General features: G+C 35.6%; 28 protein-coding genes, 1 long non-coding RNA gene, 4 other non-coding genes and 1 pseudogene across 38 annotated transcripts; 17 read left to right on the top strand and 17 right to left on the bottom strand.

Annotated features, from left to right (window-relative positions):
* The first annotated feature begins 504 nt into the window (after positions 1 to 504).
* On the top strand, positions 505 to 1,179 carry LOC106352438. Its single transcript, XM_013792071.3, has one exon. It carries the CDS (start codon positions 559 to 561, stop codon positions 1,054 to 1,056), a length of 498 nt encoding a protein of 165 aa, XP_013647525.1. The 5' UTR covers positions 505 to 558; the 3' UTR covers positions 1,057 to 1,179.
* A 157-nt stretch (positions 1,180 to 1,336) lies between these two features.
* Positions 1,337 to 10,651, bottom strand: LOC111202985 (glutamate decarboxylase 1-like). Its single transcript, XM_048746431.1, has 10 exons — positions 10,569 to 10,651; positions 10,234 to 10,438; positions 9,820 to 10,023; positions 9,530 to 9,744; positions 9,258 to 9,440; positions 3,462 to 3,532; positions 3,275 to 3,327; positions 3,008 to 3,183; positions 2,838 to 2,886; positions 1,337 to 1,924 (listed from the first exon to the last, which is right to left on the bottom strand). Exons 1-10 carry the CDS (start codon positions 10,649 to 10,651, stop codon positions 1,655 to 1,657), a joined length of 1,509 nt encoding a protein of 502 aa, XP_048602388.1. The 3' UTR covers positions 1,337 to 1,654.
* Positions 10,652 to 16,507: 5,856 nt separating this feature from the next.
* On the top strand, positions 16,508 to 21,487 carry LOC125575255 (homeobox-leucine zipper protein HDG10-like). Its single transcript, XM_048746430.1, has 10 exons — positions 16,508 to 17,175; positions 17,261 to 17,378; positions 17,645 to 17,836; positions 18,339 to 18,800; positions 18,964 to 19,062; positions 19,155 to 19,358; positions 19,793 to 19,973; positions 20,186 to 20,454; positions 20,584 to 20,673; positions 20,938 to 21,487. The coding sequence occupies exons 1-10, from the start codon at positions 17,018 to 17,020 to the stop codon at positions 21,319 to 21,321; spliced, it is 2,157 nt and encodes a 718-aa protein (XP_048602387.1). The 5' UTR covers positions 16,508 to 17,017; the 3' UTR covers positions 21,322 to 21,487.
* Positions 21,488 to 23,246: 1,759 nt separating this feature from the next.
* LOC106354417 (protein REVEILLE 1) lies at positions 23,247 to 25,721 on the top strand. The gene is made up of 6 exons (XM_013794343.3): positions 23,247 to 23,583; positions 24,076 to 24,147; positions 24,230 to 24,341; positions 24,435 to 24,496; positions 24,610 to 24,918; positions 24,998 to 25,721. Exons 1-6 carry the CDS (start codon positions 23,551 to 23,553, stop codon positions 25,520 to 25,522), a joined length of 1,113 nt encoding a protein of 370 aa, XP_013649797.2. The 5' UTR covers positions 23,247 to 23,550; the 3' UTR covers positions 25,523 to 25,721.
* A 1,770-nt stretch (positions 25,722 to 27,491) lies between these two features.
* Positions 27,492 to 29,917, top strand: LOC106354419 (autophagy protein 5). The gene is made up of 8 exons (XM_013794344.3): positions 27,492 to 27,671; positions 27,859 to 27,983; positions 28,081 to 28,147; positions 28,244 to 28,333; positions 28,737 to 28,824; positions 29,010 to 29,153; positions 29,228 to 29,359; positions 29,489 to 29,917. Exons 1-8 carry the CDS (start codon positions 27,513 to 27,515, stop codon positions 29,752 to 29,754), a joined length of 1,071 nt encoding a protein of 356 aa, XP_013649798.2. The 5' UTR covers positions 27,492 to 27,512; the 3' UTR covers positions 29,755 to 29,917.
* On the bottom strand, positions 29,797 to 30,404 carry BNAA02G03490D. The gene has a single exon (XM_013794345.3). It carries the CDS (start codon positions 30,402 to 30,404, stop codon positions 29,970 to 29,972), a length of 435 nt encoding a protein of 144 aa, XP_013649799.2. The 3' UTR covers positions 29,797 to 29,969.
* A 1,621-nt stretch (positions 30,405 to 32,025) lies between these two features.
* Positions 32,026 to 32,128, top strand: LOC125582810. The gene has a single exon (XR_007320262.1). It is a non-coding gene; the product is annotated as a small nucleolar RNA Z103 (small nucleolar RNA).
* Positions 32,129 to 32,209: 81 nt separating this feature from the next.
* Positions 32,210 to 32,312, top strand: LOC125582808. Its single transcript, XR_007320260.1, has one exon. It is a non-coding gene; the product is annotated as a small nucleolar RNA Z103 (small nucleolar RNA).
* An 89-nt stretch (positions 32,313 to 32,401) lies between these two features.
* LOC125582807 lies at positions 32,402 to 32,501 on the top strand. The gene has a single exon (XR_007320259.1). It is a non-coding gene; the product is annotated as a small nucleolar RNA Z103 (small nucleolar RNA).
* A 1,030-nt stretch (positions 32,502 to 33,531) lies between these two features.
* On the bottom strand, positions 33,532 to 35,497 carry LOC106354422 (protein SET DOMAIN GROUP 40). Its single transcript, XM_013794348.3, has 6 exons — positions 35,312 to 35,497; positions 35,067 to 35,217; positions 34,863 to 34,994; positions 34,649 to 34,789; positions 34,307 to 34,555; positions 33,532 to 34,235 (listed from the first exon to the last, which is right to left on the bottom strand). Exons 1-6 carry the CDS (start codon positions 35,452 to 35,454, stop codon positions 33,612 to 33,614), a joined length of 1,440 nt encoding a protein of 479 aa, XP_013649802.2. The 5' UTR covers positions 35,455 to 35,497; the 3' UTR covers positions 33,532 to 33,611.
* Positions 35,498 to 35,811: 314 nt separating this feature from the next.
* On the bottom strand, positions 35,812 to 38,020 carry LOC111213687 (cyclin-A1-1-like). Its single transcript, XM_022715497.2, has 8 exons — positions 37,637 to 38,020; positions 37,391 to 37,559; positions 37,099 to 37,313; positions 36,891 to 37,024; positions 36,721 to 36,796; positions 36,534 to 36,610; positions 36,271 to 36,454; positions 35,812 to 36,179 (listed from the first exon to the last, which is right to left on the bottom strand). The coding sequence occupies exons 1-8, from the start codon at positions 37,853 to 37,855 to the stop codon at positions 35,973 to 35,975; spliced, it is 1,281 nt and encodes a 426-aa protein (XP_022571218.2). The 5' UTR covers positions 37,856 to 38,020; the 3' UTR covers positions 35,812 to 35,972.
* An 8,792-nt stretch (positions 38,021 to 46,812) lies between these two features.
* LOC106354425 (phytoene synthase, chloroplastic-like) lies at positions 46,813 to 49,864 on the top strand. The gene is made up of 7 exons (XM_048746428.1): positions 46,813 to 47,028; positions 47,250 to 47,780; positions 47,879 to 47,929; positions 48,610 to 48,782; positions 48,860 to 49,095; positions 49,186 to 49,378; positions 49,483 to 49,864. Exons 2-7 carry the CDS (start codon positions 47,345 to 47,347, stop codon positions 49,642 to 49,644), a joined length of 1,251 nt encoding a protein of 416 aa, XP_048602385.1. The 5' UTR covers positions 46,813 to 47,028; positions 47,250 to 47,344; the 3' UTR covers positions 49,645 to 49,864.
* Positions 49,865 to 50,193: 329 nt separating this feature from the next.
* LOC125581294 (glutathione S-transferase F12) lies at positions 50,194 to 51,211 on the bottom strand. The gene is made up of 3 exons (XM_048746429.1): positions 50,957 to 51,211; positions 50,822 to 50,870; positions 50,194 to 50,747 (listed from the first exon to the last, which is right to left on the bottom strand). Exons 1-3 carry the CDS (start codon positions 51,101 to 51,103, stop codon positions 50,296 to 50,298), a joined length of 648 nt encoding a protein of 215 aa, XP_048602386.1. The 5' UTR covers positions 51,104 to 51,211; the 3' UTR covers positions 50,194 to 50,295.
* Positions 51,212 to 53,134: 1,923 nt separating this feature from the next.
* On the bottom strand, positions 53,135 to 54,826 carry BNAC02G07070D. Of its 2 annotated transcripts, none has more exons than XM_013796968.3 (3): positions 54,574 to 54,826; positions 53,632 to 53,843; positions 53,135 to 53,540 (listed from the first exon to the last, which is right to left on the bottom strand). In XM_013796968.3, exons 1-3 carry the CDS (start codon positions 54,667 to 54,669, stop codon positions 53,210 to 53,212), a joined length of 639 nt encoding a protein of 212 aa, XP_013652422.2. In that variant the 5' UTR covers positions 54,670 to 54,826; the 3' UTR covers positions 53,135 to 53,209. The 2 variants fall into 2 exon arrangements, with proteins under 2 accessions (XP_013652422.2, XP_022555070.2); XM_022699349.2 differs by having other exon boundaries at positions 53,164 to 53,540; positions 54,580 to 54,780.
* A 1,125-nt stretch (positions 54,827 to 55,951) lies between these two features.
* LOC106357287 (probable polygalacturonase At3g15720) lies at positions 55,952 to 58,087 on the top strand. Its single transcript, XM_013796969.3, has 6 exons — positions 55,952 to 56,296; positions 56,400 to 56,540; positions 56,714 to 56,872; positions 56,963 to 57,252; positions 57,375 to 57,483; positions 57,575 to 58,087. The coding sequence occupies exons 1-6, from the start codon at positions 56,123 to 56,125 to the stop codon at positions 57,986 to 57,988; spliced, it is 1,287 nt and encodes a 428-aa protein (XP_013652423.2). The 5' UTR covers positions 55,952 to 56,122; the 3' UTR covers positions 57,989 to 58,087.
* A 562-nt stretch (positions 58,088 to 58,649) lies between these two features.
* On the bottom strand, positions 58,650 to 59,398 carry LOC125581293. The gene has a single exon (XM_048746427.1). The coding sequence runs from the start codon at positions 59,260 to 59,262 to the stop codon at positions 58,870 to 58,872; it is 393 nt and encodes a 130-aa protein (XP_048602384.1). The 5' UTR covers positions 59,263 to 59,398; the 3' UTR covers positions 58,650 to 58,869.
* Positions 59,399 to 59,982: 584 nt separating this feature from the next.
* On the bottom strand, positions 59,983 to 66,562 carry LOC106354429. Of its 2 annotated transcripts, none has more exons than XM_048746426.1 (6): positions 66,302 to 66,562; positions 66,013 to 66,225; positions 65,752 to 65,918; positions 65,406 to 65,490; positions 65,247 to 65,315; positions 59,983 to 60,036 (listed from the first exon to the last, which is right to left on the bottom strand). In XM_048746426.1, the coding sequence occupies exons 1-6, from the start codon at positions 66,410 to 66,412 to the stop codon at positions 59,998 to 60,000; spliced, it is 684 nt and encodes a 227-aa protein (XP_048602383.1). In that variant the 5' UTR covers positions 66,413 to 66,562; the 3' UTR covers positions 59,983 to 59,997. The 2 variants fall into 2 exon arrangements, with proteins under 2 accessions (XP_048602383.1, XP_013649808.2); XM_013794354.3 differs by lacking the exon at positions 59,983 to 60,036 and adding an exon at positions 64,877 to 65,158 and having other exon boundaries at positions 66,302 to 66,561.
* Positions 61,730 to 64,163, top strand: LOC125581292 (nitrilase 2-like). The gene is made up of 5 exons (XM_048746425.1): positions 61,730 to 62,297; positions 62,380 to 62,559; positions 63,007 to 63,300; positions 63,387 to 63,668; positions 63,750 to 64,163. Exons 1-5 carry the CDS (start codon positions 62,183 to 62,185, stop codon positions 63,911 to 63,913), a joined length of 1,035 nt encoding a protein of 344 aa, XP_048602382.1. The 5' UTR covers positions 61,730 to 62,182; the 3' UTR covers positions 63,914 to 64,163.
* A 112-nt stretch (positions 66,563 to 66,674) lies between the features above and the next one.
* On the top strand, positions 66,675 to 66,746 carry TRNAE-UUC. Its single transcript has one exon. It is a non-coding gene; the product is annotated as a tRNA-Glu (tRNA).
* A 253-nt stretch (positions 66,747 to 66,999) lies between these two features.
* LOC106354430 lies at positions 67,000 to 70,014 on the top strand. Of its 2 annotated transcripts, none has more exons than XM_013794356.3 (6): positions 67,000 to 67,296; positions 67,627 to 68,071; positions 68,158 to 68,313; positions 68,395 to 68,580; positions 68,656 to 68,937; positions 69,014 to 70,014. In XM_013794356.3, exons 1-6 carry the CDS (start codon positions 67,183 to 67,185, stop codon positions 69,790 to 69,792), a joined length of 1,962 nt encoding a protein of 653 aa, XP_013649810.2. In that variant the 5' UTR covers positions 67,000 to 67,182; the 3' UTR covers positions 69,793 to 70,014. The 2 variants fall into 2 exon arrangements, with proteins under 2 accessions (XP_013649810.2, XP_013649811.2); XM_013794357.3 differs by having other exon boundaries at positions 67,007 to 67,296; positions 68,398 to 68,580.
* A 5,212-nt stretch (positions 70,015 to 75,226) lies between these two features.
* Positions 75,227 to 78,418, top strand: LOC106354434 (serine/threonine-protein phosphatase 4 regulatory subunit 2-like). The gene is made up of 8 exons (XM_013794363.3): positions 75,227 to 75,438; positions 76,017 to 76,097; positions 76,279 to 76,327; positions 76,430 to 76,526; positions 76,905 to 76,957; positions 77,622 to 77,684; positions 77,788 to 78,058; positions 78,150 to 78,418. The coding sequence occupies exons 1-8, from the start codon at positions 75,311 to 75,313 to the stop codon at positions 78,209 to 78,211; spliced, it is 804 nt and encodes a 267-aa protein (XP_013649817.2). The 5' UTR covers positions 75,227 to 75,310; the 3' UTR covers positions 78,212 to 78,418.
* A 2,305-nt stretch (positions 78,419 to 80,723) lies between these two features.
* LOC106354433 (flavonol 3-O-glucosyltransferase-like) lies at positions 80,724 to 82,519 on the top strand. Of its 3 annotated transcripts, none has more exons than XM_013794362.3 (2): positions 80,724 to 81,393; positions 81,576 to 82,519. In XM_013794362.3, the coding sequence occupies exons 1-2, from the start codon at positions 80,904 to 80,906 to the stop codon at positions 82,457 to 82,459; spliced, it is 1,374 nt and encodes a 457-aa protein (XP_013649816.2). In that variant the 5' UTR covers positions 80,724 to 80,903; the 3' UTR covers positions 82,460 to 82,519. The 3 variants fall into 3 exon arrangements, with proteins under 3 accessions (XP_013649816.2, XP_048602381.1, XP_048602380.1); XM_048746424.1 differs by having other exon boundaries at positions 80,732 to 81,393; positions 81,573 to 82,519; XM_048746423.1 differs by having other exon boundaries at positions 80,733 to 81,393; positions 81,570 to 82,519.
* On the bottom strand, positions 82,456 to 90,433 carry LOC125581291 (protein EXPORTIN 1A). Its single transcript, XM_048746422.1, has 32 exons — positions 90,127 to 90,433; positions 89,776 to 89,892; positions 89,214 to 89,306; positions 89,055 to 89,126; positions 88,794 to 88,901; positions 88,640 to 88,722; positions 88,379 to 88,517; positions 88,194 to 88,262; positions 88,034 to 88,111; positions 87,817 to 87,879; positions 87,679 to 87,723; positions 87,462 to 87,569; positions 87,234 to 87,332; positions 86,890 to 87,093; positions 86,724 to 86,783; positions 86,400 to 86,510; positions 86,093 to 86,190; positions 85,848 to 85,956; positions 85,543 to 85,608; positions 85,356 to 85,454; positions 85,197 to 85,277; positions 85,033 to 85,122; positions 84,796 to 84,881; positions 84,620 to 84,700; positions 84,343 to 84,525; positions 84,115 to 84,181; positions 83,886 to 83,996; positions 83,658 to 83,765; positions 83,436 to 83,573; positions 83,204 to 83,341; positions 82,988 to 83,092; positions 82,456 to 82,904 (listed from the first exon to the last, which is right to left on the bottom strand). Exons 1-32 carry the CDS (start codon positions 90,223 to 90,225, stop codon positions 82,782 to 82,784), a joined length of 3,231 nt encoding a protein of 1,076 aa, XP_048602379.1. The 5' UTR covers positions 90,226 to 90,433; the 3' UTR covers positions 82,456 to 82,781.
* A 1,267-nt stretch (positions 90,434 to 91,700) lies between these two features.
* Positions 91,701 to 96,072, top strand: LOC106354435 (D-xylose-proton symporter-like 2). The gene is made up of 15 exons (XM_048746421.1): positions 91,701 to 91,813; positions 91,896 to 91,945; positions 92,224 to 92,321; positions 92,730 to 92,808; positions 93,070 to 93,129; positions 93,220 to 93,286; positions 93,384 to 93,508; positions 93,588 to 93,689; positions 93,795 to 94,163; positions 94,239 to 94,286; positions 94,396 to 94,458; positions 94,752 to 94,832; positions 95,011 to 95,109; positions 95,254 to 95,391; positions 95,711 to 96,072. The coding sequence occupies exons 1-15, from the start codon at positions 91,807 to 91,809 to the stop codon at positions 95,840 to 95,842; spliced, it is 1,518 nt and encodes a 505-aa protein (XP_048602378.1). The 5' UTR covers positions 91,701 to 91,806; the 3' UTR covers positions 95,843 to 96,072.
* Positions 96,073 to 96,475: 403 nt separating this feature from the next.
* On the top strand, positions 96,476 to 98,230 carry LOC106377616 (NADP-dependent alkenal double bond reductase P2). The gene is made up of 4 exons (XM_013817883.3): positions 96,476 to 97,025; positions 97,115 to 97,295; positions 97,379 to 97,545; positions 97,618 to 98,230. Exons 1-4 carry the CDS (start codon positions 96,789 to 96,791, stop codon positions 98,083 to 98,085), a joined length of 1,053 nt encoding a protein of 350 aa, XP_013673337.3. The 5' UTR covers positions 96,476 to 96,788; the 3' UTR covers positions 98,086 to 98,230.
* Positions 98,231 to 98,307: 77 nt separating this feature from the next.
* On the bottom strand, positions 98,308 to 101,460 carry LOC106380426 (ATPase family AAA domain-containing protein 3-B-like). Its single transcript, XM_022695807.2, has 8 exons — positions 101,034 to 101,460; positions 100,761 to 100,856; positions 100,399 to 100,509; positions 100,005 to 100,314; positions 99,815 to 99,905; positions 99,390 to 99,720; positions 99,114 to 99,262; positions 98,308 to 99,023 (listed from the first exon to the last, which is right to left on the bottom strand). Exons 1-8 carry the CDS (start codon positions 101,337 to 101,339, stop codon positions 98,507 to 98,509), a joined length of 1,911 nt encoding a protein of 636 aa, XP_022551528.2. The 5' UTR covers positions 101,340 to 101,460; the 3' UTR covers positions 98,308 to 98,506.
* Positions 101,461 to 102,062: 602 nt separating this feature from the next.
* LOC106380279 (putative fasciclin-like arabinogalactan protein 20) lies at positions 102,063 to 103,199 on the bottom strand. Its single transcript, XM_013820065.3, has one exon. The coding sequence runs from the start codon at positions 103,016 to 103,018 to the stop codon at positions 102,203 to 102,205; it is 816 nt and encodes a 271-aa protein (XP_013675519.2). The 5' UTR covers positions 103,019 to 103,199; the 3' UTR covers positions 102,063 to 102,202.
* A 597-nt stretch (positions 103,200 to 103,796) lies between these two features.
* LOC125575663 (cellulose synthase-like protein D2) lies at positions 103,797 to 108,794 on the bottom strand. Its single transcript, XM_048746420.1, has 3 exons — positions 107,888 to 108,794; positions 106,363 to 107,170; positions 103,797 to 105,825 (listed from the first exon to the last, which is right to left on the bottom strand). Exons 1-3 carry the CDS (start codon positions 108,754 to 108,756, stop codon positions 104,080 to 104,082), a joined length of 3,423 nt encoding a protein of 1,140 aa, XP_048602377.1. The 5' UTR covers positions 108,757 to 108,794; the 3' UTR covers positions 103,797 to 104,079.
* A 1,484-nt stretch (positions 108,795 to 110,278) lies between these two features.
* LOC125581290 (probable arabinosyltransferase ARAD1) lies at positions 110,279 to 113,087 on the bottom strand. Its single transcript, XM_048746419.1, has 9 exons — positions 112,452 to 113,087; positions 111,989 to 112,162; positions 111,744 to 111,901; positions 111,515 to 111,662; positions 111,325 to 111,440; positions 111,109 to 111,247; positions 110,902 to 111,012; positions 110,725 to 110,793; positions 110,279 to 110,604 (listed from the first exon to the last, which is right to left on the bottom strand). Exons 1-9 carry the CDS (start codon positions 113,085 to 113,087, stop codon positions 110,461 to 110,463), a joined length of 1,695 nt encoding a protein of 564 aa, XP_048602376.1. The 3' UTR covers positions 110,279 to 110,460.
* An 809-nt stretch (positions 113,088 to 113,896) lies between these two features.
* Positions 113,897 to 116,763, bottom strand: LOC125581289 (annotated as a pseudogene).
* Positions 116,764 to 117,411: 648 nt separating this feature from the next.
* LOC106380422 (binding partner of ACD11 1) lies at positions 117,412 to 119,523 on the bottom strand. Its single transcript, XM_013820177.3, has 5 exons — positions 119,393 to 119,523; positions 118,847 to 118,950; positions 118,597 to 118,663; positions 118,284 to 118,358; positions 117,412 to 118,053 (listed from the first exon to the last, which is right to left on the bottom strand). The coding sequence occupies exons 1-5, from the start codon at positions 119,396 to 119,398 to the stop codon at positions 117,544 to 117,546; spliced, it is 762 nt and encodes a 253-aa protein (XP_013675631.2). The 5' UTR covers positions 119,399 to 119,523; the 3' UTR covers positions 117,412 to 117,543.
* A 1,411-nt stretch (positions 119,524 to 120,934) lies between these two features.
* Positions 120,935 to 122,803, bottom strand: LOC106380420 (heat stress transcription factor A-1b-like). Its single transcript, XM_013820173.3, has 2 exons — positions 122,370 to 122,803; positions 120,935 to 122,219 (listed from the first exon to the last, which is right to left on the bottom strand). The coding sequence occupies exons 1-2, from the start codon at positions 122,622 to 122,624 to the stop codon at positions 121,146 to 121,148; spliced, it is 1,329 nt and encodes a 442-aa protein (XP_013675627.2). The 5' UTR covers positions 122,625 to 122,803; the 3' UTR covers positions 120,935 to 121,145.
* Positions 122,804 to 123,014: 211 nt separating this feature from the next.
* LOC106380418 lies at positions 123,015 to 125,923 on the top strand. Its single transcript, XM_048746418.1, has 12 exons — positions 123,015 to 123,273; positions 123,564 to 123,662; positions 123,755 to 123,812; positions 123,984 to 124,064; positions 124,177 to 124,245; positions 124,364 to 124,602; positions 124,714 to 124,785; positions 124,932 to 125,054; positions 125,141 to 125,222; positions 125,360 to 125,406; positions 125,535 to 125,616; positions 125,730 to 125,923. Exons 1-12 carry the CDS (start codon positions 123,059 to 123,061, stop codon positions 125,811 to 125,813), a joined length of 1,251 nt encoding a protein of 416 aa, XP_048602375.1. The 5' UTR covers positions 123,015 to 123,058; the 3' UTR covers positions 125,814 to 125,923.
* On the bottom strand, positions 125,873 to 126,409 carry LOC111202816. Its single transcript, XR_002655702.2, has 2 exons — positions 126,207 to 126,409; positions 125,873 to 126,108 (listed from the first exon to the last, which is right to left on the bottom strand). It is a non-coding gene; the product is annotated as an uncharacterized LOC111202816 (long non-coding RNA).
* Between the last annotated feature and the right edge of the window lie 6,136 nt (positions 126,410 to 132,545).

The following is a 132,545-nucleotide window of genomic DNA, read 5'->3' as shown; positions in this document are numbered from 1 at the left end:
AGATTAAGAAGTTTTAAACTTTTAAAATATGTACCAAGACCAAAAGCAATAATAATAAATAAACGAGATACATGTACTAGACAATAATGATTCTCATCCAACATTTCCCTTGAATCTGTCAAATTGTGTTGCCACTCGTGATTTTCTCCACTGAGTTTTGTGTGCCACGAAGATCTTCCCAAAATTTCATGATTTTTGGTCGCTAAGTGAATACTAATAATTAAAAAATCATTCGTATATAACTACCTTTTTGACAACTTTGTCACTAAATGGAAGTTTTGTCAATAAAAGTATCCTTTAGTGTAATTTTCTCAATCTTAAATGTAGTACACTAATTGTTGCGAAAAATGATCAGAGAATCATAACAAACATCACGTCGTCAAAGAGAAATAGCCGAGTCAATCAGAGAATATGCCAATAAGATACATCATTCGAACTTATCACAGCACACAAAGTTGTAATCTAAAAACCCTAATTATAACACCTATATAACGCATACATCATTTTCACATTTCACATATCCAAACCTCATAAAAGCTCCCAAGAATCCAAAGAAAAATGAAGAATCTCGCGATGCTTGTTGCTATTATACTCTTCTCATGCTATGTCACATCTCAAGTCACAGCAAGTGATATGGAGTCAATGCCATCACTGCGTAGCGAAAAGCTCGAATGGTGGCATTACCATTCCTACCCTTACTTTCACCCTAAGCCGCCACAGTGGACGTTCCCATGTGCTGGCGGAAAGGCCTTTCCGCCACTCCCCGCCGGATACAACCACCCTTTCCACCCTGTTCCATTCCATCCACCACCGGTAGTCGCCAAGTGCTTGTCTGATTGCAAGGATGTAAAAACATGTATGGCGGATATCCAGAAAGCTTTCTTCACCCACAAACCTGTTATTGGATCGGATTGTTGTGCTTCGATACAGAAGATGGATGTAGACTGTGACAAGACTGTTTTTGGAGCTTACCATAACCCTTTCTTTGACTACTTTGTTAAGCTACATTGCGCCACCAAAGCTGGATCTACTCCATCTGCTCCCTCGCCAGCTTAGGGGCTTTAGTTAGATATCAGAATTATGAATAATGAGTTCTTAGTTGGTTTTATATTTTTCCTTTTTAATTATGCTTCTCCATGTTGGTCTTCAAGAAAATAAAGGTTTTTTTTTTTGCTAACATTTCGTGCATTCAAGAAAATAAAGTTAGCCCTTCTTAATAATGATATCAGTGTTTTCTTTTTTTTTTGGAGTGTTTTCTCTTAAGAAATGAAGCATACTTTACATTTAGAGAAAATTTTATTTCATTTGTCTAACTTTTATTCTTTGGTTAATTTTCAGTTTGGTTTATCAGAATTAAACACTTTTATAAAAAGTTATCACCCATTTTCTTATGTTACGTTATCCTACCAGCTAACGGAATATTTTTTCAAAAAAAAAAAGAACAATGAGATTACTAATTTTCTTAATTCTATAAGCAATAGGTAACAAATAACACAAACTTTTTTCATAATGCTGCAATAATATCAAAAGACATTACAAGTTAATCAAATAAAAAACACTTAGTTCAACAACAAGAAAGGAAAAAACTTCAAATCTCCGAATCAATGCAGTTGCATTATTAATAAAGCAGTTCAGACATTTCACTAGTACTAAATTAACAGATACCATTTGTCTTCTTCCTGTCGGAAACCAACTTCTTCCAGTCATTGATGATCTCTCTCGGCATCTCCATATCGCTTTTCTTCACAGTCACTCTCAATTTATCACCATTAGCTTCACTCTTCTCCTCTCCTAGCGAAATTTTGTGGACTACTCGCGAAGGAAGCTCATCGAGCTCACGCATCACTTTGTCAATATCAATCACAAGTCTCTCTGCGAGTGTTCTTGAGAAATCTTCTCTGATGACCACTCGAAGAACAGTTATGTGAGTTATTGGGCCAAATCCTTCGAAGCCCAACAAGATATCCTGCATAAAAAAAAGAAACTTTACGTTAGTTGAAGTCGTGAAAGTCTTTACAAAGACAACATGGATTAGGAAAGTTAAGATGGTGATCATGTTATAAATAGAGGAGGGGGTCGTGGCTTTAGAATCATCCTAAAAAAAAAGAAATCATCCGAGAGACAGAGCAAGAGCATAAGAGAGAGATAACAAGAGATTAAGCAATTACGAGTGTTAGGGTTTTTGTGTTAATCATTGGTTGTAATCTCTATAGTTGTTCTTGAGAAACAGTTTTCTTTGAGTGTATAAAGGGAAGAGCTTTTGATATTGATTTCAATCTAAGTTTAAAGCACTAGGAAAAGGTTTAAATCCTAACAAGTGGTATCAGAGCAATCCAGGTTTGATTGCAAGTGCTAGAAGGAGATGGAAGCTTGAAAGCGTCTACGGTATTATCGAAGAAAAGGAGACGATGAGAAGATTGGGCCCAAAGGTGGAGATTGTGAGTTATTGGGCCAAATCCTTCGAAGCCCAACAAGATATCCTGCATAAAAAAAAGAAACTTTACGTTAGTTGAAGTCGGTGAAAGTCTTTACAAAGACAACATGGATTAGGAAAGTTAAGATGGTGATCATGTTATAAATAGAGGAGGGGGTCGTGGCTTTAGAATCATCCTAAAAAAAAAGAAATCATCCGAGAGACAGAGCAAGAGCATAAGAGAGAGATAACAAGAGATTAAGCAATTACGAGTGTTAGGGTTTTTGTGTTAATCATTGGTTGTAATCTCTATAGTTGTTCTTGAGAAACAGTTTTCTTTGAGTGTATAAAGGGAAGAGCTTTTGATATTGATTTCAATCTAAGTTTAAAGCACTAGGAAAAGGTTTAAATCCTAACAAGTTATGTGCTGTGCGTTTGGAGGCATTGTATATGCTGGCACTATCCATCCGTACCTACATGTTACATATTTATAGAGAAGTTCATTATAGATACATCATATTCACACACAACTCATATCACAATGAAAGCTTCTAAACAAGAAGGGCATTTGAGATCTTAGTTAAGACAATTGACCTGCGAAGCATGTGGGAGATTTCGAACTCAGTGTGAGAGCTGCTATCTTTCAAGGAAAAAGCGACAAGTGGCACTCCCTCGTCTTTTGATATGATGTTGAACTTTTCTGTCTTCTCAAGTCCTTCCCTTAGCACGATCATATTCTCTCTGCAATTCTCCATTACATTTCTATAACCCTGTTTGATACAATTTTATTTATTAAAACATGTCTAATTACTTAGCATTAGCATGATTAATAGTAGTTATAGTAATCGTGGACCGACTCACCTCGTGGCCCAATCTGATAAGTTGGTAGTATTGAGCTATGACTTGACTTGAACCTACGTTTATAGAGAGATGAATATCAATGAAGAGTGATTTGTGAAAACTGAAAACAAATACAGCTAAATAAAATAAAAATAGCAAGAAAAAAAGTAAACAATAACTAGTTGAAATCAATATCAAAGTAAATTACCTTTAGAGAAATTGAGAGTAAAAGTGGGTTGGTCTACACCAAGATAATTGACGTGGAAGATGAGTTCCTCGTAAAACTGCCCAAGAATGAAACACTCCCAAGCTTTTTTATTTTTCTCCACTACAGCATTAGGGATAGTGACACAAGCTTCACCAGATTCCAAAGTGTAAGGAGTTTCCTTCGGCTGCAGCTTTATTTTTGTCGGTTTTACAAAACCTTTCCAAATATCAGCTGAAGACTTCCTTTGTTGCAACTGTTCCTGCGAACCACCTAACTAGTCGGAGGATGAAGGTGGGCTACCACCGGTTACAGCAGAGATGGCCAAAATTGGAACTCTGTTGTTATCAACAGAAACCGTAGGTACAGAACTCGGATTTGACACTGTAGCTAGGATCACAGCTTTGGGGCTTTCCATTTTGTTGGCGCAAGTCTCTGGACTCAGAAGATTGGCGGCAACAGCTTGATGAGATACCATTGAAGGATTCTCACGTTCGACAGTAACATCTTTAGGTAGTGACGCGACGGCGGCTGTAGAAGAATCAGGCACCGAAATTAACAGATCTACTTCAGTGGCTCCACCGGGCGCGGTAGAAGACAGAGGAGCAGGTATTTCAGGCAGAGCAGCAACGAAACTGGTCTGATTTGCAACGGCAGAGGCTGGCTCAGTCGAAGCTTTCGTCGACGAGTTCGACGCAATAGAACGAGAGGGTGTCGATCCAGTGGGGACACGATGAGAGGCTTTGTTTTTGGGGGGCTTTTTCTTTGCCATGGAGGCGGGTGGGGACCGCCGCCGTGAACAGCGACGGTGAAGGAAGAACGAAAGGGATCTCAGGTTGGAGAGAAAAGTCTTCAGCGCGTGCAGCGCGTGTATACGTTCATTGTATATATTTTGTTACGAGGAGGCTCCGCCCCGCGGAGCGGTTCATGCGATAGTTAATGGTATATGGAGCAAGCAGAGAAGAGACATTTCAGTTTCAAAAATGGAAGGAAATGCTTTTCTTCTCAGAGTTCCCTGTCCAAATGCGAGGCGTCGAATCCTGAGTCAGCCACTTTGGCAAATTGACGGACAGACAATGTTTGTAGCCAAATGGGCACCAGGCTTGCAACAGGTTAAACCTGAGCTGGAAATGGTTCCTGTATGGTTGGAATTCACGGGAGTTCCTCTTCAGTTCTTCAACGAAGATGCCCTTCAAGAGATTGCAGGCATAGTGGGCCATCCAGTCTGTCTGCACCCTTCGACTGCAAACTTGACAAACATTGAGGTCGCCAAGGTCTACACTGTGATTGATCCGAGGAAGCCTATACCAAAGTTTGTGAATGCAAGGTTTGAGAGTGGTGATACCCGACGCATTGGAGTATCAAGCCCATGGCTTCCTTCTTTATGTTCTTACTGCAAGAAAGTGGGTCATAGTATATCACGCTGCAAGGCTGCTCCTAAAACCTGCGCATTGTGTAATTCAGTAAAGCACCCAACTTCGGCTTGTCCAAGAGGGCAGGGTGTTCCTGTTAAGGACAAAGGCAAGGCTCCAATAAAGAGTCTGCTGCCTATTACTCCCAAAAGGAAGAAGTTGAAGACAGTGTACAGAGAAGTGTTGAAATCCGTCTCACCGGTCTCTTCCAATCACCCTCCTTCTCTTCCTGCTGCTGCGCCCTTGGAACACCATGCAGGACAATCAGAATTTCCCTTAGGAGCTCTGAAGCCTCCTCGTGCGGATATTGCTTCTACTTCGAAAACTCCAACAAATGAGCTCTCAAAAATCACTGTCCATGACTTGAGTACGGGATCCCTCTGTGTTGATCTCTCAGGTACTTTTGAGACCTCATTGACGTCACAATCGTCTGGATCAGGAGATTCTACCTCGGATATGGATTCATTGACAGAAGAAGAGGAAAACCCTGAGGATAAATTCATTGAAGTTTTTGCGAAAAGATACAAGCAGAGACAGAAGGCGAAGGCTAGGGCTAGAGGCCCTTTAATCCTCTAATTTTTACCTCTTTAATGGATATTTTTGGTTGGAATATTAGAGGTTTCAACGATTCTGTAAAGCGGCGTGGGTTTAGGAAATGGATGAAGAAAAACAAACCTATTTTCGGAGGTCTTATTGAGACGCATGTACAGCCGGTTAAAGCAGCGAATATAGTAAATCGTTCCTTGCCGGGTTGGTCTTTTGATAGTAATTATGACTTCTCAGATCTTGGGAAGATTTGGGTTATTTGGCACCCATCAGTTAAAGTCTCGGTTATCTCAAAGTCTCTTCAGATGATTACATGTCGAGTTAAGCTCCCACTGGTCGCCACTGAGATAATTGTTTCTATTGTGTATGCATCGAATTGTACTGTAGAGAGGCGTCTTCTCTGGAATGAAATTGAAACTACAGCATGTGGTCTATTCACTTCAGCCTCTCCATGGTTAATTCTCGGTGATTTCAATGAAATTACCTCCTCCTTGGAACATTCTAATGGAGACGGTTTCTCCACTACAAGAGGGATGCGAGACTTTAACGAATGTATTCAACGCAGCAGTCTCTCTGATCTTCCTTTCCGCGGTAATTCGATGACTTGGTCCAACAGGCATGTCTCCAAAAAGCTCGATAGAATTATGGTAAATGATTACTGGCTGTTGGCTTTTCCGGATTCTCTTGGAATATTTGGAGAGCCTGGGATCTCGGATCACAGTCCATGTTGCGTTTTCACTGATCAATTACGACCGAAACAAAAGCGTCCCTTCAAGTTCTTTGCGCATCTGAACAACCATCCAGACTTCGCAGAGATTATAAAGGGTTGTTGGTCTGGTCTTAACTTTGAAGGTTCTCGGCAGCTTGTTATTTCCAAGAAATTAAAAGAGCTGAAGAATATAATAAGGACATTCAGTAATGAGAATTTCTCTAATCTGGAGTTAAGGGTGGCTGAAGCGTTTGATAACCTTATCTCTTGTCAGCAGGTCTCCCTCAATTCTCCTTCACCTGCTGCTGCTGCAGCTGAAGAGGAAGCTCATCGGAAGTGGTCAACGCTTGCAAAAGCCGAGAACTCTTTTTTATGTCAAAGATCAAGGATTCAATGGACATCTGAGGGTGATGCCAACACAGCATTCTATCATCGAGCTATCAAATCACGCAGGGACCAAAACCAGATAGATCTCCTTATTGATGAGGATGGTTCAGTGATCCACTCTTTGGATGCCATTAAAGATCATGTGGTTTCCTACTTCAAGAATTTGCTAGGAGGGGTAGTAACCCCCACTACTTCATCGCCTCAGGAAATTGCATCCCTGGTCAGTATTAAATGCTCCCCAGCTGCGATAGAAACTCTAGCAGCCCCTTTCTCCAGACTTGACATTCAAGAAGCTTTTTTCTCATTACCTAAGAGTAAGGCGCCTGGCCCTGATGGTTACCCGGGAGAATTCTTCAAAGCTCACTGGTCTACACTTGGTAATGATATGATTGATGGAGTTATGGAATTCCTCACCACGGGACGTCTCCTTCAGCAGTGGAACGCAACAATAATTTCTCTCGTACCAAAGAAGACAAATGCATCCAAAATCACGGAGTTCAGACCGATCTCTTGCTGCAATTCAGTCTACAAAGTCATATCTAAGCTACTAGCTAATAGGCTTAAGACGGTTCTGCCTCAGCTCATTTCAAATGCACAGTCTGCTTTCATCCCCGGGCGGTTGCTGGTGGAAAACGTGTTGCTGGCGACTGAACTAGTGAAAGGTTATAACTGGAAATCAATATCCAAACGGTGTATGCTCAAGGTGGATCTCAAAAAAGCCTTTGACACAGTCAACTGGGGGTTTATCATGAATACTTTGGAGGCTATGGAATTTCCACCGGCTTTCAGAAATCTGATCCATCAGTGTATATCAACTACTCGGTTCTCAGTGGCTATAAATGGGGAGCTGTGTGGGTATTTCAAAGGTACTAAAGGTCTTCGTCAAGGTGATCCTCTCTCACCCTACCTTTTTGTACTTTGCATAGAAGTGTTCTCTCAGCTCCTACGAGCTAAGTACACAGACGGCTCCATAGGCTACCACCCAAAAGCGTCCGACCCTGTAGTGTCTCACTTGGCGTTCGCAGACGACATTATGGTATTTTTCGATGGGTCTAGGTCCTCTCTTCAGAATATTTCAGAGGTGTTTGATGCTTTTTCAAGATGGTCGGGTCTGACGATGAACAAAGAGAAAACAGAGCTTTATGCAGGGGGTTTGAACCAGTCTGAAACCTCTGACTTGACAAGTCTGGGTTTCACTCTTGGTTCCCTTCCTATCCGGTATCTCGGGTTGCCGCTGATGCATAGGAAGCTGCGTATATCAGACTATAGACCTCTACTGGACAAGGTAGCGGGTTGTTTCACCAACTGGTCGGCTAGAGCCCTTTCATATGCAGGGAGGAAGCAGCTTATCTCCTCTGTTATATATGGATCTATCAATTTTTGGGCTTCAGCTTTTATTCTCCCAAAGGGGTGCTTAGTACAGCTTCAAAGTCTTTGTTCCCGGTTTCTTTGGAGTGGTAGTATTACAGGCCCGGTCAATTACAAAGTCTCATGGACAACTATTTGCCTACCGAAAAATGAAGGTGGTTTGGGCTTGAGAGACTTTGGAAGGTGGAATAAGACTCTATGCCTCCGTCTAATCTGGCTGTTATATGCGGATAACAATTCCCTTTGGGCTCAATGGATTAAAAGCTATAGAATTAAGGAAGGGAATGTATGGAGCTGTGATGTGGAGAAAGCTTCTTCTTGGACTTGGCGCTCTGTCTTGAACTTGAGATGTTTTGCTTCTCGCTATCTCAGAGCCAACTTGGGCACGGGTCTTTCTATCAGTTTTTGGTGGGACCATTGGACACCACTAGGCCAACTTATCAATCTCTTTGGGGTTACTGGTCCGAGGGAGCTTAATGTACCTCTCTTTGCCTCTGTGTCTGAAGCATGCAACAGCTCGGGATGGGCCCTTCCGGGTGCTCGTTCACCCGCCGCAGAACAGCTACAAGTCTACCTCACCACCATCCCTCTTCCCTCCGTTGAAAGTCCGAGTGACAATTACTTTTGGCTGGTGAATGATGTGCCATTTGAAAAATTTACAGCCAAATCCACTTGGGAAGACATGAGACAGCGTGCTTCTATTAAATCTTGGACAAGCCATGTCTGGTTCAAGGATTCTGTGCCTAGACATTCTTTCTTGATGTGGCTTGTTCACCTTGATAGACTTCCTACAAGAGCTAGGCTTGCTAGTTGGGGTCTTAATACTCCTACTTCTTGCTGTCTTTGTGATGATTTTATTGAATGCAGGGATCATCTTTTTCTAACCTGCTCTTGGAGCCAGGAACTGTGGCGTCTTACTCTCTCCAGACTAGGTGTCACGGTAGCAGGATTCTATACTTGGACAGCCTTCTCAGTTTGGCTGGATATCAAAGATGCAACTACCACAAGGTATCTCAAACGCCTTGTGGCCCTTGCAACAATCTACTGCATCTGGTTTGAAAGAAATAAAAGGCTTCATGACAACATTTCCACTTCTCCTCGAACGATCTTCAAGCAATTGGATCGCTTTATCAGGGATGCCATTCTGTCAAAGAGAAATCGAAGGCAATATGGTACTCTGATGCAGGAGTGGCTTCGCTATGACTGAGCTCTAACCAGTTCTCTTAATAACTAGCATAACATTATAGGCTTTACCTTGTTTTACTTTTTTGCCAAGGTAAATCCTATTTGGATCTAAATCTTTTGTAATAAGTTACAAACCCGTTCCTATTAAATGGTAATTCACATTTTGGCAAAAAAAAAAAGATGAGTTCCTCAGGCAAATCCTCTTTGGTTCTCCACACCACCCAACCAATGCCTTCGTACACAAGTCCATACTTGTGACCACTCACATTTATACTCTTCACCAACGGCAACCTAAAGTCCCATTCCAGTTCCGGATACAAAAACGGTGCTATGAATCCTCCACTTGCTGCATCCACATGGATCGGTGTGTCCCAACTATAAAAAAAACATGCATATATGGACGCATAGGTCAGTTGTTTTGATTAGTGTGTAAACAATTTATTTACATGAAGCTATTTAATTACCCGGTTTCTTTGTTCTTTAGGACCAAGAGATCGTTCAAGAGTTTGACATCTTCGAATTCTCCATTAAGAGTGGAACCAAGAATGGCCGCAACACATATAGTGTTCTCATCAACCATCTCAACAGCTTTCTCTGGATCCATCACATAATATCCTTCGCTTAGTTTGACTTCTTTAAGCTCAACCTCAAAGTACCTGGCGAATTTCTCCCAACACACCTAACATTTTGATTCGTTGTTGATCAAAAACAAAAATTTGATTATGATTATTAATCTTGAACAATCGTTAATTACTTCATCAACATTGGCTCCGGTGACAATATTTGGTTTATCGAAGGGTTTGCCTTTTTCTTTACGCTTGTTCTGCCATTTTCGCTTAAAGGCCAAACCGGCCAACATTATGGCCTCAGATGATCCAACGGTCCCTACTCCGACGGCTGTCTCCGTCTCTCCTAACGGAGCATTGAATAGATTTGCAATCATGTTCACACATCGGTTCTGTTTTATTTATCAAACATTAAACAATAAAGATTAATTAGTGAAACCCCACTTGACAAATGACATTGACATCGAGATTGATGATTAACTATAATGATCTTAGTGAACTAGGATGTGGCAGAATCAGGGCGGATGGATATATTATATGAAACATTGGCTTTGGCGCCAAGATTTTTGAAGATTTTTTATATATATTATATGATCAAATACCTGGAGTTCGGTGGTGATAGGGTACGCGTGCTTCTCGACGTAATTTTTGTTAATGGATGCCATGATGAGTTTATCGCACTCAGGCTCCATCCAAGTTGTCAAGAAGGAGGCTAAGTTCAGCCTTGAATTGCCGTCAAGCATTAGCTCGTCGTGCATCATCTGATACGCAGCTTCGTTCGGAATTGAGTTTCCCGGCATCTTGAACCTGATATTAATGTTTTTAACACCATTATGATCGAAATTACATACTTATAACATATTACATGATTAAGATTTTAATATCATTTTAGTCAAAAAAAAAAAAGATAGTTATATTATTGTTAGTTATATGTTACCTGGGAAGTGAAGTTCGGACGTATGGTGATGCGAATGTGGAGTGAGAGACGTCCGTATTTGATGCGGCGTGAGAGAGCACCATCACGTAGATGAGACAGAGAGTATATCACGAGATGATGAGGAGAGGGAAGTTGATGAATGGGATAGGAGGAAATGGAGAAACACCTCATGCGTTTTATATATAATGATATTGAATGGTAACCATTGTTTACTCGGAAAAACCAATGCTGAAAAAAATGTAATCTATTATGTTATCTTACTTTTTTTTGTTAGATATGTTTTTTGCCTAAATTTTAATTTAATATATATTCAAAAAATAAATAATAAGATGAAATATATACACTATAAATAATAAAAGTATATATAAAATGAGATGATAAACCATTAAACCCCAATCTTATTTGAATGCCCTCTGGCATCATAAATTTGGGTGCTTTCAAACTTTATTTTTCAGCATAATTTTTTCTTATTAATTTTATCGATATCAAATACATTTTTTTCTTTTACTCCATAAAAATATTTTTTGCAATTAAATAGGATTCTCATGATAGTCATGTGGAAGGTAAGATTTTCACCAGTCAAATTGACAATATTACTACACATGTGCGGGACGATTTTGTGTCAGATAACGCATTTGTCATCAAAAAGAACAATTTTTGTTTTGTCTAGTTCTATTAAATAACGCACATATTCATTTTATCTCCAATTTTGATGTGGTTTATAAGAATTTTTCCTTTATGGTATTTGTTACGATTATTTAATACACATTAAAATATAGTGGTGTGATATCAAAAATGTGAATATGAACATACTAGCATGAAAAATAGTGTGTTCAAATGGATGTGATTTATAATGAAAAACCGTTTTTCAAAATATATAATAGATTTTTTAATAATTAAGTGTATTTGATATGTGTACGTAACCAGAAATCGATACCAAACAATATAAATTTTGAACACCTTTCATACATATATATATATATATATATATATATATATATATATATATATATATATTTGAACACCTTTCATACATAAATATATCTTTGAGAATACTATTTGTATATTTATAAAATATATATAATATATATACCAAATTTTCTGAACATTTTTTTTTCAAAATATATTATTTCATATTTTTAATATGATCCAAATCACGTAAATATCAAATACCTTTTATATTTTTAATCATACTAATTAAACCGAATCAAACCAAACAAAAATTATATTGATCCGAATTGCATCAATCTGTATAAATTTCATATTTTTAATAACTATATATATAGTACATGAAGCGTAGATGTATCGTACCGCATTTTTATTCTGTACGCTTGCTTTACCGCGATCATCATTCAGATCTTTTGACTTGGTGAATTGTGACCTCTAAAACTTTTAGAGAGAAAGATGTTCCAAGTATAGTTTTTGGAAAATATGTAGATGAACGATTTTTTTTAAAAAATGTGGCAGAACATATATTCCATATTCACCTACCAATAGCCACTATAGTACATACTGACATATTACATGAAGGCAGAAAAAAAACGTTAGTCAAAACAAAACAAAAAAAATTAAATATATTAAACATGTGACAACTCTACCGATAACAACAACGACCAACAACGTTTTGGAAACTAAAGATATTCCCAAAATGATCATAATCTATATACTGTACTATACAATTAAAATATCAGAGTTCAAGCATAAGATCACCTATAGTAGGGCTGGTTCTAGCTGTCCACAAAAAATCATGTGCCAACACATGGAACAGCCAACTCATCACGACTGTTACCGTCTCCGTAAATAGTTGCAAAACGTTTGTACCAGTTACAAAATACGTACGGAGTATAAAATGTTTATTACTTTTTTGTCAACAAAATGTTTCTGATTAGTAACTGGAATAATGCCAAAATTAACTATAGTGTTAGTGGAAGTAAGATTTATATAGATTTTATTGATTCTAAAATTTGAGAAATTTGTTAAATTTGGAAAAAGTTGTAGAAAATTTTGTATATTGTGAAATTCTATGAAAATAAATTTATATAATGTTTCTAAAAATCTAAAGCATATAAGATTTTTAGAAACATTATATAAATTTATTTTCATATAATGATCGTTAAAATAATGAAAGCAATGGACCTGCACTACATTAGCTAAGTGGGGTTATTGGTTGGTGTATTTTGATAGATTTTAAAAATCCAAACTAAATCTAGTGTTATTGGTTCTATGATTTTAAAATATGTATTGAAATCATGTGTTATCCTACTATATAAAAGGGACTAAATTCAAAGCTTTTGAGACTATCCACCTCAGCCAAAATATTCTCATCCAAAAAGAATTAGAAATAAATGTCATTTATAAGATAATTAACTAACATACAACTTTTGATATTTCTAGAAATTTCAAATTTGTAACTACTAATTTATTAATAGAATCATATATCTATATTGAATTATGTTCTATTTTTAATCGTTAAACTTTAAGGGTAAATAAATTATTAATTTATAATATATATAGTTTATAACTTTATATTGTAGTTATAAATAAAGAGAAAATAATCGGGGAAGGTGAAGAAGCTCATGTAAAATTATGTAATTAAAATGATAAAATGGTGAGTATCATGACGTGAATCTAAGAAAATTTGTTGTACAAATTATGGTGCTTTCTTCGTCCACTATAATGATTTAAAATAAAATACATATTCACATAAATAAATCAATATTTGTTGTTTTTTTGGTAAGATGCTAAGATTATCAATTTTTGAAAGGTTACACTATTGTTTTTAAACAACTTATTACAGCAAGGAAACAAAAACAACCAACAACAACTCAAGGTAAAAAAAAGCCTTAAGGAAGTCTTATACAAGAAAGATAAAAAGAAGTAGAGAAGAAGAGAAAGAAGAACTTGCCGGGTAAGAGAGGAGACAGTCACGCATCATACGGTCGAGAGAGGCAAGGATGACTGATGAAGGTGAGGAAACAGCTGTGAACACACGAGCATTACGCTCTTTCCACAGCAGGTAGATGGCTGACTGAAAGTAGAGCTTGATGACTGGAGTAGCATGCGTATCTGCATTGACGCGAGGTTGATTGATCCAGGCTGCAACAGAGTGTAGATCAGCCGGAGAAGAAATCCAAACTTCAGCAGCAAATCTAAATTTGTGCCAATATTTGTTGTTGATAGTGTTTATATTCTTTTCTAACATTAGTATCTATATTTTTTAGTAAACTGATCCAAAGAGATTAATTTGTGGAGCTAACCAAATGAGGATTATAGTATTTACTTTGAAAAAAGTAATAGGTTGAATGATAGATGACGTGCGTGCTTTTTCATATGAAAATCTGCACATATATTAAAATCATAAGATTTGAATCATAGAGAAAATATAGTGTATATGACTGAAGTTGGTCCATTCTGAAACTAAAGATGGCTAAAATTCTTCTTTGTCAAAATGCATAGATGTGAATCTTATATGAATAGAGTTTTTCATTGCTTATAACAGTGTAATAAACTCCGTGTGTAAAGGAGAAAAAATGTTATATAAGTGAAAACAAAAATTATGATTTTTTTTCTTGTGCCTATAGGCTCTTCGCAATTTGAAGAAGAAAGAACATATTGTGTGAAAATCTTTGGCTCGGTCAAATTTTATCCAGTTGTTTATAAAACGGTTGTTATCTGATTCATGTAATTTTTCAGTGTTGATTTAAAAGCCCAAAAAACCCATCTATACTGACTTTTTAATATTTTTTCTGTGATTTGAATTTAAAAAGGGATAAAACTTTCGATAAGTTATGTAAACTCAGAACAAGTATTTAGCTTCAGAAAACATTTACATGTTTCAAACTTATAATATATACATATATAATGTTTAAAATTATGCATATAAAACCTGTGTAAAATGTGCATGAATATGTTTCTCTTCTTTAATGTGTTAATCGTACTATATATAACATTATTTTAAAATATCAAAAAGTTTATATCACATACAAAAAACCATCAATAAAAAATATAATTCTTCATCTACAACAAGAAAAATGAAAAATTATAAACATATAAATTTAAATTAAGAAAAAATAACATTGGAAAAATAAGAAGTTAATGTAAAATAAAAAAACCGACAAATAATATTATAAATAAAATAAATTTATAAGACACAATCCGCGCGAAGCGCGGAAAAAATCTCTAGTTCATTTAATAATTCATAAATTTTAATCCAAATCAAGTGTTATTCGTTTAATGATTCATAAATTCTAATTCAAATCAAGTGTTATTCAATCATACGGATTTACTAATATAATTGATTTCATAATGGATTTGAATGGATTTGCATGGATTTCTTTGTGAAAAATACAAAGACCCAAATCCGAAGAAAAACTTCCGGATTTGTAAATACTAGTCCGAGAAAATTTGAAAATTTGTATATTTTACTTAGATTTATAAATACTATATGGATTTCTAAATCAATAAAAATATATAAACCAATAACACCTCCTAAGAAATCAGTTCATGTAATTGTCAATGGTGCTTATTATTATACCACTCTTAACAAAGCTTTAACAAAAAAAGTTGAAAACGTTACTTTGGAAACTAAGTAAACATGTCTATTGCGATGTCTAATATGCATCACACACATGGGTATCCTGAGCATAACGAAATAAAATATTAGACTAGTGTCCTCAAAAATTTTCAAAAAATTCACATTAAAAAAACCTTAAATTTATTTAAAAAATTGTGACGCCTCCGGTCACACATATGTATTATAATAAATTTAAATAATGCTATAAAAAGAGAGAAACTCTATCACAAACCGATTCATCTTTGAGACTATGAAAAATTTGATGAAATATAAAGAACATATATATATTCCACCTAGGCACCTAACCATAGTTAATATTACATACTAACACATTACATGAAAAAAGAAAGTAAAAAACCGTTAGGCAAAAACAAATAATAAATCAAACATATAACTCTATCCATAAGATCACTGACCAACACCCAAACATTATAAATGCATATCTATATTATTAAATTAGATATTATTAAAACTGAAGTATCTTTTGGTACTGTTTGGAAACTTAGATAATAGATTAAACGAAAGTTGGTTGGAAACAAGGATAGCAGATTAAATATTTTTTTTATTTACATATTTAGTCATTGTATTTTTTCTTATTTACAGATTCTGTCGTTTGGAAACTTGGATAGCAGATTAAATGAGAATTGTTTGGAAACACAGATAGCAGATTAAATATTTCTTTTTATTTACACAATTAGCTATTACATTTATTTCTTATTTACAAATCTGCCACTTCACTTAAAATAAAAAAAAATAATTAATTAATTACAATGAGTTGTTTTTTTCTTTTTGCTGAAAATAAAAACACAAATTGTAATACATAATATATATTAATCTGCTACAATACAATTTTCAAGAAAACCAAATATCATAAGATTAATAATAATTCATAAAAACCTACTGTACAAAATTAAATCATTTTTAAATAAAAAAATAAAAATTCAGTAGGTTAATATATGAATATTACAATTACATCAAATTACATCAAGTTATAAAATTATAAATATAATACTACGTACAAATAGAAAATTATCATCAAACATGTATATTATAATATAATATATTCTACTCTAAATATATTTTACAAAACATAAAAATATAAATGGATATTTTATAAAATCAATGGTTTATAAATTTATATTGAACGCAAGTTTAATCCAACACCCGCGCGGGGGCGCGGATCAAGATCTAGTGTATATTTAAAGTGAAAGTAATGAAAATGAGTTTTGATGTGTAAGCTATATGAATCACTACATTATATTGTTTAAAGCATGGAAATTTCCCAACATAAATCACTTTAAAATTTTGACAAAAAAGCATATAAACTCTAAATATAGTAAAATGCCATAATATAAATTTTCTAAATTATAGAATATTTATATTTACTTTAATCATAAAAAGCCTAACTCATATTTATTATAAGAATTTGACTTCCAGATTTAAGTATACTTTGTTTTTTTTGTCCACAGTTTATGTTAAAAACCCAGTATCTCGCTTTAACATTTGTCACCTCACCTTGATTTAATAGCTAGACAATATATTCTATATTTTTTGTACCTAATCCTTATCCATATGTGGGCTAAATGAAAATGCCTATAAATCCAAAATATAACAGATTATGATAATTGTTTTTGCTGAAAATAATATAAAAACATTTCATTAATACCCTTTACAGTAACGTCCCCTCAAAAGAGAAAATCTGTAACGAGATTTCTTTCATAAATGGTTTTGTTTGTTTTGTTTTAGGCTTTACATACTTATTCCATTTATTATTAATAAAATCTTAAGGCCATAGAATAAACTTATATATCTTTGAAAATATTAAATCAAATATGGCTATTATAGTTTTCTTTATATAAATAGCCTTAACTGGTTAATGTATTGTGTAGATTGTTTTCATTTGGGTGAGAAAAAAATGGATTCTAATCATGATAGCAGTTCAAGCAATGGACTGGAAACTTCGATGAGCACAACCAATCGGGATAATAAGATTTACCATCGCCACTCTGTTCATCAAATTCAAAGGCTTGAAGCGTAAGATCTTAATGTAGTTTTATGTTAGTTTTTATTTTTGATTAAGAGTTTCTTAATTAATAATTAATTTGTAAATTGATTTAAGGTATTTTAAGGAATGCCCTCATCCAGATGATACGCAGCGACATAAATTGGGCGAAGAACTGAAACTTAAACCGAAACAAATCAAATTTTGGTTCCAAAACAAAAGAACACAAGCCAAAGTAATATTTTGTCATCATTTCTAGTATTTCTTCTCTATATATTATAATTTAGTACATGATATGAAGTGATTTAGTTAATCTAAGAGATTTAATTGGTGTACAAGTCATCATTTTGTTCGTCACAATCAATTCTGAATTTCGATGGATGCATGTTAGATATTTTTCGCACCACAGTGGAGCTAATACGTAGTTGTATTTTCCAAAAAAAAAAAAAGAGATTGGCCTTCAAATTCTTTCAGTTACCAATTTTTTTTTTTGAATTATAGGCTCAAAGCGAAAAAGTATTCAACGCATCACTTAGAGCAGAGAACATAAGAATAAGACGTGAAAACGAAGTGATACAAGAGGCACTAAAAACTGTGACTTGCCCTCCATGCGGTGGTCCTCGTCCTGGGAAAGAAGAACGCAAACTATATCTCCAAAAAATGCGTGCACATAACGCATATCTCAAAAGACAGGTTCATTTTCACATATATTTTTTTATTTTAAATTTATAATTTGATTTTGATCAGATGAATTCCTAAAATAAGAAAAAAAATACTGGTAAATGTTCAATATAAAAAAAAATGTTCAATATAATATCCTTATGGATAGCAATATAAATATGTAAATTATACATTTCTATACAAGCTCTTTCAACTAAAAATGCTCTTCTTAAATAAGTGTTTGTTTTTAGTCAAAGCAACAAATATTTATTTTTGGCTTTTCATTTTTATAGTTTGACTTGTTAAACATGCAATATAGATTAGATTCTGGTTCACCGTTCATTTAATATATTAAATATAATAAAATATTTAAAATTGCTCAAAAAATTGCTCAACTATGTATAAACTTTAATGTAAAATGGATACAGAAAAGTTATATAAAAAAATTAAATGCAATTGTACTATATTCATGAAAACTGTATCTACATTACCATTAAAACCACTAATTTTTTGTTGATCAAAATATGAATATCAGCTTGAACAAATCTCAGACTTCGTAAACAATAACGGAGGCCACTCAATACCTAGCGTCAATTCTCTAGCATCAACTTCCAGTAACCCTCATTTCTCCTACGGGACCTCTTCGAACCCTCCCCTCGAGCCACCAAGCTTGGAAAGAGAACAATATACTCATGAACACATCAACAACGCCCAACCGACTCAGCATTTCCAGCCGCGATCTCAAATGGAGAAAATGATGATGTCTCAAACGATGGTAAATGCCGTGACAGAAATTATAAGACTGATTCATATCGAAGAACCGATGTGGATCAAGTCGTCTATTGATGATAGACTCGTCATTGATCAAGAGAACTATGAGAAGTCTTTTACAAATATTAGTCATTTGAAGAGCCCAAGTGCTCGTATTGAGTCTTCTAAAGAAGTGGTGGTGGTTCCTATGGATGCAAGAAACTTGGTGGACATGTTCTTCGATACGGTATGTATCTTATAAATTATATCTAAACTATGATATCTTATGGAAGCTATAGTAGTCTTATTTGTACTATGATATATAAATAGTAGTTGTCATGCTAATATGAAAACTCTAGGAAGTTCTTTTCATAAATTCATTTTCCAGTCTAAAATATAAAACATTTCAGGAGAAATGGGCGAGAATTTTCTCAACAATTGTGAACGAAGCTAAAACGATTCATGTGCTAGAGTCCATGGACACACAAAGACAAAACTTCTCGCAACTGGTATGAATTTTATAACATTCTAATTTTATGTTTTTAACTCTTAATAAATATAAGTATCTGATGAAACAAAAATGGGCTGATATATAAAATAGATCTATGAGCAACTGCATATATTGTCGCCGTTGGTGCCACCGAGAGAGTTTATGATCCTAAGATGTTGCCAACAAATTGAAGACGATCTCTGGGTGATTGCTGACGTCTCGTGTCATCATGTAAACATTGACTTTGAGAGTCTGACTTGCTCCAAACGTCCGTCCGGTTGTCTCATCCAAGCCTTGCCCAATGGTCTCTCTAAGGTCACACACTCTCTTCTTTTGTTTGTCTTTTTAATATATATATGCAAGTATCTTTTTATCAATTTATCATGAATATTGATCAATTTATTCATGAATATGATCAACACATTTAATATATATGCAAGTGTCATTAATTAGTATCTTGTTATCAATTTATCCATGAATATTGATCAACACACTGAACTAATACATATATAACCAATACCAAAAAAAAACCGATCCAAGTAGAAAACCATTTGATTTTGGGAAATGGTTACTCGTATCTTAAATGCATGACATATTATAGCTCATATGCTCTACCGTTTTACCTCATATTGCTACTGAGGGTAGAAAGAAAACATGTCATACTTTTGATAAGTAATCAAAACATGTACAACATTCTAAACCTTTTTGCAGTACCCTAAAACTATAACTATGACAAACAAAATGAGCAGGTTACGTGGATGGAGCACGTGGAAGTAAATGAAAAAGTGCGGACACATCGGATTTACAGAGACCTCTTATGCGGCGGGTTTGGCTACGGAGCTCGCCGTTGGACCGTTACTCTTGAAAGAATGTGTGAGAGGCTCCATCTATCCTCCATCTCCGTCTTCCCCACCACCGACTTCGCCGGAGGTACTTTTATATATAACTACATATTAAAAACAAACAAATACTTACTTAAGATGTTTTATACAGAAAAATAATTATTAGTCTGGTTTGAGAGAAACACTCTAATATGCAACAACGATGTGTGACAAGTGCTAGTTTGTGAACTTTTAGTATGTTAAACTCTTATATATATGAATTAATACTTTAAGATACTTTTCTCTTCTTTTTTATTATAGTTGTGGAAACTATAGAGGGAAGAAGGAGCGTCATGAATTTAGGAGAAAGAATGTTGAAGAACTTTGCGTGGATACTAAAAATGTCTGGAAACTACGATTTTTCTCAACTGTCTGAAACCAACAGCAGTGGAGTTAGGGTTTCGGTGCGGGTAAACTCAGAGGCTGGTCAACCGACGGGTCTCATTGTCTGCGCCGCTTCATCTATATGTCTCCCTCTCTCTCCTCTCGAAGTCTACAATTTCCTTACAAATCTCGAGATTCGCCACCAGGTATATATAAATATAGTTAAGTTGATTAGACATGTCCAAATTTTAATTTTCGTTTTTACGTGTCGTTATTTTCACATCGTTTTAGTTTGGGTAATTAACTAGAAAACAATTTTTTTGATGTAAAAAAAGTGGGACGTTCTCTGCCATGGGTATCCGGCTGCTGAGGTCGCTGGCTTTGCAACTGGAACAGATGATAAGAATCGTGTGAACATCCTCCAGGTATTTTACTCAAACACAATGTTTTTGCCAGGCCGGGTCCGGTCGGGAGCATAAGTAAATGAACCGATTGTTTAAGACACAAAGATTTTATACAAGATTTTTTAGTTGTTGGTAAAATTTATGAAATATTTATATAAAAGATAAGAGCACATTTTTACTTAAATATAGGACGTCAGACTAGCACTAGTCTTTGCATTAGCTTTGATTCATTTGACCTAAAAGTTAACTAATGTTGGTTTATTTGTATATGTATATATTTTTTAGACTGCGAGTACAGCAGAGGATGCTGATATGATGATAATACAAGACAGCTTCAGAGATGCACTAGGAGGTATGGTGGTGTATGCTCCAGTGGACCTGAACACTGCATCAGCTGCCGTTTCTGGCCAAGTCAATCCTTCAGGCATTCCAATCCTCCCTTCCGGTTTCATCATCTCCCGCGACGGCCATCATTTCACCTCTCCTGAGCTCGAAGATGGCAGCGACCATAGTAAGTCGCTCCTGACGGTGGCTTTCCAGATACTTGTCTCTGGTCCGACTCTTTCTGGAGATCTCCAAATTGAAGAATCTACCACCACAGTCAATACTTTGATTACCTCCACCCTTCAAAGGATCAAAGTCATGCTTACTTGCAACGAGGGTAAGTGAGAGTTTAATCCACCCGTTTCACAATTCACAAAACTATTCCGTTTTTATTACTATTATCAAAAAATAATGTTGTGAGTGAGAAGACTATTCTCAAAAGAATCATACTCGGACCTTTAATGTTTTTGGTTGGTTAAAAAACTTATTATCTATAAATGAGTCCCTTAGACATATAAACAATATTTATGGTGTTGCCTCTGTTGGCATATTGGTTTGTGGTATATTAATGTTGTGAGACTACAAGCTGTTATTGTTTATCATTTTCTCTGCCATACATATTGCATAACAACATGGAATGTTACAACATTACAACCAAAAACAATTCTAGCTGTTACAAATTTGCTAATAATATCAATTTCAATTATTTTATCTAAGTTAAAGATCATTTCAAGAAAATAAAAAGAGATGTTACAAATGTATGGTGGTGAATAAAAAGAAAAATATCACTAAGGTGTATGTAACGTGTCGCTTCACGCTGTCCAGTAAACCAGTGCCTAACTTCCAGCAGCACTAAGCCTAACGTTCTTCAAAGGACTATCATTCTACTCATTTTTAATGTTTTGAATTTTTCTGACTGATGATTGATTAGATAAATTATAAATATGGTTTCCAGTAGAGGTTGGAGTTTATTGCAATCGACGATATTTTAACAAATACTTCTAGCAGACAACATCCACAAACACCAACCACTTCCTCCTCTTTCAAACCCTTACCAAAGTATGTGGCTGAAGAATTTTGGTATAATATCAATAAATCGGTGAAAGTTAGTAAATAATTAAGAAACTAAAAAGAATTGAGTGGTCTCCTTCATTTCTTTCCAAGTGTCTAATTTCTGTAGAACAGTCGGCTTAAATCTACAATAAGAATCTGTGACATGTACAAAAGTGCACTCAAAACATACTTTAGATTGAACTTCCACCGAAAATGATTTTCTTACCATTAATAATTAGCTCTCATCATATATGCTTAGCAATGATTTAATAATTATCTTACACATTTTAAAAGATTGATTAGGACCTGGACAATGGATAAACATATTAAGAAGAAAAAGTTAAAAATAATTATAATATATTATAAATATATATACGGTGTTCATCTATAAGGCTTTCGTAATGGAACGACCCACACCAGGTATTTTTAGAGGTAGGAGATATTTAACTTCATATTTTTTGTTTATTTTCGGTAAATTTGTACAAACAAAAACGACAAATCCAACAACAACAAAATCATATGGTTTTGGATTTCCACTAAAGCCTCGTTTCAAAAGTTGGCATTAAAGTATTAAACTGAATCATGATGTTGTAAATTATTTAAAGGTCCGTCCAGTCTTCTATTGATTAATAATTAATCATCTGTTCTAATTTCTCTTCCATAAAATATAAACACTTACCAAAATATGTTCATGATATATGTTCAAAATATGTTCCACAATTATTTCAGATATACAATGCATGCTGTTGATATAAAAACATAAATAATACTTAAATAATTATATGGATAAGCACTCCTAAATCTTAATATAACTTTTTTGTTAGGTAACTGACTAGTAACATTAGTTACAATAAAAAAAAGCTATTGTATAAGCATGATAACAGCGAGTAAGCACAAAAAAAAAAAAAAATCGCGAGTAGAGCTTCTTTTTTTCTCTTTATGAATCTACTAGTGGCTCACATTTCTCCGTCCAGCAATATGATAATATATTTCCTTTTTTGGTAGAGACAACTCAGACAAGGACAACTATAAAATCTAGAAGATAATTTAATTTGAGAAAACGACCACGCCCACGGGCGACACGTGTCTTTGAAGGTGAGCCACAAGATTTCATCAGTGTCTAGAGCGTTCGATGGAAAAACCAATAAAATAAGGAAAACCGAAAAAGCGCACATACCAGAAGCTGACGTGGCACCCCACATCTATCTTACTATTTTTTCTCGGCCCCCATCTCTCCTCCACAGACCCCCCAAACATTTTTCTTTCTTCGTTTGCTCTTTCCTTCTTCCGTAGAAACAAAAAGAGTTACATTTACGACGTCGTTTTCTCGTTCCCTCAAAATAGCTCCGGTTTGCTGGAAATCGTCTAACCGGAACAGAGAGATAAATCGAATCAGTATTTGAGTTCTGTAGAAACGAACTTAACGGAGAAAATTTTAAGCTGAGTTTCTAAAGTTAAATTCGCACCTTCGAATTGTTCCTTTTTTTTTCTCCGGCGAGATCTTAATCAGGGAAGGAAGCTATGGCGTCGTCTCCGTTGACTGCGAATGTTCAGGTTTAAAACTCTATTTAATTTTTTATCCCAGTTTTCAGATTAGCTAATGAATCTATGAGCTTCAAAGTATAGTTTTTTTTATAAACTCAGATTAGAGTTTGGCATGTTAGTATAGTGTAATTCATTTGCAGACTCTTGAGTTCCAATGTGAATACAGTTGAAAACAGTTGGAGTTTGTATCCCACATCGAGAATTAAGTAATATATAAAAGGTTAATGGTCAATCCACTAATCACCGATTAGATTTAAGTTGGAAGCCCGTAACAAACCGAATCTAACAGGGTGGTGGAGTGGCCTAAGTCATTTATATATTACTCCGGAGCAACTAAAAAAAGAAAGTAACTGAACCAATGCCACTCTTGTTAAATTTGTGTGAACAAATAAGATGATGTTTCCATAAAAGCAAAGTAACTGAACCAATGCCACTCTTGTTAAATTTGTGTGAGCAAATAAGATGATGTTTCCATAAAATCCCCCTCCCTTTTGTTTACAGGGTGATGACAATAGAGTTGAAGAAACTGCAGAGATACAACTCAATGACCAAGTTTCTTACTATGCACCCAAGGTTTTGCTTCTTTTAACTTCTAATGTGTGAATATTGTTCTGTAAAAGTGTACATCTTTGGCTTAGTTCATCTTTCTTTTTAGGTACGGAAACCATACACGATAACAAAGGAAAGAGAGAGATGGACAGATGAAGAGCACAGCAAGTTTGTTGAAGCTTTGAAGCTATACGGGAGAGCATGGAGAAAAATAGAAGGTAATAATTGAATTATCCAGTAATAATATATCACTTGCTACTTAGTTATGTTGTGGGTCTTTACATACCTGAACCACCAAGTTTCAATAACAGAGCATGTGGGCACAAAGACTGCTGTTCAGATTCGAAGCCATGCTCAGAAGTTTTTCTCTAAGGTCCATAAACTTATTTTGCAAAGAACCGCTTAAACAAGGGATGATTATACATAGATTGTTTTGAGACTTTGATGTTCTGACTTGGCTTTGTTTTGTTGTGTTTTTCTACATAGGTTGCTCGAGAATCATCTGGAGGTAATGGGAACTCGTTGGAGCCGATTGTGATACCGCCTCCTCGTCCCAAGAGGAGACCAATGCATCCTTACCCACGTAAGTTGGGGAACGAGGGAGATCAAACAAGTAGATCGGTTTCTCCCTCAGAAAGAGACCACCGATCTCCAACCTCTGTGTTGTCAACTGTTGGATCAGAAGCCTTTGGTTCCTCTGATTCACATTCACCCAATCGAAGCTTGTCCCCTGTCTCCTCTGCATCACCTCCTGCTGCTCTTGCAACTACTGCACCTGAAGAGCTTGAGACTCTGGTAGGTGACCAAAACAAAAACCCATCAAGGAACCGTTAGGCTTAGTTTCTAATGTTCTTTGTTTGATGACTTTGTACAGAAGCTGGAGTTGTTTCCAGCAGAGAGACTCTTAAACAAGGAACTGAAGAAGCAAAGCCTTAAACTCTTCGGCAAGACAGTTTTGGTCTCTGATCCAGACATGTCCTCTTCTCCAACAACTTCAACAACTTACTGCAAGTCACCGATTCAGCCATTACCAAGGAAACTCTCCAGATTAGAAACATTCCCCATGGTAATAAACCCTCAAGAAGAACGCTTGAGTTGTTGGATACAAGTCCCTCCTAAGCAAGAAGAATGCTTAGACTCGGAAAAGGGCGTCCAAAATGAAGGATCATCGACTGGGTCAAACACTGGTTCGGTGGATGATACAGGACACACGGAGAAGAGCTCAGAACAGGAAACAATGGTATGCCAAAGGGAGTTTAAACCTAGCGAGAGGTCTGCCTTTTCTGAGCTCAGAAGAAGAAACTCTGAGTCGAATTCAAGAGGATTTGGTCCGTACAAGAAGAGAAAGATGGTTACACAAGCAGAAGAACAACAGCAAGAGATTCACATCTACTTATAACTAGGACATTTTTCTCAGGTACCAAAGTCTTTAAGTTCAATATCCATTCAACTTCTTAATGTTCACCAAAGTTTTACTTTTGCATAGTTTTCTTCGAGCTGTTTGTTCTTTAGGCTAAAGTTTATGCAAAATTTGTAACTGCAATACACTTGTACAATTTGTTTTTAATTTAACCAGTGACTGAGCTCTTTGTTATCGATTGTGCTCAACAAATATAAAGTTCGTTTGCAAGAAATTGCAATTGGATTGGTGAAGAGTTTCCTTCAGATGACATTGGTGAGGAGGTTAGTACCAACATCTGAAAGCAATACTTGAACAATAGGGTTTATTCATGCCCGAAAACGGTTTATTCATGCCCGAACTAGGGATTGCTGAGAAAATACATACCTCAACTTTTACTGCAAGTCAAAACATACCTACACTAATCAAAAATTTAAAATTCATGCCTGAATTATGGATCGATAAAAAAATACATACCCCAACTCTTATTGCATGCCAAAACATACCTTAACTAATCAAAAATTTGAAATTTATGCCTAGTCTTTAGAAGTCAACGCTAATTTCAATCTATACTATTATTTGCGAAGTAAATTTTTGCAATGGAGCTCTCACGTTAAAAATTAGAGTAGGTAAAATCTATGTTACCCCTAATAATTTTATATATATATATATATTCTATTATATAATAAAATGAATTTTATTTGCGAAGTAATTTTTCGCAACAGAGCTCTCACGTTGAAAATTAGATTGGCTAAATTCTATGTTACCCTTAATGAATTTTAAAATAAAATGAATTTTATGTTAAAAATCTTATATATTTTTTTAAAATAATTATGATGATTCTTATATATTATGTTGTTATCTTAAAATAATATTTTACTATTATAAAAGTAAAAAAATTAAAAGAAGTGATTTTTTACAATATTATATTTAAAAAAAAAGATAATTCTTATATATACAAATATATCTTAAAATCACTTCTTAGAAAATATCCTTATACAAATATATTGCTCCATTAATATTTACTTAGATATTATTTTTATCTTAAATTTTAACTTTCAAAATAGTAAAATATTATTTCAAGATAAGAACACAATATATAAGAATTATCCTATATTTTTTAAGAAAATATAATATTGCAAAAATCATGTCTCTTAATTGTTTTTACTTTTACAATAGTAAACTATTATTTTAAGATAACAACACAATATATAAGAATCATCATCATTTTTTAAAAATATATAAGATTTTTAATATAAATATTTTTTTATTATATAATAGAATATATATAAGAATTCATTAAGGATAACATAAACTTTAGCCACTCTGTTTTTTAATGTGAGAGCTCCGTTGCTATAAAATTATTTCGAAAATAATAGTATAGATTGAAATTAGCGTTGATTTCTAAAGACTAAGCATAAATTTCAAATTTTTGATTAGTTAAGGTATGTTTTGGCATGCAATAAGAGTTGGGGTATGTATTTTTTTATCAATCCATAGTTCAGGCATGAATTTTAAATGTTTGATTAGTGTAGGTATGTTTCGACTTGCAGTAAAAGTTGAGGTATGTATTCTCTCAGTAACCCCTAGTTCGGGCATGAATAAGCCGTTTTCCCCAATAAGAGCGGTGTTTAACCGGATAATCTAACCGCTTTGAAAACCAAAGACAAAGGTTCAAAATCGAAATCGAGTACCTAGAACTAAACCAGAAAGCTCAAAAAAAGTTGATTGAAGCTGGTTTTATCGGCCCATGTCGGTTTGGTTTTGTTTAGATCCAGGAGAATGAGATGCTGATGCTCACTTGCCAAACCAGAGTAAACCGATATAAACACAAACCATATAAAAATCCATCTCGTAATTGGTTCGTACACGTTAGCCAGCAAGAGACTACGCTCTACTCTAAGTCTCTAACGTACGCCTAATACACTATACTATACGCGAGAGCGGATGACGTCACAAGAGAACTAAAACAGCGTCGTTTTGAGAGCGGATGATTTTTGTTTTTCAAGTCGGAGAGCTGGTGCGACGGAAGGGAAGCGTAGGAGAGAAGAGAATGGCGGTGAAGTACGTATGGGAAGGAGCGATTCCTCTGCAGATTCATCTCCACAAATCCGAAGTCGCTTCTCACCCTCCTCCTCCTCCTGCTCTCGTAACTCATTCTCTCTTTTAATATCTTCAATTTTGGAATTCTCTAGTTGGATCACGATCGAATTCGAGTTTCTAGGGTTTTAGCATCGGGTCTGGCTTTGAATCATCCGATTTTGGTTATCAATTTGCTTGAGTGCATGAAAACGAGTTAAGCTCTCTGTTTGTTGTTTTAACTCTTGCATTATCAGGTGTTGGCGCCAAGAATAGGATACTTGCCTCTGTTAGTTCATCTTATAAAGCCTTACTTCAAGGATTCACTGCCTCCTGGAGAAGATTCCATCTGGTTTGACTACAAAGGATTGCCTCTGAAATGGTACGCCATTGTTCATCTCTTAGTGTATAATGTGGAATCACTGTTTTATTGATTGTGATATGTTTAAGTGGAGAGGTGAATCTTGTTTGGTTTGCAGGTATATACCAACGGGTGTTCTTTTTGATCTTCTATGTGCAGAACCAGAGAGACCTTGGAATCTCACTGTAACCTTTCTTTCTTTCTCTCAACTTCATCAGCTTCTTCTGTTTTAGAGATGGGCTTAGTGGATGTATTAGGATGCACAACTTTTTTGCTTGCAGATACACTTTAGAGGATATCCTAGCAACGTACTGATACCATGTGAAGGAGAAGATTCTGTCAAGTGGAACTTTGTTAATTCTTTGAAAGAGGTTTGTGAATATTTCTCTACTTTTCTTCTTGTCACTCTTAAGCTATGAAACGTCTATGCTTCCCTATGGAAACACTGCATGCTTTTCCATTAGATTTCACTTTGTAGAACAGTTAAAGATTTTGATACCTTGCACAAGTGCTCTGCCTTTTTTAACTAGTGTGTGGCTTCTTCCACATTTTGATGTATTACCAACTTGGGGCAATACCGTTTACACCTATGTTAAGTTCCCAGGATTATAATTTATAAAACTGCGTAGGCTGTTGTAGGTGTATAACTAGTAATGACGAAGGATTATATCGTCAGCCATTTTGTTATTTTTGCTGAAATTGATGGGTCATTCCCTAGTGGAGTAGCCGTAGGCTTCTCCTGTTCGCTATTTTAACAATGCTTTACTACTGCAGGCGGCATATATTATCAACGGAAATTGCAAGAATGTTATGAATATGTCACAGAGTGATCAAGAAGACCTGTGGACTTCTGTCATGAACGGTACGAGTGGTCCATGTTAGGCATATAAAATAACACTAATCGCATAGCCATTATCATTCTAGTTACATCAGTACTTGTAATCTCCACTACATGATGCTTTTGCATTCAGAATCAGCATTCTCAATTGTCACTGCCTACACAATCCTTTTCGATATTAATGACTCTGCAAACGAATGGTTTGGCAGGTGATCTTGACACCTACACAAGATTATCACCCAAGATTAAAATGGGAAATATCGAAGATGAGTTTTCAAGAAAAGCAAGTGTGTCATCTCCGCAATCTCGACAAGGTGGGACTGAGATAGATGTGGCTGGACAAGTTAAGACAGGTTTGCCAACTATAAGCTCTGCTCCATATTTATACTCTCCTTTTCTCCTGACTCTTGATTAATCCTTTTGTCAGCAAGGGTTCCTGTTCGGTTGTATGTTCGAAGTGTAAGTAAAGATTTCGAGAATCTTGAAGATGTACCTGAGATGGATACATGGGATGAGATCTCGTACCTAAATCGCCCTGTTCAGTTCCTCAGAAAAGAAGGTAGTAACTTCATCATCTTAAAGATGCGCTGCACTGTTCTTATGATCTTCACTTGGCTTTATGGTGAATTCAACTGGTTCTTGAGTCTCACCTGAGATAAAACTTATTAGTTCCAGTATCTAATTACAGGGAAATGCTTTACTTTGCGCGATGCAATTGAAAGTCTCCTCCCGGAGTACATTAGAGACAGAGCTCAAAGGAGTGGAGAAGAGGGGGAACAAAGAACCACGGATGCATCAGATGTCTCGCAGGAGACGAGGGGAGAACTCAAATTGGTAAGGATCCAAGGGATTGAGATGAAACTAGAGATACCGTTCTCTTGGGTGGTAAATAACTTGATGAACCCAGAGTTCTATCTCCATATCTCTGTTCTTGTTAAAGAACCTCAAAGGTAGGCTCTCTGCATATTGCTTTCACGTTTGTCTTAGAGGCCAAAAGAATCAATGATTTGTTTATATACAAGCAACTACAAGCACAGTGAAAAAAAGATTGAAATCGTTTAACATTGGTCGATCAGTTCTTGACCAGTCTTTATTATAGAACAAAGCAATTGTTTAACTTTTTCTAGCAACAATAGGGTAACAATCAGAACAAAGCAATCCCAATTCAATCAATTGGATTTAGTATCTCCAGTGATGGAAGCAGTAAGCTTGTTGTATTCTTCGAGCTCATCGTAATACACATCCCAAACGCATCGGACGCAACCGCTACCGCAACAATCGCCAGCCTCTGGTTTCTCCGGCGGTGGTGGGAGCGATACCTCCTCCTTCTTATCCTTATCCTTTTCCTTCTTCTCCTCCACTACCTTATCTTTCACCTCCGTCGAAGTCTTGTCGCTCTTGGTCGCCATGATGATGGGCTGTTGTTCTCGAGATACGGAATAGTATGCGAATGATGGTCGTTTCAGACGGAGATCTCGTGTTAGTCCAAATCTCATGCTCAAAAGCACATCGTGAAGGCTTTTCTCGAGGCGATTGCAATCGGGCGATGTGGCGATCGAGATTCTGGGATGGAGATGAAGACCGTGGTGATGGAACAAAACCATACGAATATATCGAAGACTTTTTTGGCTTGTCTTTTCTAATAACTTTTTCAAAGTCAATTGATTTCTCTTCGACGGTAAGAATATCATACGTGTCATGCTATAATTGGTGGAAAGTAAGCAAATCCACGACCAACTACATGGACGACATATATTTTTTCGACGCTTATTCAAACAGTGATCACTTGCGCGAACAATTATGTTATGATCTCAACAACAAAATGATCAATGTTACAAGTTACAACACACTGAAACCAGGGACTAACCTATCCATAGGTGACAAACCATTTTCTTCTTTCATGTTTTTTTGTATTTGTAGTAGTATCTTGACTCTTCTGCATAACCTTTCTCAGCTCCTCAATACAACTTTCAAGCTCCTTCACTCTCCTAGAAGTTTACTGTGGCCTACACACAAAACACACACATATATATATATATATATATATGTTACCATTTGTTCAATCTGATCATATTAAAGCGTATTTCGTATTTAATTTGATAATTTTGGTTTATACTTGTTTGATTGTGTTTTTCAAATGCATCTCAGCACTAAAAGGAGCTATCGCCTGCTTTTTGTGGACGCTGATGAGACCCCTATGTAGACTCTGCAAAGTTCAAATGATGTTCTAGCAAACAACTTGAAACGCTCTTTCTCCTTCCACACTGCTGATTCTTGAGAGAGGTATCATTCATCATTATGTCATCAGATGGAACTGAGAATGCTCTATATAACATAAGTATTCTTGATAAATAGAGTTTTATAGATTAGTTTAGCTGCAAAACATTATTACAAAAAATCAAAAATCATACAATTATTGTGACAACCCGCTCCGTGGGAACTACCCGTTGTTGGTGGGCCTCGAATCCAGGACCTCACCCTTTAACAGCATTCCCACAGGACAAGCTGTCACCAATTGACCAGCAGATCAATTGGTGACAGCTTGTCCTGTGGGAATGCTGTTAAAGGGTGAGGTCCTGGGTTCGAGGCCCACCAACAACCTAATTATGGAGTTAGTGAGAACTCATAATAAAGGGGTTGGGGTCGGTGCGTTGCAGCGCTGTGAGCCTAGGATCCATGGGCGGGTAGTTCCCACGGGGCGGGTTGTCACAATTATATTCCGATTGATTTACTTGGTTATTTAATACCCGTGACGTTGACTCGTAATCAATTATGCATTCGAAGAATAAATTATCCAACAACATTAAAAACAAACGAATTTATCAAATATTTAAAAGTCTTTGCTACTTACCGCAACCCCCACAAAATACGAGGACCCGATAGAAATTTACTAAAAATCACGACCACGTGAATAACACGCGTGTTAGGGTTTATAGGCATCAGCCTCATCGCATTGATACCTATAAATAACATTCGACTAAACACCAATCTCAGAAAAAACCAGCCGTCGACTTTGCTAGATCTGTTCTCTGCTCTTTAGTTTTCAAATTTAAAATTCTTGTGTTCTAAAAGGTTTTCTTTATGAGAAAAACCAGCTTGGATATTTAGTTTAGGGCAAATCTTGTTTGTATCTTTTCTTTAAGACAACCTAGGAGCTGTTATTATCTTTTGTCTGAAAGTAGTTTTCATCGGTTTTTGATTAAAAAAAAAGAGTAAAACGGAGAAGTGGAGGTGATGACAATTTCCCCAGATGATCGAAGTTGATTATACTGAGCGAATAGAATTTTCCTCTCATCAGAGGAAAGTCAAGCCAATTAGTCTGATCCTTCTCTCTTTTATTTATTTGAATTAGATTTTATTGTTGTGTTTTTTATTTTTAATTAAGTTTAAAGATATAGTAAATGGAGAGTTGGAGGTGATGACAATTTCCCCAGATGATCGAATCTGATTATACTGAGCGATTTTATATTTCCTCTTCATCAAGAGGAAGTCAAGCCTATTTTCTGATCCTTCTCTCTAATTATTTATTTTTTTCCAAAGCGTGGATTTTTTTTTCTTGAGAATGTATTTTATAAAATCTATTAGTGATTGCAATGGAGATATGGAGGTGATGACAATTTCCCCAAATGATCGAATCTGATTATACTAAGCGATTATTATTTCCTCTCATCAGAGGAAATCAAGCCAATATTCTGATCCTTTCTCCTTATTTTTTTCTATAAAAGCTTTGATTTTTATTCAAAAAGTATTTATTTTTTTGCTTAGTTGCAAGTTTTTGTTCCGTCTTTGTATAATGCATATCGGCTTCAAATGATTGGTTAAACCGGAATCTAATAAGTTTGAATTGACAACAATTACTTTTTGCAAACAAGCAAGCAACAAAATCTAAGCAGGATTACATAAAATACAAATCTTTGAGACTATTAGAACCGGAATAGAGTGAACAAAAAATGATTATACATTAATCGAACAATATATCTTTAAGCTAAATTTTAATTATCCTCTAAACTGTTCTTAACTACCTCAAAAACCAGACAATACATGAATCGCGTCTGAGCTGTTTTAAATTGAGTGGCTAACGTCGTTGAATTCACATATAAACGGCGTTATTGAACTCGGAGATGGAGACGTATTTGAAAAAGAAGAAATGGATTGTGTCTGCTTGTAGCTCGCCAGGTATTCTCTTGTCTGGGAAGCAAGGATCAATGCTTGCGTTAGCATATTTGCTAGTTCGTATTTTCTAAGCAAAAAAGCTTTATAACAAATATGGCAAATCAGGCCATTAAGGTTATATAACTCATGCAGTTAAATGTATGTAGGCTATTGTATAATGAGGCTGGAGGGTGTGCAGAACAAATTCTCAAAACTAGATCCTCTGTGTGTTGTGCAATGGAGTGTTCTTTCCACATGCTTTTTTTTTTCATTCTCATCAGATGTACATACATCTCTATGGATTTGTATCCGCCACTACTGTCACAGCTAAAATCCTCTGCTTCACCATCCACAGATAACATCTGATGGTAAACACTCAGGCCAAAGGTTCTTGTGCCGTTTCTAAGACTAAAACATTCCTCTCCTATACTTGCAGGTTTGGGGTTTGTTTGCTCCAAAGGTTGACTTTGACGTTGTTGGTCTCATCCTGACAGATCTCCTCATCTGTTTGGCTTCAGCTTACTACCTTTTGATTAATACTTGCAACTGATTATGATATGACAGCAGATTTTTGTTTACTTTGATATGAATGTAAATTTTTTTTTAGAAATTCTCTTTTGAACATTGATAAATTAATGTTACAAATCTCATATCCTACCTTAGGTACCTGATAGATGATTTATCTTCTCATTACAATAAGAGATACAATCAGCAAGAGTTCTCTTGTACCTTAGCCTCCACTGCACTGACAATCTCCATTTACTCATTATCCTCTTAGTCTTCCCACAAAATTCCCCATTTATCAAATCCCACAAATGATTCGCCTCTAGAAAAGCACGTACTTCACTGCCAAAAGCTTCAACTTCTCTCTGCTCCAGACGCAATTCAGGGTCTTGAAGCTTGTCAATGTCCTGAAGAATCACTCTATCCTCTAGGATAGACGTTGGCAGATCCTTTAAAACACTTCTACATTTCTCTGACACCCACTTCATGACCAGAATCTCATTCTTCACAGATATCTGAGAACCAGCATAGACGAGGCGCATAACCGACTTGTCACGCTGGCTCTGTGGGATCAGCCACAGTCTCAACGTGGAAACAAGCGCAAAAGATGGTTTGCCGTCTTGATGAATGTATAAAGAGTCTTTAGGCCATGATGAAGCTAGAGCATAAAGGCTGGTTTCTAGAGGAATAAAGACCTTGTCATTTGAATTCTCATCTAACGTAAAACCATAGTGCTCAAGCAGCTCCAGATTCGTGTAAGTCCCGTAACATAGAAGAACCTACACCCACAAAATACAATCCTCTGCCATTAGTTTCACAGCTGTAACAAAGGGTAGTTGAGAACTTGTACCTGTTCTCCTAGCTGATAATTCCTTCTTGCATAAAGACAATAAGCATTGGCCTCTCCATCGAAACCACCATCAGTGAGCCTTTCAGACTGAGTCTCAACAACATGTCCTGCTTCCTCTGCATTATTCACAGTTTCAGGACCTCCCGAGGTATTCGAATCATCTCCAGGAGCATCATAGTTAAACAAGTCCCCCACAGGACACAAACACCCAGCACTATCCCATGGAATATGCAGCGTCCGTGAAGATATCTTCAAACAGAGAAAAAAAAAAGAGTTTGACGCTGTAGTATGTTTGCAGAATCCAGACAAGAGCCAAGAGTCATGAAGCCAAAGTGTTCTTACAGTTGCAGAAGCCCAGTTCCATGCTTGAAGACTCTGAAACTTGGGCTTAAGATCTAACTCCTTCATCAACGTAACAGCTTCCTTCCACTCAGACTGAGACTTGGCTATAGCCTTCTCAGCAGCCCAAACAGCATCTTCAACCTAAAAACATGATCCCGAAAACTCCATATTTAGAATCAAACTCCCCATAAAATAGTAAAGCAAGGGACATAACTTGTAAAGCTCGCTTCTCGAACTCCCCAAACGTAGCCAAGAGATCATAGTCACGAGGTAAATGAACCAAGTAAGGGTACCAGAAAGAGCACTTCCCTTTGCTCATCTCATACAATAAGCAAACACTCAGTATCTGCAAATCACAAAAGATCCTTAAATTATGAGATTTTCTCAAAAGGGCATCACTAAATAGAGAAAATAGAACCTGGGTCGAAGAAAGCGATCTGTGGAGATTAACAGAATCCCTCAAGTTCTGATCTTTAGCGACCATGGACTCTGTAGTCAACAGAGCGTTCCTCGGGACTTTCAGAACCAATTCTCCTTTCCTGAGCTCACGAACAGCTCCCAATCCTCTCCTGGTTTCGATCAATGTGGGAGAAAGAGAGCAACGAGAAGAGAAAAGTTTAGAGATTTGAAATGATCAAAGATTTGATTTTGTTTCTAACGCACCCGCCGGCGAGAGGGAAGTCGGCGACGGAGAGGGTACGGCCGAGACATGAATCGTGAGATTGAGAAGGATCGGTGGAATCTGAAACGCCAAGCTCTGCTGACCATCGGAGGAACGTTTCCATGGTTTGGTGCTCTGAGTCCATTCTTCTTCTTAAACCCTGATTCTTATGGCTTCTTCAGTCAATTCTGGAAATGCTCAAACCGGTTTCAATCGTAGTGGTTTAATCCGGTTTAGTTCGAATTTATGTATCTTTAATGGGCCACTATGTGATTTTCGAATTTATGCATCTTCCTGGGTTTGTGATTCTTCTTCTTAAACCCTGATTCTTGTGGCTTTTTCAGTCAATTGTGGAAATGCTCAAACCGGTTTCAGTCGTAGTGGTTTAATCCGGTTTGGTTAGAATTTATAGATCGTTAATGGGCCATTATGTTGGTTTTTGGATCTATTTGGGTTTGGTCCAAAAAGCTCAGATTCTTTTGTGGGGTGTGGGAATGAGGAGGAAGTTGAACAAAGTCAGATCTCTAATTTATGATGATGCCTTTACTTATAATGGTAGATTACATCATAAGAAAACAACTAAAAAGGAGACAAAGAGATTAACCAAGAACAAAGGACAATCCAACGCAAGATTGGAACAAAGTTAATTTGAAAATTGATCAATCAATACAAGCTGTTCTTGAAGAAATCTGGTGGGATAATTGATGGACAAAACTTCTTTGCCACAAACTTGTATTTGTGTTGACTATACTTGTCCCTTACAGCAGGAAGAGTAGAGACATGAGCGTTACTACACAACCGTTGAAGATCCATAACACACCCTCTCAATTCCATCGCTTCGTACTGCGTATAGTGTCGCAACGTCGAATTCTGATTCACCAAAAGAAACAAAACATTTTTTACTACATGGCGCAGAAGGAAGGAAAGGGACTGTTAGACAAAGAAAGTAATATTTACATACCCATGGTCTTCTTGTTGGGTCTAGAGTATACTTAGCCAAGAAAATTGCAGAAGCAGCAACGAGTGAAGGAGAATGAGAGAGCATTGTGTACTCCAAAAGCGACAGTTCCGCAATGTAGCTGGCCATACACTCTAACTGCATACACGGAGCCTCATGAACCCCCTGGGCAGCCCGAGAAAAGCGTCTGAAAAAGATTCAAGGGGTTAGTAAATATTGTATGATATATATATAGTGAATTATAAGAAGTAATCATCTTTGCTAACCTTAGAAAGCACTTGACTGTTGGGGCTGACATTTCAAACTTCAAGTAATTCAAAACAGCAGATTCCATGTCAAGAACCTGCAAGAAGAGCCAAAAGAAACACATATGCAAACAAAATCAATGATTTTATTTAGTGGATTTTGTAATCATTTATCAAAATCCTGTAAAGAGAAAAAAAAAACACAAACCTCATCCTTGAGATATGTATTATCAGTGATATAACAGAACTCCTCCACTTGTGGTGCACATACCTCTTCATATTTTCTGAAACATTTAAGCAATTTAGTTAGCATCATTAGATTTTGCGTAAGGAAAAAAACAAATCAAGACTGATAAGAACAAAATTCGTTATTCTTACGCTGCTATCATCATACAAGCCACACCAAGCAACTGAAGCTTCTGTCTACTAATCACATTGCCAGATAGATATCTATCAATGTAGTTCACTGTCAGATACAACGTCTCCGGTACAAGCCTATACTCTTCTGATACCTGGAACAAAACAAAAAACTTTTTATCACACATTTGGCAAGAAGATCGACAAAATATCTGAATTTAATTCACACCTCAACAAGCCAATCAACAAGGATTCCGCGCATAGTAGAGTTGACATCTTTCTGAACAGTCGCCATGTAGTCAACGGCAGGCTGCTTCTTTGCCTCGGCGGCACGGAGATGATTGTAGATATCACAAGCAAACGTTGCACAGAGCTGCGGATCCGCATCATCCTTATTGTCGATGTTCATAAACTTATCCTCCTTATTCTCCGTTTCAGACATGACTGCAAGCCAACAAACAAATTCAGAAAAAAAAAACAAAAAAAAAAAAAAAAAAAAAGTAGAGAAAAAAAGACAAGACCATTAGTAGTTGTGTCTGAACTCGGGGTTATGCATAGATTGCTAAATGCCTTCCTCTCGATAGGAACCACTTCTTCTTCACATGTAGACTTTGTCTCACAGGCATTAACGCAAACAGGTTGTGTTGGTGCCGCCAACTTCAATTTCGCAGACTTGTTCGGACAATGTGCCTGTAAGCAAAAATCAAAATCAAAACCAGAATTTAAAAAAAAAAAAAAAAAACAAAATTGATCACAGAGGAACTTACGGAATCAGCAGAAGATGAATTAGGGAATATTCGTGAATCCTTCTTTTGATTAGTGATGTTACCCAATGGGGCTCGTTTCTTGGCCACCATAACCGCCGTGTTAGAGATTGGTTTCACTGCCGAAGAAGAAGATGGTGGTGGACCGTGACGTTTCCTCATCGACGATTCCGTCGACGAGGTGAAAGAAGGCCGCCGGTTCTGATTAGTAGTCTTCGACATTTCTCCAAATCCTCGAGAAATTTGAGTTGAGTGAGTGAGAGAGAGATGAGAATTTAAAATGAAGGAATGGTTTTTTGTTTTTTGAATTTATAAGAAACCTCTCCGTTGTTTTGACGGAGCGTAGGCAAAATTTAAATTCCTATGTCTCTGTGACTTATACGAAGAATGCATCCACTCACCTATTTAAGTTAATGCCACGTCACTCATCGGTGTCGGGTATTTTTTTGAATTCGAATCTCAGACGCCGAGAAATGATAAATTCAAATTCGAATTTCAAACGGTCACTTTTTGTGCTTCTCCTCTTTTTCTAAAGTGTATTTTTTTTTGTGCAAATTTTCTTACCATAAGTGAACTACGATGTGAATTGTGATGCAACTGTTTTTTGTCCTTATGTATAAAATATAGTTGAACTTTTATGGATTTTTTAACTAAAAACTAATTCTAACTAATTACCGATTCAAAAATTCAAATAGAAAGAACGATATTCATATAATCAATAACTTTTCTTTTTTGGTCAAACAATAACTAAAGAAAGATTTTGAGCAGCAGTGTACATGCCAATTACCATTATGTTTTTTTGCTCTTAAAATATGTTGGATGTCAAAGTAAAAAGTTCCTACCATGGTGAAAGTTTTGGATATGAATAGTGAATGTCGACTGTTTCATCTAGTTAGTTGAGAACAATCAATTATGAACAGCACTTCTAATATTTATAAGATCTTCATGCAAACACTTAAAAAAAAACTAATGCTTGATAAATTCACAATATCCTAAAATAATTTTCTTTTGTCAATTTTACATTAAAGTAATATAAATTAACTAAAATCAGTGTGATAATAAATAATATTTTTTAAAATATATTGCAATAATATAAATGGAAACGATTAGTAATTTGGCGGTAACACTCCACAAAAGATTTAAGTTAAACTAATTAGGTAAGGAAAGAGATGGTATGCTTCATATCCAAATTTAAATTGTTATGTTGCAATATAAGAAATATGGGCCATAAGCTAAAGAACATTTTTTTCATACCATTTTTTTTTTCAAAAAACTATTAGACCCTAATTTGGACTACAAAAAAAATCAAAAATTGTAACGGACTCTGTGCAAATGCACTCTCCCAGTACATACACATGATCAGGCTTGCTCCAGAGGCAATTCAGGGTTTTGGAGCTTGTCAATGTCCTGAAGAATCACTCTATCCTCTAGGAGAGATTTTGGCAAATCCTTTAAAACACTTCCACATTTTTCTGCCACCCACTTCCTGACTCGAATCTCATTCTTCACAGATATCTGAGAACCAGGCATAGATGAGGCGCGTAACCGACTTGTCACGCTGGCTCTGTGGGATATGCCACAGCTAGGGGCGAAGGCAGGTTCATAGTTATGTGGGCACGTACACCCATAATAATATTGATATTTATATTTTTCTGTGTAAAATCATCTATTTTTTGTTGTATTAGATGGCAAAAAACTAACTTTGCACCCGTATTAATTCAAGTTCGATGTTCACATGTATCTAAGTTACATTTTTTTAGTAAAAGTGCACCCATTAGATGAATAGTCTAGCTTCGCCCCACAGTCTCAACGTGGATACAAGCGCAAAGATGGCTTACCGTCTTGATGAATGTATAAAGAATCTTTAGGCCATGAAGAAGCTAGAGCGCATAAAGGCTGATCTCTAGAGGAATATATAAAGACCTTGTCGTTTGAATTCTCTTCTAACGTAAACCCATAATGGCCGAGACATGAATGGTGAGATCGAGAAGGATCTGTGTAATCTGAAACGCCAAGCTCTCCTGCCCATCAGAGGAACTGTTCCATGGGTTAGTGCTCTGACTCCATACTTCTTCTTCTTCCTTGGATTGTGATTTTCTCCTTAAACCCTGATTCTTATGGCTTCTTCAGTCAATTGTGAAAAATGCCAAACTGGTTTCACTCGCAATGGATTAATCCGGTTTGGTTCAAATCTAGATTTTTTTTAATGGGCCACTATGTTGGTTTTTGGAGCTATTTGGGTTCGGCCCAATTGGGTGGGGGAATTAAGAGGAAGTTAAAACAAAGTCTGACTTCTAATTGATACCCAGTGGGAAAAAACTTTTGATACCTTTACTAACTAATAACTAGACTACTAGGTATACCTTTACTGGGTTTTCAAAAGAAGAGATATAGGTTTTGCTACATGTCGAGTTTACAATTTCCAACATATATCAATCTTCATCCTTCGGTCATGCAATTTGCATTGATCATTGTGACTTGTAGCACATGTTAGTAAGAAGAAATTGATATCTAGCCTTTGATCAACGAGCAAACAAAAAACTTGCATACACATTTTGGTCACAATGCATTCAATAAAGATACGTATGGTGGAGAAAACAGGTAAACCAAATGACTTTTGAGTGGTACGTATGCGTGGACTATACACAATAAGTACGCGCCAAAGACAAAACAAAACAAGTACAAAGGATCTGCAAGATCAGAGGAAGGAATATTCAGCTTCACACGGCTGAGAACAAAAGTGGTAACTTAGCAACTCTTTTTTGTGGTGTATGTTAAATTATATGTTTTTTCACCACCAACTAAAATGAAAATGTAGTTAATCAACATTCCAAACAATGCATGTCTTTCAATAAAACAAGCAATTCTGCATTTAAATTTATCATGTTATCTGTCCACTTACCATAGTGCTATTATGTTATCTGTCCACTGACCATAACGTTTTAAATGGAAATTAAAATTAAAATAGATAACAATGTCCTAAGTAACCCTTTTTACTAACAATCCATTAAGAAATCTCTTTCTAATAGGTTGTTCGTAACAATTAGCTATTTCATAAAAATGTTGATCAGTGGTAGGTTAAGAAATATTATGTTTAGTTGTAAAATTTACATAATGGATTCGTGTATAATAGTACTATAATAGAACTATCAACTATGGAAGCGTACGTACCACATGACACGTCCAATTAGTGTTTACGTGGTCGACTCACTCTAGATACGTAGCCATTAACGAAGTTTATTATTTCTTACACATTACAACCTTTTCTAGACCATTTTAGAAACTATGAATCTATGAGTGACGTCATCAAAAGTATTTTATACAAAGACAATTTTAATAATTCGTGGGAGGCAAAGAAAGAAAAAAACTTGCAGTGGTAAGCAACACTACGTGTCCAGCCATGTAACCATTAAATGATGACTACGGTCCATTTCTTTGGTATTTTTATAATAAAACCTAACTTATTCAATCTAATTATATTATTGAATAATAGTAGAAAATGATAAATTTCTAGTCTTGGACTAAAATTTTATGGGGCATGAAAGATAACACAAGTTACGAGCACACACGTTTCTAGTAACAACCATGTCTCCCTCACTCGCCAGACAATTCTAGTACGCGAATCGATTGACATGTTGCATAGAATCTCAGTGATTTCCTCGCGAGTTTTCAGCGATAATGACGTAACCTTTTTCTACGACTGTGTGTGTGATGATCAAACAAGCTTCGTCCGCGTTTTACATATCCAAATCCTTGATAAAAAGATTGATGTAATGGATTATTTATGATGTCAATATAAATATATGTTATTATTATTACAGATTTACAGGATTATAGGAACCATGTATAACTACAAAAAAAAACAATCAATTTGATTACGTGAGTAGTCAGTCAGTGACTCAGTGAATACTTTTAGCTTATAGAGTTATTCACCAATGTCACATCGTTAAACCAAAAACGTTTTTCAGCATTCAGCAACGTATGTAACTTACAAGAACGTGTATTTAAGTATTTCACACAAAGATACGGAGGGAAAATACGGACCAAGCTACACAAATCAGAAAGTGAGAGAAAAAAAACCTATAAAAAGTCAGAAAAGGCAAACCTTCTGAAAGCAACGGAGGTTGTCTAGGTAGAGAATAGAGAGAAAGCAAGTTGCCAACGAACGTAGAGAGGAGTGAAGGTGGGACCCATATGCCGACTAATAGGAAATCTAGCATTTTACACTTTATACCACTGGTGTAATGACACGTGGAAAAGCGACGTCGCCCACTTTACCCTTCGGTGCTCCTCCCCACTTGATAAGCTTATCGCTCACTCATTGGCTCTATCGTCCACGTGGCGTCTCGGCTATCTCTCTTTCTGCTTTTCTCATGTCAACACATAATCCTTTGTACCCAAACTGGCATGGCCCCACCCAAACTCGATTGTCCTTTCTACCAAGAAATAATTTTGATAGAGGTTTTAAAATATTTTTTGATAGAGGTTTAAAATTTGTTTTATAATTTCTCTAACTAATGGCGATTGGAGATCTCAGTCTCCGTAATGAAATGTTTAGCTTTTTGCTTTGTTTGACCATATTATATATGTGTCACTTTTAGCTTTATAATTATTTTGTACAAAACCACGCTAACATTTTGTATTAGAAAAAAAAAATGCATTTCTAGTGGTAGTCCACTAAAATAGTGAATTAAAGTTTTCTAAGCAGTCTTTAGCTTTGAAGGTAAAAATACCAGGTCACTTCAAATGTTGGTTTAAACAATTAAAATATATGTAACTAGGATCGGTCCGCGCTACGCGCGGAATATACTTTCGTGTGATGTAACACTTTTTTTGTATGCTTTCGTTGTTTGTGTTTAAAGTTTGGATTTGGAAAAGATATGTATGATAAAAAAAAATTGTTTTTAAGAACTTTTGAAGGGAAGAGGGAGGAGGGATTATATGTGATAAGATTGATTTTGTTCGATTACAATGATTGTTTATATATTAAAAAGTTGCGGCATCTAACATGTCTAGTATGTTGTATGAAGTTTACATGGTCTTGAATATACTTCTAAACTGAGATTAATCTGAATCAACCCACACAAAACATCATTACCAATCTAAGAATAGCCTAACAATGGATTCGAGTTACAATATAATCTCTTCAATATCAATGAAAGTTATTATTCTTTATGTAATCTTGAACACCAATCGATCAACTGAAAACGATCTAGTACCGTAAATTGTAATAAGAATCTTCTCTATTAAAAAAGAAGTACATATTAAAATAAACTTTTACTTCATGTGTTATTTACAAATAATGCCACTGTATTTTAAATTTGGTTTTTAACATTCATTAAGGATAAATTAGAAATATAATTTTAAGACCAATTATAATTATCTTAATATCTAATCCACGTTCTAATCCATTTGAATGTCTGGGTTGGATATTATAAAGAAGATTTTTGTTGATTTCCTTATATTGGGTCACGTTGTGTAAGGAACAAAAGGTGGGATTCAAACTTGAATTATAATTAGTTTGAATTCATTGTTTTCTTTTTAAAATGACTAAATTCTGGAATTTTGTATATGCTCATTCCATCGTTGGTTATTTATTTTTTTTCATATTTGTTTTTTTTATTTACTACTTCAATTTTTTCTATTCAAATAGAGTCAATAAAATTTACCGCATAAAGTATAACCATTTTATTAATTACTTAATGATTTATTTGATTATTTACATTAATCAATTAAATACATAACATTTCTAAGAAAATAATAATTCATAAAGATATTAATAAAAAAAATCAATTTTAACTAAAAATTTAAAATGTTTGCTATAAAATCAAAGTTATATATTTATAAAATATCCAACTTAACTCTAGTATCAATTAAATCAAATCAAAATTGAATGGGAAATTAGAGTATTTCTTTACCAAAGAATAAATCTTCTGCAATGATTTTGTTTTCTACAGAGAGAAAGCTATATCGCATGATCAACTACTAAATCTATTTTGTTAAATAAACAGGTTTTTTATAACTATTATCTAAACATCTTACTATTTTATATCTTTTTTTGGGGGTCAAATTTGTTATGGTAAGACCTTAATTGGTTTGCATAACTTAAAACCACTCCTGCAAACGTTAAACTTGAACATAATTTATTAGATAGTTTGGAATTAGAAAACCAGATGCAGATCCCAAATATATTATTTAGAAAAACATTGATGCAAAAGCATTATTCAACATAGCAAATAGTGGGTCTAGAGACTTCAGTGTCTTCGCCAATGTCCTCACGATCGTTACCATCAACGCCCACCTTAGTAGAGGCTATGAAATGATCCCATGCATATCGTCTCCATGATCATCATTGCCATCCTGGTAAGACAGACACACATCATATACTACGGAATGAGTGGATTGGAATATAGATTAAAACTTACATGAGCAACATAGTCAGGGAGTGGCAGACTGTCACGCTCGTCGAAGATGCGTGATATAGTGAAGGTTTGATGGTTAGCTGTGAAATTGTAACTCCTTACTCTGACTTGGAATGTGTAGGTCTTGCCAATATTGTCTGCAATAATAGGGAGGGGGGGGATCTACTATCCTCTGGGTTATCTTCCTCTCCACCTTATGTGTCCAATGATTCAATTGCAAATGAGTAAAACCATTGTATGAGGAAGTGCTGGATAATGTCATGTCACACAGTAGATTCATACCAACAGATGACCAGCTGCATATGGTTGGAGTTTATGTAATTTCGTCATCTCCCCATCGAAACCAACAAACATAGTTTAAGCAGTCTCATCAGCAATACTCATCTCCACATGGTATCTATAAGACAGTTGAAGTTATTTAAAAGTTTGTTAATTTTTGATGTGTGTGTGGAACATCATGGCAATTTAGTAAGAAGATCAAGTTGGATATTTTGATATACCGGAGGAAACCAACAATGTTTGTGTTATAAGATGAGACAGCATTATTGAATCCAGTGACTTTTCCTGTGCAGAGAAACTCAATTTCCTACAGTTTAAATTAACAGAATCGCATAAGAGGTTTAAAAATATAAAATACTAAAGGTTCAAATTTTTTTTTGCAACCTGAGGCTGGGCAGTGATGATAAAGTCGTTTAGTTCAGCTATGGTCATAGGCTCAATCTTGGCATAGCCCCTTAACAATTTAGTTGTTGATGTGTTCCCAGTGTCATCGGAGAGCAGCCTATAATGATGGACAGTGACACGTGAGAGTGTGTTTTGGATAAGTAAATAACAAACCGAATGTGGAAATATCAATGTAAGAAATACCAAATACTTACTTGTAAAGGTAACCAAAACAGAGAATACGTGAGAGAGTGCCTCCTATAATTTTGGGATTTATGCTCGTTGCTACAACAACTCTGAGATCACCTCGTAAGCCTTCCAGGTGGCTGTGAAACGATGCAGCTTGTGAGTCGATCATACTTAATGTCACAACACATCACTGCCAAGGGAAACACAGAGTAATGAATGGTCAACATGTATTTTTTTTTTTTTTGTCAACATGTATTTCTAAAACAGGTTGTCAATAATTATAAAAAATGGTGAGAAGCTCAAAATGAATTAGATATTGACCTGTCTATTTTCACAGTCGCCATACTATGATCTTTTCCTTGTGGAGGGTCACTGAGAATACTCTTAACAGCAGTGACCTCAGCGACAATGTCTGCAAGAAGATTAACATTTAAATATCTTTAATGTTTCCCTGGAAGTTGTGTGTTGGTGTTGGCAAAGTCAAACAGCTCACTGTGATCATTGAACCTGAAGCGTTCTTGTGGAATTGCGGCAACGGGTTCGGTTATCTCATCCAAATTGGTTGAATCATTGAACCGAATCAATAGAGGAGAGCCGGACAGTCTGAAATTCTGATTGCACTGAGTCGCATCAAATCCGCTCAAGGAGTACATGGAACCAGCCTTAAAAAGTTGATTCTAGGTGGGGAGACGGTGGATGTTGAGGGTGGCTCATCAGGAACTCCTGAAAATAGGAAAAAAACGAAATCATATTCAACAAATAGATTCAAATCCATCTCTAAATGAAGAAAAAAAAATTGAAATCATAATTTTGATAACTCTGAGTTACACCAGTCGTGTATTTAAGAAACGACGATGAATATGAGTTAGATTAACGGAATCACCTGAGCGTCGAGGAGAAGAATGTCAACACCCATTAGCTCGCCACCGCATTTGAGATTCCTAGCTTCAAAAATCTGAGACGTCCAACCCCCACAGTGGAAGAACAACCACCGACTTTCAAATCGAAGAATATGACATGAGTTGGCTATAATACTGAAAATATATTTTTTTTTTTTGCTAAAAACTGAAAAGAAGTTTCTCTTGTAAGATTAGTAACATGGTGAGGATGATGTTCATGGGATGGAAACTGACCTTTTAATAGGTTGAGTTCCACCGGAGAGATAAGAAGCATTGAATGACTGAATCATGGTTTGCTTGGGTCGAAAGTGTGAAGAAGGTTGTTAATGGCGACGGAGGACTTCATCCTGTAACGAATCAGGGGAGATGAACCGCAGACGAACCGTCAGAAACGGAGATCGACAGATATTCCAGAACTTCCATTGTATTTTACCCTTTTTCGTGCTTGAGAAAAGTAAGTACCCTAATCTACGGTTGACATCATCGAAGAAGAAAAGCGTGAAAACGTCGTCACATTGTCTGTAGAACTTTTAAGCCCAAAAGTTTAAGCTTATTAACATAAGAAACAAAAACAATAACATTAAAGCTCATTGGCATCTCCGTACAAAAAATTAAGAGAATTAGCCACGTGTCGCTCTCTCCTTTCTCTATTTGTTGCGCGGGCAGCCTAAAAAGAGAGTTGCCTTCTTCTTTATGTTATAAGATTATTTATATGAATAACTGAAATATCAATTACAGAGCTCCTAATGTAGAATTATAGATTATACAGTCAAATAATTAGTCAAATACAGTATGGAATAGTAACAGTTTAAAAAAAAATCAAAAATCAATTAAATAATGGAAACAAATCTGGCCAAAATGGAGAAAAGGGATTAAAAAGCTTATGGAAGATTTAAATCGGGATCTTTCTATGAAAACAATAAATGTTTGATACACATGACAGGAGTCACTCGATAGACTCGGAGACACTTTAAACTTTTGTATTTATTCTAGCTTCTCATTAAATCCACAAAGAAAGAAAAAAAAAAAGACAGAGAGGGAAAAGAAGAAGAAGAGATTTGAGTGGGTGAGATTGTTTGTGAGATAGAGGAAGAAGACACATCTTCTACTTGTGTGTCTAGTGTAGTGTGTTATACTTATATTACAGTAAGCGTTGTAATACAAACGTCTCGAAAACTTCCGGTTCTTTTCTCCTCCTCCTCCTTCTTAGAGAGACCAAAAGGTATGATTTTGCTTCCATCACTTGTGTTTTAATTAAGGTTACTCTCTCGTACTATGTTTCTACTGTTCTGAAAGTATGTTCATTTTGCTTTTGAAACATCTTCCCGTTACCTCTTTGTCTATTTGGTAGAGATTGAGTCTTTTCTCGCATTTTTATAGAGAATCAGAGATCTCGAATTCTCATCAACTCGTTTTTTTTTGTTGTATTAATCCATTTTGCAGGAAAGCATTCATCTTTACCAGTTTGATCCAAAATCAAAATCTGAGTTTCACCGCAAAGTTTGGATCTTTCCATCTCTCTGTCAAGAACTTTGAGTATGTCTTCTGTAGCAGTGTTATGGGTTGCTCCCTCTTCTCCAAATCCAGACTCAATGACCAATTCTGGGTTGGTAAGGGTTCTAGAGTCTTCTAGATTGCTTTCTCCTTGTCTGAATCAGAGACTCAACACTGGCAAGAGGAGTTCTTCTTCTTCTGTAATGAGCTGCAGAAGGGGAAGAAGTAGTGTTGTGTCTTCAAGCTTAGTAGCAAGTCCTGCCGCAGGAGAGATAACCCTCTCATCTGAAGAGAAGGTTTACAATGTCGTGTTGAAACAAGCAGCTTTGGTGAACAAACAGCTTAGGGACCTTGATGATGTGAAGAAGCCACAAGATATTGTTCTTCCTGGGACTACTACTGGGAGTTTGAGTTTGTTGGGTGAAGCTTACGATCGTTGCGGCGAAGTTTGCGCTGAATATGCTAAAACGTTTTATCTCGGTTAGCATCTTCTTCTTCTCCTCCTCTTCATTGGCTTTTGGCATGTAGTGGATCACTGTTCGTTTGTTTTCTGAGTGTTCTTATGGTTTTTGCTGTAGGAACTTTGCTTATGACACCTGAGAGGCGAAAGGCCATTTGGGCTATCTATGGTGAGTTACTACTACTGTTTTAGAGTATATATCTGCATTGTCATCATTGATTTGAATTCTAAATGATGCTCAAAGTACATTGAAAATGAAGTTTATATCTAATCCCAAGACATTGAAACTTGCACTCATGTAACATAATACTTCTCTAGTTGGTTTGTGTGTTACCTTGAAGTACTAAGAGCACCCGCAATGGGAATCCTTAAGGGTAAATTCTTAGAGAAAAAATAATTAAATAATCGATAGACCCCACCAAAAGCTAAGGATTCAATCCTTAAAATTCTTAAATAAGGACTCTTTCTTAGTGAATCCTTGCACTATTTGCGGGTCCCAACGACATGTGGCGACCAGCAATTGGTTGATATTTATATTTTTTATCTAAAAAATAAAAAATAAATAATAATACTTAAAAAATCAAAATACACTTTTTCTAAGGACTCCACTTAGAATAACACCATTGCGGGTGCTCTAAGCATCCAAGTTTGGTACCCTTTTAAGATTTAAGACCCAAAGATAATGAATTAGCTTAGTTACTAATATGGGTTTTCAATGGGCTTTTAAGGCCCAATTATCTTAAACACTGAAGATTACTCATGCTGAAGAATGTTAGCTCATGACCGTTGTTTACTTTTATGTTTGGTTGTTCTTGGTTTGTTGATTATACTCTCTTTCTTTGTGTGCAGTTTGGTGTAGAAGAACTGATGAGCTCGTAGATGGGCCTAATGCGTCACACATAACTCCCATGGCGTTGGATAGATGGGAAGCAAGGTTAGAAGATCTCTTCCGTGGCCGTCCTTTCGATATGCTTGACGCTGCTTTAGCTGACACAGTTGCTAGATACCCTGTAGATATTCAGGTCAGCCTCTCTCTTCATCATTTCAAAGGTCACACACCTCATAAAGATTTGTTCTAATGTTTTTATTTGTCTTGCAGCCATTTAGAGACATGGTAGAAGGAATGAGAATGGATCTGAGGAAGTCTAGATACACGAACTTTGATGATCTCTACCTTTACTGCTACTATGTAGCCGGAACCGTAGGTCTGATGAGCGTTCCGGTTATGGGGATCGATCTCAAGTCCAAAGCAACGACCGAGAGTGTTTACAACGCTGCCTTGGCCCTTGGTATAGCTAATCAGCTTACCAACATACTCAGAGACGTTGGCGAAGAGTGAGTCTTCCTTTTTCTATACTCTCAAGATTCACAACCTGTTTCTTGATTCGTGTCTCATTCTTGAACTGGTTTTGCTCTCTCTTTTAGTGCGAGAAGAGGAAGAGTTTATCTGCCGCAAGATGAACTAGCTCAGGCTGGTCTCTCAGATGAAGACATATTCGCTGGAAAAGTCACTGATAAATGGAGAAACTTCATGAAAATGCAGCTTAAGCGAGCAAGAATGTTCTTTGATGAAGCTGAGAAAGGTGTTACTGAGCTAGACGCAGCTAGCAGATGGCCGGTAAGTGTCTCAATACAAGTTTGTTTATTTTTCACTTTTCCCCCAGAACTTTGTTTTCGATCGATTTAACCCTGAAAGACTTTGCTGTTTGATTTTTTTTTCAGGTGTGGGCCTCGCTCCTATTGTACAGGAGGATATTGGACGAGATTGAAGCGAATGATTACAACAACTTTACAAAGAGAGCTTATGTTGGGAAAGCCAAGAAGATTGCAGCTCTCCCATTAGCTTATGCTAAATCAATACTAAAGGCTTCAAGTTCAAGATAAATGATAGAGAAGCAAGAGGATCAACCTAAGAGGGTTTTTGTGATATAAGTAAAAACATAGGGTCGAATTTATGATGTTAAGTTAACTAATATTTACATATAATGGGGGGAAATAATTTTTTATGATGTTTAATTATTTTTCTCCATGTAAAGAAAAAGTAAATTACTTTTCTTTTATTTCTCTTGGGTAATGAAGAAATAGGAATATTTTGGTTGGTGGATATGAAGTTTTTTTTAAATTATGTTATTACAAACTATTAAAATATTACAAACGATTATATAACCGACAATTCTATGTTGTAGAAGATTAACATTTGACTATACTTTTTGAAACACTTTATGGGATTTAGGTTTTTGTAAGCATCTTTTCATTAATTTACATAATATATTTTACGAAATTTGAAACTTACAATTTTCTGATTAAAATAATTAATGAATCCTTAGTAAAATCACCGACATGAAAATAAGTTATTAAATTAGAAAGACAGGAACATATAGATTCATGGGGGCTTGGCTCATGTTTTTTTAAAAATTAATTGATGAATTAAAATCTTCAAAAGCAAATTGATTTAATTATTGTAATGTACAAAACTCAGACAGACAGATTAAACAGAAAGTATGAAACGCGTAGTTGGTTTGGATTGTTATAAACTCAAGCTTCAAAACCAGCCATCTTCATAAGCTTCTTCCAAGCCGGTCTAGCGGTAAGCTCTTCCCACCATCGGTTCATATTCACTCGAGCCTTAACCATCTGGTTTACATCGGTACGCATCAAGTATCCCATCGCTGGCATGTGCGTCAAATCAGCCATAGTGAATTCATCACCAGCCAAAAACCGGTTCGACGCAAGCCGATTCTCGTATATGTCCAAGACCACCCCTAGCTTCGCCTTGAGCTCCTCGACCAAAACGGCGTCACATTCTTCGCCTAACCTGGGCTTGATGACTAGGTTAAGCACAATGGGGAACGCCAGAACGTTAAAGTAATGGGTCTCCACGTCGGCCCACTGGTCCACGATGGCTCGGTGCTCTAGTGACTTGCCCAAAAGGTTCGTGCCTTGGTTGGAGTATTTGGTCGCATAGTATCTCGCAATGGCTCTAGATTCTTCAAAACACAATACATAAATGATTAGAAAACAATGCTTAACAAAAAAATGTTTATAAAACTAGAATGGTTACCGAATAGCTTGAAATCTCCATCTTCTATGGCTGGGACTTGACCAAATGGCTACCAAAAATAAACAATAGTTATACTAAGGATTATAATAATCACATGATTAATTTCTCTAGTTAGAAAACTATAAAATATTTTACCTGACGAAGAAGATGTTCTGGTTTCTTCTGCTCTAATGTATCAAGGTCGACATGAACAATCTCAAACTCAATTTCTTTCTCCAAAAAACAAAGCAAGACTCTTTGTGGACAAGCTGCAGTTACCTGCCCGTATAGTTTCACAACCATTATAGTTTTTTGGTACAACTAACTTTGTAACAACGTTTTTATTAATGTTAATAACATATATGAGAAGAAGTGAGAGTAGATGTGTAATAGACTCGAGACATTTATAAGAGCTGGTTGTTGTTGTGACTGGTTGGTTGGTAGAGCATGTGGTGGGTGTTCCACTAACCGTGGATATCATTCAAATCTCTATAAAATTTTAAATAAAATAAAAATTCCGATAACAAATACAGTATTTGATCGGACCGGTGGTTATATTACTAACTACCAAGTCTGGTAAGTAAGCAGACAATCTCCAATGTATTTTTCAGTTTTTTTTCTAAAATAAAAAATTCTATAATAGAAATTTCATTTAACCCAATGTGTTTTTTAAAAATAGAAATTTCTAAATATATACTAAAAATATAGAAGAAAAATATCAATCTATATTTTTGAGGAAAAAATAGAAATGGGATGATGTAGTCTTAAGTCGCTAGGTCCGGACCGACCGTCCGACAAAGTTTCGAACATGGCATCTAACTACTATTATAAAGACAAATATAGAAATAAGTTGGAGATGATATACAAAAAAAAAAATCAGAAAGATACAAAATGGGGTAAAAATCAGACAAAGCCTTCTTTTTAATCTAAACTAGGTAATAACCCGCGCCTTGCGCGGAATGTGATTATTAGTTTCGTTATTTTTAATAAAAAGATCTGTTTAATTTGGATATTGGTTTGGTTTTACATTTTTTTTGTTCTTAATCTTCTAAAATTTAACTATTATTTTAAATTAATATTCATTTTAGTTTATTCCGTTAAAATGTTTGATTTTTTGATTTTTTCTCGTAAAAACCAAAAATTAATATTATTTGTTTATTTTCATGTTATGAATTTTAGATAGTCGTCCTGCTGAACCAATAGTTTCATATTATAGGTTTTAAACAGATAATTGTTTAAGAAAAAGAAAAGAAAATTATTAAAAAAATCATTTCACTACAATTTGGTCGGTAGTGAAAAAAACATTAAGAAAAAATATTTCAACTTTCAAAAAAATTAGATACTTCAGTTGTGGTGAATACTTACTTAGAAGGTGCTCACATCAAGGTGCACATGTATGTTTATGTAAAAAGTATACAAAAATAGTTGAAAAATATATAAAGATATTGTTAATTAATATTAAATGATATTTTTGTTCAAAATAATACATGAAAGATAAAACTAAAATTAATTTAAAATAAAAATGCCTTGACATTAGTCATTTCTTCATATAAAGAAAATAAAATTGTATCCGTAAATAGGGGTGGACACATATCAAATATCTGGGTATTTGGAAGCATTCTTATCGATTCGATCTTTAACCACCTAGATATTCGGTGACTCAGATATCCGAAATGTTATAGAATTTTATAGAATATCATATTTGATCGTTAAATAAAAAAAATAAAAAAAATAATTTAATGATTTAATAATATAACATTTTATTACAAAAATAAAACATTATATAACCTTTTAAATTCTAGTACCTAATATAATAAATTTAATTCATAAAAATATTGTAAAATTGATATAAAGTATAATATATATAACATATATATATAATTCTTTACATATATGTATATATATATGCATATAACATATCGAATTAGATATATGTTCCTAAAAATATTGATATTTCTGATTTGCTTCTTTTTTTGGATATTGTATTTTAGTATTTGATTTGTTTCGTAGAGTTTCAAATATCCAGATTTTTTGGTTCAAATAAAAACAATGAATCGAATCAAAATTTATGAATATTTTGCTCAACTTTAACCGTAAACAATAAAAATAATATATATATATAGTTTGGCTTTTGATTCGTTATCTATTTTTATTCGAACCAAAAAATCTAGAGTTTTATTGTAACCATGTATGTGAGTTTTATATTTAAAAAAAAACACAAATTACATAGTGTGAACACATTTATGATTATAGTGTGAATGCGTTAGCATATTTATTATTAAATCATTGTGAAGCTGCCACGTGTCTATTATAATGTGAATGCATTAATTACAATGCTTCTCTTTTAATATATAAGGGATATATCATCCTAAACCTAACGTGTATCCCAAGTAGGCCCTGTTCTGGAATTTAAGTGAACTGTCTTCTCATGTAAGTATCTTCATGAACAAAGACAGGATCTTCTCCTCTCTCTGGAATCTGAGGCTGTCCCATTGCTATTCCTCCTCCTTGGTTAGCCACCGTCCTTGTGACACCAACGTTTTGGTTACTCGAATTCAAACATAGATAGTAAACAATCCCGAGCGCAATAGTGACAAGCGACAGCACAGAACCGGTAGAGAAAACGCCAGTACCGACAGTGTAGCAGAAGTAGGCATCCGGAAACGCTGCCTCCTCGGCGTGTTCATCGTTTAGTGCAGCTCCAGATAGAAGCACGAGGAAAGCTATCACAAAAGTGAACCTAAACGTAACATGAAGAACATCATTTGTAAGCAGACATTATAACTAGGGAATTTACTGCAAAAAAAATAAAGTTAAAGAGTGAGAGTTACCAGGAGACAATGAAGCAGATTAAGGAGATGATCCACTTGGATCTTGAAGGAGCAGGACCTTTTCTACAACAGAAACAACCGCTTCCAACGCTGGCGATGATCTGAGCCATCATTAGAAAGACAGCTGACGCGAAGCCTAGATTGTAAGCAGGGCTTCTGTGATAAGAGCATCGTGTGAGTGAACCAGAGGTGGTAACATTGGCCTGAGATTTCTGTGTTGATTAAAGAGGAAAAAAAAACTTTTAAAGACGAGTATAAAGGCTTATAATAGCAGAGTAAACCATGAGAGCCTATAAAAATGCAGACAAATTAGTTCAAGAGAAATGTGATTTAAGTTGGAGAGTACTTTATATTAGAGAGATATGAGTACTTATGCTATTACAAGATATACCAACATGACATTAGAGATATGAATACTTATGCTATTACCAGATGTAAAAATAGGACATTACAGATATGAGTACTTATGCTATTACCAGATAGATATACTAGAGATATGAATACTTATGCTATTACTAGAAATATATACCAAGAGGACAGAACAAAATAAAACTTAAAAAACAGAGCTTATCATGTCTTTTTCTGCTTCTTTACCAAAAATCAACAATGTTCCCTGGAAAAGATCCCAAATCAAAGAGTTCCAGTGAACTTCATAATTAAAAAAAAATATATCAGAGACTGAAGTTTTCATTTTTAAACACCCCACGCATTCCAAAAAAAAAAAAACCGCACAACTAAAGTCACCTTTTAAAAATCTGTTCCACAGAAATTGGAACTATTGTTTTTTTTTTTAAATTACATTTTCAGCAACCATGGATTGATTAGTGCATACCCAAAATCATGAGAAAATACCAAATTTCACTACAAAGCAGAAACAATAAAACAGAAACCATACAAGTATTGATTCAACAAGAAGAATAGCAGAGAGAGAGTGAGATAAACCTTGACTTTGGTAGCTTCAGCAGCAAAGGCAGTAAGAGCTGATAATAAACCCAGAAGAGATAACACACCACACATCACTACCTTTCTCTTCTCCATCTCTTCTTTCCTTCTCCTTTCCTTTTCTTCCAATAATATTATAAGTGTGTTCGTTCTGTAAGAAAGAATAAAGTTGGTGACAAACCCATTAGACACAACCGCACTTACTTTCTTTAGTTTTGGCCTCCACTTATCCACGCGTAATAAGGGCCATTTTCGGTATCTTCTCTCTTCTTCCGTTTTCCAGCACCGACGTCTTGTATTCGACAGTGTTACAAGGTTACGTGTGATTTTATGGGCCCAGCTCAAACATATTTATTTAGATGGTCCCACTGTTTGATCAACATTTTTATTCTTCGGCCTAGAGAGAGTAACGTCGTAGGGCCCGAGACTTCATAGCTTAACAAACCCAATTAATTTCTCTCCAATAATGAATCTATTTCTATTTATAGACGGATCCATAAAATCATTCCTTCCAATAATCAGTCATGTAGTTATATCGAAACGTAAAAGAATCAACTCATATAAGTAAAACATCACCTTCAGTAAATATAATTAATATACTGTAAAGTTGATCTCTTTCACATTTTGTATATTCCATATAGTTTTTCTTTCGCTAAAATCTGGAACTATTCAATAGACATTATTTGCAAAGTGATTTTGACAGATTTCATCTCTACAATTATTTTGACTAAATAAATGTTACATGACATGATAAAATGATGATATGTGTAATTAATGCTTATTTATATTTTTGGTAAAATTTTAAAAATATAATAGTAATTTATACATCATCATTAAAGTAAATCTATTTAAATATGACATTAAATAATATAATAGTATAAATATAATAATATTTTGAAATTTTGAAATATTATTTATTTATATTTTATATAATTATAAAATTTTAATCATAATATCATTAGATTTTTATATATATCTACAAATTTTTAAATACTATTTAGTTGTACTTTTTGATAATTATACAACTTTTATATCAAATTATTTTATTAATTATGTACAGGTTGATGTCCTATATTTTATCCCAAAAGATAAAAATCTATCAAAAATTATTATTTTAAAATATAATTTTATACATATATATATCAAAATTGTTTATTTTATCTTAATTGTAGGTTTAAGTAAATCAAAATTATATTAAATTATTGGTAAGAAAATAATAAAATCTAAAATAATAAATTTTTTAAAAAAATATATAATTTAAATTTAAAAGATTTATTACTACAAATGGGGCAAGTAAACACCTAGTTCCATATAGTTAAATATAGATATCTCAATATTATCTATTTTATATTCCGAATGATCAGTTTCAGTTTTACAACACAGAAAATTGATGAGAAGCTATATAATCTCTTGCCAAAAACTGAAAAAAAAAACACAATAATCAGACGCAATATCTATCAATTAACCACCTTTCTTTATACAAATATATCGGCACGCTATTCTCCTTGAAATATATATCATCATCATCAAGTTTTCTGGTCGTGCAAAGATGAACAAATCTTTGTTGTTCTTCGTCTTTTTATGCTTGCTTATTCAAATAAGCAAATTAGGTTTCTGCTTAGAAAGAAAAGCTCATAATGGTAATAATGGACTGAAACGCCATGGATTCATAAGTGTCACTAGCTTCGGAGCTGTTGGCGATGGGAAGGCTGATGATACTAAGGTATATATATATATATATATATCATTATTTTGCATAGATTTATGCATATATATATTATCTTACTTTAATATAATTTTGTATGATATGTATAAATATATTTCAGGCATTTCTTAAGGCGTGGAAAGCTGTATGTAAGGGAGGAAGTAGAGGGAAGACAAATTTTGTAGTGCCTCTAGGAAAAACGTTCATGCTTAAGCCTCTTACATTCGAAGGTCCCTGCAAGTCTTCCTCCATCACCTTTTTGGTATATACACATACACTTTCTTAAATTTAAGTTACATAAAAAAATCCAACTGAAGTTGTATTTAATTAGCCCTGACTGACCAACAAAAAATGATATTAACATTAATCAATTTATAGCTTATAAAACCATAACTCGAACCAATATCTATTTATTTGGTGATTTATTTACATTAGATAAGAGGCAATCTTGTTGCGCCGGGTTACACTTGGCATGCGGGAAACTACCCTGCATGGATAAGTTTTGATAGTATATACGGCCTAGCTATCACCGGAGGCGGCACCATCAACGGCCGTGGTTCTGTGTGGTGGAGAAACGTTCAGCATCGTCCCACAGTAAGTATTGCAAGATCCTTAAACTCATAAAATGTAAACTATAATCGAACCATTTATTAATATAAGTTGCTTTCGTTTCTTTATTCTTAGGCAATGCATTTCAACAACTGTAATGGTCTTCACATCTCTAATCTCCATCACTTGAACAGTCCTCGTAACCACATAAGTCTAAGCTGCTCAGAGAACATCAGCCTCTCGGGTCTAAACATGACTGCGCCTGGTGATAGTCCTAATACGGATGGTATAGACATATCAAACTGTAGAGGAGTCGACATACGTGACTCTGTGATTGCCACTGGGGATGACTGCATTGCCATTAACGGAGGTTCATCTTATATCAACATAACCGGCATTTTTTGCGGCCCCGGTCATGGCATCAGGTGATTATTCCTAGCTAGATTCATGATTCAAGAACAATCATCGTAAAATATAATTTGGTATATTATTAATCTCTTGTTGAGTATGTTACTATATCTTATAAATATAATTTGGTATACTATAGCGTAGGAAGCCTTGGACAAAATGGACATTTTTCAGCCGTTGAAGAGGTGAGAGTAAAGAACTGTACTTTGTCAAACACAAAGAACGGTGTCCGGATCAAGACATTCCAGGTTTGTCCATTTCATCAAAATCTTATTCAGCATGTACCTTAATTAAACTGACTCTTTTTTTTCTGTTCTTGTGTGTGGGAATGTATTGTAGAATGGATTAGGATTCGCTCGGAAAATCTCATTTGAGGATATTAAAATGGTGGCTTCAGAGAACCCTATAATCATCGAACAGAACTACCACGACCAGGGCAAGAACGGAGACGTAAGCTTTGAATACAGTAACCACCAAAGCTGTCATGTAAATCGCTTGTACCAGACCGAGTCTGGTTCTGGCAATGGCAGAGGCGTGAGAGTGAGCGATGTGCGTTACAGTAGAATACAAGGTTCATCCGCGAGTAGTGAAGCCATCACAATGAACTGCGATGCGAACTTGGGATGTGTGGATATTGTGATGGACCATGTGAATATCGTTTCGGCTAAATCAGGTCACAAGGTGTCTGCTTCTTGCAAGAATGTTCATGGGAAGTACTTTGATTCCGTTATTAGCTGTCAGAAAAAGCATTAGGGAGAGGTGATATTGCCGTTTTCTCATTCTGTAATCCATTATTTCGAACTTGAAAGAACCAAAAAAAGAAACTAGGAGAACTGGTTAATCATAGTTTAATTATAATTACGAGTAAAACCAATCGAGACTATGGGCTAAATCCTGCAAATGCAATTATGTTTAGGCGTTTAACAAAAACTAAAACTTTGCGTTTGCACACACAAACAAACACTTAGAAACTAAGACTGTTTTAAGAAGATCAAACTATAATCACTGCAAATACTGAGATTATGGAGAAGGGAAAAGATCAAACACTCTTTCAATGTGTAACATAGAGCTTTCAAAGACGTTTTAAAATTGCTAAAACACCCAAAAGATTTCAAAAAAGATAGCAACGATCCATGGGGGCAACTAGTTTCATTAGCTTACGCTAATCTAACTTAAAACTAATCTTATAGTTCATTAATGGTTCCTTCACAAGTTCGAATCTTTTAATAGAAAGTATCGCTTCGAATCGAAGGGTGACCATCGTCCCACCCCGTCCCACCCCATCCCGCAGTTAACAGTAATAAAAATCTCTACATATACGATATATCTATACATTTTTGTAACTGTTAAAACCGCACCACAGTTGAACCGTTTGTACCGCACCGTTCAAACCGCAGTCACCATTCGGAAGTCATAGTCGTAAACAGATTCATCATAACTAACCAAGATAACAGAGCAAAGTATATCATCAAGTGAGAAAACTATGACAAGATCCATAGACTAAAAAACACAGAGGATTGAACTAAAGTATAAGAACATAAAGAGATAACACAGATCCTTACAATCTCCACAAGATAAAAGCAAACATCGAAAAGAAAGAACACCAAATCAGCGCAGCCCAAAACGACGACGCTTTACTCCCTCTTCCTAAGCCTCTCAACCCTCTGGTTAAGCTGCTCGATCCTAACCACAAGATTCGTAACGGAATACAGAATCCAGTAGAACACAAGCGCCGACGCGATCAGGAGCGCGTTCCTCTGGGACTTCATGATCGACTTCTGGTGACGGAGGTGCTCGGAAGGGGTGCACGAGTCGCCGTCGCAGGAGGGACGAGTCTCGTACTTCCAGTAGATATCCATGAGGAGGAAGAGGCAGAAGGGGATGATCGAGAGGAACGGCTTCAGGAGGTTGCGCGTGACGGCGATCAAGCCTTTGCGGAGCGCGTCGAGTCCAGGCATCGTTAGGAGGATCACCATGATCGCTTCGGCGGCGGCTGCGTAGCCTAGGACAACCCACTCGAGAGCCATTGGAGACGGTTTGCGATTGAGATCTGACTCGGCGATTTTTTTTTCTTCGTGAGCAAGTTTAGGTCTTTGCTTTGTGATTTGGGTACTGCTAAAAGGAGGAGGAAGGTGTACGGAGGGTGAGGCACGTGGCGCTTGTGTGGTGGTGTACGCGTCTCACACCGTCGAGGTTTTGATGGGCCTGCTTTCAAGCCCATATTCGTAACCTTTAGCTTTATTGGTTTTGAGGATCGCGACTAAACCAATCGGTTAATAAGATTATTATGGTTTTGATGTACATTTCGGTTCGGTTGTTGTTGCCTAATAGACCTCTGGACCAAAGAGCTTGTTTTATAGCTTTTTCTTGTATCTTGAAACCCATGTATAGTTGAATCTGAGATTTATAGGACCTGTTGCTCAAAAAAAAAAATTTATAGGACCATAACATTTTTTTGATTTTAGCAACAAAAAAAAACATTTTTTGATTAGTTTTTTTTTTTGATAATTTGAAAACCATGTAAATATGCTTAATAATTCTTTAAAATTTGCGGATGATGCAGCTATGCCCAGACCATCAATTCATCTACGTTCATTCTTGGTTTACAAACACAAAACTTAACTAATAACATGTTTGATAGATAATTTATACAAGTTCTATAAAATGTCACTGAAGACCATACACAAGCAGAGCTCCCAACAGCTCCAAGGCTAGCCAATAAGCCAACAATAACACCGATCGGAGGCACCTTTTCTTTGGTGCTATACATTATGGATAATTGGATATACGTATGTATCCGGCTGCAAAAACCACCGGAAAACATACTCAGAAAACTCACTTATAAGATCTAGAAGAATTCAGACTCACCTTTTAATCAACTAACTAAGCTTTGAGATAAGTGTTACATGATACTATCTAAATCTTAGAAAGCAAACAGAGTACTATACTAGCCTTCTGAAGTTACAAAAAAAAAAAAAAACATCTGTACCTCTGTGTTTGTTCAAAAATCACAAATTGCATCGTAAAACCGATATTCGAAATGCCCGGACCTACTATGGTCCATATAACAGCTTTATGCTATTGAATGTTAATGTTCATAGTAAAATCTATGGTCTATACTATAGCTCAATGTTCATACGAATTTTCAACATATATGAAACTATTTCATCTTCATAATGAAGATGATATTATGAAGAAGAAATATTGTATGTGAATAAGGTTATAATATGTTTTGTTTTTCTTTTTTTGCTAAACCCTTCTAACATGTTTATAATATTTTTATAACATAATTTGTTATTTGTTTTTGATCAAATAACATAATTTGTTAATCTTATATATTAAAACATAAGTCACAACCTTAATTTATGTGTATTTTTTTATAAAAAATAGACCTAATAGACGACATATTCGTAGAAATTCATGTTACATTTAATCTCCAATTTTATCATTTAAATTTTGGGCCTACCAAAACATTTTATTGAGCTAACAATAATTGGATTTAAACAATAGATGATCCACTGGATTTATAGATAGTATAAATTAAATAGATATAATTTAATGTTGTAATACTATACCTTCATATGTTAAATATTTAAAATATTTGTCGATGTTAACTTTTAAAATTATAAAGACTTTTTTTAAATAAAAAGAATTATATTATCTAACAATGACTTTACTATCTTGAACCAATGAAAACAAATTTTAAACTATATAGTTTATTTTAAAAATTAAACAAAAACTAAATATTTAATTATTTACTCTATAATATAAATCTATGAAGTATATAGTTTATTTTAAAAATTAAAAAAAAAATTTTAAACTATATAGTTTATTTTAAAAATTAAACAAAAACTAAATATTTAATTATTTACTCTATAATATAAATCTATGAAGTGAAAATTTTAATTTTTTAAAAACTTTCTAAATTTGTGAAATGTTACAATATATTTGAATATGACAATGTAATAATATTTTACTAATCTTTATATATATAGTTACGATTTTAATAATAAAATAATAATCCAAAAATATATATGTAGAAGAAGGTACAAATTCATGTGAAATTTGAAACAATTTATTCAATGAAAAAATATATCGTAAACTTATTATGTTTTAAAAATTGATAAACACATATATATATATATATATTATAATATATACAAATTTAGAATTGAAAACAAAATATTTATATAAAAATAAATGAAAATAAAAACGATGATCGATATCTAGTAGTGAAGATTAAAGTATATTGGATGTGGAACATGGTGGTTTTTAACCACGTATATAATACAAATGGACAATATATGATATTGTTTGTTAATGAACATTTGAATATGGCATAATATTATATCACTTTCGTGGAAAATTTAGTGATGGGACCAAAATATGGTTGTAGCATTGATTTGATTGATATAGTATAGTTAGACTAATTTATTGTAGGACCAAAAAATTATTAAATAGTATTAGATAGGTTTTTAACAATTTTTATATATTTTTTTGGTTATAATATAGATTGTTTTTTTTTAATTTATAATTTTCATTTCAACGGATTTTGTCCATTCGTTCATTTTCCTTTGCTTGGCTACGTGGATTCCCTCCCTTTTGGCAATTTAGGACAGACATAATAAACCTAACATAAAAGGATGGATAAGGATGGATTTTTGTACATTAAGCACAAAATAATTAAAACATTTTTTGTAATTGTTTAGTCCACAATTGATTTTTTTTTGTTCACCGTCCACAATTGATTTCGTCCACAATTGATTTCATAAATCATTTTGTATTTATATACTATATACGTGCACGGCTCTTCATGAAAAAAACAGTCTTTTCTCTTTAGTATTAACCGTTGGTAAGAAAAAAAAACAGAAAATCTATATAAATGTGGCCTCTCTCAACTCGAAAAATATCACCAACCTACAGAGTGATAAGTCTGGTACTGAAGAAATGGCAACAGCTCCCAAAGCCACTACTCCGGGTCCTTGCGATTTCCCATCCACCATCGTTCGAGCTACCATCGTGCAGGCTTCCACTGTCTATAATGATACTCCCAAAACTATAGGTATACTCTCACACTTTCTTCTAGTGTTTTTTCCCTGCAAGATCCGGGAAAATAGTATCAAACGGTCTACTTGAGTTTGCAGAAAAGGCGGGAGAGTTTATTGCGCAGGCGGCGGCCGACGGAGCGCAGCTGGTGGTGTTCCCCGAGGCGTATATCGGTGGCTATCCTCGTGGATACAGGTTCGGCATAGGGGTTGGGGTTCATAACGAAGCTGGTCGTGACTGTTTCCGCAAATATCATGCTTCTGCCATTGTGGTTCCTGGTAGGTTCCAATCTTTTGGATTACTATATTTCTTTCAGTTTCCATCTTTAAAAGAAAAAAACCAATACATAAATTATTTATTTAAATGTTTATTTCCAAAGCATACATCATGTTCCTTGTATTCTGTACTTACGGATTGGTTCCAAAAATGAAATATCCGAATATCGATTTTTAATACTACTAGTATTCAGGTGCCCGTAAAAACCTGATACATATATAAATTAATGTCTAGTGTATTTCTGCTTATGAAAATTTTAGAATGGAATATTTGTTAAATTAATGGTGAATGGTGTGAGAAATGAGTAAACCAAATCTTAACTTTCATTTCCAAAAGTGGTAAGTGAATAAATGGAGTGAGACTTTATAGTTCAACTGAACACATGGTTGGGTCATAAAATAACACCCTTTTTTTGCACATGTGTTTGGGGTTTTGTGATGAACCTACAGGACCTGAAGTGGACAAGCTGGCGGAGATGGCTAGGAAAAACAAAGTGTACTTGGTGATGGGAGCGATGGAGAAGGACGGATACACACTCTATTGCACAGCCCTTTTCTTCAGTTCTGAAGGTCGCTTCTTGGGCAAGCACCGTAAAGTCATGCCAACATCTCTCGAACGTTGCATCTGGGGTTACGGGGATGGATCAACCATCCCTGTCTACGACACTCCCCTTGGCAAACTCGGTGCTGCTATTTGCTGGGAAAATAGGATGCCCCTCTACAGAACTTCCTTGTATGGAAAAGGCAAGGCTCCTAATTAAATGACCTTTCTAACTTTTTTTTTTTTAATGTAACACTCCTTAACAATTTATTTGGGCTGCTGCATGCAGGAATTGAATTATATTGTGCACCTACCGCTGACGGTTCCAAGGAATGGCAATCGTCGATGATGCACATTGCACTCGAGGGTGGATGTTTCGTGATGTCGGCTTGCCAGTTCTGCGTGCGTAAAGATTTCCCTGACCATGCTGATTACTTGTTCACCGACTGGTACCCAGAGCAACACGAAGAGGCTATTGTCTCCCAGGGTGGTAGTGTCATTATTTCCCCATTGGGAAAGATTCTCGCCGGGCCAAACTTTGAATCAGAGGGTCTCATAACAGCTGATCTTGGTATTTGATCTTCATCTTAATTAGGCTTTAGTGCAGAAAATTATGAACCTTTTTACCTAATCATTTTTTTTTCTTATCTAGATCTTGGTGATATCGCAAGAGCCAAGTTATACTTCGATGTGGTCGGGCATTACTCAAGGCCAGATATATTTAATTTGAGAGTAAATGATAACCAAAATAAACCGGTTACATTCGTGTCCAAGTCGGTGAAAGCTGAGGATGATTCAGAGCCGCAAAACAAGTAATCAAGATATAAAGGTCGTTGTCAATCTATCGTCTCCCTTCTCCTCAACTACTGGAGTTAATTAATGTCAGCCATATGTTATTGTGAGTTCAAATAAATCTGTTTCGAGAGAGTATGTTAAGTTTGTTTATCTTTATGCTCAATAATTCACGAGAGCCAGTTGGATATGTACGTTGTATGATTAAACCAATCGGTTCTCTTCTCTTGTATTCGAATTGTTGTTTTAATGTTATGTTTTACGTGTGGACCTATATCTTTGTGTTTGGTGGTATGGTTTGAACATTGGTATAATGTGTTTATTCTGGACTAATTGGCTGTCACAGAGATTGCTTTGTATGCTGGTAACATTGAATGTGTGATGGAGGAAATGATGGGGTTCGTTATCATGGATTTAACGCTATCCATGTTAGCTAGTCTGTAGCACTGGCCCATTAGATAGGATTGAGACTTAAGAGCAGGATTATCGGTAAACCTGTTTTTGGGTTTCTTAATTATTTTTTTTGTTTTTTCTGATTAAAAAAAAATTAAAAAATAATCAATTGTGGGCTGCCACGTGTATGTGGAGCCCGCAAACAATACAAGAAACATGCAAAAGTCGATCACTCTTTCACAACTTTTGTTATCGTTTTTTTCCAAAATGGTGGGATCCGCGCACTACTTTTCCTCCTAAAACCACCTTAGAAACCTGCGATAATGCTGGTCTAATAATATCCGTTATCCGATGGGATCCAAAATGATTTAATATTATCAGTTTTATTAAAGTGAAACAAAATAGTAGATAATATTTGTATAATTTTCATTTACAAATACTTGGTGCTAAATTATACTACATATTTGTATAATTTTCATTTACAAATAAGTAATTTTAAATAGAATCACTTGGATTTATGATACAATATAAATGATATAATTCACTTTTTTTTACTGGTTGTTACATTTATCTTGAAACAGACACAAAGGAAACTGAATTTAAATCTCAAGTTGATGTCATGAAGTCACCAATATACATTCTCAGTTTACAATCACAAAGCTTAGTTTATGACTTTTTGGTATACAAAAAAACTATATAAAAATGTCACTGAAGACCATACACAAGCAGAGCTCCAACAGCTCCAAGACCGGCCAATAAGCCAACAATAACACCGATCGGAGGCAGTCCTCCTCCTATGGCCTTCCCTGTGTTCACATCATACCTCGCAAACCGTTTCTTTGGCGCTATACATTGAGGACATACGTATGTGTCCGGCTGCAAAAACCACCAGAAAACAACACTCAGACACTCACTTGTCAGAACTAGAGAATGTTTGGAACAAAAGTGAAGGATTCAGACTCACCTGTTCATCAAAAGGCTTTGGTAAAGTGTATATGAATCCACAATCAAGACAAATGTGAGTAGCTCTTGCCTGCAAAAGAGAAAGAACAATTTTTCAGACTAATCAACTAACTAAGCTTTGAGATAAGCGTTTCATGATACAACAGAGTAGTATACTAGCCTTCTGAGTCTCGGTTAACTTTCTTCCAAACCGAGGAGGAGCCGGACGCTTATTTAGCTTCTTCACATCAACATCCGCACCACCTCTGTGCTTGATCAAAAATCACAAATTGCATCGTAAAACCAATCAAGAACCGCACAAAGAATCATAGAACATCCCAGGTACTACTCTATGAAGCATATCAAAGAGATTTACACCATGAAAGCCTAGCTTTTCACTGAATGTTTCATACGAAATAATTAATCACACAAAACCAATCTGATATGATACTTTTGATAATTTCAATCCTAATCCGTATTTTAAATAAAAAAAAGAGGCAAAGACACAAACACACACACACACTTGCCTGCTGACAACAAAGTAGACAGAATCAGGTTTTGCCTGAATAGCTGTTTTAGTGAACCCCAACTTATCAGCAGGCCAAAGCTCATCTCCAAAGAAGCTGCTTGTGTACAGAACTTGATCTCCAGATTTAAGCCCAGCTTTTGCTGCGTTGCCACCTCCTTCCACACCCTGAAAAAATAAAATTAAAAAAAAACCCCTCAAATTATATCAAACAACATAACGCCATTTCATTACACAAGTAAGTAGTAAGAAAGAAACTGACAGTGATGACAACTCCACCACCTTGCTTCTGTCCAAGAGTCAGACCCAAAGGCTTGTCCACTTCAACCTCTATGGTCTTAGAAGCTGCTGTTCTCGCTTTGACTTCGAATCTTCTTGACAGGTTTAACCCACCGATCTTTCTGTCGGAGACAGCGAAGATCTCTGATACACTCTTCTTCGAATCTTCCAACGAAACTCCCTGAAACACAGTTTTCTAAAACACAAAAAAAGATTCAAGCTAAGTCCAAAATCACATTCAAAGAGGGTTAAGGAAAGAGAGATGAACCTACCTGGGGAAAGAGAGGAGACGAGGAGTGGAGTTTAGGAGATGGGTTTGAAGGTGAAGATGTTTTGGTGAAGAAGGACGAGACAGTAGCTCCTGAAACCGCACTAGATGCCATCTCAAACCAGGAAGAAGCTTGTTTTGATTCTTATCTACTTCGATGTTGTTGCATGCGTTTTGAGAGAACAAAGCTTCTTATTTTATTTTTTTGTGGAGGTGTTAAAGCTTCCAAAGGATAACCTTTTCGTGGTGATGGCACCATGTTCGTGTGCTATGCACGGTCCACCCTGACCACACTCTCCTCATCCTCCTAAAGTATATAAATGGTTAGCTTATTTAAAGTATAATAAATACTTACATTGATTAAACTGATCATAACATCCGATGTCGTCCAGCGGTTAGGATATCTGGCTTTCACCCAGGAGACCCGGGTTCGATTCCCGGCATCGGAGCTTTTTGTTATCAGAAAAGACCGTAATTTTGCTATTTATATGGGCCTTACCGTTTTGATGGCCCATAACAACACTTTCATTTTGTACCAATATGGGCCATATACATTAACTGTATTTTTTTCTTATTTCTTTTTCGGAATATTTCTTGCTTTTTTTTCCCGTCAGATACAATACAATTCACGTGAAAATGCGAAAAAGAGTGTAAACAAAAAGATGACTAAATAAAGAAAAATATTAATTTCCAGAAAATTCAAAATTCAAAAACCACCGCTCCCAACGTTCACTTCCAATCTTAAGGTTACATTCATTGGCATCTCTTCGTTATAGAAGATATAAATACGGTCTTATCCTCCGATTTTATAAGCAAATCACAAAACATCTTGTTTTCTCTGTCACTATCTCTCTCTCCCAATCACTCACTCAAGCTCTCGCGAAGATGGATTTCCACAGCCTTCTCAGAAGAGACCTTCAATTTCTCTGCAAGAGGAACAAGATCCCAGCCAACATGACCAATCTCGCCATGGCCGATGCTCTCAAATCTCTTGAGATCGTAAGTTTCCTTCCACTTGCATCGTCATCTTCAAACGAAGATCGATTTCGTCAAATACTGTAGCTGATTCAATGTAATATGAACCGGAGCTGATTGAGATCGTGATCTGATCGTTTAGTTAGTCGGAATCGAATAGGAGCGAGAACTACTCTTAGATTTTCTCTCGATGATTCTAGATCTCAGTTTTTTTTTGTTTGTTCTGGATGATCGCTGCCTGATTTGATTGAGATCGTTCATGATCGGATCTAATAAGACTCATGCCTCAAAGTGATTGAGATTCTATGATAACAATGTGTATTCGCATCACTAATGATTCTTTGGGATTGATAGGTTGAAGGTCTTGATGAATACATGAACCAGAACGACGCCAATGTTCTTCAGTCTCCAGCCAGTGTAGCCAAGCTCCCGCAGAGTACTGTAACCAGAACAACTCGAAGGAAGACGGCGATGAAGGCTGAGCCTCAGTCATCATCACAGTTGGTGAACCGTTTGAAGAGCAAGTCTCTTGATGGAGAAATGGAACAAGAACAGAAGACTAACAATGTCAAGTTTGAAGCCAGTGTGGCGAAAACTCCTGCGGCACGGAGCACAAGAAAGGCTTCAGCGGCAGCTTCTTGTAAGAGTAAAGTTCAGGAGAGTAAGAAGGGTGAGTTGGTGCAGTCGGCTTACAGCACGAGGAGATCAACCAGGCTGTTGGAGAAATGTATGGCTGATTTGAGTTTGATGACTAAAGAAACAGAGCAAAAAGTATCTGCTCAGGAGAAGAATTTGGATGGTAAGATACAAAAGCCTTCTCTCTTATGATGCTTGTGCATTAGGTGAATTGGTTGGTCTATAATGCGTTTATGTGGTAATATGTAGGTTCAGAGGAGAGAAGTGAGGAAGCTGAAGTTGTCCCAGGAAGAGATTTAAGTGCTTCCATGGAGAAAGAATGGGAGAACAGTGACCAAGTGATTGAAGGTCTTGAGATATCTGTTGAAAACACTGAGACCATGGAAGTTATGACTGATGAAAAAGGTAATGCAAGCATTCATGTACAAAATAATGTTGTCTGTTATTCTCTTGTTTTGCATTTCTAAATTACATGGCTTTCTTTAGCAGAATCAGAGAAAAATTTAGTCCAAGAAGACAAACAAGAAGAAACATTGCAGACTAATGAAGCTATTTGTGAGGAAGGTGCAGAGAAGAAGGAAACTGACGAGGAGATTCTTGAGAATTGTGTTGATTTTGATGAGATTCCTGTCTTGGAACATGCCAACACCGAGACAAACAATGATAATAAAGGTATGCAACGAATAAAGTAAACTAACCATTTTTCTTGTTTACATATTATAATTCAAAATGTCTTCTCTTTCGCAGAGTTGAAGGACATTCAAGCTTTCGAGCCTGAGAAGGTCAACATTTTCCATGAAGAAACAGTTGTCGGCGAACCTGATGGTGATTCAGAAACTGAACCAGAAGAAGAAGATTCTGGTGTTGACTCAGACAACACTATCTCTGAAGCTGATTCAATCCAAGCCGGCCACCAAGAAACAGAAAAGGAGATTCAGGGGAATGATCCCTGTCTTGATCATTGTGTTGATCTTGGTGAGATTCCTGTCTTGGAACATGCCAACACCGAGACAAACAATGATAACAAAGGTATGCAACAACTAAAGAGCCGTAACCATTTCTCTAGTTTTACATATCATAAGCCAAAATGTCTTTTCTTTCGCAGAGTTGAAGGACATTCAAGCTTTCGAGCCTGAGAAAGTCAACATTTTCCATGAAGAAACAGTTGTTGACCAAGCTGATGGTGATTTAGAAACTGAACCAGTAGAAGAAGATTCTGGTGTTGTTGACTCAGACAGCACTATCTCTGAAGCTGATTCAAACCAAGCCAGCCACCAAGAAACAGAAAAGGAAATTCAGGGGAATGATTCAAAGAATGTGAAAATCAACACTTTTGATGAAGCTACAATGGTGGACCAAACTGAATCTGAAGAAGATGATTCTGGTGTTGACTCAGATGACACTATCTCTGAGGCTGATTCAAACCAAGCCGTACAGGGATCTGATATCGCTGAGGAAGAGATGATTCTATCTGAATCCGAAGGTTCTATAACTGCTCCATCTTCTCCTTTGCTTCTGTTGGAAGAGTCTGAAGTCAAAACAGCTCCACTATCTCCATTCGCAGCAGAATCAATCTCAGCTCAGTTTCCAAGACCAAACATGTCAGCAGCAACAACCCCATCGAAGAACTCGGCTATGAAGCTGGTCAGTGTCGACAACAATAACAAGGAGAACAACATGGAGATGATGGTGAGTGTTAGTGACAATGGAGAGATCAACGCTGAGGCTAAGAAGCAGAAGAAGAAGGTGGAGTTCGATGAAGAGAACTTGAAAGATGTTAGCATAAGGCAACTTGTGAAGCTGGTGAAGGAGCTTTCTATAAAGGGCAGTAACAACAGAACAGCATTGCAGATGTTGCCTGGTAATAATCAGATTACAGAGTAGTGTGGTGAAACGGTGATTCAACAATGCGTTTATCTTGTTGTTGATGTTATCTCAAACAGAAAAAAAATGAAAATCTATGTGTTTCGTTTGATGATGATAATTTTGGTTCGAACAAAATTTCAAATTAAGAATTTTTTTTTTCAAATTAAGAAACAAAATTGGTAAAGATCTTTGATCTTTTTTTTTATCAATATAAAAACAAAGTATAATTTTTTCTTGTGACCTGAGCTTCAGTCTCACTATTATCTATTATCACTTTCACTTATCTATATCAGTTTCAATAGATTTGGTCTCCGTAACTCACGATTCACTATGTATACTGAAGCTTGAGGAATGCATCAATACTGAACAATTTTACAAAACAAGATTCAGTTTTTTTTACATAGATATACTGTACAGTAAAAAAAACTGAATCTTGTTTTGTAAAATTGAATCTTACGGGTTACTGACCAATGAAAAATAAAGGGGCCCACTAACTATTACATAAATGATGTGTTTAGAATTACGTTTTTTGAATTGTTAAGAAAAATCGAATCTTTGTTTCTACTTTATGTACGTATGTGTTTGTGGATGGTAAAGGTCTTTCTTTTTGAATGTGGGTGTGGCTAATGAGCTTATTTTCTTGTTTTTTTGTAGCTCAAGTGTTGTGGTTCATGGCTTATGCTCTTCTTCTTTATATTTTCTTGTTTTTTTGTAGCTCAAGTGTTGTGGTTCATGGCTTATGCTCTTCTTCTTTAGAGTAGCTTTGGAACTTTTTTGCAGATTATATCTCCTTATAATCGATTTGAATCCTTGCTAAGTGAATGTAGATTGGCTGACATGGTTTCTGAGTTGTTGTATAATTGAATCTTGGTTTCTACTTTCTGTGCGTATTTGTGTGTTTTAGTGATAAAGGTCTTCTTTTTGAATGCGGGTGTGGCTAATGAGCTTACGTCATGGCCTATGTTTCTTCTTGAAGGTTTAGACGGAGAGACTTGATTTTTGTAGACAGGCTGAAGCCCAATTTCTTGGGAGATTTAATTATCATCGCTTCAATTATTTCTATAAAGGAAAATTCCATAAAAATAGCCAACTAAATATTTTTAAGCTTTTTAATACCCAAACTTTTTCACAACCCACTTTAATATTCCATCTAATTATTTTGTCCATTTTAATGCATGAACTTTCTAAACTGTGTCCATTTTATACCCAAACTTTTGTATTTAATCAAAAATATTAATAATTATTTTGTCCATTTTAATGCATGAACTTTCTAAACTGTGTCCATTTTATACCCAAATATGATAATATTTTAAATTTTTTATTAAATAACTCATCCTTTTAATATTATATAAAAGTGAAAAAAAACTTGTAATTTCTTAGACTTTGATTTATTATGTCATTTGGAAAAAATGAAATAATGGTAATAGAAAAAGCAAAATTTATTGATATTAAAGTATTAACTTCTTTTTGTTATTAATAACTTATGATATGTATTTTTATTTATTTTATATCTAAATTTTATTTTATGATATACTTTAAAATATTTTTAAATATTAGAAATTAGCATATCGATATAATGTAAAAAATGATATAGTTAATATTATTTTTAAAATTTTTTATGTATATATTCATATTCGATCGTTAAATAATACTATGTACGAAAAATGATATTCAAATTAAATGAAGAGTATAATTTTCAAAATAGAATTAATATTATTTACAAAAAAAAACTGGATAGTATCAATCATCATTAATATATGGAAAATTATGATTTTTAATTTAAATAAATAATATTAAAATTAAAATTAAATGTCAGTGACGTAACAATGTATTCTTTCAAAAAAATTAAAGGGTTCAAACTAATAAGAAGCTGGACGATATGGACTTAGGTCTTGGATCTTTGAAAAATAGTGGATATTGATATCGATAATAATAGGAAAGAAAGATGGAGAGAAAGTATAACTTTTATACATATATATATATAGGTTCCTTGTTTACATGGACGGATCTTTACTTGAAAGATGTATGTTAAATTCAATAAACTTTGTATACAAATACATACAAAAGCTATCAAGTTTTATGGTTTAAAAAGTTTAATAGTGTCATATCAATACTATTAAAACAGAATCAAATTTTATCTACTTACAAATAGTCTAGGTTGGACCATTATATTTAATTATATTTCTTATTATTTCTACTCATATCTAATTTAAGTGTTAAATATATATCATACCTAAAATTAAGGAACTAACTAACTAATCAATTATATTTTAGTTATTAATGTAATAAATAATTATATATATATATATCTATTCATTCATATATATACAACTATATATTAATCCAAATGCAAAAAAAAAAAACAAATTGTTCAAAACCCTCACAAAATACATAAAAATCAATACTATTAAAACAGAAGCAAATTTTATCTACTTACAAATAGTCTAGGTTGGACCATTATATTTAATTATATTTCTTATTATTTCTACTCATATCTAATTTAAGTGTTAAATATATATTATACCTAAAATTAAGGAACTAACTAACTAATCAATTATATTTTAGTTATTAATGTAATAAATAATTATATATATATATATATATCTATTCATTCATATATATACAACTATATATTAATCCAAATGCAAAAAAAAAAACAAATTGTTCAAAACCCTCACAAAATACATAAAAATATAATTCTTATAGTTGGAGTATTAATATATATATATATAAATATATATTATAAAATAAATATTAATAGTAATTATATGATGAAACATGTTACCATTGATAGTTTAATGACTATATTTTTTACGGGTTACTCAAAAAAACATGTAATCTATATATCAAATATAAACCAATTGAACAAATATATTAACACAAATATATCATAAAACATTACATTAACATAAATCGAAGCCAGAGAATAAGAGTCAATATTTTAATTTTTTTTATTTGAACACACAATATTTTAATTGTTTAAAAATATAATTATATCTATAAATTATAAAAATTAAGAACTAAATATAATAAAAATATATATCAAAATTAAAATAATAAATATTTACATTTTTAATGCGAATAATGAAATTAACTTTTAAATTTAAAATAAGTCATAGACAAAACATCAAAAAGTATCTAATAATATGTGAATAACAAAAGTAAACTAACTAAATAAACAATTATATTTTTTTTTGCAAACGTAAATCATTAATTTGTAATAGACGTATACACATTATTGATGCTCAAATCTATTTTATTTTTAGTATGCATCCGCTCAAATATTAATCCATTAACAAGATGAAATTTTAGTTGGACTAAAATTATATTAAAATTGAAATATCAATTTTATAATATATTCACTATTCATCTGAACGTTCATGAATATATATTACAATACTCTAAATATAATAATAAATCAAACCGGATTACATATTGGGTCATCTATCAGTTCAACCGATAAACAGATCTCGGGTTTTATCGGTTGTTACGGGTTTTATAGAATTTTTAAATAACAGTTTTTTTTAGAAAACTAAAATGGATTACATATGAACCACCGAATTTGGCAATTTAACTGCGGGTCGGGTCGAATTTCAAAACATTGAATATAATTTTGTAATATCTAAGTGTAGATACAATTAAAATACAAATTTATATCAAATAAATTTGGAATGTTTTAAAAATAATCCCGCGCTTTGAAAGCGCGGGTCAAAATCTAGTCTTATATATTAAAAGAGAAGTCACAACTTTGATTCATGTGTGATTTTTTAAAAAATGGACTTAATGGACCTATTCCTATAAAGTTATGTTACATTTAATATCTAATTCTATAATTTAAATTTTGGGTCTACAAGAAATTTTTATTGGGCTATCAATAATTAAATTTAAACAATAGATGATTCATTGGATTTATATATAGTATAAATAAAATAAATATAATTTAATATTGTAATATTATACCTCTATATGCTGAATATTTAAATATTTTTCGAAGTTAACTTTTAAAATTATAAAGATTTTTTTGTTAAATAACAAAAATCATATTATCTAACAATGATTAATCTTTAATACATTAAACCAATAAAAACAAATTTTAAACTATATAGTTTATTTTAAAAACTAAACAAAAAATAAATGTTTAATTATTTACTCGATAATATAAATCTTTGAAACGAAAATTTTAATTTCTTAAAAACTTTCTAAATTTGTGAAATATTACAATATCTTTGAATATAACAATAAAACAATATTTTACTAATCTTTATATATATAGTTATGATTTTAATAATGAAATAATAATCCGAAAATATATATATATAGAAGAAGAAGATACAAATACATGTGAAAGTATGAAACAATCTATTCAATGAAAAAAAATATACAGTAAGCTTATTATGTTTTAAAAATTGATAAACACATATATATTATAATATATACTAATCTTATATATTAAAACATAAGTCACAACTTTGATTCATGTATGATTTTTTAAAAAATTGACCCTCCCTAAAAATCAGTTATCATTCATTTATTACTAATAATATGGATTAATAATATCATTCCTAATATAACATCGACTCCTAAAAACCCGGATTGGTTAACAAACTCACCTTGATTCATGTGATATTTTTATTTGAATCATCATTTAAAATTTGTAGTAAATGTATTTCCTTAATGCTAATATATAATCTTTTAACTGCTGAAATCATAATATAATTTGATATCTTTTAATTTAAAATATAAATATAAATATTTAATTTTCTTAACAAATGTGTTGAAAAACGTTATAACAATATCTTAATTATCAAAAATTGTATATAAATATTTTCTCTAATTTTGTAATTAGTAATAAAATTAATGTTATTATACATTAATATATATATATTATTATATATTAATTTTATTATACAAATAATCAGTTATGTTTTATAAAATGAAAAACATTATATCAAATTTTACTATTTTATAGTTATATCTATCATTTTAAAATAAAAAATTGTATTTAACTAAATATGATAAAATTATTTTAAATTGATAAATTAATATATTTTATTTTGACAAACATTAAAAATTTATGCTAGAAATATTATATGTTGGTAGAACGGGTTAATATTAGTAAATTAGATAATTCATGTATAAAATTAACTTATCTTAAACTTTTATATATATATATAGTTATTATCTTAAATGAATAAACATAAAAAATACTGATAAAGGAAATCTAGCACTTTAAATTACGGATCAGGATCATAATAATTGAATAAAAAATAATTTTAAAATATGTATAATAAAAAATACCAAATATATGTGATGATTTGAAATAATCAATTAACTTACAGCATGAAAACTATCAAATTGTTATATTTAAGATAGTTATAAACATTTAAATATATAAGTAACTTTAAAAATATATTCTAATTATGTAATATATATATATATATATATATAAACACGAAATTGAAAACGCCTCCGCCTCTTTACCCGGCTTTCAGGATTTTTAGGGCTAGTACTCGGAGATTGCTCTTGAAGCCAAAAAATGGAGATGCAATCATCATCATCGCATCATGAAGCTCCCGACACTTCCTCCGTCCCTCCTCCTCCTCCTCCCAGTGACGGTGCTCCTCTCCAGGATCACGCCTTACTCCCCCAAAGCATCGAGCATCCGTACGTTTCTTTCTTTGCTCTCGTAATCATAGATTCCATCACTCTTGCTTGCTTGTGCTCTTGATTTCTCTCTACCAGTCTCCCTAAGTGTAGATATGCTAGTTCGTATAGTGTACTTGAGTTGTATATGAAGAAATGTTCCGTTTCGAATCGAATCGAATCGAATCGACGAGTAACCTCTACGTCTTCGATGTTAGGCTCCGGATCTAGGTTATCTGATTTACGCTTTATATATGCTGGTTGCAAGATGATGCCACAAGTTCTAGGTTTAGATCTGGTTTAAGCTTTGTATCGTGATCTTGTATGTATATTTAGGATGTTGCAAGAACATCACACTCAGGTTTATTATATTTGGTTCACCATTGGCTGCGTTGGTTGCAAGATGAGGAGGTCACGAGTTCTAGCTTCATACATCTTCATTATTTGTTATGATTCCATTGATGTCTCTGTGTTTGACCATCATAATTTCTTAGTGTTGGTGGTTCTCTTCCCAGATTTTTATTTTTATTCAGGTGTCAATTCACTAATTTCATATTATCTAGTTTCTTTGCTAAAACAGGTTGATATTGTTATTGCAGAGTGGCTGTGCAGGAAGCAGAAATGTCTGAGGAAGAAGTAAAGGGTACATTAGAAGCGGTAGCATCAACGGGAAAGTTCTGGTAAATGCCACTTTTTTTAATAACTGGCATCGTATCTTATCCTTACCGATTGTGTTTTGGTGTATATAGAGAGTTAAAAATGAGTTTATGAGTGGCTTTCTTTCTGACTAATTCTAGGTTTAAGGGTCTTGATACCTACATTATTGTTGACTACTATCTTACCTTGTAATACTTACTACAGGCAGGACTGGGAGAAACTGAAGGGAATGCTGTCGTGGTGGTTGAAGAAGGTATGTTCAGGTATACTAGCATTATGCTTAGAATAGATATTATCATTCTACAGTCATCCCGATGATTACTGTATCTCACTTTCTATATGGTGCGCTCTAAAGGTTCTGTCAGAATACCCTGAAGCAAAGATAACGGACGAACAACAAAAGGAAGCGCTAGGAGAAACGTATTCACAGCTCGTTAATCGATTGGATGAAGGTCAATATCTACTCATTTGTTAGTTTAGTTGCTTTGGTTGCAAAAAAAAAAGTATTGTAGATTAGCGTTTGGGCTTAATCTTCAAGGGTTACATATCTCGACTAGCTATAACTCCAATAATCCTCTTTTCTCGAAATTATCATCACTAAACGCTCTGCAAAGAATCAGTAAATTAACTTGTGTAAACGAAATGCTGGTTTGTAATCGTATGAAAACATATGCTGAGACTTGTGTCAGGGGATATACATTCCAGTTGTTAAAGCTGGTTCTTGTTGTTCTGACTTCTGACCCTTTCCAAATTTATATATGCTTTTACAACTCTGTCTGTTCTTTTTTTTTTTACACAGACCTTTGATTTGTTCTTGTCTTGTTTTGTAGCCCTTCTTAATTTCGACGAAGGTCCTCCATTTACTCTGCAGAGACTCTGTGAGGTAAGTAAATGTGGTTGCTCATCGTGATTTACTTCAGTGTAGGAGATATCACGTTCTTATTAACTCACCATGATTTAATAGAAAAAATCACTTGCGTGGTAGTGTAAATGAAAAAGAATCAGTCGACTGCACACCTTCATTCTGTTGTTCTACATCCTCATCGATTGCTAGACCAACTCATTTCCTTAAAATTCTATGGTATACCAGGATTGTTCTATGTTTAAAAGTTTCGTCTCGTCTTACTACACCAGCAGACCATACAATAGCCATTTGTAACTCTTGTAAAAGCTGTAATTGTCAACGTATGCTATACTAGTGTCATACTCCCTCTGTTTTTTAAAGATGAATGTTCTAGGATTTTCACACTTATTAAGAAACCATATTAAAACTTAGTTATTAATGCATAGTTTTTTGTAACTTTATATTTCTTATATTTTTAAACCAATAGAATTAAAAGAAATGTAATTAATATTTTTGAAACACACAATTTTTCATTATTAGTTGACAAAATATGCTTTGAAAACATGAAAAATATATCTTTTGGAAACAAAATATTTCTCTAGAACATCCATCTTTAAAAAACAGAGGGAGTATAAAACATCCTCTCTTATTTGTTATATAAGCTCATAACCAGAAAGCTTGTTGGTTTATTTGTGTTCAACAGATCCTTTTGGCTGCAAGGAGTATCTACCCAAAGCTCTCAAAGCTCGCTCTTGCTTTAGAAAAGGTAGTACATATATGAAATGATTGATTACCTTCGTGAATCCTGATGTTATACCTGCTGATGATATAAACATTTCTTTGTTGATTTTCTTGGACATTCTTTGCAGAATCTATTGGTTACTTCTATGCTATCCATCAGCACGGACCCACAATTAGAAACCACTGAGAATGCAAACGCAGCAACGGAAGACACAGGAACGGCTGCAGCAAATTGGGCACAAAATGGAATTGAAGCAGTGGGAGGGGACAAGGACGAGATAATGACAGAGGTAGAAGAAGCAGATGTTGATGACGCAATGACTATTGACATGGAAACTATCGATGAACCATCAGAGACAACGACGACTGCTAGTGAGAGTGAGAAGCCAAGTGAAACCAGTAAGTTTACGTCCTTCTATTCGTTTTATAATTTTCCTGGGCATGTACTTGTTTATCGTCTTCAAGTTTTTAATTTTCTTATCTTCTCTAGATGCTGCAGAACCATCATCGGATTCAATGGCTGCCGAGGAGGGAGATTCACGGTTGCCTTGAACCTGTATGCTTCGAGAGACGAGAGTTTGAACATGATCAGCTTTGAAAACTGACCTCGAATATAATGTTTGTTCTAAGAGGAGACATTCTTGGATCATCTTTCACTGTATTAGTTTTATGAAGGTTTCTGCTGTTTGTGTGTAGATTTCTGAATCATAAGGTTGATCGATTCTCAAATTTAAAGACGGAAAATATTTTGAAATGAAATTGCCTGTATGAATCCACCAAAAAATATATATATATATATATATATATATATATATATATATATTATGGTCTTTGATAGAACACAGAAAAGGCAAGAGAAGCTATATACAACGTACAAGTGACAAGTCCATAAGTGTTATTAAAGTAATGCCTCCAAAGAGGTTTGATCAGTTTCTCTTGGCCACTAACATCCCAAACCGTGATCATCACATTTTTGTACTCAACTTTCTCAACACTGAATCATGCGTAATAAGGTTCGAAACTGTCAGCAAACATGTTAGAAGCAACGAAAACGAGAATGTATATACTATATCAGAGGAACCAATAAGGCAATAATAACACACTAAATTTACGAGAAGTTCCAAGTGATTACGAACCACTAATTTTACCTACCGCAACAACATACTACTAGTTACGTACTCCTATTTATTTTTATGTTGTTTTATCATAGAGGGGTCATACCAAAACGCAGCAACATTTCATCGAGAAACTTAACATTATCTACGTACTCATTCTACCGACATTTCATTTCCGTTTTTGAAATGATATTTACTCTTTTAGTTTAAAATATTCGATTGATTACTTAAAGTAGTATACAAATCTCCTGTTATGAAAAATATTTGTACAAACGAAGAAACATGTCCCTTTTCAAAATCAATACACTACTCTTGTTCTTTCTTTCTCTTCCATAAAAAAGGCTGTCAGTTTATTCTCGTAGATATTCTTTAAAGAATAGCCGCTCCCTGTTCTAGCACGAAGTACGGTTGCCGGTTCAGTCTCATAACATTTTCCGAATTTGGATAATCCTTTTCAACGGGTATACTCTCCTTTCGGGGGGAAGGGGTTTAACCAATTTGAAATAACAAAATGTCAAATAAACTCTATATAATATGATATATTTTGTCACGTCAAACATAAGAAAGTTCAAAGAGAGAGTGTTACCAACCACCATCACAATACTTGCTCGGTGGTTCATCCTCAGCCATTCCATTCTCCTATTTATTACTAGCTTATCTCCCTATTGCCTTGTCTCCTTCATTGTACTTACCAATCACCATGGCCAACACCGACCAGCCATCCACCGACTTCTTCTGGAAGAAAAGGAGAGAAAATAAGAATTCGAAGAGAAGACCAGGCGACAGAAGGTTGATTTGGAGGAGATAATTTGAAAGAGATTCAAAGGATTTCAGGAACAAGTCTTCCCACCAGAATATTCATATATAAAAGAGCTGGTTATTGCTTTTTTATCTCTTTTGCAGACTTTTTTTCCTAGAGACTCTCACATAATTGAACCCATACACATGCTTTTTGTTCTGCTCATCCTGTCAGAGCAACTCCATTGATAGTTTCTATCTTAAGGTATCTAAAAGTGTATATATATATATATATATATATATATAAGAGTGTATGTAACTGCGGGGTTCAAAGATTTAGATACTTTGAATTACTTAAAACTTAAAACTCCACAATTACACACTTATATAATATATACATACATAAATGTACTTTTAGATATCCTAGACTAGAAAGTTAGAAACCCTCGATGGGTTGCTCTTACTCTAACTACACAAGTGAAACGAGAATTAAGATAGAGAGTACTCCAAGACAATTACTGAATGTCATAATATGAGATCTGTTACCTACAAAAAAAAAACATTTACTTATGTTTGTAACTACCAAACAAAAAACACGTGTATGCCACATTTTAATAGTATTACCGGCATCCCGTTATATCAAACAAAAGTATCATTACATACGCTTCCGGCCCAAATCATATCATATATTTCGAATTTAATTCAGCTTCCGACAAAATATGCAATTAGGGTTTGGGTCTCTAACGTAATCACACACATATATCATCATCTGATCATCAGAGCCTTTACGAGATATGTGAACCACGAATTTTACCTACCACTACGTACTCCTATTTATTTTATCATGGAGGGGGCCATACCAAACACAGTAACATTTCATCGAGAAACTCAACAATCAACATTAACTACGTACTATGAATGCTACTTATCCTACCACCGACATTTCATTTCCTTTTCTGAAATGATAATCATCTTTTTTGGTTTAAAGTATTCGATTTCCTACTAAAAATAGATAACAAATCTCCTGTTAAATGAAAATCTTATAATAGTTTTAACGAAAAATAATATGCACAAACGAAGAAACATGTCCTTTTACAAAATCATTACACTAACATGGAAATTAATATCTTGTTCTTTTGACCAATTTCGAAATAACAAACAAATGTCGAAAACTCTATCCAATATATAATATGATATATTTGTGTTACGTCAAACATATAAGAAAGTTCAACGAGAGAGAAAGAGAGAGAGTGTGTGTTACCATTACCAACCAACCACCATCACGAGCTTTATACTTGCTCGGTGGTTCATCCTCAGCCATTCCATTCTCCTATTTATCACTATCTCTCATCTCTCTCTCTCTCTTGTCTCCTTCATTGTACTCTCCCACCATGGCCAACACCGACCAGCCAACCACAGACTCACACGTAGCCGTCCTCGCTTTCCCCTTCGGCACTCACGCCGCTCCTCTCCTCTCCGTCACGCGCCGTCTCGCCTCCGCCTCTCCCTCAACACTCTTCTCCTTCTTCAACACCTCCCAATCCAACTCCTCGTTATTCCCCTCAGATCTCCCATCGAACATCCACGTCCACGACGTCGCCGACGGCGTCCCGGAGGGATACGTGTTCTCCGGGAGACCACAGGAAGCGATCGAGCTGTTTCTCGTAGCGGCGCCGGAGAGTTTCCGGGAAGCGATCGCGTCGGCGGAGAATGACGCCGGTAAGAAAGTGACGTGCATGCTGGCGGATGCGTTCTTCTGGTTCGCGTCGGATATGGCGGCGGAGATGAAGGCGACATGGGTTGCGTTTTGGACAGCCGGACCAAACTCGCTGTCTGTTCATCTTTACACAGATCTCATCAGACAATCCGTACGTGTGAATGGTAATAATTAAAAAAAATAAAACCAAACTACCACTTGTGTTTTTTTGTCGTTATCCATTTAAAAGAAAATTAGTTATTTAGTTAAAAAAAGGAATGGTTACTAAAATTGTGATTCTGAAGAATGTGCAGTGATTATATGTATATTTGTGGTAATGATTTTGATTGCTTTTTTACAAAAGTAGATGGGTGTATGGAGGAGACACTAGGGTTTATCTCAGGGATGGAGAAGATCAGAGTAAAAGACACACCGGAAGGAGTTGTGTTTGGGAACTTAGACTCTGTTTTCTCAGACACGTTGCATAAAATGGGTCTTGCTTTACCTCGTGCCGATGCGGTTTTCATCAATTCATTTGAAGAGTTAGATAATACACTGACGAATAACCTCAAGTCCGAGTTCAAAAGTTATCTGAATATTGGTCCTCTCGCGTTGTTATCATCTACATCTCAAGCGGATGCTCTAGTGGACGATCCTCACGGTTGCTTGGCTTGGATCAAGAAGCAGAGGACTGCTTCTGTAGCGTACATTAGCTTTGGTACAGTCATGACGCCGCCTCCCGGAGAGCTTGTGGCGATAGCGGAAGGGTTGGAGTCGAGCAAAGTGCCGTTTGTTTGGTCGCTTAAGGAGAAGAACATGGCTCAGTTACCAAAAGGGTTTTTGGAACGGACAAGGGAGCAAGGGATAGTGGTTCCATGGGCTCCGCAAGTTGAGCTGCTGAAACACGAAGCAACGGGTGTGTTTGTGACGCATTGTGGATGGAACTCCGTGTTGGAGAGTGTTTCCGGAGGTGTGCCGATGATTTGCAGGCCGTTTTTTGGGGATCAGAGACTCAACGGAAGAGCAGTTGAGGCTGTGTGGGGGATTGGAATGACGATTATCAATGGAGTCTTCACGAGAGATGGATTCGGGGAGTGTTTGGATCGAGTTTTGGTTCAAGATGATGGTAAGAAGATGAAGAGCAATGCCGAGAAGCTTAGAGAACAAGCTCACGAAGCCGTCTCTGAGAAAGGAAGCTCCGTTGAGAATTTCAAAGGATTGTTGGAAGCAGTTGTGACCACTTTAAATTAAAAACACATTTTGTATTAATGGTAAGAATAACAGAGTTAAAACATTGTCATGCACCTAAAACACGAATCGATTTAACAAAAACACTCAAAAAAGGTCAAACCATGTAACTAGAGAAGCGCCCTAAGTTTCAAATCAACATTAACCAAATTAATTAACCAAACAAGACACTAAAGTTACCCCAAAAAGATCTCTGTTTTCTTGGCTATTCCAATTCTCAAAGTCGAATTAGGAAGCAGAGATAAATACAGTCAGGGGAAACTAGTGTCATCTCCTCAACTCTTTCTTCACTGTGTCCAAAAAGCTTTCTTCTTCTTGTTTTGCTTTAGGAGTCTACCATCTCGTCTTGAATCTCATTAGGAGCAACAAGACCAGGAATCGAAAGCATCCTTTGACGCTCTTGCTCTCTCTGCGCAGCAGCTTCCTCGGCGTAGAGGTCTTTGTTATCCTGAAAGTTTATATTCAACAAAATTGACTCGAGTTATTTAAAGCAATTGAATGACTTGTTTCTTCAAAGAAAAGTTACTATACCTGAGCGGAGAATTCCTTGGATTGTACAAGGAAGTCACGAATGTTTTTCTTAAATTCAGAAGGGTCATTTCTTGACTCGTAAAGTCCATTCACAAACTGTGTGACCTGTATGATTATTGATATTCAAAATCAGACTTAAAGAAAGAAAAAGGAATCTTGAACAACATAAAACGAAAAGATGAAAGCAAATCTGGCAGATTTTAAGCTTTTACTTACCTCTGCTGCAGTCATGTTGGGGAAAGAAGAACTCAATAGCTTAATTGTGTATTCACGAACAAACGCAGCGTTGTTCGGATACGGGTACGGTACCGTTGCAGCATCCCACAAAGGTTCCGTCAAAGAACCGCTCTCAACCTGAAATTTATAATCAACAAATGTCCAAGCGTACAAAACCTAGTCATTCCCAGGACAACGATAAGATAAGATGGCAGAGGAAAGACGGTTTTACCAGGCAAAACAGATGCTGCAGCACCAACACATGCAGCTTGAAACCAGGCTTATGAAAGGTATCAGTCAAAACAGCAAATATTTCTTGCTCGATTTGTATAAAGTAAGAACGGAAGAATTGATTACAAAACGCAGATTGCTGTCACAATCAGAGATAAATGTTAGACCAAGAAATAATATAAGCCACAACCAAAGAGCTAAAACAAGGAATCAAACACCAAACCTGGAAGTTCTTCAGCATCTCAAGCAATAGATTAAGCCCAGTTTCAGCGATATTTCTCTCGGTATGTCTAAATGCCCAGATGATTGAATCCATCACTAGCTTCAGTTGCTGATGCAAATGACAAGACAGTAAGGAAGATATCCAAATGATGAATCAAGGCTTGAACTAAGGCGCATAAGCTCCTTAGATCCCACGAAGAAAAAATATATGCCAAACGTATTCACCAACCTGACTTGACAACTTTATCAAGGCAGGGAAGCAAAATGTAGCAATAGCACGGAGTAATGAGAAAAACTTGAGGCGGTGTTCTGGATAATCTTCGAAGTTCTTAGTTATCATCTGCAAAAGGATGGAAAATGGAAAGTTTCAATATAGTATACAAAGCATACATCACCTCCATTAAGGTTCCTCGTCTGTAGTGTGGGTAACAAAGAAACGGTCCATAAAATTTTATTACCTCCAACGTACACTGGAAAACAGCTTCAAATATGTTTGGCACGTCATCCAACATTGTCCCCTTGTACCTGAAAGAACAAATCATGCCAGCTTTAAGGAAAGTAAATTTCCAAATCAAATCTTGTAGCAATACTTTTGAATTTATGCACATATCATATGATACTTAGGAAGAAAACAATCCATAATTAAGCAGGTGGTACACATCCTTAATTACTAATAAGAGACATACTTGTTTATAATCGTTGCAAAAAGTGAAAGAACTTCTGATTCCCTAGCATCAGGCACATTCCTCGCGTAGTCACAGAGTACAGATTCCATCATTGGAGGCACAAACTGTTTCCCTATGTGTGATTGGTCTTCAGCTTTGTCTAAAAAGGTTTCAATCAGCTTAAGGGTTTCCCTCTTGACAGATCTGTACAGAAAAGCATTACAATATATAGTTACGCCAGTTTGTAAAACTATAGCATCAAGAACCGTCTGTATCTGATGAATACAACAAAACAAACCTTAAGAGTTTTACAAAAGATGTCTTGGAGGCATATGGTCCCCCACTAGTAATGCTGGTTGACACAAGCTCACTGTACATTCTGGTGCAGCCATGGAGAAAAATAAAATGAGCGCCCAACTAATATAATACAAGAAAGAGTACTATAACTAGTAAAAGCTAAAATAATGTATTTACCTGTACACATTCAACATATCCAAGAATATCAAGGAAATTTGGGATAAGAAGTACGTTCCTAGTGAAGTAGCAGCACTAGTGTTTGTCTGCATGAAGAAAAAAAACATGTTAATAGTTACACCTCGCAATAAATCATATATCTAAACACCAGTAAATGCACAAAGTCGATTATTAAGATGACATGATTTGACGTGATGATATAATAATGCATTATGAGATATAGGTAAGAAATCAGACCTGCAGGATATTAAGCACTGTGCGTATCACATCTGGATCCTTGAGGAATTCTACACTCTGGCGTGCTTGTCCTATGATTTCTGCCCATTTCTACATCATAACACAGAACATGTTTAGCCAACTACGTAAACAAAGGTTAAGACGCCACATGATTATTAAGATACCTGGTTTGGGAGTGCCATCAACCTCTGTAGATATTCATCTCTCTTCTGAGGATCTGATTCTGCTTGGATCATATTACCAACCTGGATACAGAGAACCCATGAAATCCCAAAAAAGAAATAGCTCTGCTGCCAAACTGGACACACGTCTGGAAAACTTACAGATTCATAAAATGAGTGAATTTGATGAGGCTCAAGATCTTGAACAGTTGTTGCAAGGCCAGACAGAAGTTCAGATACAAATGGTTCATGCTCTCCAACCTGGAAGCACAATGAACTATATAACTAGGCGCCCATTCAGAAGACAATGGAAGGATAAGAAAGGTGAACTGAACATAGCGATACAAACCTGGACAATAACAAATTTACGCTTGCACTTCTGCACTATTTTCAGGAATGTATCACAGGCCATGTCCTGAAAGGTTAGGCATCTTTAATCAGAAAGCTGCAAATTATATGGAAGAACGCTTGGAACATAAAAGAATCGGATGCTAGCTTTGAACAGATGAGCATTCATTTCCCACCAATATGATAATAATCGAGAACTTATATGAATCTTAATCCCGGACTCTTAACAGCGAATACCGTTTCTTTTTATGTGAATTTACACTTAGGATAACTGTATCTCAGAACATTAAAAGTTTGGAAGACTACCTGAACACCAGGATGTGTCTCGTGCATGAATTCAAACAGCTTATTCACAACTGTCTTCAAAAACTTCCAATGGGCCCTTAAGAACCTCGGATACTGGCCAACGACATACCTTAACAATGTCAAAGCACAACAGAGAGACCATATGTTTCAGTTAAGTATGCATAAATCTGGTGCATTATTGAGAAATATTGGATATACAACATCCTTAGGAATAAATTCAGCAGAATATGAAGGACCAAACTTACATAATGTTGCTAGCAATGACAGCTTTATTGTCTTTTCCCTTGGTAATCTCACATAAATTCAACAAATCACGAATAACCATCACCAAAAATCTATTTTCCTGGAAAAAAGGAAAAGAAAACACGGAGCTCACAGAATTAACACGGTTGAAATGAACAGTCAATCCCAGAACATAGTAAGAAGCAAAGAAGCAGATACTGATAAATCATGAGAAGTATCATGAAATGCCTGAGGCTAACAAGAAAGGAACTGTATCAACAAGAACTTCCCTTTAACAGGAATTAGGCTAAGCGCTAACAAGAAATTTACCTGATCTTCTGCCATAGATCCAGAAATAGACCCAATAGCCCAGCACAATGTATTCAAATTGTTCCATGCCCATTCCTCCCCGCTTAATTGTTTGTTTAGCTTCTTCAACATCTTTTAAAGAGACAATCAGAAGTTCACGTCAGCAAAATAGCATTAAATCAACTAAAGACAACTACCAGAGAAACTAAAACCTAATAACACGTCCACTAAAAAGAAAATTTCACAAATCAATAAGCATTAGATCATACACATCCCAGATATTAATCTTCAATATATTTCACAAATCAATAAGCAGAGACCAGTATCATCATGGTTATACCGTACCTGCTTCTCAGTGTCATCGTGATCAAGGTGTGACAGGTAGATTAATGTCTCCCGCATTATCTGCAATTTAGTATGAGTTAGAAAATTTCTCTGAATTCAAGGCACTGCTGGTATATGTCTAACCTAGCTGAAGAGAAGTAACATGAACTGGGCAAGAAACTAGTACCTTGTACTGAACAAGAACATCATTGTCCTTCATAGTTTCACGGACGATGTTCCCATTTTCATCTTCAACAATAAGCACTTCTTCAGGCTTCGCCATACGGCTAATCATTAACCCTCTTAGCTTGGACATAGGGTTCGAGTAAAGTTGACGCCGCTGCATGACTTGCGAACCAAGGCCATCAACCATACCAGGAATGAAAGACATCTAGGAATATGCAAGTTAACGTCTAAAGTTAGTAACCAAAATAAAAGCAATGAAAGTTTAACTAATACAATATACACAAGTAGTATCAACCTTATGCAAGAATTAAAAAAATGATCCGTTAGTCAAGGAATCCATCCTACCTGTAATCCCATCAGATTTGCATTTGCTGCAGGGTTATCCGAATTATGATGTGCATCAAACAGCTCCAGAACCAATGAGTTCCAGTAGTCTAAACAAACCTACTCCACACGCAAGCAGAAAACGTCATTTTTCAGATGGCGGATAAAGAGCATAAGAGTATTGTAAGGGGAAAACGCGATATACAACTGTATTAATAGCAATAATACTGGTAACCACAATTTACATACCTTAAAAACTTCAGTGTCATCAACATATGATATATTGATGAGATATTCGAGACCCGTAAGTAATAAGGCGACAATATCTGGAGCTGATTCCAGGACTCGTATATGAAACTGCATATAAAATGCAGAGATACAAAACAATTAAGAAATAGATGTGGAGTGCTTTTAAAACACAGACCGTGAACAAAATTTCAGTAACTCAGCAAAGTATAAGATTTACCTTGAAAAACGAAGTAAAAAATAGTGCCAGGTTCTGGATAAATGCCTAAAGGTGACATAAGACGCACAGAATCATAACCTTGGTAAGTTATTCAAATCAACGGGCTGCATCGAAACAAAGTGCAGAGAAAATACTTACTTGTTCTTCATCACTTCCGTTTGAATATGCCTCTGGGATATTTGTACTCGGTGGGAGAATTGTCTGCAAAAATGAGAACAAGTGTAGAGCATCAGGCAAGAAGCCAATAAAAGCATGAATAGATCTAATTAATACATTTAATGACTAGAAATGAAACTAGAAGAGTCGGAATGTCAACGAGCAAAAAGATGATAATACAAGAAGATAACTAATATACCTGCAGCTGCCCTATGAATACGGTGTACATCTTGACATATTGGATATTGTAGAAGTCTCCGAAATTGAGAGCTGCAACCTGGCAGAAAAAATTCAAGCCAATAAAAATTCAGTAACACATTCAACTGGCAATAAGAAAGCTGTACACAAAATTGAAATACCTCAGTTAGACATTGAAGTGTGAGATTTCTATATGCTGGCACAGGAAAGAATCTAAGGAGGGTCTCAAGCTGTAAACAAGCGAAACAGAGATCAGAACAACATAAATACGAGGCCAATTAACATCGATCTCAATCTTATTTTAAGTGTATTGACATCAAAGTCCCTCTTATCTTGAGTATATTACCAAAGGAGACTCAAAAATATAGCCCAACGGAATCCAAGATAGATAGGCATGCAACGCAGACAGTGTTGAACGTATAAGATCCTGTCTTTGAGATGCTGAGAGGACATATAGGCATAACTCGTGAATGAGTTTAAACTCGCTGCACAAAGAAAAAGCACAAAGAGGTAAATAATAGATACGAGATTACTTAGCCAACATGTACAATATAAAGATTTAGTATTTCACAAACTAAATATAAGATTTTCAGAAAGTTTAACATGCCTGTTTAGAGATTGTTTCAGCTCTTTAATCTTCTGCTGAGTCATTTCTCCTCTTGAGAAATCAAAAACCTCTTCGCTTAGGAGCTAACAGAGGAAGGAAGAGATGTTATTGCTTCAAGTGATAACTGATAACAGAATCATGTAAATATTCTTACTTTCAAAATGATCATGCAATTTTCGCAGATGGTTTCGCTAGTTTTAGCAGCGGCAACTAGATCGGGAATGAAGCTTGTCCACTTTGCCGGCCAATCATGCTTCACTATCTGTGCAATATCAGAATATATGTTATGCCGGAAGATCAACAGGGTGGAATGAACTGTGTTGAAACCAAATCCATAAACATTAGTACAAAAACCAAATAGACTAACTGCAACTAAGTAAATGCATTGCATATTATCAGGCAGTGCTGCAGATACCTGAACCAAGATAACGTTTAGTTTGTTGACATAGAGCCTTTCCGATCTGAAAGACGCTTCATTACCCGAGAGCTGCAAGGAAACATCATTAACAAAGGAGTTACCATAAGTCCCCAATTATATACAGAGAACAACACAACGCATCCAAAAAGTATATACCTGTACAATGACCTCCGAGATGTAATTTTTCATTCCATCCCGTTGTTCAACAGGCAGCGCATTCCATCTATACTTAATAACACCTTCTAGAACCTGGCAAGCGGATCACAAAAGGGTATTCGTTTGTTAAGTACTACAACGAACAGTTCTAATTGACACTTGGATAAGAACGGAACCACTTCAGGAAGCATTATTAGTGATTAATAAGAGCAAATAAAATATGCCAAACATTTAACAAGCCATAACCATTCTAAATAAGCATATGCACTACACCAAAATCTCTCTAAAAGAAACGAGACAACAACTAGGTTAATGCATAACAGTCATTGATCCAGGTCTAAAGTCTAAACACAAATATTCAGAGAGCTAATTTCATATCCGATGAGAGTATGCGTATAGTCAACAGATGCAAGAGCCTCACAACTAGATTGTTAGCAGTTTTATTTGTTTCGAACAACATTGCATGCATTACATCATTTTAGCATTATGCCAAGGATGTATCAGCAGATGAACAAGAAACAATTAATGAAAAAGATAGCATACAAGAATGGTAGAAACTAACCTGAAGGGCAAAGAACTTGGTGTCCATGCTCTTTGTGTTCTGTAGAATGTGAACAACCTGAAGCCACATATCCGGATTCGATTGCAAATCCCGCAGAATCTGATCCGCAGCAGCTCTCTGCACATAGTTTGAGGAGCAATGTCTCGATTAATTCAAAATTAACAACTCAAACGCACCCTAATAGATTGAAGCCACACTCCTAAAACGATGAAATCGACTCGAATTAGGTTCCCAAACGTATTCATCACACTGCTAAAACCCTAACAGCGACCTAATCCTAAACCCTACTCATTTAAGCCAATCGATGCTAGAACTCGGGCGAAACGATGAAGCCAGAGAAATTGAAACAACCTCCTCCTTAGATCCGGTGACGAAGAAGGCTGCGACGGTGGCATCGAGCACGCCGACGTCAATCGGCTGGCTCAAGTCTCTAAGCTTCTCGGCCGCCATGTCGAAGTCGCGGTGGAATGTGTTCCGGAGCTCTCCGATAGGTTATTGACAGTGAAGGAGACGGAAACCCTAGGAGAGAGAGAGGAAGGAGACGAGAATCTAGAGAGAGAAGTTGGGATTGTTTAACAGTGCGAAAAGGAAGGAAGGAAGTATATAAAGAGAGAGAGAGGAGACAGCTTAGAATTGACGCAGGGGACGGGGAGAAAAGGAGCGACTTTGAATTTTTGGTTTCATCTTCTTTTCTAACCTCTAATTAATTAATTATTTATTAATTATTGGGATTCCTCTCTTAAACTAATTTATTAGTTTCGTAATTAATTTGAATTTGAAACATACTTCTCAGACCACTTGTTTAAGACGTTCTCTTGATGATGGACACAAGTTTTCTTAGGTCATGACTGGTTTTTCAGCTAGATCCGTAAACGCAGTTTTCACAGTTTGTATCGGTTGTTGATGTTTTGAAACAATCAATAAAAATGTTATAACTATGAACCTTTTAAATTCAAAAGCTGAGATATGATTGCTAACTCTACCGACTGGTCGGCCTTTGTCTCTAAATTAGTTTCATTTTTACTTCTACGAGCGGTTTCTTAAAGTTTAGCATCGCTTGTATATTCAAAACCCAGAACTCTTTCGCTAAGGAGACAAGATGTAACAGTGTTTTTTTTTCTCATAGATCAGACCTAGCTGGACAGGACATCTCTTTATAATGATTTATTTAAGCTCGCTTACTATTTAAACTTAAAAAATGGGTGCCAACAAAAAAAACTACGGATCGTTAACAAGTTTTTATTTATATTTAATGAGATTTAATATTGTAGTATAATCATTATGTTATGATTAAGGTCAATTCATTTATTAATAATCAATTAGTTTTAAATTAGAACCTTCCATTATAAAGACCAAGTCATCTTTTTGGGTTCTTAATGGTTGGATGCTAGTGGTCATTGTTAATCAATGGGAACAAGACGCTTTTTATTTACTAGTTGAACACTGTTTGTCATGGGCATCGAACACAAACCAAACAAGCTGAGTTAAGGCTTGTCCGTAACAGTCAGATTGATTCCGGGCTATTAAACCTGACAACTCAACCTATTACAGCCCATTTTACGCCCATCTGTGTTATGAAGAGAAAGAAACAAAGTGATTCTCATGACTCGACAACACGTAAGATCACATTCAAGTTCGGATATAAGTTCGGAGACTCTTGGTGTTAGGCATAGAGAGAGAACGAAGACAAAGATAAAAGAGACTAGAAGCTTAATCACGTGATCTTGCACGTGTCACTGTTCAACCTGAGACACTAATTTTCCGTGGGTTTAAACTAATCAACGAAGACGCACCACAAATCATACGTCAAAGAGTTTGATTGATTGATGCATATACAGATCCTTAACTAGATTTGCTTTCTTCTTTTCATTTTTTACTATAGTAAAATATGCTCCCAAATTATCATTTTTTATTTAAAAAAAAAACCAACAGCATTTGCTAGCAAAACCAAAAAAAAAATCTCTCTAAATAAAGGATCGTCATCGCTACCAACCAACCTCCCACGCGTATCACTATCTTTCTTTCGCGTCTATGAACAGTAAACAGTGAATTCAATATATTATTACAAAGTTTCATTGCAACAACCTCAATTATTTTTTTTCCGATCGCTGGAAACGCAGCTATGGCGTTTGATCCGGAGCATCAACCCACCTCTTCTGCTTTCGCAGAGGTATGAGTCATCTCACCGCTGATTTCACTTCGCCTTTTTTGGTTAAACCCACTCGTGATTCTTGACTTTACCATTCTAATAGTTTCCTCTTCTGGTTGAGTTTGATTTTGAATTTCCTAAAACTTACTAACATTGAGAGCTTTCTAGACGGGTATGAGCCATCAACATCGCAATTATCATATTAGGTAGCATGAGACTAGAGCTTAGATGCTTTGTAGGGCTACTGATATTGTTTTCGTTGACAAGTTGCTGAAACTATATATATGTATGATTTGTAGGTTGGTAAATCATCGGGTGAGATAAGGTCAGAAAGGGAGCCTCTTATTAAAGACAATCATACCCCAGAAAACTACTCGGTCGTTGCAGCCATCTTCCCGTGAGATCTCTCTTCTCTTTGTATGATCATTGTTCATCTCACCATAAGTGTGTCTTCATATACCTGGAATGAAATGAAATTTGCAGACTGGCCTGTTTGGTTATGTTTTGTGTCGTGTCGTATGCTGACTAGGAAACTCGAACGCTTTCATGTGGAAACACAACTCATGATCAGGAGCTTGGACCTATGTCTCTTTGCCTGTTTTCGTTTTCTTTTTCTAGCTAATCCAGTGATCTATTGCTGCCATTCAGTATTTCTGCATCTGTAGTTAGTTATACTCTCCAGTGATTTTTTTTTTTCATTCTATTTATTCATTGCCAACTTATTGTTGAGTATTTTAAATTATAATGGCAGCGCACTTGTTTGCATTTGTGTTTCATGTTAAGAAGTTTGTTGTTTCGTTATTAGGTTTCTCTTTCCAGCTCTGGGAGGACTCCTTTATGGTTATGAAATTGGTGCAACTTCGTGTGCAACCATTTCAATTCAGGTAAAGTTTTAAACTTGTCTGAAACTATGTAGTCCTACAATCTTGTTACGGTCTAACTAATCTAGTTTTAAGAAGTCTCTAGTCACTGTTTTCATAGCCTAATTAGTATACAACTCTGGACATAGGATTGAGATATCAATACTATTTCATGATACTTCACACTTTCCAAACCATTTTTCTCGTCACATGCAAGAACATTATTTTAGATTCTTTTAGAAGCCTATGACTTTGCTTTCTTACTGTTCTTATCCTCTCTTGCAGTCGCCTTCACTAAGTGGAATTTCATGGTACAACTTGTCCTCATTGGATGTTGGTCTAGTTGTAAGTCTCCGAAACAATCTTTCCTGCTGTCTCCTTATTTTTTGAAACAAAGACAAATTTTCTTACCAACCATTGTTAAATGTTCTGCAGACCAGTGGCTCACTTTATGGTGCCTTAGTTGGCTCTGCTGTGGCTTTTACTATTGCTGACGTTATAGGTTGGTTACTTCTCCACTTTCCTCATCCGGTATGCATAAGTATTTAGCACTGTCTACTTGTAAAAGAAATTGAAGTGTTGGATTTTAAATTTGGAAGGAAGAAGAAAGGAGCTGGTTCTGGCTGCACTCTTTTTCCTCGTTGGAGCCCTTGCGACTACACTAGCACCAATCTATTCCGTTCTGATAATTGGACGTGTAACTTATGGGGTTGGAGTTGGACTGGTAAGAAGACTCATCATTTTCTTAAGTGTTTGGCTTCTCAAACTTGTTTTTAAGCAGAGGCATGTTATGTTATTTTTAGGCAATGCATGCGGCTCCAATGTACATTGCAGAGACTGCTCCAAGTCAGATACGTGGGCAGCTGGTATCACTAAAGGAGTTCTTCATAGTCCTTGGGATGGTTGTAAGTTCTTGAAGCTTTTGTGAAGCAGTTGAGTTGCTCCTCTCGTTTTTGAAATCTCTTTCTTCAGCAAGTTATTCTCACATCTCCTCTGACAATTTTCCGCAGGGAGGTTATGGAATCGGTAGTCTTACGGTGAATACTCTTTCGGGTTGGCGTTACATGTATGCAACGAGTGTTCCTTTGGCAGTTATTATGGGGATTGGGATGTGGTGGCTCCCAGCATCCCCTAGGTGGCTTTTGTTGCGTGTCATACAGGGAAAAGGGAATGTGGAGAACCAAAAGGAAGCTGCGATCAAATCTCTTTGCCGCCTTAGAGGTTCTGCTTATGTTGACTCGGCTGCGGGACAAGTAAACGAGATTTTGGCTGAGCTTTCTTTTGTGGGGGAAGATAAAGAAGCCACGTTTGGTGAACTGTTTCAAGGGAAGTGCAAGAAAGCTCTCATCATAGGAGGAGGTCTAGTCTTGTTTCAGCAGGTCGGTACAGTCAAACTTAATCGTTGCGGTTTCGTAGAAGAGTGATAGCTAATGTATTCATTTGTCAAATGGCAGATAACTGGGCAACCAAGTGTTCTTTATTATGCGCCATCAATACTGCAGGTTTTCTTTCTTCTTTAAATAAACTTTCTGTAGAGTGTAATGTTGGCTTTGTTTCAGTTGCGAGAGGATTTTTAACTTCTTTTGCCTCCTCTCCAAATTTTCCTGTTAGACCGCTGGATTCTCTGCTGCAGGTGATGCAACAAGGGTCTCAATTCTACTTGGTCTATTGAAGGTATTCAGTTTTCTTGACCTGTTATCAATGTTAGAAGTAGTGTCATTACTGATTGACACTTATAACTGTGTAAGGTTTGGAGTAAGCTTTTTTTTGTTAATAACATTGTAAGAGACTCTATTGGTGAATTTAAAGAGTAGGAGTTGCGTAGTTGAAGGTTTTTGAGCCAGATCTCAAGATTTTTTTTTTTCCCAAATCGTTTGAACTGAAGAAAAATGTTGATGGAACATATTTCCTTGGAGGCCCGCGTTACTTTGCTTTTTATGAAATAACGCTCGCCTCTGTTGCTGCAGTTGATTATGACAGGAGTAGCTGTTGTAGTTATCGACAGACTTGGAAGGAGACCTTTGCTTCTTGGTGGTGTTGGTGGCATGGTATGTCCTCATTTTTTCCTACCCCTTTGTCTTTTCTCATCAGGCTTGGTGAGCTTGGTCTAAAATACTGCAAGAAAATGATTGTAGATTTACATCAAGCTCAGTAAATATTGAGCTCAATGATGAGGAGGACTCAATGCTCCCAGTTTCTTCATTTGTATTTTGTAATGTCAAACAGGTTGTCTCATTATTCCTACTGGGGTCATACTACATCTTTTTCAGCGCCGCACCAGTTGTCGCTGTGGTTGCGCTGCTGCTCTATGTGGGCTGTTACCAGGTAAACAAATAGTTAACTGAAGTTTTGGTGATGCAACTTGTACTCCATGACGTTAATGTTTGGTTTAAAAGTAGCATGAACTTTCTCATGAAACTAAAGCTAGATGTTCTATAACGAATATTTCTGTTGTGATTAATCGTTCAGCTATCCTTTGGTCCGATTGGTTGGCTGATGATTTCAGAGATATTTCCCCTTAAATTAAGAGGTCGAGGGCTCAGTCTAGCAGTTCTTGTGAATTTCGGTGCAAATGCCCTCGTGACATTTGCTTTTTCTCCCCTAAAGGTAATCCATCTACCATTCCTTTCAGAAACAAAAATCATCACTTGTTTATGCCTTTTCTGAATAGATAATTCTTTAAAGTTGGTAGCAAAACCCTTCGTAAATGATTGGCTAGATATAAAATGTTAATTCATGAGTTAGTCCCAGTGAAACTCTGTGTGAAAGATATATACACAGTTAGTAGTTATTTGTTTTTTGAGACCTTTATGTTGGACTGTGTTGCAATGGAATTCAGATGTGTAGTCTCTGTTGTATTTTCTTTTCTGATTCAGAACGGGGACATGTTGTTCGGCTCACATGGGGCTCTGTTTTTATTTTGCAGGAGTTGTTTGGAGCTGGGATACTGTTTATGGGGTTTGGTGTGATATGTGTCTTGTCTCTGCTCTTCATATACTTCATTGTGCCAGAAACAAAGGGTCTCACTCTCGAGGAAATTGAAGCCAAATGTCTCTAAACCTTCTGCACAACATATCTTCATACTTAGTGTCCTGAGCAATGTTTTGCTTCAGACGCTCGAGAGACAATTATCATCACGTTTACAAAACACTAGTGCTTAAAAATCTGTGTAATAATTTATTATTTTCACCACAGGAATGTTATAAATAATGTTTTAAGACTTTAATATGCACTACTTATATAGAAAATAAAGAGCAGAAATTAAATACACGAGTTTTTCTTTTCGAATATACACTGTGAAAATATATACCAATTTGCTAACAAATACAACATGCATAATCCTATTGGAATACTGTCTTTTTCTATTACAATTTTAGGATAATTCAATCCTAAGATCAATCCAAGACAACCCTTTCTTCTTCTTTTATGCAAGACTAAATCAGATTAATAGTAACTGAATTGGTTTGGTATGGCATTGGTTATTGACAAGATCACATAGAAAACACATTGTTTGCATCGCACCTATTGCGCAAGAAATAATGCTTATGCAACTAATTTTAGCTTCATTGGTTTTGCATTGCCATTTATCAAAACCGTTTCTTTCACATTAAGACTGGATATATAAATAACACATTTTAAATATATAAATACTAAAGGCTAAGTAATCCTAAATTACTAATTATATAATTACTTCTTCTGTTATAGACCAAACTCAAACCGAAGACATACTGAACCAACTGAAAATTATCACACCAAATCTTAATCCAGCCGAGTTACAAATCGTAAACCGGTCTATTCACCCCCCGAAACTAAACTATTGAATTGAATCACTGAACACTTGTTTTGAAAAACAAGAAAACATCACTGTCCGAGCGTTAAAATAAAATTACAGAAAAATTAGAAGATACTAGACTTCTTGATTATCTCCTAAACCTGTGGCTTATATAAGTTGAGAATTACAAACGTCTTGAGAATTTACAAGAAAAACCAAACATCTTGGAGAAATGGAGTCGATGGTAATGAGCAACAAGCAAGTCATCTTCAGAGACTACGTTACCGGATTCCTCAGTGAATCCGACCTTTTGATCAACTCTACCACCGTAAATCTTAAGGTACCGGCGGGATCAATGACAGCGTTGGTGAAGAATCTCTACTTGTCTTGTGATCCCTACATGCGCAACCGTATGAGAAAGCCTGATCCCTCTAGTCCCGCTACTGCTCTCTCTTTCATTCCCGGCAAGGTACATACAAGAACGTACGCTTTTGTTCCCATGTTTGGTTTCAAGAACACTGGTTTAGCTTTCAAGCGTTTGGTTGTGTTGTTGTGTAGCCTATCTCAGGGTTTGGAGTGTCTAAAGTGATGGACTCAGGGCACCCTGATTACAAAGAAGGTGACTTGCTTTGGGGAGCTGTTGGATGGGAAGAGTACAGTGTTATCACTCCTATTCCTAATCTTCACTTCAAGATCCATCATACTGATGTTCCCTTATCCAACTACACTGGCCTTCTTGGTATGTTACTACTCAGTTCAATGTGTGTGTTTCCAGAAGAACAAATGTTTTGTAGTAGTTCATCATTGTCTTTATATTGGCAGGTATGCCTGGTATGACAGCATATGCTGGGTTCTATGAGATCTGTTCACCAAAGAAAGGAGAGACTGTGTTTGTGTCAGCTGCATCTGGTGCCGTTGGTCAGCTTGTGGGACAGTTTGCTAAGTTGATGGGTTGTTATGTCGTTGGAAGCGCAGGAAGCAAAGAGAAGGTAATCTCTTAAGCTTTAACCAGCACGGTTTCTTGATCGGGTTAACGAATCAAGTCCCTTTGATGTATCTAGGTTGATCTTCTCAAGAACAAGTTTGGATTCGATGATGCCTTCAACTACAAGGAAGAAAGTGATCTCAATGCTGCCTTAAAAAGGTGTTTCCCTGTAGGCATTGACATATACTTTGAGAACGTGGGAGGCGAAATGCTGGACGCAGTAATCCTAAACATGAGACCACACGGCCGCATCGCAGCGTGTGGAATGATCTCGCAGTACAACCTGCAGGTTCCTGAAGCAGTATACAACCTCTGGCTCATTACTTACAAACGTATACGTATTCAAGGGTTCAACACCATCGATTACTTGCACAAATACTCGGAGTTCTTGGAGTTTGTGCTTCCCTATCTACGAGAAGAGAAGATAACGTACGTGGAAGATGTTGCTGACGGGCTCGAGAGCGCTCCTGCTGCGCTCGTTGGACTGTTTCACGGTAAGAACGTTGGAAAACAGCTTGTCGTGGTGTCTCGTGACCTTGACTGAGAAGTACCAAACTGTTGAACTATATGGTCTTGTTTTCTTGTGTAATACGTAAGAAATAGTCTAAAACTCTAAATATTATAGAATAATGTCTTGCAACTAAGAAAATCACTGTTAGTTATAAAAAATGTGAGGGTCTTAATCTTTATCTTGATAAATAAATAAATTGTGTTACTTCTTCAACAACATAAAGAAATTCTTTTGCCAAAGAGTCATGCTAGGATCTACTCAAGATTGAAATGACTAATAACCAAGAAGACTGAATCTTCAAACAATCCTATAAATCTCACCTTTAGAATCATAGGGAGGAACAATTTGGAAAATCAAAAATCTTTTTCTTTGCCCAAACCCTTTCATAAACAATGCTCGGGGTTTTGAGTTTTGAGTAATTGTTCAAATCTACAACATATGTTGATGTATGATTTCATTTCTTGTTACCTGTATCGGTTCCAGCTAGTTTCTTCCTCTGTTGATGCTCAGCGACTTTGTAATCAATCACCTCTCTGAAAAGGTTCGCGTCCAACAAACACTCCGCGCTTCCATACACAGCCGCTTGAACGCTTGCCATCAGCTTCGCGATCTCTCTACCTGAAAACCCTTTTGTTTTCGCGGCAGCTTCTTTCAAGAGATCCTCTGTGACGCCTCTTACCTCGATCTTCAGCTGGTCTTTCTTGAAAAGGCTTTGGAGCAAACCAGGCTTTTTAAGATTAGTCTTGGTAATGTACTTGTCCAGGTAGAGGTTTAGAAGCTTGAAACGCTCTTCTTCTCCGGGTAAGGGGAACTCGAGAGTCTCGTCGACACGGTCAGCCACTGCTGAGTCTAGATCACCTGGTCGGTTTGTGGCGAGCGCTAGGACTATGTCTTTGGACTGGTCACCTGTGCGGAAGAGGAGTGCGTTTAGTGCACTCCTTTGGGCTTCACTCATATATGTTTTGTTCCGCCTGTTGAATTTGCAATCAAATTAGCACAGAAAAAAACTAAAACCCCTTCAGTTAAGATTATCATCATCAGCTAGTGGATTTGCAACTTACTCGCAGAGAAACGCATCGGCTTCATCGATGAAGAGCAACAAACCTCTCTTAGACTTTTTGGACCAGTCAAACAGTTGGTGTATCTTTGTTACAGCCTGAGCTCCAAGGGGTGCAACATCTCCACCCGTCATCAACGCATAGTCCAGACCCTGAAGGGTAACAAATCAAAGGATGAGAGTGATTATCAAAGATTCTGAAGTTTAATTACGCACATGAGCAGCCAACTAAGATCTAACTATAATAACTATAGGCATAAGAAAGATAGAGAATGCATACAGATTTACGAGCCAGCTCTCGGGCAGCCATTGTCTTCCCGGTTCCTGGTGGACCGTAGAAAAGCATATTTCGAAAAGGTGCTTGGTGAGACTTTGTGTTGGCAGTTGCACTGGCTAACTGTTCGATTCTCTTTTGAAGAGAAGGGTGCAAAATAACATCACCGAATCCTTTTCCATTTGTCGATGCAGCTTCCTTACCACCACCCTTCAACGTGGACAAGGCACGAGAAAAAGAGCCAGACCAAGGGTACTTTCCTCTCGATGATTCTCTAATTAGAGAAGGTTGCCCCAAGACTCTATCCACGTAGCTCCAGATAACCTTGGCACCTTCTCTGAAACAAAGCAATTTATTAAGCTGACTAAGTTTCTCAACTCCAACAACAAGAACTCACGACTGGTCTTTTCTCAGCCATTTTTAGTCTTTACCTTGTTGTGTAGATTCCAGCTGCAAGAGCAGTGATACCTCCAACAGCAACAACCAGCTTGTTCTGATCAGTTAGAATCATACGCAAGCCCCCTAGAAAAAAAGGATAAAGAGTCAAACAACTGCCAAAGAGAAGCTTCCACAAGGAATGAATTAAAACGATAGAGAGATACTGTGTCACTAATGTCAGACCTCCAATGTGATCGAATGTAGTATTGATAGCAGAAACCCATTTTTCCCTTTCTGCATTTGCACGATCGACAAGCATTCTCCTGTTGACGTCTTCAGATAGCTTCGATTCACGTGCCCTCCCTTCGGCTTCTGCCATAGCTTTGACCCTGATCGTCTCACGTTCAATCTCAGCTTTCTCCCTCTCCGTCTGTCGTCTCTGTGCTTGGATCTCTTCCTCGGTAGCTCGCCGAGCTCCTTCCCGCCTAATCGCTGATTCTTCTTGCATCCTCACGAGTTCTTGGTTTCTTGTTCTCTGGGCTTCATTCTCAGCCTGTAACAAGATGTACAACATAACTCGTAAGAAAGAATATAAGTCCTCAATTTTATTTAAGAAAGTATGTGTAGAATGGCATGCCTGCATCCTTTTTCTTGCTAATTCATCTTCATAGCGAGCCATCTGTGCTTTTGTTTGTGCTTGGTGTTGAGCAAGTTTCTTCTGTTCCTCGTGTATCACCCTTTGCCTTTCCTGGTAAAATTGGAAAAAAAGTCAGGCACATAATCTCACAACCTAGGAAGATTCAAAAGTAGAATAACGAGAGATGCAACAAAAACTATAGCAGCAGCAGTTGATATATTTACACCGCAGTTTCATTCCAGTAGGTAGCCAGAGAGTTGTAAGAACACATTATATAAGCAACCAAGCGCAAAAATTCTCCAGAATCAGACCATGTAATCAATAATTTATGTACAATGAGCTTAAGAGTAAGTTGATCTCACAGCTTCAGCTTGTGATTGGAGAGCTTTAAACTCTTGGGCCTTAGCAGCAAACTCAGCTTGCCTCGTCTCTTCTTGTGTCTTAATTCTTTCAAATACCTACCAGAAACCAAACATTCATCAATCGTGAAGGCCAATCATAACTAAAAAAAAAAAAACACTTTTTGACACCTATCCTCATAATCTATCTTCCATTAGCTTCCTCATACAAATCAAACTTGAGATTCTTTTCAATGTAAATCTCAAATCTAAAGAAACAAAACATAAAATTCAAACCTTTTTGGCATGAGCAGAGTTGTTAATCCCTTTCACGGTCTTCGCCCCTCGCTCAAGCGCCTCGGGATCGAACCCAGCTGAAGTCGTCCTCGGATTATCGTTCCGAATCCGCGGAGGAGAATCGGACTCTTCGCCAGATCCTGGCGCCGGCGGAGTAGCGGAACCCTGCTGCTGCTGAGGAGTCGGAGAAGTGGAGAAGGCGGAGAAGGTGAGAGGAGGTCCATCTGCAGAAGCGATGTTCGATTTCGAGAAGGAAGCGGAAGCTGCTAGAGCTGATATCAAACCAATCGCACACTTCTGAGCCATTTTGTTTGCTCCTGGAATCTCCAATTGATTAAAAGGAGACTAGATTAGGGTTCTTAACGATTGAAGAGGGTTTTATGAGGAAGAGATTGACTTGATGATCAAGAAATTTTCACGCAGCCATAGAAATGGAAGCTGAGAGAGATTTTGCCAGGGTTTTTGGTAAGGGTTTAGATCTCGGGTCGGGTTTACCCGATATTTGACCCGATATACCAACTCGCTCGGTCCATTTATGTGTTTATTATTACAAAATTATATCACTATATTTGATAAATATATTGACATTTTATTTTAACTTTGTTACAAATACTAAAGATTGTTTGTGTAATTTATTTCAATTTTAAAGAAACTATGCTGATAATTTAATATAAATTTTTATGAAGAAAATTCCTAACTTTAATTTTATATAATTTTTAAAAAATTACTTTTGAAATAGTATTTGTAACATAGTCTAATTACATACATATATTACTATATTAGTACCACAATAGATTTTTTTTTAAAAAACAAGTGAATACTATTTACTATTACAGATTAGTTGCTTTCGCTAATACTATAACTATAAAATATTGTATTTTTATTAATTGATGAAAATTTTGTAAGCTTAAATTGTTTTCAACGCTCTTGCACCTACATATTTGTTTATATAAGTTTCGGAAAGAATACAATTTGCTAGTTTTGGCCCAACGAATCATTCTATAAATAAGATCTTTAAAAGGAAATATCAGAACTAAAAACATATTTGAATTGGTTACAATATATGAATAGATCATATTTTCTTGTTGTTACATATATATAAAAACGATAACAAGTGAATACTGTTACACATTAGTAGGTGTTATCCTTGCTGTCCGCGGAGTTAAACTTTACATGGCCATTGCTATGCCCATCACGCACGATAGCAATCCGAGAAGGACGACAAAACCTGACGTATCTCCCTCACGAATCGTAGAAGAATCTGATTTTGGCACAAGAGTCGGACTGCTGGTCGGAGAAGGAGCAACATGAGTATGAGTATGATCATCAGGACGAGAACTATTATGATTACTACTATTGTTATGAGGACTATCGTGTTCGCTATTGTCATGAGGACTATCGTGTTCACTATTGTTGTGGCTGCTAGGGCAAGAAATGAAAGGTGAAGTGTGGTTATTATCACGAGGAGAATCGTCGTTGATAGCACTTGGAGATGGTAATATACCGTCGATGCCATGGCACTTGATAGAACCTAATGTACAAATGTTGCGGCTTATGATCTTGACATTGTTGAGAAAGTAGTTTAATCTTCCACCGTTTGAGATCTTGAGGGTGTAATGTGGAAGAGAGGACGGAACAATGGAGCCATTGGGGATGAGGTTGAGATGTTCGAAAAGAAGAGGGGAAGGGATCGAGTGGCGAAGTAAGAAGTCAGAGATAGAATCTTGTTGGATAATGTTTGATCTTGAAAGGGGTTTGTCCCTTGGCATCAAGAATGTGATATTGGCTAGGAGTCTAGGGTTTGTGGAGTGTAACATGTTGATGAGCATCACGAAAGAGAAGTAGTTTGCTTTCTCCATTTCTTCTATGGCGATAGAGAGGTCATGGTTGTTTCCATGATGAGGACTCTTTTGGGCTCCTGTTGATGTTGTTGTGATTATGACTAAGATGAAGAAGAGTGTCACATAAGTTTGAATAGCTCTCATGTCTTCTAATATATTTCTTGTTCCTTTTTGGGGGTTTTGGAGAATGGATTGATGGGACGCTCAAATATAGTCTCTCATAGTTATCCGATAAGGTTTGTTTAAGCGATTTAAAAGGTTTAGTTTTGGACATGCGTGTGTTGTTTTCCACCAAATTAACTGATCATGGTAACTGCATGGTGAGCGAGTTTGCAGTGAGTTTGTTCAACTAATATGATGTGTGATTTCAAGTGTTATATCTAATACTACAAATTGCAAGTAGTACATACTCTGTAGAGTTCATGTAAAAGCTGAAACTATATCAATAAATAGTATAGTAGATATTAATATTTTTTATTTTTTTATTAGGTTATGAGTTTAGATTATTCCACGATTAGTTTCACAAAAAAAAACAATCAAAATTTTTAGAAGTAATATTGTAACACTTTCAAACATAAATAACAAATGTATGACATATTATAATTTTGTTTGTAAGAGTTCCTCTTTACAAATGTAGATGTTAATTTTGTTAGTATTTGAAATAAATAGAAGAACAAAAAGAAATAAATATCACTAGTTTCGAATTTGGTTAATTTTGACGAATTTCTTCTGAGATCTACTAAACATCATGCCTCTAAATGTCCAATGCATTAGATTCTTGTTTGAAAAGTAATCACAATAATGCTTTGCTTTCTCACATGGTTGTCACATAGAGTCATGAAGATTGGATACACGTCTACAAATTGTCAGAACAATATAGATCTCTTGATTGTGCTTTTGTCCTCATTATGATGTTTGGATCTATTGGCATTGACCATTTAGTTTCAATAAAAAAAACATTATTGCTCAGTAAAAAGAGAAAAAAAAAACATGTTATAAATGATACAACGAGAGAACAAGAAAAATAAAAACAACGACAGAAACTAAGTGGTAAGTACATTCACTCGTCTCGTTCAAACTATATTTAGCCGATCTCTGTTCTAATCAGACAGAAATAACAAAAAAATATAATAAACGAATATGACTTTTAATAAAAACACCAACGAGTAATGTTTCTTGAGAAGCACTCAATGAACCAAACCCTATCATGGAAAACTGAAAGACCCTCCGATCTCAGTATTACCAGCCGGTGGATTAATAGCAACCCAAAGAAGGGAGATCGTGATGGCAATAAGACCAGCCCACACATAAACAATCGTCGGTGTTCTTCCTCTTCTTCCCATCAACCCTTTAGCAAAAGGATAAAGATGAGCCAACACCCAGAAGCTAAAGAACACTCCTCCTATCAACTTACTCCACTGAGGAACCACAGCGTAGATCGTCCTGCTGAATCCCACCGCAATAGCGATCAGATTCACCATCATGATCGTTATAGGAGGGATCATAAGCGAAGTCCATTTGACCATGTACAAATCCGCAAACTCATCGTCCACGTCATCTCCTCCAGACTTGGTAGTGAGAGTGAATGAGATCTCAACTCCAGCTATGACTTTGAGCAAACCTTGAAGCACAGCTGCGAGATGAGCACTTGTTCCTCCAATGAGCCAAAACTGTTCGTTTCTCCACCATTCTTCTAACGAAATCCCCGACCATTTGATCTCCAGCAAGGCGAGTAAGCAGAGAGTGATGGAGATGATGAGAAGGTAGACGAGGAACGTGACATTAAGCGTCTGGACAATGAACTGACCAGAGAAGAGAGACAGAGCAGGGAGGAAACAGTATACGATAAGAAAGATCGATGTAAACGGGTAGATACCGACGTTTAAGTAAGCGATTCTCTGGAGGATCTTCATCTTAGGGCTAGCGAGAAGCGCGTTGTTACGCGAAAAGAAGATCTCAACAGATCCGGTAGCCCAACGGAGAACCTGGTGAAGCCTATCCGTCAAGTTAATAGGTGCCGTGCCTCTGAAGGCATCCCGCTTCGTCACGCAGTAAACTGACTTCCAACCTCGGTTATGCATTCTATAGCCCGTCACAACGTCTTCGGTGACCGACCCGTAGATCCAGCCGATACGCGACCCCCACTCGGTCTTATCCTCGTACCAGCACGAGATAACAGCTATAGCTTCAGCTACAGTGGACGCGTCCAGAAGCTCACGAGGAATCGTGAGCGCGCCTGGCGGGCGCCCGTTTTTAACAGACGGGTGGTCCGCCAAAGGCCTGCCTTGGAACTCAGCAACGGGGATGGAGTCGAGGAGGAACGTCGAGTTACCGAACTTTTTGGGGACTAAGTAAAGACTCATCTCCTCGTCATCATACTCACCCATCCGCAGAGCTATGTTCTCCTCAGGGATGTGATTCTTCTTCTTCTTGCCGCGAGGGAAACAACAACCGCAACAGCCAGAGGAACGTTCTCTGGACCGAGGCGGGTCGAACCCGTAAAGAGCTATTCTCCTGAAGAGACAACCGGTTCCGACGTAAACCGGGCCCATAAGCCCATCGAGAGCTCTCATGTTGACATCAAAGAAGACGGTGTTGTGGTTAGCATATCGATCAGAGGGGTCGATACCTTCGAACCGTTGCGGGAACTGGACGTAGCAGAGACGGTCGCCTCCTCGGTCCATCATGAAGCACATACCTTCTCGCATTGCCTCGGAGTTGTATATGTAATGGTCACAGTCGAGATTGAGTATGAATGCTCCGTTTGACATGACGGCAGAAGCTCTTACTAGTGCGTTCATGGCTCCTGCCTTCTTGTTGTGATCATAGCCAGGACGTTTCTCACGGGAGACATAAACAAGGAGAGGGAGACGAATGTCCACATCGTTTAGATCAATAAAACCTTCGGAGTCTCCATGTAGTGGCTCATCACTAGGTGGCTTCAACATCACCTGACATCAGTTGAGACAAAAATGAGATGTTGATCCATTGTCTGAAATACGGATGGGCTTGGTTTTCCGTTCTGTTCCGGTTCGTTTTATTTGGTTTTAGAGATATAAGAACCATTTCGTTATTTATAAAATTCGGTTTGGTTTCGGTTCATTTAGAGTAATAATGTTAGAAACTAGATAATATCTGATAAAATTTCGGGTTTCTAGTAATTTTGGATAATTCAATATAAATTTAAATATTTCAGATAACAATTATTAGGATAATTAAGTTCTTTCGGATAATTTTAAAATGATTCGGATAAAAAAAATTTGGTCAATTTGGTTTTTAGAATAGTACCGTTTATAAATAGGCTTTTAAAAAAAATATTGTTAATTTTAAAACTAAGTATAATTAGTATTTTAAGTATATAGACTATATTTTAGATATTCAGATACTCATTATGTTCTCGGTTTGGTTTTCGATTTTATATGTCCATGCCTAGTCTGAAACTTGACGTCCAAGAAAATTAAAAAAGGGATTAGTAATCAACTTTATACCTGAATGATACCAGCGTGGTCACCTTTGGCGTGGTCACTAGCAGAAGTCAACCAAGTTCCAGGCCAGTGAGTACCATCAGCCATCCACGTAGCTTTCTTAATCTTAACAGGCTCCAAAAGCTCATCGTCTCTGTTCTGCCTCTGCATCTTCATGGCTTTAATCTCTTCTCTAGCGTGATAAGCATCAGAACGTCTCCTGATGGAGTCAGGCAAGCTGTTAATCCTGACTTTGAACTCATCGTACTCACGCTTAACACGTCTCCTATCCTTGACGAAGTCAGGTTTCACTTTGTTCTTGTAAGGATCTCTCTTTAAGCTAAAGTAAGAGTCAGGATTCCTCGGCTCTATCGTGTGTTTACGACAGAAAGGAACCCAAATGTTTGCAAAGCTAGCAGCTTCAGCCATGGCTTCAAACGTTAGAAGCGCTCCTCCATCATCTGATACGTAGCAAGCAAGCTTCTCACAAGGATAATCAGCAGCTAGGATCGATAAAATGGTGTTGGCAGTGACCAGAGGAGGTTCTTTCTCGGGATCTGCTGTAGAGACAAACACATCGAGACCAGGAAGGTCTGACTTTCCTGTCGGGTTGCTTGGTGTTGGGGTTTCGAACTTCTCCTTAAGGACTTGGAGATCAGTGGAACGGTTAACGGGGCATAGCTTGGGGAGCTGATCAAGAAGCCAAGAGAAGGCGAACCAAAGCTCGCAAACTACAGACATTCCCCATAACCATATAGCATCTTGGTTTTGATGCTTAATCCTCCAAGACAAGAACAATGCAAGTACAACCACACGGATCAATATCAAAAGCCTGCGAGAAAAGAAATAACATTTTTATTAAGATATATATATATTTTGAATGTCATGAGGTTTTTACAGAAACTATGTTATATATCATTAGTTTCGTCTAAGGCATAAACACATTTATCCGGAATTCAAGAACCTAACCGAACCGAAAAAGAGGTTTGGTTCCGGATTGGATCATAAATCAACCCAAACGGATTCTATATTTTTAGAACCAAAGAACCGGAACCAAATCAAGAACCAAACGGATATCAAAATTTCTATGATATAATTTATATACTTATATATATTAAATATATTTAGTGAAATGATAAAATAATTTTAAAATATTATTTATATACCAAAATACCAAAAAATGAATTGTCAGAATTTTTTTTAATTCAAAATAATAGAATTATCCGAAATATTCAAAATTTTTATCCGAAAATTCAAAACATCTGATATTTAATCCGAAAACCGATTTTGACATTTTAACCCAAATTAGCCAAAAAAAAAACGGAACAAATTGAAACCAGATGCAAATTATGTCGGATATTAGCCGGTTTCTAACTTTGTTACCTGGACCGAACCGAGAACAAAAAATCCCAACCGGAACCAAAACCGAACCAAAATCGAATGCCCATGGCTAGTTTTGTCCCAGCGGTTATTCGAACTGACACTTATGTCTATTAAGAGCTTACAGAACTGGATTAAAAGTGAAGATCTAAATACTTTTGTCTGTTACCTGTATGGACTAAGAACAGCAGCAGGAATATTCAGCTTCCTAGTAAGTGGCTTCCAAGGCTTGCTCATCAAATCTTGAGTCTCCATACCATCACCATCTCCATCCTTACCGCTCCCAAAGTTCCCATCCTTCGTCCAAAACGCATTCCCATAACCATAAGTCCCACTGGTCTCAAACAGCCACTGGTTCTGATCAAAATCTCCGGTCTGACTCCTCACCATAGCCGACTTATTATTCGACTTCATCAACGACAGTCTCCTCTCCATCTTCGACCCGCCGCCCTCGCCCCCGGGAAGCCTCTGCTGATCACCCTGGTCGGTCATATCCGTGTTCTTGTACGGCTCTTTACACCCGGGGCAGATCCCACCACCCGTCTTAACCGCATCCACGAAGCAGTCTCTACAGATTTTGAAGTCACATTCACAAGGGAGAAGGTCTTGGCCTCTCCCGTCGGTCATCACCTTAGCATCACAGCCAGGGATGGCGCAGGAGGATCCTTTAGCGCCAGCCATCTGCGGGTGGTTGGTCTCGGTTTCGATCACTTTGTCCATGAGGTGAGCCTTGGTGGTGCTGTTGAATCCTCCGGTGAACATGGAGTTGGAGACGTACTGCTCTTCGACTTTTTGGGATATGGAAGGGTCCGTTGTCTGGTTGTCTGGCGTCGGAGGCATGTGGACGGTGTAGTTGTTGAAGTCGACGCTGCCAATTTCGCTGTCGAGGTCGTCTCTGGAGTAGTTGACATAGCGGCCGGAGTTGGTTCTTCGGGCGAATGTGACTGTGTTGGGAACGTAAGGTCTTGGTGGATCGGTGGCATCGGAGTTGTTTGATAGGTTTGATGGAATTTTACTGAAATGTTTATTTGATGCCATTTCTTGGCAGATCCCTGAGGAAGCAAGTGAAATAACAGATGCTTAGAAAAGAAAAAAACAAAGACATATAAATACTTATAATATAGAAAAAAATCTTAAAACCTTAATTTCATTACAAGAAACAGATTACTACATGGATCTAAAGGGTTCAATAAATAACAACAACAATCTATTTCAAATTCGAAAACGAAAGTACAACATAAAAAGGCATATTTACTCTAAAAAGAAGAGCTTTATGTAGTTTTCAAAATTTTAAATCCGAGGAAATTCAATACATGTTCCTTCAGCACCAGAAGTGATAAAGAGACAGAGAGAAAGAGAAAAATGAGATAACGTTCAGACAAGAAGAGACGATCGCACCACGAACTTATAGGAAAATAATTAAAAAAGTAAACAAAAACCCACGATTGGTTACCTTTAAGAGTACGTGACAGAGGGAAGAGAGAATCAGAAGAAACTCAGATCTTCGGGTTATAAGAACAGACGGAAGAAAAAAATACTTTGTAATTAACAAATCTGTCGGAATGGTTCAACGCGGTCCAGTCGTGCCAGCCAACTTGAGATGAGAGGCATTTGAGAATTTGAGAAGATAGTGAAAGGAAGAAAGACTTGAATAAGAAGAGGGGGAAGAAAGTAACTTAGTCGTGAGCAAGTACTCGAGCACTCCTCCTGCTAATAAAATAAGTATTTAATATCCTATTCAAAGATCTTAAGCTTTGTTGAATAGAGAAGAGAGATAATCGAGAGGGAGGATCTCAGCTCGATTTCAATTTTATTACTGAAAGTAAAAAGAAGTTTTGACGCGGAGACAGCGGATACGAAGGTGGACCACCGCCGAGAAACAAGTGGACGGATCAGACTTTTAATTCTTTTTTGGTTATGGCTGAAGTTTACTTTTCCGGACAAGGTAGAAAGTACAAAGGACTATTTAACTTCTTGTCAGATTATTTATATTTATCTTTTATATTTATTTAGGTGAAAACTGAAATTAACAAACAATGTTGCTATTCCTCCTATATTCCCATTTTTGTATATATGTTCGATTCAAAGTTTCTTTTCTCTCATATACTGATTGAAATAAAATAAAGGAAACTAATCATTTTAAAATATGTGATTTGGTACGATATAGAAGATTTCCAGTTTTTAAAGAAAAAAAATGTCGTAGGGACTTAAAAACGTGTAAGCACACCTTGAAATAGAAGAGATGGAAAGATGAAAAAGAAAAGAAAATGAAGATGGTATTTTGGGAAAATTTTCAGAGGAAGTAAAATACGCGGTCGTCGGGACTTTTATGATATTCAAAGCATATTATTAATGATCTAATGGTATAAAATAAATTACATGTGTACGTAACGCAGCTTTGGTCAACACTTCCATATTTAAGAGAGTAAAATACTAACACCCAATAATTCTCGTAATACTATTAGTTATCAAAACACACACGTAGTAACGTCTGTCTACCCCCATGTCTTCTATTTTCAAACCTGAATTTATTTTTATTTTGAAAATATCTGCGAGTATAATAAACATTCATCTTATACGCAAAATGAATCCATAATACACACCATCTTAGACCAGATTATTTCCTGGGTCGGATATGAAATAGTAAGAACTGGTGAAATTGTACATGATGAGTCTACTACTGTTACTACATTATCCAGGGGGGACTTCCAAGACTGAAAACGTGAAGTGTGGTGATGGCTCTTAAGACAAGACAGGACTCAACGAATTGGCGGCTGTAGTAGAGTTAGGCCTCCAGCAATCACATCTGCAAATACTCCTAGATCCTTTCACAACCCGTAGTGATCTCCTCGTGTGAAGCTTGATGTTCACCAGCTTTCCTGCTATCTGTCATTGCACCAAGCTTTTCTCAGTCTAAGACTTTTGACATTGCATTACGTTTAACACCAACTTTATGGTGATTGAAGGCAAAAAGATGTAAACAACATCCTCTGGGTAAGTACGTACCATTCTCCATGTCAAATCCTCTGGACCTAATGGCTGAGCTGGACTCGAATATACGAAATGCCGCGAGTACTGGAAAATATGAAAATAACCATACTACTTAGAAGATATAGAGATCCACCAATGCGTGTAAGGAAAATTATGAACGTTGGTTCGTGTCATTTTGAAAGTTGGACTTACTTGAGCAAGGCTACTCTGGAATTTCTTGACTTGGGATGGTATAAAGCTTCTCAGATGATTGACAAGCCACCCTGGTTGTATTGCATCACTAGAAGAAACAATCACTGCCACCTAAGAGGAACAAATAAATAAATATAGGGCCAAGAAGATAGTAGCTACACAGACCTTGCTACCAATGTAATAGTTTTTTCTTTCTTTGACATATACCTTCTTGTAATCAAGTATTCCTTCGAAAGGAAGTTCCAACTCGTCACTGACTATAACAGGTATACATCCACTGACTATGGCATCAAACAGTCTTGCAGAGGAAGGTGTGTCACCAGCCGGACACAAACAGAATAAAGATCTGCTAGAAAGGCAGACACAGTTAGAAGAAAAAAACTGTGTCGCAACCAAACGGTTAGGAAGCAACCTAGTGCTTACCTACGCATACCGCCCTGAGCTGCTAATTTTCCACCTTCTCCGGAAGTTCCCTCAGTGATGATTACATCCTTAACACCACTTAGCTCTGCACCAAGCTTGGCACGTATTTTACCTCCCTAAGACAGCATTTCAATAGCCAAATCATGAGAGACCAAATTTGTAAAGCAAGACAGAGGTATGGGACTCTTACAGCGTTTCTCTTAAGCCGCCCTCGGAAAAAAAGAAGAGTGGTCCTCTTTGGTGCACTCTCTGACAAGCATTTGTCATCACATCTATCAACATTGGGTACATAAGGAAGAATCAGGTCTTTCTCAAGTGAGACTTGCCCAGGCTTATACCTACAAGACCAAAGTTCAAAACAGAATCAACAAAGTACACCTAGGAGATCAGACTACATGACTAAGAAGATCTGGAGTTACCAGTTCCCAGTGGAGTCCATATCAGGTAAAAGCCAGATTGCGTTCTTCACAAATTTGCGAACGGTCTTAAAAGACCAGGGATGATGAATAGGAAAGATATGATCCCTTCCCTCAGATCTTTTCCAAGCAGGCTGATCAGTGACCCACTTCAATGCTTCCTACACTCACAAAAGTAACTTTCTAACTAAAACGGAAGCTTAGCTCTCTAATGTAAGAAACATAAAACAATCAAAGCTCACTCACACCCTATAGAATGCTTTGCACTGCTGCTTCTCCAACAAGAAGAAGCTGATCGTAGTGAAAAACGGAACATAGAAAAAATCAGCTTCATGCTGCTGATGGACCCTCACCACACTCTTCAAACGCCTCTCGGATTCAGGAGAGATCAGATCAGCCCATAGCCAATAATCAACAGAGTGCTGCATTATACACAAATGAATGAGAAACAATTACACAAAGCCTGATCACAAAGTGTAGGGCTCTAATTCAATCAATCGTCTATCAAAATCATTTAAAGCTTTCTTCTTTTATCTCTCTCTCTCGTGATTGTTTTCAACAAAGTCTCAGACTTTAAGGATCTAAAGTAGTCAATCAAGTAGCTAATTCAACCAATCGTCTATCAAAATCATTTAAAGCTTTCTTCTTTTATCTCTCTCTGACTCTCTCGTGTGATTGTTTTCAACAAAGTCTCAGACTTTAAGTAGTTACCTGCTCGATAAGGCGATGGACAGGGCTACCGTTAGAAGTGGCGTTCGAAGTCTCTTTGTAAGTATTGCGAAACAGCCAGAGGAGATCGAAAGTGAACTTCTTTGGCATCTCGTACACGTAGACCTTAACCGGAAACCCGATTGGATAAACCGGGTCTTCGATCAACAATCGATTCTCTCTTTCGAACACCTTCTCATCGAGTTTTTTAAGATCATCGTCATCGCTCTCGCCATGTACAGTGTCGTCTCTAATTGAGAGCTTCGGGGCCTTGTGGATCAGGAATTGCTCAAGGGAGGCGACGAAGGACGTTTCTGTTCGGTCGGATTTGTTTGGATTGGAGATGGAAGGGCGGGAGGAGGAAGAGAAGGTGTAGAGGATGACGAGTAGAGAGATTGAGAAGAGGAGAAGCGTGAAGATTAGAGTTTTCGATCTGGGTCTGTGGGGAGTGTGATGACGTTGATTCCCAACCATTGCGAGATCGGATTCCTCTATACGAGTTCGATTACTAACTTCTGTTACTCGGCCAACGAAGAAGACGACGAGACTGTTCATTTCGGTTTTTGATTTCTGATTTTTGGTTTGGTTTGGTTTATTTGGGATTAAGAAATTAGATTGGACCGGGTGGATTGAACTCATTGATTGTGTGGGTCTAAATGAGATAGCCCTTTATCAGGCCCACGAGGTTAGTGTTAGTGGGACTTAGATTTTTATAGAGTTTGTTGATTTTAAAAGTTGAGAGATTTGTTAAATTTGGAAAGAGATGTAGAGAATTTTGTATGTTGTGAAAATCTATGAAAATAAAGTAATGTAATGATTCTAAGAATTCAAGGTAAACATGTAGTATTCTCAAAATCTTAATTTGTGAGTTAAAATGATAAGAATTTAACTCCCAATAACACTTACTTTAATAGATTTGTAGAATCATTAAAATTTAAACTTTTTGAATAACAAATGATTTTGTATAGAATTATAGAATCATCAAACCAATAACAATAGATTTTAATGAGAATATGAGAATCTATAAACCAATAACACTAGATTTAGACTCATTATAAATCTCATCCCCACTAACACGTACCCCTAAAAGAAAGCAAGATCAATAACGTTCCCAGGACCTCTTTTCCTCTCCTTTTTTCAATTTTCATAACCATGAATTTTTCTAATAATAACTGCAATTACAAAAAAAAATTGTCACTGGTTTAGAATTATAGAAATAGTTTAATTCATTAGATTATATATCTATATTTAGTATTACTTCTTGTTTTTTATTATGTGTAACATGGATTCCACTTGTCATCTTACTTCTCGTCTGACGTGATAAATAAGGTGTGTTATTTCAATCATTCGCCATTGTTATTGGCAGTTCAAGGAAAAAAAATTAAGGTGAATGTATTTGATAAAAAAAAGAAGGTGAATGTAAAAACCACGAGCTCCAACCAAGGAAAGCAAAAAATGGGGGAGAAGCAAGAAGCTTAGATGCTGCTGGAGTCACGACCAAAGATAAAGCGTCGAACCCAGTCAGAGACTACAAGCGACCTTGTGCGCCAGCTCACCAGCTTGCTTGCGTAAACCGAGTACCACAGCCACTGGCTGCTGTGACCAATGGAGACCCAATCCCCAGGCAGTTCAGCTGCTGTCTGTTCCCCTCCAAGCGGAGCAAACGATCCAAAATGTCTGTACCTAAACGGCTGGAACCGGTGTCGACCTTCTCCTCTGAACCTCAATGGTCCCTCTGGCTTCTTCTCACATTTCTCCATTTTGTTGAAGCACTTTGCAAGGTACTTCCCTTGTTGTGATGCAACCTGTTAATATAATCAAGATTCAGAACGAGAGATACAACATTTGAGTACAATACTGTGTCTAGTAGAAGAAGCTTTACCTGTGCAGTAGCTGGAAGATTCTTCATTTGAGTATCAACTTCTGAGAGAGCTTGCTTAAACGTTTCGATGCTGAGCTCTGTGTTATCGCCATTCGCACTCTTGAGCAAGTTTGCAATGTTTCTAAGTTTCTTCTTCTTCAAGTAAAGCTCCACTTGAGGGTACCTCTGGCATATGTCTTTCACCACACCTTTGAACTCTTTCTTGTTCAATGTTCCTGTCTCTCCCTTCTGCTTTACCGAATATTGCAGCTATATCTTCCTGACAAACATAACCAAACATTAAACTCTGACAAGTCACTCATCGTTTGATACATGACACAAGGAAATACATATAGAAGTAGGGCTGAATTTTGAACCAAACCAAACCGAAATGTTTCGTTGGTTCGGTTGGATTCAGTGGGACTTTTTAAAAAAGTTCAGTTTCTAATCGGTTACTTCGATTTTTTTTTTAACTAAAAACAATAATAACCAAACTATACCAAAAACTCGAACCAAACTAGCCAGTTTTCAAACAGAAATAACCGAACTAACTGAATTAAACAAAATTTATCCAAAATTTGAACACAACTAAACCAAAATATAACCAACTAAACGAACTAACAAAATACTGAACTGAACCAAATCGAACTTTATTTCTGGTTAATTTGGTAAAATTTATGTTGAACCAACCCACAAGCCTATATAGAAGTGTTGAAACGTTACCATGACTCTACGTTGGTTGATGGTTGCAGTGTCACCTAAAGCATAGACACTGTCACATCCCTCCACTCTAAGCCATTCATCAGTTGCCAAGACACGTCTCTGACCCTGTAACACATATACTCAGTAATCCACTTAGATGGACAAGAACCAAATGATTTGATTATAGTCAAGCTCGATATGAAGTCTAACCTGACCAATCTGATGCATAAAGTCCTTGATAACAGGACGTGAACCAATACCTGTCGACCACACAACCATACCATAAGGCTCAGACACAACTTCACCACTTCCCCTTTCCTTTGTAGATATCTCATCAGCAGTCACTCCAACAACCATAGACTTCGTCTTCAAATCAATACCGTCTCTCTGGAACTTCTCCTCAGCAAAAGCAGTGATCCTCTTGTCAAACATGTTGAGAATGTGGTCGCCTGCTTCGAGAAGAGTGATTCTCGTGAACTCTTGCACCTTTGGGTATATCTTAGCCACATCCTCGACCAAGAAGTCATGTAGCTCAGCTGAGAACTCGACACCGGTTGGTCCTCCACCGACCACAACGAAGTGAAGAATCTTTTTCCTCTCTTCTTCGGTTAGATCAGGAAGAGACGCTCTCTCGAAACAGTTTATGACTGAGCGACGGATCTTGAGAGCATCGTCTGCTTCCTTGAGGAAATGGGCGTGCTCCTCAACTCCAGGGGTGTTGAATGTGTTAGGCTTGGCTCCAACCGCTACGACTAGAATGTCGTAGTCCATGTCAAACTCTGTTGTGCCTTTGAGGCTTGTGCTATCCTTTGACTTGCAATGGATCTTCTTGTTGGATGGATCGATCTTGACACACTCTGCCTCTGTGTACTCAAATCCTTTCTGAGATAGATTAGCACAGAATCAGACAAAAACATGAAAATGTAATGAAATATAAGAGTAGAATAACATATAAATATTAACTGTAAAATAAAAAGTGAATAAAAATTAGTTTATAAAAATGATAAAATATCTTAATTGAATTTTATATTATTATAATTTAGATACAAATAAACCACTACAAAAATATGTTTTTCTAAATAAAAATTATTTGTAAGTTTATAAAAATATTAAATGATTAATAAATATTTTTCGAACCTACCTTGCGCATAAGGCCACGGATGGGTTCAACAATGCTACGAGCTTCAACGGTGCCGTTGGTGACACTTGGCAAGAGAGGCGTGAAGAGGAAAAAGTTGCGAGGAGAGACAACTTGAACGTCGTAGTTAGGGTTGTTGAAGTGGCTCAAGAAGCTGTAGCCGCTCCAGCCACTCCCGAGAACAACCACCTTCTTCTTCTTGATTTCTTGGCCATCTGCTGTTAATGTACGCTTCGATGGACTCGAGTCTGAATACACTAGTAGACCGCCACCGCTGGAGAAAAAAAAGACATGATACGACAAAGGTCAGAGAGAGATGACAAAGACAGAAAAAATCATAAGATGTTATGAAAACCAGATCTAATGAACCAGTCAAAGTATATTTATACACGTTTATAAGAGCTAAACGAGGTGTGTAAATAATATATATAGGAAGAAAGAAGAATGGAATGGTGAAGCACATGTAAAGGAAACTAAAGGAGAGACCTGCAGGTACTGAGAAGAAGAAGCTTGGAAGCAGAAGGGTAAGCCTTGAAGAAGCTGTAAGCTCTCTTGCAGAAGCTACGGGTACTCATGATGATTATGACGAATGTTTCTGCAAATTTCTCAGCCTCCAAAATAAATATAAACTTTGGAAAAGAGGCTACCAATGTGAATAAGCAGAACTGGAAACTATAAAACCCTACGTTTTTAAAAAGTAGAGAGGCTAAAGCAAAGAAAGGAAAGACGGTGAGGTTTTTAGGAAAATTGGAGTAATGCCCAAGTAAATAAGGAATATATCATTTAATATTATTCTCGTTTAACTCCTCCAAAATATGGAAGGACATGTTTTTTTTTAGGTTTGACTTTTCTTAAACTTGAATAGTCGCGACATTTTATATGTAGTTCAATGCCTACATCTACTACGTTCAGTATAATAACAGCACATCAATCTGAGTATCTGACATTAGCACAATGTTCGTTACTGATACTAGTTGGAACATGAAACCAAACAAAAGAGGCTCAGACTCATTAACTTCAATCCTTGCAAATAATGGTACAAGTAAGTGATCAAAAGGCTTTTCATTTCACAATCAAAGCTTGAAAAAAATTCCCAGATGAAGGCAAGAGATATGGTTTCAAGTGTAACGCTGATGCATCTACAAGAAGCTCTATCCATGCCCCTCAACGACCCAAAGTGTATGTTAGATTAGTGAATAACATCGAAAATGGATATAAGATTAGTATGATGTGAATTAACGCTGCTCCTTAACGACCCGAAAGAGATTAGTGAACACAATAACTTTTAAAAAAACCCCAACTAGGAATATAGAAGATGCAAACATATGTTTTATAATACATCCAAAAGACAAAAAAAAAAGAACAAGTTCCCAAAAGAAAAAAACACAACGTTTTCAGTGAAGCGGAGAATACCCTTCTGGTGCTTGCTGCTCTGACTGCGACGGTTGTGGTGGTTGCTCAGCTTCAACCTTTTCCTTTGTCTTCTGTCCAACCTCTCCAGCCGCTTTAGCAACTCTGTTGAACGCTCCTGCCGCCCAGCTCACACCCGTTAACACAAAGCGGTTTTTCATCACGGCGGTTCCCGCGCTGCTCACCGTCTGTTCCGCTGTCGCAAAGGCAGACTTGGTTCTCTCTGTGACTTGGAAGCTTTGGTCCACACCTTTGATCTTCTCGGTCACCAAGCTTGTACCCGCTGTGATTTTTTGGCTTAGACCGATTTTTTGGTCTATGGAAGCAACACCTGCGGTTGCGGTTGAAGTGAAACCGAGTTTCTCGTCAAAAGCCTTTGCTTTGCCGACGGCGTCTTTACCGAGGATGAAACCCTTTGCTAACATGGTGCTCACAACATCTTCTGCCTTCTGAACTACTGATTCCGCGACGCCCCCGCCACCGCTCTGTGTTTCCTGACAAATGAACACATATTAAAACTTTAGAGATTGCTGTTTAGACAGTCTGCTGTTACTAAAGAGTGTTAAAGATCGACTCAAGAGAGGTTTACATTTATGCAAGTTATTACAAATAATCAATGATTTATAAGTAACCAAACATCAACGGAAATGATTTCTGGCTCCTAATAAATGGAAAAAAAAAAATCATATCTATAATTAGATACGCTCAAGATGGAAAACCTTACAGCATGAGGGGCAGCAGGTGGAGTGTAGTTAGGAGCCATCTCAATGACGACGGACTGATCGGCAATACTTGCACCCTGAAAAACATCCCTAGTTGTTAGTATGATGATTGCAATTACTAGTGTTCAAGTTTTTGAAAGTTATAAAAAAAAAAACTAAGTTTACTTGTAGTTATCTACTCCAGATACATAATGGGTTCCATCAGGACAAAAAAAGTGGAAGTAATTCTTGAGAATAAAGCTAACAGTCATACTGAACTTAGCATATATATGTACTAGTTGAATGTATAATAAGGGGGAATAAGAGTGAACCCACTGATAAGAGCACAGCGGTCTCTGCTCCTTGAGGATCTTTGAATGTCACATAGGCACTATGCTCATCACTGCTAGTTAAAAAGAAAACAAAAGAAGCTTGGAGTAAATATAACATTAGGAGAAAACTTATCTAACGCTCCATTCCTTTCAAATGGCTTTTGATTTCACCATCACTTACTCAAACAAGAAACAACAACAGAAAGAAAAGAAAAAAACAAAAAGAAGCTATAGGGAATAAGCTAATTACTAACCTTTGGATGTCAATGCTTTCAACTTCACCGGAGAAAGAGAAGAACTCTTTGATATCATGCTCCGTTGCTCCTGAGGAGAGATTGCCAACTTTTACTGATCTTACCTATCATCACCAAGATTAAAAAGGGTTAAGATACATTAATGAAAACAATCAAATAAGTGTTTGATAAAACTCTCTGCATCCAAGTATATATATATAACCGATCAAAAGTTCCATATAATGACAAAGAAGCCTAGATTGACTGTGATCTTCACATTAATTAAACAACATAAAAAGAAGAGAACATCAACATAATGGCAGTTAAACATTCTAAAAATCAGATGATTTGTTTCCACAACCAAACTGAGTGAAAGCTAACTGCTAATCTCAACATCGTTCCACTCTCATCTCTCACTAATTTCGTCAAACAAATTCACAAAAACGGGAATCAAAATCATCTAACGGAATCAATCTAGAGTTCCCCATACACAGATCAACACCGATAGATACACAAATCAATCAGAATCGAATTAGCAAATAGCAGCAACCAAAATCAAGAACAAACCGCCATGGATGTTGTTGATCTTCGTAGCTGGGCTTTGTAACGCAGATTCAAGAGAAAACGCACTTCGAGATTGATGTGTATAGAGGACAAGGGGAAGCGCGTCTTGAAATGCCTTTTCTGATGACACTTCACGTGTGTGGGGGTTGCGTTACGCCGATTAAACCTATTTTAGTAATTTTAATCCTCTTAATGGGCCTTCTCTTAACAAAACGGGCTTTATATTCATCGCACTGGGCTTCATTGAAATTGACAGCGCGGCGCAGCCGGCCAACTCATTTTGTACGTACTTAATAAATGTTCCCTCCACCACCATATACGTACGTACACATGAGATAAATAAAAATTTGCTCTTTCCCAAATGAGGAAAATATAAACTCTCTGTATTATTATACACTCTCACATGTTATTATGGGTGTTTTGTATAAAGGAGGAGCTTGATTAATGTAGAATAAACTTGTTCTTTGTGGAATTTGAATCTTACTTATACATGCTTCATTGTTATGCAGCCATAATGCAGAGGAAGTGGATATTGAATCTTTAAGGACCTCCCAGCTACAAACTCGTCTTCTACAATCAAGGTGAGGAGTATGATCTGACTGTGTACTGTAGCATATTATTTTGCTAATTCACGTGATCCTTTATTTAGAATATACAGAACCCAAATGTGAGTCATGCATTCAGTTTGAGTCTACACTTTTTCTTTTCCTTAACTAAGTACTAACTGTAGCTTTAAATTGTGGATGTAAGTTTAAAATTGGGTTAACATAGTTTCCCAAGTTTTGTAAGGCCATGAAATCCCCCATTAGATCCATCTTCTCTGTTTGAGCATTTTGTGTTAACTCATATATCTTGCAGCGTCTTGCTATTAACATCTTATTATTCTCGTTCTAGGCAAGAAGTAGTGTTTCTAGATAACGAGATAACATTCAATGAAGCAATTATCGAGGAGAGAGAGCAAGGAATCAGGGAAATTCAAGAACAGATTGGCGAAGTGAATGAAATCTTCAAAGATCTAGCTGTTTTAGTAAACGATCAAGGAGTTATGATCGATAAGTAATCCCGTCAACCATTACTTCCTAGTCTCATTTGCCTCTTTAAAATCTAAGAAACACTATAATGTCTGTTTTGGCAGATGACATCAGCTCTAACATTGATAACTCACAAGCAGCAACTGCACAGGCCACTTCTCAACTCAGAAAAGCATCTAAATCTCAAAGAGCAAACTCATCTTTGGTATACTCTCTTAACTTTTCAGTTCTATGATTCTGTATTTTTAGCAGCTAAAGCTAAGTTTCGTGTGGTTTACACTTGTTGCAGACATGTCTTCTTATCCTCATTTTTGGGATTGTTCTACTTATTGTTATCATCGTTGTACTGGTCTGAGCATCAAACTCCTCCAAGCTTCAATCTTCAAGCATGAAACGAAGACTTGAGTCAAGGAAGCTATACAAATTACACACACTAAAGAAATATCTATTGTACAGATTCTTTTTACTCCATCGTCCTTCACATGTAATCAAATCGAACCTCAACTTCTCATCGTGTGAATCCTTTATGTAGTAATCCATCTTACCACTAGTGATACGGATGATGTTTTCACTCAAAAGTAACATGTATTAGAAACAAAGGCAGAGCAAAATATCCACTCAAAGATTTGATTATTCACAAGCATAGTGGTAATGATAGTCTCCTCTGAAGATCAACATCTACAGGAAATAACAACAATGCATATAACTTCCTCATGTTCTTACCTTCATTTCCTCTGTGCTTCTGAAGAAAGAAGTTCCATTTGTTCAGTAAGATGGTTCATTTCTTGTTGCTTCCACTCCTTCGGTTCTTGCTCCATTACCATCTCACAGTTCTCCACTGCTTCTGAAATAATGACGTCTCCTTCACCAATCACCGCGGTTTCATCAGCAAAGAACTGTTCCCAGAATGAATCTTGGACTCCTGGCAGCTTCGGGGCCTCGTTCTGTAACTCAGTCATCTCTCCCTCACCTACAGGAGAAACTTCATCGCTTTCTATTTCCAGCGAGCCACCTAAAGCAGCCATTATTGGATCGAAACACACTCCATCACCTGTCTCCAGTCCAACTAACTCAGATTCAGGGCTCCAAGAAGCTGCAGCTGCTACTCCTCCTTGGCTTGGACTTGGACCAGCTTGAAGATGATCCACCAAACCTGCCTCGTGTACTTGATTCATTGCTGAGTGAGCTGAGTTTGGAGAGTTAGAACTGGGAGCATCACTCAAGAGGAAACTCTCAGGATTGTTTGAAACCGGTGAGCTACTTCTATTTAAGACCTGTCTAAGCATAGTTTGTGCTGCTTCGTTTATAGACGGCTGGTACTTAACAATCTGACGGTTAAGCTCTCCACAACTCTCCTCTTCATCTCCAGGAAGTCTCCTCTTCTTGTTGCTTCCCTGAATATGCTTATTGCCATCATTATTCTGCTGCACCAACTGGTTTAAAAAGCCTGGACTCTGAACCGCTTTTGCTAGAAACGACATCGTTTGTTGTTGCCTCTGCTCCATCACCTGAACTTTCTGTCCCACGTTCTGCAGCTGGTGTTCCGTTGCTTGTTGCTGCTGCCTCAGCCTCACAAGCTCTTGCATAAGAACATTCTTGTCACGCTTGAGTCTTTCCACTTCTTCTTCTATTCCAAACTTCCCCACCTCCACACAAGCGCTAACAGATGAGTTCTGAACTTGAGTTTGTTGCTGATTCTGAGGCTTTCTCCTTACAATGCCCTTTAGTAGTTGCTTTTGGCCTCTTAAAAATCCTTCATTTGCAAATTCCCATTGATCTGGATCAACTTTTCTGAATCCCTAGACACAAGAGTACAGAGACACTATAAAGATCTAACAACCAAACCGCACATTAGATACAAAACATCTATGTAACCATCATATCAACTTACACTTTAAAGTTTAAACCTTTAAAAGCCAAATTGTAATACAAGAAAGAGTGATGCTTACGTATGTATTTAACTGCCTAACGAAGCTGGAGAAGTTATTGTGCTTGAAATGCTTAGGCAATAGCACTTTGGAGAACTCAGGGACGTTCCAGACGACGAAGCTGTTGTTCCCGCTGCTCCAGGACACGACCTCATTGGTCGAAGGGTCATCAACCATGTCGTAGGTTTTGCTCAAAAAGGGTGGCACTGAGCTCACCGGCGGAGGGATAGCCGGCGAGTTTGAGTTCTCAGACGGTGCGGATTGAACCGATTCCATAAAAGTTAAAAAGCAAGAGCTACTCCGCTAAAGCAGGCGATTGATTGGATGGCTAAGATTGATTCACGAGCTCAACACACATACAGAGAGACTCGCAAGAGAGAAAGACTCAACCTTTGATCTTTCAAGCTGAGGGAGAGAGAGAGAGACTTCTTGAAGAGGAAGCAGTCATGGTTCGGTTTGATTTAGCTCGGTTATGTCAAAGACCGGAGTAAACCGGATTTCAACTTTTTAATTCGGTAGAAGCTTTATCTGCATCTCATTACTTTTCCCACGTGGCAAATTATTGACCGTCGAATAAAATATTGTTCTTTAATCTAACGGCGCACGGTTATAGTTTAATTATAAATGCCACGTAGGATAAAAATCTTTCGTGGCTCTTATCTCTCTCTCACACTGGCTGACAGTCTTTGAATCGTTCACGAATTCAAGTGATGAATCCGGTCGCTGTTCATCGCGTTTCCTTCGACTGCGTTTCGCGTTTCAATTTGATCCGTCGAGAATCAGGCGGCGGCGGATTCTCCGGTGCTCGGATTGTGAATTCGCGTCCTCGGCGGCTGCATGCGGTTACGGCGAGTTTGATCACAAGCGCCGACTCGTTCGAGGTGGGGAGGCTTATCGGAAGCTACGGATTCATGAATGTAACTAGGTACCTCCTCACTTTGATTCATGAATCTCAAAATATCGAAATTATAGTGTGTATATGGAGGATATTAGGTGGAAGATGTATGTGTGAGTCTGTAGCTGTAGCTAGACGAATCGAGATCTCGTGAACTTTGATTCCTTTGAATCGAATTGAAATATGATTTCATTTGCTGTGAAGTTTGTTACATTGACTTACCTTATGATTATTTGTGCATCTTTCTTTTGCTAGATTCTGGTCTAGTTTCACTATTTTTTTACTGTTTTCTAAGCTTTCACCTCTTTTGTGCCCCCTAGTTATTCAGGGTTGCGGTCAGGAGATGAATTTGAATCTACATCCGATGATATTGGGAGATTAAAATCTCAGGACATTGGAGAAGGCGGTGTTAAGATCAGGTGCACTTTTTGGCGTTATGTAGACAATGCATTATACGGTGATATATTTGGTGAATTTAAAAAATGTATTAGTCATGGCAGTTTGTCTGCAGACTATACGAAGGAAGAATATCACAAGGTCCATTTCGAGGAACACCTATCACCTTTAAGGTGATTTTGCATTCTTCTTTCTTGTTTTCTCAGCAAGGATTGTTGTTTTTATCTGTTTTCATGAATCTGTCTATATCGTCAAGGCATATTTTGTTCCGACCTCCTTAGAGCATAAAGAACTTCATTTTTGATTTTAAGTTGCTTTCCGTTTGCACTTTTGTCTCTGTTAAGGTCTATCCCGGACAGCGTGCTGGTGGAATTGAGGCTGACATGATGGCCGCGAACGAGTTGAATGCACATTCTTTTCTCCAGGTTGGATAAATAGATATGCCTTAAAAAAAATTTTAATGGATTCTTAACAATTTCGTTTCACGGGGGAATAAATATTAGTGTAACATCTTCTTGTTCTGCTTGTCCTACGCAGAGCAATAAAAACCTACCTGCTAACCTGCTTATACTTGTTGGTGGCTTTGAGACACAGTTTGGGGAACAGGTTAGGCTTTACTCTTTGAAGTGTTGAACTTTGTTTTGTTGAGTCTAAGGCTGCGCAAGTATGTGGATATTTTGGCATAAGTTATGGAGCATCGGTTGAATTGATTCACATTTTGTAGTGGCTGGCTTTTCGTGACGGTGGTAAAGATAGTGCAGCTGATTACGCGCGAATCGCGAGTGAAAAAACATCAAGAGCTCGCTCACAAGGAGCATGGAATCCTTATGAAAAGGAGGTGACGATGAAACGAAGGAGAAATTTTGTCGTTACGATCCTACAAGGTGCAATGAAAGGTCTAGCCTTTATGCATGCCAATGATAGGTTACACCAAAGCCTCGGGCCCTCCTCGATTGTTCTCAAGTATGCCTCCCTTCGAGTATCTGAAAGTGCTTGCACACATCTCTCTCAATACAAGTGTATTATCTCTCTGCTAATCTAGTTGATTTTTTTATATGGTAAAATTATCTGAAGTACACCAGCGGAGAGAGAAGCCATGTATTTAATCCCGAGGCTGCGAGATCTAGCCTTTTCTGTTGACATAAGGTTCCACGCTTTCTCTTTTCACTCCATGATTGGTTGTTTATCCTCATAGCTTTCTGATATTCTTCAGCCATTTTGGTCTTGCTGTTTATAACTGGCCACAAGAATTTGTGTGAACTCATTGTTAATAGACAGAGCTTACCTTACAGGCCATCATGCTTGGAAGAAGGAGCGACCTCTGGTGCACTATCAGAGCAACTTTGGCGAAGGGCAACTGCTTCGGGCGCCTTCACAGTTTTTGAGAAGAGAGCTTTTGGGATTGCAGATGACATGTATTGCTTATACTTTCTATGTAGTTCATTTTCTAAGTTGCAAGTGTTACTTGATAGAGATATAGCGCACATTTTATTGTTTACAGATATGAAGCCGGTCTTCTCTTTGCATACTTGGCCTTTGTTCCGTTCTGTGAAGCAGGCGTAATGGATTCTCTTTCTCTTCAGGCAAGATTACCATATGACTGGATGCCATGCGAATGTTTTAAACAGCTTTGCATTTATATATAAGTTCGCATCTTTTGGCGTCTAGCATATCTCCGCATAGTGTTTGGTTAACCGTAGCTTAATCTGATGAACTGCAGAGACTACTGGAAAACACATTCCGGCTGGATATTGAGGCAGTAAGAGAGTAAGCCTCTTTGATAACAGTTTATTTAGTTAAAGAGCCGTTGTATTTTCAATTAATCGATTCTTCCTCCAAGTGTCTGTGTTAGGTATAGCCTGTGTTTCAAAAATCTCACTAAACTTTTTATACAGGTACTGTTTAGCTGATGAACGCCTTGAAGAAGCTGTTAAGTTTCTGGATTTTGGTGATAGAGCTGGTTGGGAATTGCTCCAGGTATTTAGTTGGTCAATGTTTCTCTCTGTAGGCTGAGAATCAAAAATATAAAAAATGTTTCATATTTCAGAAACGAGACTAAACTCTCGTGTGTATGTGTGGTGTTTTGGTAGGCAATGTTGAACGCTGACCACAGGAAACGGCCAATGGCGGAAGCTGTTCTTAGTCACCGATTCTTGAACGGCATTGTTAAATGATAGGAGAGAGAGATTATGTATTTAAGTAGTTATCCATACGATTATCAATTATTGGTTCATTTTCTGCAAATATATCTTTGGTTCTTCTATATCATTGATCAGTTTTTTCATGCCTTGGTCGCATAGTTTTACAGACAAAACATGAATCATTCTTTGTATGAGAAATTAAAAAAGAGTAGAGGTTCCGCGGCATTTCTTTAAACAAGCTACGAAGCAATCTCCGTCAGAGCCGCATTTGAGGCTACATTGTTGGTAGCAGTGAGCAATGTCTTGTGGTCGCGTTTCAGGTTCCTCCCTTTTGTATCATCGCAAATGAAGACAATATACATATATTAATACTTCTAATAAGAAAATAATTTTAAAAGAACGCTTTGACATAGAGGCAATACATACCCTGCGAGAGACGGTGGTGTGGGAACGTTAGTATCCATTCCATTACATGGTTTTAGACCACAGTTCATTATCACCAATACCATCATCACCATCATCATCATACACATTTTTCCTGCCATTTTTTTTTGCAACTTTTTTTTTTAAATCTCAACAGATATAAACTCAAAGGAAAAAGAAGTTCTCACAAAGCAAGATTGTTGTTTGTTGGTTGATTTGGTTTAACATATATATATAATGGATGAAAGTATGTATATTAATTTGGTAAAAAAATATATATATACAATTAAAAAGAAAGTATTCTTAAAAAATCTACCTATATATACTATTAAAAGGAAAATATTCTTAAAAAATCTATTTATAAGGTTATTGGACTATTTTATTAGACTGTACTGTTTTTTTTGGTCTTACCTTACATTTCTGTAACTATACAATAATCAATGCTCTTATTTACTATCCAATTTACTATGATACACCAAAGATTTATTCATAACTTCACTAGGGATTAACCCGGGCTACGCCCGGGATTTTTATTTTTTCTAATTTAAGTTGTTAAATTATTTATATTTAGGCTATGATATATATTTATATAAATGTTAAAATGCATATCATAATTAAAATTTATTTTTAAATTTTAAAATGTTAAATTAACATATTTTTTACTATTTAAATATTTTTTTGTAATTTTATTGGCTATCTAGTTATCATATTTAGCAAAACTATCTTTTGAGCGTTGGAATAAATGTTTTAGAGATTTTATTAAACTGCAGAGTATTTTCGGATCGACCACATGCTCAACATTCGATCGATCCGTAAAAAGATGGTCGATCTCCTTGGCCAGGTAAGTACAATTTTAGCAAAAATATCTTTTATTTTCAAATATTAAGTATATAATTATTCTTTTTAATATTTTTTAATTATATTTTTTGATTAAATTATTGTATTATAATGGTTATGTAAATATTTTTTGTGATGTTTGAATTTGTGTTGTTCGTATACTTAACCTAGATGATATTGATGTTAAACAATATATTGTTTTCTGGAAATAGAAAATAATGATACATCAAAACGTATCTAATACTTGTTAAATGATAGTATAATGTAAATTTCATCCATTATTTGAAAATAACCATTTGTTGTTTTTATTTTTATTTTAAATTAGAAATTATTTTTATTTAAAAACATTATTCATATATAATATAATAGTTTAAGTTTGGAAGATTAATCTATATATATAAATTATGTATATTTTTAAAAAAATAATTTAAGATATTATATATTGACTATCTGAATAAAAACTGAATTTATTATCTTGAAAATCATATATTTATAATTTTGTCTTCATGTTTTTTTTTTTTATCTTCATGTTTGTCTTCATGTTATACTCACCAATCCATCATTGATATTTATAACTCAGTATGTTTTTTAAAAAACTTAGTCTTAAGTAATAAACTAATTTAATAAATTAAATTCATCACCTATAATGTTATGTAAACTATATTTGAAAACTCTCTAAAATTATATTTTAAGCATAATATTATTATTATTTAATTTAAGTTATTTTAAACATAATATATACTAAACCAACTTAAATTATATTTACAATAGGACCATCCTAAACCGGTTAGTAAACCAAAAACAATACTAAACCAACATGAACCAATACCTGATTCGGCGAGGAAGGAAGTGTTTCGGGATAAACGCTTGAATGGTTACTAACTGAAATGGTTTGGTCATGAGAGAGTTAGTATGAATATTAACAATAAAATTATGGATTAGATTAATTTAAATTTGTAAGAATACCTTTGAGTCTATGAAAAGCAATTCAATTCCCATGAATAAGTTCGGCTTTTGGAAGTTGCGGGTTTCCCAACAATGAATCCACCTAACAAAAAGTTTGTTGTTATAAAAAAATCTCAGTCAAGGTCATTAAAGGTTTCTGGGACGGCAAGAGTTTATGGTGAAACCATTTTTTCGCTCGAGTGCTTTGAAATTTTCCTTAATAGTGTGAGGTTGATGTGGATGGAATAATGAGTTTTATAGGGACTTTCTTGATGTAAAACTATACATTTTTTTTTAATGTGGTATTTCTATTTTTATATAATTTACTACCATTTTAAGATATAAGTACATTTTAAGATAGATGCTTAAATTTTAATGTACTTTTTCCATTTTTTAAAATGTTTATTTCCATTTCTTATATTTTTATTTACGTAATATCTATATTTTATATTTTAAAATAGATATTTAAATATTAATGTACTTTTTTCATTTTTTAAATTGTGTATTTACTTATATTATATATTTTATATTTTAAGATAGATGTTTAATGCTTGATGAACTTTTTCCATTTTTTTAAAATTGTGTATTTACTTATTATTACATTTATAATTCATATATTATATATTTACATTATTTACTTATTATTTATTTTCCTGTATATGTATTTCCATTTCTTGTACTTTTCATTTACTTAATATCTCTATTTTATATTTTAAGATAGATGTTTAAATCTTAATGTACGTTTTCCAATTTTTTAAATTGTATATTTCCATTTGTTATACTTTCTATTTACGTAATATCTATATTTTAAATTTTAATATATATTTTTAAATCTTAATGTAATTTCCCATGTGGAAGCACCGTAGCCTATTGGTTAAGGTTTAAAGGCTTCTACACCCAGGTCTGGGGTTCGAATCCCAGACTATGCAATTTACTGCAGATTACAGGAAATCCAAGTTTCAAGTCCCGGAGAGAGCGGTTTATTAAACAATTATACAGACAAAAGAGGAATGGCTTGCAAGAGATCTTCAACATGGTGCAAGTAAATCTAGTCAAGCGTGGATCTTCATAGGACGGCTCAGGTGATGCAGTTAGGCGTAGGTCTTCATAAGGCAGGTAGTATTGTCGGTTGTCGAATCGTCTATGTAATCTTTCCTATATCATAATTGTAAGATCATAATAAATCAGCGTTAAAAAAATGTAATTTCCCATTTTTTAAATTTGGTATTTACTTATATTATATATTTACTTATTATTTATTTTTCTTTATATTGTGTATTTCTATTTCTTATACTTTCTATTTACTAATAATTTTATATTTTAAGATTGATTTACATTTTAAGATAGATGTTTAAATACTAATGTACTTTTTCCATTTTTTTAAATTGTGTATTTCCTTTTCTTATACTTTCTATTTACTTAATATCTATATTTTACATTTTAAGATAGATGTTTAATATTTAATGTACTCTTTCCAGTTTTTAAAAATTGTGCATTTACTTATTATTGTACATATAATTCGTATATTTACATATTTATAATATTTACTTATTATTTATTTTTCTATATATTGAGTATTTCTCTTTCTTATACTTTATATTTAGTTAATGTCTATATTTTATATTTTAAAATATATGTTTAAATCTTTACGTATTTTTTCATTTTTAATGTAAAACGACAATGTTTAATAGAAAATCTTGGACAAATAGTCAATAGTTATATTTATGTTTTTTTTTTCTTTTTTTTATAAAAAGGTAATGTTACATTATGAAGATAACTCGTTTTTTTAGTGAACAATGGTAATCTTACATATGTTTAATGTAGTTTTTCCATTTTTTATGTTGTATGTTTATATATTATTGTTATTTTTAAATGTAAAATGACAATTTTACATATGTTTAATGTAGTATTTCCATTTTTTATATTGTATGTTTACATATTATTTATTATTTTCGAAATTATATATAATTGTATTTTTACAAAATAGTAATGTTACATTATGGAGATAAGCCGTGTTTTTTTTTATTGAAAAATGGTAATCTTACATATGTTTAATGTAGTTTTTCCATTTTTTATGTTGTATGTTTACATATTATTTTCTTAAAATAAAAATGTAAAATGGTAATCTTACATATGTTTAATGTAGTATTTTCATTTTTATGTTGTATGTTTTACATATATTTATTATTTTCGAAATTATATATAATGTTTTTTGTTTTTTTTATAAAACGGTAATGTTACATTATGGAGATAAGCCGTCTTTTTTTTAAGTGAAAAATAGTAATTTTACATATGTTTAATATAGTTTTTCTATTTTTTATGCTGTATGTTTACATATTTTTTATAATTTTCGAAAATAAGTAATGTTAAAATGTAAAACTATATTTTATGCCATGTGTCATCTTTCGAGATTATATTATATATTTACTTCTTATTTATTTTTCTTTATATTGTGTATTTCTATTTCTTATACTTTCTATTTACTAATAATTTTATATTTTAAAATTGATTTACATTTTAAGATAGATGTTTAAATAGTAATGTGCTTTTTCCATTTTTTTAAATTGTGTATTTCCTTTTCTTATACTTTCTATTTGCATAATATCTATATTTTACATTTTAAGATAGATGTTTAAATCTTAATATACTTTTTCCATTGTTTTTAAGTTGTGTATTTCTTTTTCTTATATTTTCTATTTACTTAATATCTATATTTTACATTTTAAGATAGATGTTTAATATTTATTATACTCTTTCCATTTTTTAAAAATTGTGCATTTACTTATTATTGTATATATAATTCGTATATTTATATATTTATAATATTTACTTATTATTTATTTTTTTATATATTGAGTATTTCTCTTTCTTATACTTTATATTTAGTTAACGTCTATATTTTATATTTTAAGATAGATGTTTAAATCTTTACGTATTTTTCCATTTTTAATGTAAAACGGCAATGTTTAATAGAAAAACTTGGACAAATAGTCAAATAGTTATATTTATGCTTTTTTTCTTTTTTTTTATAAAATAGTAATGTTACATTATGAAGATAAACCGTTTTTTTAGTGAACAATGGTAATCTTATATATGTTTAATGTAGTTTTTCCATTTTTTTTTATGTTGTATGTTTACATATTATTGTTATTTTTAAATGTAAAATGGTAATTTTACATATGTTTAATGTAGTATTTACATGTTTTATGTTGTATGTTTACATATTATTTATTATTTTCGAAATTATATATCATTTGTTTTTTTACAAAATAGTAATGTTACATTATGGAGATAAGCCGTGTTTTTTTTAGTGAAAAATGGTAATCTTACATATATTTAATGTAGTTTTTCCATTTTTTATGTTGTATGTTTACATATTATTTTCTTAAAATAAAAATATATAATGGTAATCTTACATATGTTTAATGTAGTATTTCCATTTTTATGTTGTATGTTTTACATATATTTATTATTTTCGAAATTATATATAATGTGTTTTGTTTTTTTATAAAACGGTAATGTTACATTATGGAGATAAACCGTCTTTTTTTTAAGTGAAAAATAGTAATTATACATATGTTTAATGTAGTTTTTCTATTTTTTTATGCTGTATGTTTACATATTTTTTATAATTTTCGAAAATAAGTAATATTAAAATGTAAAACTCTATTTTATGCCACGTGTCATCTTTCGGGATTATATTTTATATTTACTTATTATTTATTTTTCTTTATATTGTGTATTTATATTTCTTATACTTTCTATTTACTAATAATTTTATATTTTAAGATTGATTTACATTTTAAGATAGATGTTTAAATACTAATGTACTTTTTCCATTTTTTTAAATTGTGTATTTCCTTTTCTTATACTTTCTATTTGCATAATATCTATATTTTACATTTTAAGACAGATGTTTAAATCTTAATATATTTTTTCCATTGTTTTTAAGTTGTGTATTTCTTTTTCTTATACTTTCTATTTACTTAATATCTATATTTTACATTTTAAGATAGATGTCTAATATTTAATGTACTCTTTCCATTTTTTTAAAATTGTGCATTTACTTATTATTGTATATATAATTTGTATATTTATATATTTATAATATTTACTTTTTTTTTTTTATATTGAGTATTTCTCTTTCTTATACTTTATATTTAGTTAATGTCTATATTTTATATTTTAAGATAGATGTTTAAATCTTTACGTATTTTTCCATTTTTAATGTAAAACGGCAATGTTTAATAGACGAACTTGGACATATAGTCAAATAGTTATATTTATGTTTTTTTTTTCTTTTTTTATAAAATGGTAATGTTACATTATGAAGATAAACCGTTTTTTTAGTGAACAATGGTAATCTTACATATGTTTAATGTAAATTTTCCATTTTTTTATGTTGTATGTTTACATATTATTGTTATTTTTAAATGTAAAATGGTAATCTTACATATGTTTAATGTTGTATTTCCATTTTTATGTTGTATGTTTTACATATATTTATTATTTTCGAAATTATATATAATTTGTTTTTTTTTTATAAAACAGGAATGTTAC

This window comes from Brassica napus, chromosome C2, assembly GCF_020379485.1.
Source record: "Brassica napus cultivar Da-Ae chromosome C2, Da-Ae, whole genome shotgun sequence".
NCBI classification, from domain to species: Eukaryota; Viridiplantae; Streptophyta; class Magnoliopsida; order Brassicales; family Brassicaceae; genus Brassica; species Brassica napus.
Note: the sequence above shows the minus strand (reverse complement) of the source record. Positions and strands in the feature narration are given on the sequence as shown.

Coding starts and splice junctions, on each gene's coding strand:
- LOC106380426 (XM_022695807.2), bottom strand. CDS start 101,339: ATGGCTCAGAAGTGTGCGATTGGTTTGATATCAGCTCTAGCAGCTTCC. Junction 100,857..101,033: donor ACTCTGCTCATGCCAAAAAG/GTTTGAATTTTA, acceptor GGTTTCTGGTAG/GTATTTGAAAGAATTAAGAC. Junction 100,510..100,760: donor TCCAATCACAAGCTGAAGCT/GTGAGATCAACT, acceptor CAATTTTACCAG/GAAAGGCAAAGGGTGATACA.
- LOC125581292 (XM_048746425.1), top strand. CDS start 62,183: ATGGCAACAGCTCCCAAAGCCACTACTCCGGGTCCTTGCGATTTCCCA. Junction 62,298..62,379: donor TGATACTCCCAAAACTATAG/GTATACTCTCAC, acceptor TTGAGTTTGCAG/AAAAGGCGGGAGAGTTTATT. Junction 63,301..63,386: donor AACTTCCTTGTATGGAAAAG/GCAAGGCTCCTA, acceptor TGCTGCATGCAG/GAATTGAATTATATTGTGCA.
- LOC106354430 (XM_013794356.3), top strand. CDS start 67,183: ATGGATTTCCACAGCCTTCTCAGAAGAGACCTTCAATTTCTCTGCAAG. Junction 68,072..68,157: donor TCAGGAGAAGAATTTGGATG/GTAAGATACAAA, acceptor GGTAATATGTAG/GTTCAGAGGAGAGAAGTGAG. Junction 68,314..68,394: donor AGTTATGACTGATGAAAAAG/GTAATGCAAGCA, acceptor GGCTTTCTTTAG/CAGAATCAGAGAAAAATTTA.
- LOC106354434 (XM_013794363.3), top strand. CDS start 75,311: ATGGAGATGCAATCATCATCATCGCATCATGAAGCTCCCGACACTTCC. Junction 76,098..76,278: donor GCATCAACGGGAAAGTTCTG/GTAAATGCCACT, acceptor TACTTACTACAG/GCAGGACTGGGAGAAACTGA. Junction 76,958..77,621: donor CTCTGCAGAGACTCTGTGAG/GTAAGTAAATGT, acceptor TGTGTTCAACAG/ATCCTTTTGGCTGCAAGGAG.
- LOC125581294 (XM_048746429.1), bottom strand. CDS start 51,103: ATGGTTGTGAAACTATACGGGCAGGTAACTGCAGCTTGTCCACAAAGA. Junction 50,871..50,956: donor CAGAACATCTTCTTCGTCAG/GTAAAATATTTT, acceptor TATTTTTGGTAG/CCATTTGGTCAAGTCCCAGC. Junction 50,748..50,821: donor TGGAGATTTCAAGCTATTCG/GTAACCATTCTA, acceptor TGTGTTTTGAAG/AATCTAGAGCCATTGCGAGA.
- LOC106380279 (XM_013820065.3), bottom strand. CDS start 103,018: ATGAGAGCTATTCAAACTTATGTGACACTCTTCTTCATCTTAGTCATA.
- LOC106354425 (XM_048746428.1), top strand. CDS start 47,345: ATGTCTTCTGTAGCAGTGTTATGGGTTGCTCCCTCTTCTCCAAATCCA. Junction 47,781..47,878: donor TGCTAAAACGTTTTATCTCG/GTTAGCATCTTC, acceptor TTTTTGCTGTAG/GAACTTTGCTTATGACACCT. Junction 48,783..48,859: donor GATACCCTGTAGATATTCAG/GTCAGCCTCTCT, acceptor TTTGTCTTGCAG/CCATTTAGAGACATGGTAGA.
- LOC106380422 (XM_013820177.3), bottom strand. Junction 118,664..118,846: donor GAAAGCATTGACATCCAAAG/GTTAGTAATTAG, acceptor TTTAACTAGCAG/TGATGAGCATAGTGCCTATG. Junction 118,359..118,596: donor AGACCGCTGTGCTCTTATCA/GTGGGTTCACTC, acceptor GATGTTTTTCAG/GGTGCAAGTATTGCCGATCA.
- LOC106354419 (XM_013794344.3), top strand. CDS start 27,513: ATGATTTTTGTTTTTCAAGTCGGAGAGCTGGTGCGACGGAAGGGAAGC. Junction 28,825..29,009: donor GTGGACTTCTGTCATGAACG/GTACGAGTGGTC, acceptor ATGGTTTGGCAG/GTGATCTTGACACCTACACA. Junction 29,154..29,227: donor GGCTGGACAAGTTAAGACAG/GTTTGCCAACTA, acceptor TCCTTTTGTCAG/CAAGGGTTCCTGTTCGGTTG.
- LOC106354429 (XM_013794354.3), bottom strand. CDS start 66,412: ATGGCATCTAGTGCGGTTTCAGGAGCTACTGTCTCGTCCTTCTTCACC. Junction 66,226..66,301: donor CGTCTCCTCTCTTTCCCCAG/GTAGGTTCATCT, acceptor TTTGTGTTTTAG/AAAACTGTGTTTCAGGGAGT. Junction 65,491..65,751: donor GTCTACTTTGTTGTCAGCAG/GCAAGTGTGTGT, acceptor GATCAAGCACAG/AGGTGGTGCGGATGTTGATG.
- LOC106354417 (XM_013794343.3), top strand. CDS start 23,551: ATGGCGTCGTCTCCGTTGACTGCGAATGTTCAG. Junction 23,584..24,075: donor CGTTGACTGCGAATGTTCAG/GTTTAAAACTCT, acceptor TTTTGTTTACAG/GGTGATGACAATAGAGTTGA. Junction 24,342..24,434: donor AGCATGGAGAAAAATAGAAG/GTAATAATTGAA, acceptor TTTCAATAACAG/AGCATGTGGGCACAAAGACT.
- LOC106380420 (XM_013820173.3), bottom strand. CDS start 122,624: ATGGAATCGGTTCAATCCGCACCGTCTGAGAACTCAAACTCGCCGGCT. Junction 122,220..122,369: donor TTAGGCAGTTAAATACATAC/GTAAGCATCACT, acceptor TCTTGTGTCTAG/GGATTCAGAAAAGTTGATCC.
- LOC106377616 (XM_013817883.3), top strand. CDS start 96,789: ATGGAGTCGATGGTAATGAGCAACAAGCAAGTCATCTTCAGAGACTAC. Junction 97,026..97,114: donor TCTCTTTCATTCCCGGCAAG/GTACATACAAGA, acceptor GTTGTTGTGTAG/CCTATCTCAGGGTTTGGAGT. Junction 97,546..97,617: donor GCGCAGGAAGCAAAGAGAAG/GTAATCTCTTAA, acceptor TGATGTATCTAG/GTTGATCTTCTCAAGAACAA.
- BNAC02G07070D (XM_013796968.3), bottom strand. CDS start 54,669: ATGGAGAAGAGAAAGGTAGTGATGTGTGGTGTGTTATCTCTTCTGGGT. Junction 53,844..54,573: donor CTGAAGCTACCAAAGTCAAG/GTTTATCTCACT, acceptor TAATCAACACAG/AAATCTCAGGCCAATGTTAC. Junction 53,541..53,631: donor ATCTGCTTCATTGTCTCCTG/GTAACTCTCACT, acceptor TGTTACGTTTAG/GTTCACTTTTGTGATAGCTT.
- LOC106380418 (XM_048746418.1), top strand. CDS start 123,059: ATGAATCCGGTCGCTGTTCATCGCGTTTCCTTCGACTGCGTTTCGCGT. Junction 123,274..123,563: donor GGATTCATGAATGTAACTAG/GTACCTCCTCAC, acceptor TGTGCCCCCTAG/TTATTCAGGGTTGCGGTCAG. Junction 124,786..124,931: donor GCCTTTTCTGTTGACATAAG/GTTCCACGCTTT, acceptor CTTACCTTACAG/GCCATCATGCTTGGAAGAAG.
- LOC106352438 (XM_013792071.3), top strand. CDS start 559: ATGAAGAATCTCGCGATGCTTGTTGCTATTATACTCTTCTCATGCTAT.
- LOC125581290 (XM_048746419.1), bottom strand. CDS start 113,087: ATGAGTTCAATCCACCCGGTCCAATCTAATTTCTTAATCCCAAATAAA. Junction 111,663..111,743: donor ATGGACTCCACTGGGAACTG/GTAACTCCAGAT, acceptor TTGGTCTTGTAG/GTATAAGCCTGGGCAAGTCT. Junction 110,605..110,724: donor AGGATTTGACATGGAGAATG/GTACGTACTTAC, acceptor GTGCAATGACAG/ATAGCAGGAAAGCTGGTGAA.
- LOC125575663 (XM_048746420.1), bottom strand. CDS start 108,756: ATGGCATCAAATAAACATTTCAGTAAAATTCCATCAAACCTATCAAAC. Junction 107,171..107,887: donor GCTGTTCTTAGTCCATACAG/GTAACAGACAAA, acceptor CTTTTCTCGCAG/GCTTTTGATATTGATCCGTG. Junction 105,826..106,362: donor ACCACGCTGGTATCATTCAG/GTATAAAGTTGA, acceptor AACTGATGTCAG/GTGATGTTGAAGCCACCTAG.
- LOC106354422 (XM_013794348.3), bottom strand. CDS start 35,454: ATGGACTCAGAGCACCAAACCATGGAAACGTTCCTCCGATGGTCAGCA. Junction 35,218..35,311: donor GACTTCCCTCTCGCCGGCGG/GTGCGTTAGAAA, acceptor GATCGAAACCAG/GAGAGGATTGGGAGCTGTTC. Junction 34,995..35,066: donor GATCGCTTTCTTCGACCCAG/GTTCTATTTTCT, acceptor TGTGATTTGCAG/ATACTGAGTGTTTGCTTATT.
- LOC111202985 (XM_048746431.1), bottom strand. CDS start 10,651: ATGGTGCTCTCTCACGCCGCATCAAATACGGACGTCTCTCACTCCACA. Junction 3,328..3,461: donor TACTCTCAATTTCTCTAAAG/GTAATTTACTTT, acceptor CTATAAACGTAG/GTTCAAGTCAAGTCATAGCT. Junction 1,925..2,837: donor TGCCTCCAAACGCACAGCAC/ATAACTTGTTAG, acceptor CCAATAACTCAC/ATAACTGTTCTTCGAGTGGT.
- BNAA02G03490D (XM_013794345.3), bottom strand. CDS start 30,404: ATGGTTTTGTTCCATCACCACGGTCTTCATCTCCATCCCAGAATCTCG.
- LOC106354433 (XM_048746423.1), top strand. CDS start 80,904: ATGGCCAACACCGACCAGCCAACCACAGACTCACACGTAGCCGTCCTC. Junction 81,394..81,569: donor ACAATCCGTACGTGTGAATG/GTAATAATTAAA, acceptor GCTTTTTTACAA/AAGTAGATGGGTGTATGGAG.
- LOC111213687 (XM_022715497.2), bottom strand. CDS start 37,855: ATGTCGAAGACTACTAATCAGAACCGGCGGCCTTCTTTCACCTCGTCG. Junction 37,314..37,390: donor TTCAGACACAACTACTAATG/GTCTTGTCTTTT, acceptor GTTGGCTTGCAG/TCATGTCTGAAACGGAGAAT. Junction 36,180..36,270: donor ACCCAACAAGAAGACCATGG/GTATGTAAATAT, acceptor TTGGTGAATCAG/AATTCGACGTTGCGACACTA.
- LOC125581291 (XM_048746422.1), bottom strand. CDS start 90,225: ATGGCGGCCGAGAAGCTTAGAGACTTGAGCCAGCCGATTGACGTCGGC. Junction 88,518..88,639: donor CTGAAACAATCTCTAAACAG/GCATGTTAAACT, acceptor TTCTTTGTGCAG/CGAGTTTAAACTCATTCACG. Junction 83,342..83,435: donor TGCAGCATCTGTTTTGCCTG/GTAAAACCGTCT, acceptor TATAAATTTCAG/GTTGAGAGCGGTTCTTTGAC.
- LOC106354435 (XM_048746421.1), top strand. Junction 91,946..92,223: donor CCTCTTCTGCTTTCGCAGAG/GTATGAGTCATC, acceptor TATGATTTGTAG/GTTGGTAAATCATCGGGTGA. Junction 94,833..95,010: donor TTGGTGGTGTTGGTGGCATG/GTATGTCCTCAT, acceptor AATGTCAAACAG/GTTGTCTCATTATTCCTACT.
- LOC125581293 (XM_048746427.1), bottom strand. CDS start 59,262: ATGGCTCTCGAGTGGGTTGTCCTAGGCTACGCAGCCGCCGCCGAAGCG.
- LOC106357287 (XM_013796969.3), top strand. CDS start 56,123: ATGAACAAATCTTTGTTGTTCTTCGTCTTTTTATGCTTGCTTATTCAA. Junction 57,253..57,374: donor GGCCCCGGTCATGGCATCAG/GTGATTATTCCT, acceptor GGTATACTATAG/CGTAGGAAGCCTTGGACAAA. Junction 57,484..57,574: donor TCCGGATCAAGACATTCCAG/GTTTGTCCATTT, acceptor AATGTATTGTAG/AATGGATTAGGATTCGCTCG.
- LOC125575255 (XM_048746430.1), top strand. CDS start 17,018: ATGTATTGTGTAGATTGTTTTCATTTGGGTGAGAAAAAAATGGATTCT. Junction 19,359..19,792: donor TGCCCAATGGTCTCTCTAAG/GTCACACACTCT, acceptor CAAAATGAGCAG/GTTACGTGGATGGAGCACGT. Junction 20,674..20,937: donor ATCGTGTGAACATCCTCCAG/GTATTTTACTCA, acceptor TATATTTTTTAG/ACTGCGAGTACAGCAGAGGA.